Source organism: Hypomesus transpacificus, chromosome 2 (assembly GCF_021917145.1).
Source record: "Hypomesus transpacificus isolate Combined female chromosome 2, fHypTra1, whole genome shotgun sequence".
Classification (NCBI taxonomy): domain Eukaryota; kingdom Metazoa; phylum Chordata; class Actinopteri; order Osmeriformes; family Osmeridae; genus Hypomesus; species Hypomesus transpacificus.
In genome coordinates, this window is record NC_061061.1 from 10257317 (window position 1) to 10397748 (window position 140432).

At 40.7% G+C, this 140432-nt stretch overlaps 11 protein-coding genes and 3 long non-coding RNA genes across 43 annotated transcripts; 10 read left to right on the plus strand and 4 right to left on the minus strand.

Annotated features, from left to right (window-relative positions):
* The first annotated feature begins 2055 nt into the window (after positions 1 to 2055).
* LOC124481111 (interferon-induced protein 44-like) lies at positions 2056 to 9726 on the plus strand. 2 transcript variants are annotated; one of them, XM_047040899.1, is made up of 8 exons: positions 2056 to 2194; positions 2684 to 2731; positions 6027 to 6060; positions 6173 to 6371; positions 6463 to 6609; positions 8800 to 8971; positions 9085 to 9185; positions 9268 to 9726. In XM_047040899.1, the coding sequence occupies exons 2-8, from the start codon at positions 2689 to 2691 to the stop codon at positions 9436 to 9438; spliced, it is 867 nt and encodes a 288-aa protein (XP_046896855.1). In that variant the 5' UTR covers positions 2056 to 2194; positions 2684 to 2688; the 3' UTR covers positions 9439 to 9726. The 2 variants fall into 2 exon arrangements, with proteins under 2 accessions (XP_046896855.1, XP_046896862.1); XM_047040906.1 differs by having other exon boundaries at positions 2159 to 2194; positions 6177 to 6371.
* A 6140-nt stretch (positions 9727 to 15866) lies between these two features.
* Positions 15867 to 19345, plus strand: LOC124473945 (interferon-induced protein 44-like). 4 transcript variants are annotated; one of them, XM_047029704.1, is made up of 8 exons: positions 15867 to 15972; positions 16330 to 16377; positions 16543 to 16576; positions 16776 to 16974; positions 17077 to 17223; positions 17911 to 18082; positions 18248 to 18679; positions 19166 to 19253. In XM_047029704.1, exons 2-7 carry the CDS (start codon positions 16335 to 16337, stop codon positions 18265 to 18267), a joined length of 615 nt encoding a protein of 204 aa, XP_046885660.1. In that variant the 5' UTR covers positions 15867 to 15972; positions 16330 to 16334; the 3' UTR covers positions 18268 to 18679; positions 19166 to 19253. The 4 variants fall into 4 exon arrangements, with proteins under 4 accessions (XP_046885660.1, XP_046885679.1, XP_046885670.1 ...); XM_047029723.1 differs by lacking the exon at positions 16543 to 16576 and having other exon boundaries at positions 15919 to 15972; positions 19166 to 19345; XM_047029714.1 differs by lacking the exons at positions 15867 to 15972; positions 16330 to 16377; positions 16543 to 16576 and adding an exon at positions 16590 to 16614.
* A 416-nt stretch (positions 19346 to 19761) lies between these two features.
* Positions 19762 to 23670, minus strand: LOC124473937 (peptidyl-prolyl cis-trans isomerase B-like). Its single transcript, XM_047029690.1, has 5 exons — positions 23442 to 23670; positions 21070 to 21183; positions 20710 to 20803; positions 20369 to 20553; positions 19762 to 19941 (listed from the first exon to the last, which is right to left on the minus strand). Exons 1-5 carry the CDS (start codon positions 23541 to 23543, stop codon positions 19819 to 19821), a joined length of 618 nt encoding a protein of 205 aa, XP_046885646.1. The 5' UTR covers positions 23544 to 23670; the 3' UTR covers positions 19762 to 19818.
* An 11780-nt stretch (positions 23671 to 35450) lies between these two features.
* Positions 35451 to 40172, plus strand: LOC124473958 (interferon-induced protein 44-like). Of its 8 annotated transcripts, XM_047029753.1 has the most exons (9): positions 35451 to 36089; positions 36466 to 36516; positions 36679 to 36712; positions 36888 to 37086; positions 37183 to 37327; positions 37625 to 37796; positions 37910 to 38010; positions 38093 to 38262; positions 39891 to 40172. In XM_047029753.1, coding segments are annotated over exons 5-9 (588 nt in total). In that variant the 5' UTR covers positions 35451 to 36089; positions 36466 to 36516; positions 36679 to 36712; positions 36888 to 37086; position 37183; the 3' UTR covers positions 39892 to 40172. The 8 variants fall into 8 exon arrangements, with proteins under 8 accessions (XP_046885709.1, XP_046885699.1, XP_046885737.1 ...); XM_047029743.1 differs by lacking the exon at positions 39891 to 40172 and having other exon boundaries at positions 35452 to 36089; positions 36892 to 37086; positions 38093 to 39080; XM_047029781.1 differs by lacking the exons at positions 36679 to 36712; positions 39891 to 40172 and having other exon boundaries at positions 35452 to 36089; positions 38093 to 39080.
* A 5788-nt stretch (positions 40173 to 45960) lies between these two features.
* Positions 45961 to 54871, plus strand: LOC124473924 (interferon-induced protein 44-like). Of its 2 annotated transcripts, XM_047029681.1 has the most exons (8): positions 45968 to 46069; positions 46544 to 46598; positions 51331 to 51364; positions 51498 to 51696; positions 51831 to 51977; positions 53087 to 53258; positions 53342 to 53442; positions 53557 to 54868. In XM_047029681.1, exons 2-8 carry the CDS (start codon positions 46550 to 46552, stop codon positions 53740 to 53742), a joined length of 888 nt encoding a protein of 295 aa, XP_046885637.1. In that variant the 5' UTR covers positions 45968 to 46069; positions 46544 to 46549; the 3' UTR covers positions 53743 to 54868. The 2 variants fall into 2 exon arrangements, with proteins under 2 accessions (XP_046885629.1, XP_046885637.1); XM_047029673.1 differs by lacking the exon at positions 51331 to 51364 and having other exon boundaries at positions 45961 to 46069; positions 53557 to 54871.
* Positions 54872 to 54955: 84 nt separating this feature from the next.
* LOC124473993 lies at positions 54956 to 56954 on the plus strand. Its single transcript, XR_006956766.1, has 2 exons — positions 54956 to 56662; positions 56778 to 56954. It is a non-coding gene; the product is annotated as an uncharacterized LOC124473993 (long non-coding RNA).
* A 2892-nt stretch (positions 56955 to 59846) lies between these two features.
* On the plus strand, positions 59847 to 63431 carry LOC124472081 (interferon-induced protein 44-like). 4 transcript variants are annotated; one of them, XM_047026704.1, is made up of 8 exons: positions 59847 to 60034; positions 60366 to 60413; positions 60579 to 60612; positions 60774 to 60972; positions 61073 to 61219; positions 61907 to 62069; positions 62175 to 62271; positions 62352 to 63431. In XM_047026704.1, the coding sequence occupies exons 2-8, from the start codon at positions 60371 to 60373 to the stop codon at positions 62386 to 62388; spliced, it is 720 nt and encodes a 239-aa protein (XP_046882660.1). In that variant the 5' UTR covers positions 59847 to 60034; positions 60366 to 60370; the 3' UTR covers positions 62389 to 63431. The 4 variants fall into 4 exon arrangements, with proteins under 4 accessions (XP_046882660.1, XP_046882642.1, XP_046882643.1 ...); XM_047026686.1 differs by having other exon boundaries at positions 59848 to 60034; positions 62175 to 62275; positions 62352 to 63419; XM_047026687.1 differs by having other exon boundaries at positions 60018 to 60034; positions 60579 to 60650; positions 62175 to 62275; positions 62352 to 63420.
* A 3490-nt stretch (positions 63432 to 66921) lies between these two features.
* LOC124472109 (interferon-induced protein 44-like) lies at positions 66922 to 70476 on the plus strand. 2 transcript variants are annotated; one of them, XM_047026733.1, is made up of 8 exons: positions 66922 to 67104; positions 67462 to 67509; positions 67675 to 67708; positions 67910 to 68108; positions 68211 to 68357; positions 69045 to 69216; positions 69382 to 69813; positions 70300 to 70476. In XM_047026733.1, exons 2-7 carry the CDS (start codon positions 67467 to 67469, stop codon positions 69399 to 69401), a joined length of 615 nt encoding a protein of 204 aa, XP_046882689.1. In that variant the 5' UTR covers positions 66922 to 67104; positions 67462 to 67466; the 3' UTR covers positions 69402 to 69813; positions 70300 to 70476. The 2 variants fall into 2 exon arrangements, with proteins under 2 accessions (XP_046882689.1, XP_046882698.1); XM_047026742.1 differs by lacking the exon at positions 67675 to 67708 and having other exon boundaries at positions 66923 to 67104; positions 70300 to 70472.
* A 268-nt stretch (positions 70477 to 70744) lies between these two features.
* On the minus strand, positions 70745 to 81370 carry LOC124472108 (peptidyl-prolyl cis-trans isomerase B-like). The gene is made up of 5 exons (XM_047026719.1): positions 81220 to 81370; positions 72204 to 72317; positions 71844 to 71937; positions 71503 to 71687; positions 70745 to 71075 (listed from the first exon to the last, which is right to left on the minus strand). The coding sequence occupies exons 1-5, from the start codon at positions 81319 to 81321 to the stop codon at positions 70953 to 70955; spliced, it is 618 nt and encodes a 205-aa protein (XP_046882675.1). The 5' UTR covers positions 81322 to 81370; the 3' UTR covers positions 70745 to 70952.
* LOC124472170 lies at positions 75920 to 77495 on the minus strand. Its single transcript, XR_006956617.1, has 2 exons — positions 77141 to 77495; positions 75920 to 76008 (listed from the first exon to the last, which is right to left on the minus strand). It is a non-coding gene; the product is annotated as an uncharacterized LOC124472170 (long non-coding RNA).
* A 15297-nt stretch (positions 81371 to 96667) lies between the features above and the next one.
* On the plus strand, positions 96668 to 101511 carry LOC124472122 (interferon-induced protein 44-like). Of its 10 annotated transcripts, XM_047026770.1 has the most exons (9): positions 96668 to 97300; positions 97677 to 97727; positions 97890 to 97923; positions 98099 to 98297; positions 98394 to 98538; positions 98836 to 99007; positions 99121 to 99221; positions 99304 to 99473; positions 101102 to 101511. In XM_047026770.1, coding segments are annotated over exons 5-9 (588 nt in total). In that variant the 5' UTR covers positions 96668 to 97300; positions 97677 to 97727; positions 97890 to 97923; positions 98099 to 98297; position 98394; the 3' UTR covers positions 101103 to 101511. The 10 variants fall into 10 exon arrangements, with proteins under 10 accessions (XP_046882726.1, XP_046882719.1, XP_046882711.1 ...); XM_047026763.1 differs by lacking the exon at positions 101102 to 101511 and having other exon boundaries at positions 96669 to 97300; positions 99304 to 100315; XM_047026755.1 differs by lacking the exon at positions 101102 to 101511 and having other exon boundaries at positions 96669 to 97300; positions 98103 to 98297; positions 99304 to 100315.
* A 3884-nt stretch (positions 101512 to 105395) lies between these two features.
* LOC124472055 (interferon-induced protein 44-like) lies at positions 105396 to 113065 on the plus strand. 2 transcript variants are annotated; one of them, XM_047026684.1, is made up of 8 exons: positions 105396 to 105533; positions 106023 to 106070; positions 109366 to 109399; positions 109512 to 109710; positions 109802 to 109948; positions 112139 to 112310; positions 112424 to 112524; positions 112607 to 113065. In XM_047026684.1, exons 2-8 carry the CDS (start codon positions 106028 to 106030, stop codon positions 112775 to 112777), a joined length of 867 nt encoding a protein of 288 aa, XP_046882640.1. In that variant the 5' UTR covers positions 105396 to 105533; positions 106023 to 106027; the 3' UTR covers positions 112778 to 113065. The 2 variants fall into 2 exon arrangements, with proteins under 2 accessions (XP_046882640.1, XP_046882641.1); XM_047026685.1 differs by having other exon boundaries at positions 105498 to 105533; positions 109516 to 109710.
* A 6146-nt stretch (positions 113066 to 119211) lies between these two features.
* On the plus strand, positions 119212 to 122601 carry LOC124482502. 4 transcript variants are annotated; one of them, XR_006957750.1, is made up of 6 exons: positions 119212 to 119319; positions 119677 to 119724; positions 120123 to 120570; positions 121258 to 121429; positions 121595 to 122026; positions 122514 to 122601. It is a non-coding gene; the product is annotated as an uncharacterized LOC124482502 (long non-coding RNA). The 4 variants fall into 4 exon arrangements; XR_006957751.1 differs by lacking the exons at positions 119212 to 119319; positions 119677 to 119724 and adding an exon at positions 119898 to 119923; XR_006957752.1 differs by lacking the exons at positions 119212 to 119319; positions 119677 to 119724 and adding an exon at positions 119913 to 119981.
* A 508-nt stretch (positions 122602 to 123109) lies between these two features.
* On the minus strand, positions 123110 to 127024 carry LOC124482486 (peptidyl-prolyl cis-trans isomerase B-like). The gene is made up of 5 exons (XM_047042870.1): positions 126791 to 127024; positions 124419 to 124532; positions 124059 to 124152; positions 123717 to 123901; positions 123110 to 123289 (listed from the first exon to the last, which is right to left on the minus strand). Exons 1-5 carry the CDS (start codon positions 126890 to 126892, stop codon positions 123167 to 123169), a joined length of 618 nt encoding a protein of 205 aa, XP_046898826.1. The 5' UTR covers positions 126893 to 127024; the 3' UTR covers positions 123110 to 123166.
* Between the last annotated feature and the right edge of the window lie 13408 nt (positions 127025 to 140432).

Sequence of the window (140432 nt, forward strand, 5' to 3'; positions counted from 1 at the left end):
CTCGTTCAGTAAAATGAACGAATCTTTTTTCGAGTCATTTGTTCATTTCAGGAGGGGGGGGGGGGGGTTGGGGGCTATACGTCCACTGCAAAGGACGTATAGCCCCTATACGTCCACTGTAGGTTAGTGCATGACATGTGCACCAGCAAATACTATTTAAAAATAAATTCCTGCATTAAAATAATGTATCATGAGTTTGTATGATTTGGTCATGTATTATCACACTAGCATTTAATTATCACGTCAAACAATTACACTGCACTAAACTGTAAGTGTAAATGTAAAGTGAAAATAACAAAACCAGTCAGTATGATGACTTGAGCGAATATCATTCATTCACGTCTTACTAAAACAGCGGCCACGCGAAAGGGAATAAGGAAACTGTTTCCTCTACTAAAAAATACAATGCGGGTCACGTGAAAAAAGGATCCAAAGACTCGTAGAAAGACCGAGTCGGGGAAGGAACTAATCATTCGTTTCCTCTAGCTACAGAGCCTATGCAGGTCACGTGAAAAATGATCCAAAGACTCGTAGAAAGACCGAGTCGGGAAAGGAACTAATCATTCGTTTCCTCTAGCTACAGAGCCTATGCAGGTCACGTGAAAAATGATCCAAAGACTCGTAGAAAGACCGAGTCGGGAAAGAAACGAATCGTTCGTTTCCTCTTGCTACAGCCTATACAGGTCACGTGAAAAATGATCCAAAGACTCGTAGAAAGACCGAGTCGGGAAAGGAACGAATCGTTCGTTTCCTCTGGCTACAGAGCCTATGCAGGTCACGTGAAAAATGATCCAAAGACTCGTAGAAAGACCGAGTCGGGAAATGAACGAATCACTCGTTGAGAGGACTCGTTACTCCCGAGTCCTTATAAGGATTCGTTCAAAATGAACGAATCGTTCACGAACGACACATCACTACCACCGAGCACTTTTCATAGAAATGAATGGGGACGCCATCTTGGAAGACAAAAGTAGCTTACTCTAGTTATATTAACTCTATTGTTACAACGCACTCAATCCTAACAAAAATATTTTTTAGGCGGTTAAACAAATGATATATCATTGGAAAGCTACGATTATAGTCCACATATATCATTACACTCATTTCAGAAATATTGAAAACCACGGACATCTGGGCACTTGAGCCACTCACCCTGGTTAATATTAGGAAGCACAACACAACTATTACTGTAAAACTAAATATTTAGGATTTATAAATTAATTTAACACAATCAATTATCTTAGATAGAACGTGCCTGTTCTTATCCACTTCTTTGTTGTTTCTCCTCACCTCAATCCGGCGACCTTCGTCCAGTTGCATAGCAATTGTCTCTGCCTAACATGGCTTGCTTGATTGTATTCTCCATGTGTGCCTTTGTGCACTTGATTTGTTTTTCTCAGATAAATGTTTAATGTCCTTAACTCCTGTAACAGTCCATGCTGTATCTGTACCGAATGATATAACAAGCAAGCACGGAAGCAAAATAAGCCATTGACATGACTGCATCCAGCTAGCCAGGCTTTTCTGTTGTAGCTAACCAATCGTGGGAGAAACCTCTGTGTATGATCTGCCTCTACCCTTTTCGCTCGCCTGTTGTGTAATGTTGATGTCAGGTTGGGCCAAACTCTTATTTTTATTTTCTCCACCAAAGTTCTCCTCTCAAAAGGATTTTGGAGAGGATATCTGACAGAATTTGAGAAATGAGAACGTATGAAGTCCGGTCCGGAGTCATTAATTTTCAATAACGTTAAGTAGGCCCTACAGTCGCAAAATCAATTCTATACTCTAACTCTGCTTGGGGCGCAAATGAGGACGCTGATTGGCTAAATATGTGTTTCTTGTAATGTATCTGTACATCTGTTGTATGTATCTGTAATTTTTTTAATTAAAGAACCTTGATGGCTAAGTTGGAACACAGTCCCGTTATAACTGCACAAACTCAGCACTGTCCTTGTATTGTCAGAAAGTGAAAGAGAAATGTATTTCTCTGAAAACAGGCTAATTTCAAGGAAATGACCGTCAGCATCTGCCAGCATGGATAGGGCCAAACGCTAATCCCTCAGTGGACAACACAAAGTCCTACTGAACCGTTGTATAATCAACTGGAAACTGAAAGTAACTTTTCACCTACATAGCCTATATATATCGCATCCAGTCACTCCCTGGCTTTAGTCTTCGTATGTCAAAAAAGAGGGTAAGAATGTTCTGCTTCTTCATTTATTGGAGTCTCTTATATTTTTCTAGATAGGCCTACTGTAAACTGAGGCCGTGTTAGTGTGGACGGCAAACATTTGGAAAACGATATGAAAATGCTAGTGTGGACGGAGATCGTTTTCAATTCGAATACGCGTATTTGTATTTACCCGGGCTAGTGTGGACGGGGCCTGAATTGCACATAAGACACAGACTGCCACTACTGTTACATCATATGTTCTAGCATTTAGAATATTCTGGTTTATTGGGTAGACAGTTTTATATAATGCAATACCAAAGTGTGGCGTTGTTAGATAAATACAAACGTGTTTAATATGCATATGAGAAAGTGCAGTGTTAAATGTTTTTATCATTAATAAATAATAACTTTGGATATGTTGCTTTTGATATGAACGTCTTTTAAATAAGTTAGTTAGTTGAAGACAAGTTGTACATTGAAGTTGTTGTATTAACCTCCCTTGCAAATTAGTCAACATGGGAGGTGAATCATCAAGACCAGCAGCACCACCATCACCAGGTTTGTTACTTTTTAATTTCCCAAGTTGTTGTAGGCTACACTCTAAAAAATGCTGGGTTGAAAACAACCCAGGTTGGGTAGTTTCCAACCCAGCGGCTGGTTAAATATAGGACAGAACACACGTTGGGTTTACCTAACCCAGCAAGATGGGTTGACCATTCAACCCAGCATGTTGGGTTGATCATTCAACCCAAATATGGTTCATATTGACTAGAAGGCTGGGTTATTTGACCTCATACATGGGTTAAATGCTGGGGTTTAAAACTACCCAGTTTGGGTTATTTCCAACCCAGCGTCTGGTTAAATATAGGACAGAACACACGTTGGGTTGAACTAAACCAGCAAGATGGGTTAACCATTTAACCCAGAATGTTGGGTTGATCATTGAACTCCTCAATGCCTAGTTAACATTACATGAACAAGCTGTAGAGCAAAAAGAAGTAAGCAGAAACGACTATTTAAATTAAATTATATAAACACAGAGAAAACATAATGTTGTTAGAAACTGTTTTATTTTCGGTTTAATGTACTGTAGACTACCTTTTCCATTTGTACCATCCACTTTTGGCGCCTTCACGAACGAACAGCCAGTCGTTAGCTAGACTAGTACAGTATCTATCCTATAAACTAATTAGAGATATGGTACTGTAAACGGTCAAAAAGCAGACAGGTGCAAATAAAAACTCATTAAAACAAATCGTTTGCAATACAGTACGTTTATTTTGGTGGGGTTCTTCTGTATAGTTAACATTTGCCTAGTTAAACTAGTAAATGTAGACTAAGTTAGCCGGTTGCAAACTGAGGTAGTAACGGCTAAAACAAGTTATCCTTGTTCAGTTATCCAAGTTATCCTTAAAAAACACCTAGCTAGGACTCGGAAAATCTCACCATTCAGTTGCTGCAACAAATTTGGCTACACCACCGGACTAGTATTTTTGCTGTCCCTTGTCTTGGTAGGTAGGCTATAACAGATATAACCCTTAAGTAAATGAGCAAAATATGTCCCTGCCATTGTGTGTGGACCCTGCTGACAGTACAAAACTTAAAGAGCCGACGAGAGGACCGTTGACAAAGTTACCGTAAGTTTATGCTGCAGATAAACCAGCAGCTGGGTTAAAGTGAGGCAGGTGCGCTGGGTAAGGTACCAGGTGACGTAGGTTGAAAGAGAGGAGGACAATCTGCATTGTTTCAACTGTCGCCGAGAATGACCCAGCCACTAACCCAGCGGCTGGGCTGCACTAAAACTACCCAGCACCATGGAAATAACCCAACAAAATGACCCAACAGGCTCAACCCAGCATTTGGGTAGAAAAAGTAACCCAGTAGTTTTTAGAGTGTATAGGCTACTCATGAAGGGCTCCAGCTTGGTCCTGTCCACTCTATTTTAAACTTCTTAAAATGCCCTGATCCAAACAAATTTCAAAAAATCCATTCTTAAATGTACTTGTAAAATAAATAACAGTTTATTAATGTCTACAGTTTATGTTTGGGGATCAAAGATCGATGCATGACAAAAGGTTTTTCTTTGTACAAACACGCAGCAACGAACAACCGGTGACTAACCAAGCTAAAAGACTGTACTGTTAGCGTCTTAGGGTGCTTTCACACCTGACATGTTTGATCCGTTTCAATCGGACCATGGTCCGTTTTCTCTGAATGTCCGGTTCGTTTGGATAGGTGACAACACGCATTCGAACTCTGGTACGGACCAAACATATGGAGTTAGATTAGTTTCATAATTCAAACAAACAAACGCAACACGATTCAAACAAACTTAACACGATCCAAACAAACGTAACACGATTCATACAAACATAACACGATTCAAACAAACAAACGTAACACGATTCAAACAAACGTAACACGATTCACAAATGTATTTCGTGATTCACAAATGTAACGCGATTCACAAATAAATGACCCTATTACATTCGTTTGCAACCTGACAAACACAAGTTACAAATCCCTGCATTCGTTGGTGTGAATCCTTGCATTCGTTCGTGTGGATTTTTGGAACTTTCCTGACGCGCTTTGATCCACAAATGCATTTTTTCTAAAAGATATCCTCTGCAGCCTATCAGATGTCTCCAATTTTAGCCAATCACCGGAGAATGTCTAATATGGGTAGACGGGCTCTGCGTTAGCCTAGGAAACACGGAAAATGACTAAACATGAATCCTGCCATTCTCAACAATATTTAATCAGGTATGATCATCGGTTTAATAAGATTAACAAGCAATATTTCACCTACATGCTACCAGACGACATTGCTCGTGATCTGAAGGAGACGATGTCCGTCATTCTGGCAGGTTGTTGAAGTCCACATAGACACGTTAATGTGATTGGCTAAAATTGGAAGAGACGATCTGATAGGCTGCTGAGGATATCTTTTAGAAAAAATGCATTTGTGGATCAAAGCGCGTCAGGAAAGTTCCAAAAATCCACACGAACGAATGCAAGGATTCACACCAATGAATGCAGGGATTTGTAACTTGTGTTTGTCAGGTTGCAAACGAATGTAATAGGGTCATTTATTTGTGAATCGCGTTACATTTGTGAATCACGAAATACATTTGTGAATCACGAAATACATTTGTGAATCGTGTTACGTTTGTTTGAATCGTGTTACGTTTGTTTGTTTGAATCGTGTTATGTTTGTATGAATCATGTTACGTTTGTTTGGATTGTGTTAAATTTGTTTGAATTGTGTTGCGTTTGTTTGTTTGAATTATGAAACTAATCTAACTCCATACAAACAACCGAACCATGGTCCTCCTAAAAAGACGGGACTCGGTCCAGTTCCAAGTGAACCATGGTTCGGTTCGCTTTAGGTGTGAACGTAATAGCCCGTGTATCTTCTATGAAAACAAATAAAGATTCAAACTTAAACAGAAGTATGAAATAATGCTTCTAGTAAAATGTCATACTTCGGTTTCAGTTTGAATATTTGTTTTACACTTTACTATCCGTTAAGAGCCCTCCACAAAATACTGATATAGCAATAACTTTGAGAACAAGTGAGTTGCGAGAGTTGAAGTTGATTTCAGTTTTATCGGTAAACGTGGAGGCGGGGCTCTATCCTACGCTGGCCATTAGAAATCAGCCAATCATTGGATGAATCATAAAAAAAATGTGTATTACTGAAAGCCATAACGTAATTTTTCATACCTTCAGCATGCAGCAGTTTGGGCTGAAGTCAGAAGGGTAGTTTGAGCAGAAACCCCCCTGGATCCGGCCGGGATTTCACAAAACTCATGATTAATTGTACTAAACAACAGTTTATTTATGTCTACAGTTTATGACAAAGCTTGGAGGGAGGTTGACTGGATGTAAGTAGCGCAGTAAGCGCACTATCCTGACAGACGAAAAATACAATGAAATAGAAAATAGTGACGTTTGCAATAATCAAAATGTGTATATTTTTTGCAATTCTCTGGACAGGCAGAGAGATACTATGATTAAGGAACTGAAGCAATTCAGTTTGAATGATCCTGATATGGGCCAGCTCAGGATCCTGCTAATGGGACAAATTGGTGCAGGAAAGTCCAGCTTTGTTAACTCAATCAAAAGTGCTATTTCTGGTCGTATGGCGACTGATGCGCTGGCAGATGCTGACGCAGGCACAAGCTTCACCAAGAATGCAAGTATTCCCGGAAAACACATACATATTTACACATTATCTACTGTTTTATCATTTAATGTTTTGAGGGAAGTGTCTTTTATTCCTGTAGTATAAAACACATTACATTAAAGATGGAAAAGGACGCTTACCTTTTGCGTTCAATGATATCATGGGTTTGGAGCCTAATGAATCAAGGGGGGTGCACACTGATGACATCGTCAGCATTCTTGGAGGCCATGTCCGAGAAGGTTATCAGGTAGGCTAATCTGCAACATAACTAACACAGCAACACATGACAATTGTATCAAGTTGTTTCATGGAGTACCTAGTATTCACCAGAAGGGCTCTCTGAGACCTGGCTCAGATGCATATCATCAAGGCACTGTGGGGGTTTCAGATTTGAATGCATTTTAACTTTTGTAGATAGTCTTTAATTTCATTGCTATAGGTGGGGCAATACTGGATCAAATATCGAGTAGTTCAAAATGGTCTGCATACGCTACTCATTTTGTGAGATTATATCGTTAATTGAACAAACGTACTTCATGCATTTACAACTATTGTGTAGTATCCTTGTCTGAATACAAAACACAATGAATGTAATTTTAATTCTAAGTCTTTACCAATCATTGTAGCATCACAGGAATATGTATACTATAATCCAAGAAATCTCTGCCCGCAAGTTTTATAGTGGGATTTTAGGCCAATGATTGTTTGACTATAGGTATTAGTTTTAGAATCAGATACTTTGCAAAGTAGTAATTGTAATGTATATTTCAGAACCCAAGGACATGCGCTATAGGACACTATATAGAACACTATTCCTACAATTTTAGCTTTCTCTGTCGGTTTCTTGAGGCATGCACATAGCGAGCTCAAAACGAGGACTTTGACAGGAACAATGTTCTTACAAATTTAGCCTCCTTAGTTGGTTGTCAGTGTCTTATTTATGTGAATGTGATATAGAAAATATATTTGTTTTAATTACAGCACTGAATAGCACAAAGGAACATGATATACATTTTTTATGTAAACAGCAAACACTATTTACGCCAGGACCTTCCATTGTCATGCATTTGCCGTGAGACTCATGCATTTGAACAATTTATCATGCTCTCACGCAACAACTTTTATAATTTTTTTGAGAAATACCCCCCCCCCCTCTCCCCGTTGATAAGTATGGTATTCTCACATCAAACTTGATAACATTTTAGAGCCTTAGGCAGAACTGTAGGCTACATGCACCGACAGCATCTCGGCCACTGTGCACTATAACAATAAATATAGATCACATAATCAAATTACCAACACACTATATAAACATACAATCATGACATCATGACATTACCAATACCGATAAAATTACAACCTAATTGCCTATGTGACAGGTGGGAGGGGGATAAACCAGGGAGCCATCTGGTTCACCTGGTTCTGTCACGTGACCACCTTAATTTCAATCAAATACAGGTAGATGGCACGCCACAGTTAGTCTTGTTTTCAATCAGAGTTGGCCGGCGGTGATTACATTTACAAATACATTGTTACCATCGGCAGTCTATGACATCGCAGCAGACGTACCTGAATCATTAGTAGCCACTGTTTTTCCCTACCTTAGATTTTTACATAAGTAACTATTTAAATCCATTCGCTGTTCTTACTAGAGGACAGCAGTTCAGGACTTGCGGTTTGCCATTGTATGCCGTTTTATATGTGAAACCACCTCCAAGTGTTTTGTGTGTCACTTATTTTGTTGGACAGGCCTTATTTTGTCTTTTTGTTTCTTTGCAGTGAGAGTGCCCTCTTTTGGGTTGATTTAATTATGATAGTTTGATTTGACATTTTGTAAAAGGCATTATAACTAAATCGCAGCCTTGGTGCAGCTTGTTGTACTAGTAGCTTGTGTGAGCACCTTACCGTACTGTGAATAAAGTGCATTATTTTGTACGCCGCCTCCTCCCCTATTCATTTAATTGAACAAACCATTGTGGGAAATACCGTTCTAGCTACCGCTGGCTCTTAGTGAAGAGCCAGTAGGGTGTAGGTTACACCTAAACAAACAATATACATTTAATAAACAATTGTGTTTGGTTGAGTTCATGTACCAGATCAACAAACCGACATCTTAATTACCAGCTGCATCACGGGCAAGGGCACTGAACTAGTTCGGAAAGTGAATTAGCTCTGAATCACCCACATGTATGAATCAATCAATCGAAGGTTAATTTGATGCATAGTCAATAAGTGAATGAAGATAGAGAAAAATACAAATTCATGGTAAAAAAATATTAAATTTTAGAGACCCCCAAAAATTCACTAATTACATTTCCAGGGGAGCGCAAGTCTTTAGAGGAGCCAATGCTCCCCCTGGCTTCTCCATAATTCCCATCCTGCCCATGGCAGATGCATCTCTAACCCTCCATCTCTCTGTACTTTTTACCTGATACAGCTCAACCCCACTTGTCCTTTGACACAAGAAAAACCAGACTACAACAGCAGTCCTGAGTTAAAACATAGAGTCCACTGTTTAGTGCGTGTTGTGTCTGCAAATGACTTATATGCATTGTCAGATGGACTCAAACACAGGCTGAGGACCATAAGGGAGAAGGCTAGCAGTCTGGGTAAGTTTTCTCCACAAACCTAAATAACAACTAGTGGCGCTGATTACTGAAGACAGTGGTTCGTCCTCATTTTATGTGACCTAACAAGTACATTTTATCCTATGAAATTCTAGAAATTCCTCAGTTTATTGTGATGACAAAAGTAGATAATGCTTGTCCAGAAGTAAAGAGGGATCTGAGAAATATCTACAAAAGCAAGGCAATTAAAAAGCAGGTAAGCTCTAAAGTTACTCTGCTGTGGTCTTTGCTGAGCCTTCGGTCATTACAAAACCCTGTATGGTTCTAATTGCTCTCAGATGGAGACCTGCAGCAATGAGCTGGGGATCCCCGTGAGCTGCATCCTACCAGTGAAGAACTACCATGAAGAGACAAAGACAAACAATGAAGCAGATGTACTGGTGTTGGAGGCTGTTACTCAGATTGTGCACGCAGCCAATGATTACATATGGACACTCCAACAAGAATAGGAAGCCACCATGAAAACCATAGAGATTGAATTTACTTACGTTGTCCCATGTACCACTGAGACAGACACAGACATAATTAACTAACTTTATCCCCAAAAGGCAAATATTCTGTGTATATAATCTATGTAATTGTGACATTGTATTGTGTGATTGATTGGCTTGAAGCTAAGACATGTTTCCCTACCGGACCATAAATAAACATACCTTAACTTAACCTTATCTTCAATTTAGATGTCATTAGATCAATATAAATCAATAAAAACCTCACGAGTATGCAGTATTATATCATCCTGCCCTGCTCCCTGGGTTATGTTTTCTTTGTCATGTCTTATTTTAATTCATGTTGTATGTTGATGTCCTCATCTGTCCTCTTGTTTTAGAGTCTCCATCTTTTACCCTGCCTGTGTGCTCATCTTCCCTGGCCTTGATCAGTTTCACCTCTTTAATTAAGCCCGAGTGTGCATAGTGTGGTGAAATTTCATCATTAAAAGTCTGAGGTCAGAAGAATTTGTCTTTATCTGGCGCCATTTGCCTATTCAATGTATTGTAATACAATCCAAGGTATGATTGTTGATTAATTAGTATTTAGTATTAATTTCATGATTTGATCATTGCTATTTACATTATTGATAGTAATTGTACTATTTGGTGTTAAATAATTTCATGATTTACCTTCATTGATATATTGATTTGATTGATATAATTGGTGCCTGTACCTTTAAGAGCATTTTTTGGGGGCTAATTGCGCTGCTGAGCAGTATATATGTGTTGTAGGGCACAAGAAGTTAGGAGTATAAAGGTGTCATTGTGTCAAGGTGTTACGGTGTTTAAGATTACTACAAAGTTTTAATCAGAGATAAAAGTTTGGATAACATCAGGTGTATTATTTCATGTATGTTAACATCCTTTGATCAAATAAATCTTCAAAACCATCTTCGTTGGAACACACGCGTCAGCCATAGGCTCCATTCAGAACAATAGAAGAGTTTTATTGGAAACCCCTACAATCTGTTTATTGTTGCAAGGAGGAGCAGTTTTCAGTATCAGAAATGATGACTGGAGTCCAAGGACTCTGTAAAAATGTCATGATCTGAGCACTCTTTTAAACAGTAGTTACAGACAGTTACATAATCAGTTCATGTCTATCAAAAGAGGAACTCCACAATAAACAAGAAAATTAAAAAAGGAAACAGGTTGCAGAACTTAGTACAGATGTTCAATTTAAAAAACATAGATAGAAACATAGCTTGAGACAAGAAAGAAGAACTTGGGTTTAAGAATCCCTGGAGTATGGGCAAAACAACCAGGGTAAAATGTGTTAGATGTTTGGTCATAAAGCAGAAACTTACGCAATACTGTTATTCTAGCTTTACAGAAGTTACAACCTGAGCAATAATTGCTCTAGGACAAATATAAATATATTATAGACATCTTAAAGAATATACATTTTCTATCACAATAGCTCATGTGTTTTAGTCCTTGCCAGTTTGTGTCTAGCATCCAGTATAGTTTTTTAGTGTTTGAAGTTCAGATTACTAACCCCTGCTTCGTTTCTCGGACTCTGATTTTCTTACTCGATTCTGACTGTGCCAAATGATGTTGTGACCTTGGGCAAGGCACTTCACCCTACTTGCCTCAGGGGGAATGTCCCCCTGGGGAATTCGAACATTTTGGGCATTCCGGTGATTGGCAGACAGCAGGTTGATTGGCATGTCGGAGGTGAGGTGTTGAGGTTGGACTCAAATGTGGGTAATTGGATGTGTAGGCCTACATGTTATTTTTATCTAGGGTTCACTTCATTACATTTACATTTATGCATTTTGCTGATGCTTTTATCCAAAGCGACTTCCAAGAGAGAGCTTTACAAAAGGGCATAGGTCACTGATCATAACAACGAGATAGCCCCAAACATTGCGAGCAGCCAAAACATAAAGCATACATTGTGAAAAATAAATAAGTGCCAAAGGGAAGAGTAAGCAGTTAAACAAGTTACAATTAAACAACATGAAACTCCAAAAGTGCAAGAGTGTACCTGTAGAAAAAAAATCAACAGTAAAAATATTTTACAGCGAGTACAATAATTTAAATCTGTTACAACTAACCAACAAGAGCAACAAGTCTCTCAATAAGAGTCATTGTGATCCTGGAGGAAACTAACATCAGGTCCAGCCAAGCGTTCCTAAGTGCCGTTGTACTCCTGGAACAAGTGCGTCTTGAGCCTTTTCTTCAAACAATAAAAGAAAGAGTATTCATGAAAACAGAGTGACCAAAGTCTCTCCAGTTTGTGATTACAGTACAGCGTGTGTAAGAAAGAAATTAGTTGCAATTCAGATGTAGAGACACTGGCCAGGTTTCCCAGATTTGTTAAGAAGCTCTTAACGCTAAGAGCGTCTTAAGAACGTTCTAAGGGCGCTCTAGAATGCTCTTAGAACGTTCTTAAGAAGATCTTAGCGTCAAGAGCTTCTTAACGAATCTGGGAAACCCGGCCACTGTCTATTCATTGTAAATGTAGAATTTGATTAAAGTAACCCCAGTGGACCATACTAGGCCACACTGAAGAACTTAGGCTTCAGTGAATTTCAATTTCAATTTCTCATCAGCAATCATATGAATTATTTACACTGCTTAGATGCCAATCTAAGGGTTTTCAGTCTTGCTCTGTGGACCCCCTGAAGTAGCCCCCCCTGAAAAGTCTGTTTCCGCCACTGGCTTGAGGGTGGCAGGAGAGACAGCGTCTGGCCCAGCTACTTTGCGTGGGTTCTGCCTCTTGAAAAGTCTGTTAACTTCACCCTCGTGAATGGAGAGTCTATCAACAATAGCAAATTGTGTAGGCCTTTTTGATTTAATGTACTTTTTCATTCTGTAAAAAAATATTGTTTTCATATACTTTCCTGTTAATACCTAACCCCATTTCTTGTATTGAGTCTTTAACGTTTAACCCCAGTGTTTTGTTTTTTTACAAATTCAAAGCCAGAATACGTCATGGATCCCAATCTAAGTGACAAAGTTCACTGTCTGGGGAGTGTTGAGTCTGCAGATAAAATGTCTTTGATGTCAAAAGATACCACAGCCAAGATGATAACTGTCAGGGAAAAGGCCAGCCTTTTGGGTAAGTGAACATCAGAAACTCTTTATGATTCTGTGGATACTGAACATGGCTGCAAAATAAAAAGCTCATCTAATTATAGGAATTCCTCAAATCATTGCCATGACCATGGTAAACACTGCTTGTCCAGAAGTGACACGTGATCTGAAAAATATCTACCGAAGCAAGGAGATCAAATTTAAGGTACACCAATTTAAATGTATCCTCCTCTGTGTGGACTCGTAAACTACATATAAATATATATTAACTTTTCATTTCCTTCCAGATGCAGATCTGCAGCAATATGCTAGGTGTCCGAATGACCTGCATCCTGCCAGTGAAGAACTACCATGAAGAGACACAGCTGAACAATGACATGGATGTCCTGGTGTTGGAGGCTATGACTAAGATAGTAGATGTTGCCAATGACTACATATGGCACCTTCAACAACAGAAGAAAAAACACCTCTCATGAGGCATTACTGCACACATACATCCACTGAAAGTGGTAAGAGCCTCTGGAGGTTTCAGTACGTTAGAAGTTAAAACTGAGTTTTAACTCTGGTACACCTTGTTAATCACTGTTTGCACTAAAATTTGACAAGCCACTGAGGTGAAAATAAATTGTTTCTGACCATAGTCATTTAATGTTAAAATATTATTAAAGGTTTACAGTTTTCACATTCATGTACATACATGTGATTTACATAAACCCAGTGTGGTTATTTAATTGCATACTGGTCTAGATAATAATTGTTGAAGCTTTGGTAGGCAGTACCTAAGTTTCTAACTAAGACCCACAGTTGTCAGGTGATGACAAACTACAAACACCCATGGATCCACACACACACACACACACACACACACACACACACACACACACACACACACTCTCAAACTAACACACACACGGACACACTCTCAAACACACACACACACACACACACATTATATATACATACATACACACACACACACACACACACACACACACACACACACACACACACACACACACACACACACACACACACAATGCAAAACACAATAAACACTTGATTGAATTTGGTAATTTCTTTCACGTGTTCACTGAAACTTTACTCTTTTGTACCTTGTAATTATGAAGAAGATAGATGATCAAATTATACAGTCATAGCCATGACAAGAGTTCCCTTGTCTTACATGCCCAACTCTGAAACATGTCTAAAACAGACTACATTTTGTTTTGAGTTGTTGGTAGATGTATTTTATTATAAATGTAGTCTTAAAAAAGAAAATATCATTATAATCACCTGAAAGAAAGTTAATCAGTGTGTTAAAAACATTCAAATGTGATGGGTAAGGTGATGCTAATGATAGTGGTTTATGGGGGGTATACGTGTTACCGCAGATACCCAAACAGGGGACTCTTAACATCTGCAAGTGCACAACAACTGAATTTGAGTACATCTCACAGATAACTGCTTTGGACATCCAAATACAAATTTGGGGTACTCTGTCATAAATATTAGATATACAATCATAAAACACATTTAAATTGTGCTGTCAGTTTAAAATACTGTTTTTGATTGTATATTTGCTTGAAAAACATTACATACACGCATTACACCCATTCAAAATATAAATGAATGCTTGCATTTCAAATTCAATAGTCAAAGATGAAGGTCATGAGGTACACAGTCATTAAACAGATGACAATTTGCTTTAGTCGTAACACTATTTCATGCTGTGTGGCTTTCACAAAAATGGAAATCCTGTCAGATCGTGTTCAAATGCATTAATGCAATCCTCACAGTACAAAGACTGTTTTATATCTGAATAAGATACTTTCCCTTTTTTAATACAGTTGTTTTTTTTGGACCAAGACAGTTAAAAGTAGGCAGCAAATACAGGGAGAGACCGATTGCGATGTTCAGAGTGAGAGGCTCACCCATGTTGGAAATGTTTGAGCAACATTGTTATACAGTCTGAAAAGAATATTGCTGTGTATGATATGTTTGTGCTTAAGGAGAGAAGCACTGTGTCCCAATATGGATAAGCGGAAGAGAGACACCTACGGAACGTTTGTGTATGTGTTAAACTTTATGCCTCGCAAAAGAGTTTAGCCTTTGATGTTTTGCAAATGCATGTATGAAGAGCTGGTGTAGCAGTGTCATCCAAGGGTCACAGACTCTCACCTCCACATGTGGGAGGTTGGAAAGTCTTGTCTCCATCCTGTAACATGTTTTGAAATAAGTATATAAGAACTGCCTATTACTGTAAAGCTTTAGGCAACTCTGTATCAACGCAGCCATGTTTCCTTGCAAGAAATAAACCATTGAACCTTCTTTGAACCTGACGACTCTTTGAGTTTCTTGATAAATAAATATGCCTAACACACTATCAGATAACTTTATTTATTTTCACGTTACACATACTATCTAGCAAGTTCCACAACATAGGCTACTCTAGCTACTTATCTGAAAATACGTACAATAACATATAACAAATGTAACACATTCAAATGATCTCTTTTTATAGGCTAGTTGCCTTTATCAGTTAATGATGATATGTCAAAACTGAACGCAGAATTAACATTAGCGTTGCTTTTCCATGCCAATTTGGACAGGTAATTACATGGTTTGATTTGTATTGTTAATGTAATGAAGTATATGGCTCGTGTAGTTTGTGTACTTTTATGAATGATCTCAACACCAACGGCAACAACGGTGTAACATAAAATGTAAGTTATGCAAACACTTCACTTTTGGAGCATGGATCATAAGGCCACCCACCAACTGTTTCTTCTATTTAATTATAGTCTCTTCCATAGTCTATGGTCTCTCCCAAAACAGGGAGTTCCCGATGTGCAGTCTGTGTGTGGGTGTGTGTTTATGTGTGATAGAGGAGGCATGGCTTTGGACACATCTGAAAGCAAGGGCAGGCTCTATGTTTTCAAAGATAGATTGCTCTCTGGACAACACATCAGAGCTATTCTGAGATTACTGAACACATTTTTACCACCTGTTCCGAAACCGTTTGACAGCTCAGAGCCAGTCAACCCAGGGTAACTCCAGTATAGAACAATTGAACAACAGAATATCTGTTCTATATAATTTACTTTTTTATTTGAACAAATGTAAAATGTGCCTTTTGAAACACCTAATATTAAAGAACCTTGATGGCAAAGTTGGAACACAGTCCCGTTATAACTGCACAAACTCAGCACTGTCCTTGTTTTGTCAGAAAGTGAAAGAGAAATGTATTCTGGAAAACAGGCTCATTTCAAGGAAATGACCGTCAGCATCTGCCTGCATGGATAGAGCCAAACGCCAATCCCTCAGTGGACAACACAAAGTACTGAACCGTTGTATAATCAACTGGAAACTGAAAGTAACTTTTCACCTACATAGCCTATATATCGCATCCAGTCACACCCTGGCTTTAGTCTTCTTATGTCAATAAAGAGGGTAAGAATTTTCTGCTTCTGCATTTATTGGAGTCTCTTATCTTTTTCTAGATACTGTAAACTGAATTGCACATAAGACAGACTGCCACTACTGTTACATCATATGTTCTAGCATTTAGAATATTCTGGTTTATTGGGTAGACAGTTTTATATAATGCAATACCAAAGAGTGAGTTTGTTAGATAAATACAAACGTGTTTAATATGCATATGAGAAAGTGCAGTGTTAATTTTTTTTATCATTAATAAATAATGACTTTGGATATGTTGCTTTTGATATGAACGTCTTTTAAATAAGTCAGTTAGTTGAAGACAAGTTGTACATTGAAGTTGTTGTATTAACCTCCCCTGCAAATTAGTCAACATGGGAGGTGAATCATCAAGACCAGCAGCACCACCATCACCAGGTTTGTTACTTTTTAAATTCCCAATTTGTTGTAGGCTACCCATGAAAGGATCCAGGTCGGTCATGTCCACCCCATTTTAAGCTTCTTAAAATGCCCTGATCCGAATTAATTTCACAAAATCCATAGTTAATTGTAAAATAAACAAGTTTCTTTTTATGTCTACGGTTTATGACAAAGCTTGGAGGGAGGTTGACTGGACGTAAGCAGCCTACTGTCCTGACTGATGAAAAAAAACTGGTGAAATAGAAAATAGTGGCGTGTGTAGCAACTCTTGAAAAAGTATTGTAACATTGCTCAGAAAGCCCTTTAAATTACTGAAGTAAATTAAAAATACTGAAGTATTACTGAAGTAAAAAAAAAAATATATATATTTTTTTTTTTGGCAATTCTCTGGACAGGAAGAGAGATACCATGATTAAGGAACTGAAGCAATTCAGTTTGAATGATCCTGATATGGGCCAGCTCAGGATCCTGCTAATTGGACCAATTGGCACAGGAAAGTCCAGCTTTGTTAACTCAATCAAAAGTGCTATTTCTGGTCGTATGGTGACTGCTGCGCTGGCAGATGCTGACACAGGCACAAGCTTCACCAAGATCGCAAGTATTCCCGGGAAACACATACATCCTTACACATTATCTATTGTTTAGTAATTTATGTTAAATGAAATGTTTTGAGGGAAGTGTCTTTTATTCTTGTAGTATCAAACACATTACATTAGAGATGGAAAAGGACGCTTACCTTTTGCATTCAATGACGTCATGGGTTTGGAGCCTGATGAATCAAGGGGGGCGCACCCTGCTGACATCATCAGCATTCTTAGAGGACATATCCGAGAAGGTTATCAGGTAGGCTACTCTGCAACATGTAACTATAACAGCAACACATGCCAATTGTATTAAGTTGTTTTATGGAGTACCCAGTATTCACCACTATTCACCCCCTGCCCCCTCCAAAGGGAACAAAAGCAACGGCTCGATGCCCACCCATCTTTATCATTATCTACAGTGCATTGCGGCCTGTTCCCAATCATTGCCTGTCCAGTCATCAAACTGACACATACAACACACAATCATGATACTTCATTTTTGTAAACAACTTTTATTTTATTCTAATTGGATAATTATCAAGATCCAGGGCCAAGCAAGCCTTGTGTAGACTGTTTCTACGTAGCCCCCCCAAAAAACACCTTTCTCCGATCTCGGAAGGCCCCTCTATGCCCAAGGGCCCCTGGGCACGTGCCCAGATTGCCCATATGGTAGATCCGGCCTCGCAGCTGTATCACGGGCACTGCACTAGTTAAAGTGAATTCACGAATCACCCACATGCATGAATCTCACATCAATGATAGGATAATTTGATGCATTATCAAGATACAGAAAGAGATTTTTTCAACACTTTACGAATAATATTTTCAGGGGAGTGCAAGTCTTAAGAGGAGCCAATGCTCCACTTGGCGCCTCCATGTTCGCATCCTGCCCATGGCAGATGCAATTTCTAACCCTCCATATCTCTTTACTTTTTACATGATACAGTTCAACCCCACTTGTCCCTTGACACAAGAAAAACCAGACTACAACAGCAGTCCTGAGTTAAGAGACAGAGTCCACTGTTTAGTGGGTGTCATGTCTGCAAATGCTGTATCTGGAATGTCAGCTGGAGTCAAACGCAAGCTGAGGACCATAAGGGAGAAAGCTAGCAGTCTGGGTAAGTGTTCTCCACAAACCTAAATAACAACTAGTGGCACTGATGACTGAAGACACCTTTATGAGGTCATTGGATTATCTGACCATTCATGTAACACCTTGACAGAAGGGCTTTTGATGTCCAAATGATGAACAACTTACCGTTTTATGTATGTTTATTATACAGGTTGTTGGAAGTATTACTAGGGATGGGTGAACTATGCCTTGGTGCTTTCTTTCGGATTGTGCCTGGCAAAGTGCTGAAGTTCAAGCATGTGGAAAGTCGAGCTCACAGGGACATCTGGTGGTTATCGAAACATATAGCAGCCATTTAAACTCGAGTCTGAAGACGAGGCCTTTTAGTAGTCTACTGTACGACGGCCAGACAGGTAGTAAGAGGTAGACAGGAAATGTATGATAGGGGAAGACACACAGGAATGGCCGGAGCCAGAATTGAACTTGACCCGCTGCGTTAGGGCTTCAACTGTACGTGCTGTACCGCCGTTTGGAGGTACAGTACCGGGGGAGCCACCGGGCGCTCCAAACCCACATGTTTCCTCTTGAGACCCCCTCCACCCGTGTATCACAGGTTGCAGTGAAGAAATAAAGTTCTGTGACGGTGGGTGAACATCTGTTTGAAGTCAAAATGTTTACTTTAATGTGTTAATGTGAGACCTGATCAGCCCTGGAGAGATTGAGACTGGAACATTTTATACCCCTTTCAACTGCTAGACACCAATGGATGATCCCACTAACAGGTGTTACCATACACCAATAATTGAATAACATTCCCACCTACTATTCCCAACTATGCAACCGCTGCTATTCAGCCCCTGTCCAAACAATCACTTAAAACACACAATAAATACATTCAATAATCACCCTACTCCTATCCTCCCACTTAATCTCTCCCAGAACATAGATTTAGGTGTGCATACCCATAGAGGAAAAAATGAACCAGAATGAAATGTCAACACATTTCTCCTTCAACATCACAAGTTAGGATTCTACAAGGATCCCTATCTGAAAGTCTCTGTCTGAGGTATGGCAGCCTGTAATGCTTACCCAATTAAATCCAAAACATGCATTTCTTCCCTTTTAACAGACCTCCCAGATATTGGTGCAGATGCTGATGGGGTCCAACACAACTTGTACCACAAAGACGTCCGGTTAGCTTCACAGCCAACACCAAAGCCAGCCCTCCAGATTAAACCCTTGCTGCCTGTAGTTACCTTCCAAGCTCCTCGTCTTTAAGCACTGTACAGAAGGACAGCCTATTATTGCAAACTAATTTCCAGAAATGAAAATATGTAGGTGCTTTGCACATGCAGAGCCATGGTCATTCTCTAATGAAATACTCATTGGGATGAATGGTTAAATGGGTTGTACTGAACTGTTTTGAGAACTAGAACTATGGAACACTTTTCCCCCCTCAATGAGAACTTAAAACTGCAGGGGTTGCATATTTTTTTTACTATCCATACCTCACTAGCACAAATCTGAACCCTTTAATAAAGATCCCTTACAAAATAACCACACAAAAGCTGAGCGACATTATGGAATGCTTTAATGCAAATGGTCCCAGTGCCCCATCTGGTGGTATGCTCTGGCACTGCCATGACGCCAGAGGGCCACCTTCAAACAGGAGGCTGTCCTTCTGGACCAGAGGGCTCACAAAGAAAAAGACAGAGATAAACAAGGTCCAATTTGTTTCCAACCCCCCTTAGTCCTGTTTTCCCAGTACCCTCACTGGGACTACTACTGTTTGGCGATGACAAATGGCCTTCCCACTGCTATAGTGCCTGAGTTGCGGATGGTGACGTCTTGAAGAGGCTTATCCCGGCTGTCTTTACTTGTGTTCTCGATCTTCTTGACCACGTCCTGTGGATGAGGCATGTTAGGATCCACACTGGATTTTTTTGTTGTTGCAGTAAACGACTTTAAAGACCAACACTTGTGATTCTCAAATGTAGTCAACTCAGTAATCCTGCTCTTTGGAATTTGGCTTTTGAATTAGGCACAGTCAGTCTGTCTGGGCAGTTTCAGATTTCATCTAAGCTTTTGCATGACTGCCCAAAATGCTTTAGCCATCATTTTCCTATAGAAATACTTAGTTAACAATTTAGCATTGACAATAATTCAACTAAAGGACACTTTATATCATCTTTACATTCTGTTTGAATAGTTGTTTAAAAAATAAAATGGATAATGAACATCTAATTTTAAAGAAATCCACTTGTTAATTGAAGGATGTTAGAAGCATTCCTCTGTAGTAGGTGTGTAGATAATTCAGAAGTAAAACACTCACCATGCCCTCCAGAACCTTGCCAAAGACCACGTGTTTCCCATCCAGCCACGGTGTCGGAACGGTGGTGATGAAGAACTGAGAGCCTTGGGTATCTGGACCAGAATTAGCCATACTAAGCCAGCCAGGGCCATAATGCCTCAGCCTGAAGTTCTCATCAGGGAACCGCCCTCCGTAGATACTCCTGCCTACAATATAAAAGAAAGCAAATGTAAACGTTTCATACAATTGATACATAGTGTTTTGGTACTTTGTCACAAAAAAACGTGTTATTCATTGACATATGAACATATGGCCACCCCTGTCATGCCGATTTAAAGATACTGTATCGGTGCTGTGATTACCTCCAGTGCCATCTCCACGGGTGAAATCTCCTCCCTGAAGCATGAAGTTCTTAATGACTCTGTGGAACTTGCTGCCCTTGTAGCCAAATCCTCTCTGTTTAGATAACAGGCATAATGTCAGTACTATGTCAATCAGATTGTTTGTTAGAAGGACATATACTATACCAGGTTTTTCGTTTGTTTTTGTGGCAAAATCATTACACTAGAAGAGATGCTGCATTGGTGATACATTATACTGAATGGTCAATCAGATGGTAAAGAAAATATAAAAATCTATTCCTTTTACAAAACTGGTGCATAACCATTATTACACCCACGGTAATATTTCAGTTAACTGAACCAGTCAGATTAAACACCTACCTCTCCGGTCGACAAGGCAATGAAGTTCTGAGTCGTTTTGGGAACAATGTTCCCAAACAAACCGATAACAATTCGTCCAACATTTTCATTTCCAATTTGGATGTCAAAATAAACCTGCGGAGTAGAAGTTTATTACTGTTGTCTGGGCAGATAACATTCAAATACCAAATTAAATTTGAATTTAAAAAGGGCGACAGTCACTATGCTTCTCATCTTGGCGGAAATGTTAAATAGGAAGCAAACCCATCTTCTTAAAATATATATTAAAAAATCAAGTCAGCTTTATAATTTTTTGCATCAGTTCAGATGACCCGAACATCACTCGTATTTATTGCTCTAACTCCATCATACGACAAAGAAATGTTCAATATATGGTAGCCAAGTGTCGAGCAGGCCGTATCAGAAAAAATAAAAATAAATTATGAGCTTTCTGCAATGCTAGTCAAGGTGACCATAGTAGCTAGGTGGCTACCGAGTTCATTATTTTCCGGTATACCAATTATCTGAATTATCTGTTGTAGCATTGACCACAATTACTTTACATTTAAGCTAAAGTTGCAACACATTGTGTTCAGGAAATATATAGTTCAATTGGCATGCTATGCAATTATGCCACACATAAGTAGTCCTAGTGTGTGACACATAGTCCTGGATTTTCGATCAACACAGGTTTGATCACACTCTTCCCACTTCTGGAACTAGTAGTACAGTATTACGAGATAATAGTTTTGTGTTGGGTTCATAATTGTTTAAATGTTCAGAAAAGCTTTTCAGAAACTTTTCAGAAAAGCGCTGGGTGAAGTTAAGCGCTTGTCTGACAGCTGACCAATCAGGACGAGGAGAGTAGGTACAAGTGTACCTTCCCTAGTATTCTTCTACCTTAGTTACCAGGCTATGGCTCCTCAAACGCCAAAGCTAAAGCAAGTAATTGCATTTTATTCGCCACATTAGCTAGCTTTCAATAAGTAAAACCAACGGAAAATAACGGATTATAATGTATCGCTAGTATGTATGATTCCCTTTCAGGTTACAGAATTCTCGTCAGAAAGGCGCTTGACGTCACCCAGCGATTTTCTGAAAAGGCAAAAGCCGCTCAAAAGGCGCTGAAGGCAGCGCTTTTTCAGTATCAATTCAGCTTACTTAGTACAAAAAAGTATATAAATAAGTACACTGCTAGTATACTTTAAGTAATATGATAACAGTATACTTTTATACTAAGTATACTTACAAAATAAACTTGAAGTATACTTCTTTTTTGTAAGAGTAGGCTACATGACAGTAAACAAAAGCTACAAGACACCCAATGCAACTGCCACAAGACACTTGCGTTCCACTATCAACAGAACAGTAACTGTCATGTAGGGGAGAGCGGGGGCGAAAGTTGCACGGAACGAAAGTAACAAAGCTAACACTTGTTACTTTTGTCCCGCCGCTAATGCAATAGTATGTGGTGAATTTCTGTTTGTGGAAAGCATTTATTAAAACATGTTTATGTCATATTATATAAACAGAATATGCCAAGAGTGAGGGTCAGAAAGACAGACAGAGGTCTGATTCAGTAAAAAATGATAATAAATATTTGATGTAACTGAAATGTAAAATTCATAGTTTTTTGCAAAACTAATGGACAAAATGTGTTTTCAGTTACATATTAACAAGGTCATAGTCAGGTATATGTAATAAAAACCAGAGTAACACAAAAAATCTAGCTTGTATTGTGTTACTTTTGACCCACCCTTGTGTTACTTTCGTCCCAACTGATGGGGTCGAAAGTAACAATGTGCAACTTGTGTTCAAAATGAAATTATACTGAAGTTGTTCGACATTTGTACAAAATACCATCTGGTATTGATAGACCACACTTATAAGTTATAGACCCAAGCAAAAATATATTTATGTCTAAAACATTCTCTTTTAAAATTAAGTTTTTCTGAAAAATTGTACTTTCGCCCCGCTCTCCCCTACCAGTGGAGGCGCTGTCACGTAGCCTACCACTAGCTACTGTCATGTACCAACGGAGACTGGCATGTACCACTAGCTACTGTCTATGCTGTCACGTACCACTAGCTCCACTGGCACGTACCACTAGGTGCCAGTAGAGGCACTGGCACGTACCACTAGCCACTGTACTACTCGCTCCACTGGCACGTACCACTAGCTACAGTAGGCTACAGTACAGTTTTGGTTCTAACTGCCTCCGCTTTTTTCTGAAAAAAGAAGTCAAGTGTGAACACGGCCTAAGGGAGGATAAATGTGTCATCTGTACGCGAACGTCAAATAACATGTTATTGCACATTTGGCCTTCCATATAAACCAGGCTTAACGCGCTGCAGAAGCGTCTGGAGTCAATAATGCCATGGGTAATTATTTACCTTTGCCGTTACTTCAACATTCTCTTCAGCGTTTGAACTGCTGGGAAACAGCAAAATAAACACCGATCCCACAAAAACTGTGACAGCCACTAGAAACTTCATCCTCTTCTTGTAGATAGGAACCAACCAGTGAAAATGTAGCCGTGGTGGCTGAAATATATATGCCCGGGGAGTAAACCCAGAAGGAGACTGGTTTTCTAGTTAATTATGTGAACTATTCCACGCCCATTCTAAACCTAAAGCTCATAGATTTAGGTCAGAGACGCAATGTATTTGGATTGGCTCACATTTCAATCTGAAAACCTGTGACGTTCGTTTTGTTTTGAGCATCATATGAATAAATCAACTCAAATTGATTAATTAATTTGACATTAGATAAAGATGGCGAAAAAACTTTTGGATATTAGGGGATAGTTAGCCACGTGTGTTTTACACTGGCGGGTGTAGACCTACGACAAACATGGTTGCCCATTTACCCACCGTCATATGGGTGATCGATGTCAGGATTTGCTAACACTGCAGATAATCCTGTCCATGACCCCAACATAAATTAGTCCCTCATAACATAATGTGGGCCGTTCAAAGTTTGAATGCCACAAAGCTTAAACAAATGGTAAAAGTTTGGGTTAATTGGAACTTGTTGGGGGTCTGATTGATCACCGAATGTAGGCTATACAATATTCTTGAATATCTTAAAAATTACAGCAACACAACAAAAACTGTTACTGTGAGACAGTACAATACACAACAGGGACAACAACAAAATTTTCAGTGACCATACAGTCCATCAATAATAATAAATAATATTGATGGACATCTGATAGCTGTATTAGGCCCAACCTTCCTTGACCACTGCCCATGTTTATCCTCTGTCTCAGTTCTATTTGTAGAGCTTCATCCTGAACATATAAGAAAACAGAAACACAATGTGAACCAATCCACTTGTAAATAAAATAACTATAGGTTGTTTAAAGCACGTCACATGACCCTAATATAAATAACACCTCTAAATAACACATTTAAGTCAGGATGAATACGGTTGTTTATTCAATCTAACGGTCTGATCCATCAATTGGGCGACAACAGACTGATTGTTGAAATCATCTTAAACTACATTTGGGTTTCAACCCACCATACCATCACTTGTCATTAGCGTGTTGGCAAAACGCGTAGACACAACAACGGGTTGCATTGTGCATGTGGTTTTTACGTGTCACATTACTGCCACTGTGGCAAGATAGTGGTATTGAAGCATAAATGCTTGATTAAAGCGTTTTTTTTTTAAACAAAATAAAAATAGCTTGTTTCAACAAAGGTTGATGGATTATAAGTGAGTGGTGGATGAGCGGTTAAGGTTGCACCCTAAACATCCAGACTATTTAGGACATAGTCATACATTGTGGATGAAATCTGAGATTTCTAATATGCTTATTTTAATCACATTCATTAGATCATCTATTGCATCATTATTTTGGTATGTATTCTGTGCTATCAACCATGGAGGGCAGGTGTCAGTTCTAATGAGAAGTTGCTGACGGGTTGGAAATGAAGTAACTACATGCTACAGTGTGACTTGGTGAGAGAGAGAACCACATCCTGGTTCCTAAAGGATTAGAGGCTTTTCCAAAAAAGGTCTGCAACTCCTCAATTACTGAACTGACAAAAGAGAAAGAAGAATAATGTAGGACCGCATACAACGCACACTCAGCTCTGATGTATTTCAGCCCATCATAGTGGGCTGAAATACACTGTTGAAGAAGCACATATGAGACAATGTATCATGACACCAGGAATGGGAAAAAGTTTGGTCCTCCAACTCTGAGCAGACGCATGGGATTGATATCAACTAGTTAATTCCATAAATGATACATCGGCCGATAACCGAAAAGATGAACGATCTAAAAAAACTATGATGAGATTCTTAAAGGCAGCATCTGCATGACTTTTCAGAGTTACGGTGAGATTACAACAAAACGCATCAATACTTTTAAATAGACATGAAATAGAACCATGCACTATAAATAAACATGGCAATTGAATGCGTATGTTTAACACAAAAAAACAAACTTTAATACATATTTATTTGAACGTTATATTAAAAAAAAAACATCCCCAAGCCAACGGGCACTTCCTGAAAGCAGGCCCAGTGAAGAGACAGCATGCCATAAGACATAAAACAGTGACTCTGTGGCAAACACGGTACAGTACACACTAGGGATGAGCATTACATTCAGTGTCCATCAGTAATAGATAATATGGATGGATGTCTGAGATCTGTTTTGGGCCCAACCTTCCTTGACCGCTCCCCATGTCTGTCCTCTGTCTCAGTTCTATTTGTAGAGCCTCATCCTGAACATTGAAGAAAACACAAAACTATGTAAACTAAGCCACCTGTAAATACACTAAGTGGTTTGTTGAAAGCAAGTAACATGACCCTAATGCTCTAAATAACACATTCAAGTCAGGATGAATAAAGCTGTTTATTCACTCCAGCAGTCTCATCCACACACACACAATCCTTCCAAAACACCCAGAAGGGTGTGCGCACTTGTGTGTGTGGACTGATCGTTGAAATCAGCCTAAACTACATTTGGGTTAGAGACTGGTAGTTGGACGAAACCTTCAGTGGTCCATTACTCACCTTGTGAGCAGGTGGCATAAGTGATACCAACGTAGATTAGGACCTTTCTTGCTACAAGTTATCAGGGTTACGGAATTTATGGAGTCAGTGTGAGTTTGACATTCATGGACCCAAATGATAATGAGGCAAAAAAAGTTCAGGAATTGCACAGAAAGCACTGCACAAAACAATATACTCCACTCTACTCCTATATTTTACATTGGCTGCACCAGAGTTTAACATAATTATTCATGTTTACATCCATTGTAAAAGGGTCCCTTCCTGGGAACAGCACTAGAGCGCACAGACTCATATAAAGTGTGTCTTTTTTAATTTTTTCTAAGACCATTTTACTTCAATTGTACATTCATGTGGCAGATAATATTTTCAAAGAATAAACTTCCTGCATCTTTAAATCACTATGTTATTGTAGGCTACGGTTAAAGTGAAGGAGACAAGCTAGCTAGTTCTGGAGTGGTCTTGTTTTCAATGGCAATGCAATTGCTTGCAGCGCAGGTACCTGTCTTTCTTCTGAACGTGTTGCAGAGAGAGAAGCGGCAAGCATGGTCATTTTTTATCACAATGGCATTTAATCATCACAGCAAACTATTTCACTGCTCTGAACTGTAAGTAACGTATCCAACCACATCCACCTCCAGAGATCTCTATGGCCAAAACCTTACAACCACAAACCACACCGGGGTGCTGTCACATCGCTGTGGGAAAATAAAAAAATAAAGAAACCCCATTTAGTATCTTGGTCCCCAGCTCCACCATGAAGATAGAATAATTGAGTAATTTGGCTGGTTCCTTCTACCAATCTGGGGTTAAAAACTGGGGTTGTGAGAAAACAAGCGAGTTGAGAATTTAAGACAATTCATCTCTGACAGGAGAAGGGCAGTCAGGGGAACAGCTCAGAAAGCTGAACTATATTTGAACCCTCTTATCCTTCATCAACGCTGCATTGCTTATGTTGCATTAGCAGATTTGCTCATTAGCGAAGTGTTGGACAATATATATCCAGGAAAAGCAAAGGACCCAGGCAGGTAACAAGCTGATGATACTGTAGCTCTAATGTAGCTCGTAATCAGCTCTCCAAATGCAGGATCTTTTTCTTCCTACACAGTACTTGTATTTCATGTGCTTTTAGTGCCACCTACTGACGTAACAGTAACAATTTACTACAGTTGTACGAAAGATCAAAATCACATACACAACCTGGATGTTAGCTAACTGTCAGGATGGAGGATGACAGTTGGAGTGCATGGAAGTTGTAATCCAGCAGACATGTCTAGAGAGCAGTGTCATCGGTGTTGAAACATTCTCAGAAGCCATTGATCAAATATACCGCCACGGTATTACCAATAACCATCAGTGCTCACAGCATGACGCTTGATTGGACGAATGTCATTCCACTCGGCTATGGCTTAACTCCCATTAGATTGATAGACACTGAGATTTATCAGTCATTATTTGTAGGTGGGTGTACAATCAATCGTCTCTTCTTAGGTGGGTATATGGTAAATCCCTCTTCCCAGGTGGGTATATGGTAAATCCCTCTCCTCAGTGGTGGGTCTATACCGTAGACATATATGCAGCGCTACACCTCCACTCTTCTGTATTCCATGATCCCTCCCGTCACCACCCTGCATCTCAGGCATGTTGAAATCATTCCTCATGATCGCAACTCAAGACACACACACACTCTGTTCCCCCACACACTCATTTCTGTCCCTCTCTCTTCCTCCGCACACACACACACACACACCTGAATATTTCATACTAATTGGACATTTTAGGATGACTCTGTCATAACTTGGACAAGTCAGGATTGCTAGATACATTATTAAACGTTCTCCATCTATCTCCCCTCCTTTCCTTTCTTTGTGTGCAGTTCCTGGGTGATCTTTCATCAAAGTCTTTGATGAGAGTAGCATGGAGACTGTTGCAGTGTGTTACCCTGACCTCGCTTCATTTAGGAACATTTCTTCTTACAATAGCATGGCGCAAGGAGGAGGGGAGAGATGTGGGCCGACGTTCATGGCTAATATGGATGTTTCATCATAGCACTGTGCAATTTCTCAGCTGTGGAAAACCTCTAGTATCAGCGCTAGTTCAGCGGGTTTTGAATATGGAGAGTGTGGATAATAAAAACATGTCATTTGTAAAACACAACCTCTAACAGTGCACACAGCAAACATACCAGTTCTGAAAGACTAATACGATTCATAAAAAGCTTTGACAAACATAGCTGAATGAATTTATAAACACACATCATCAGAAAAGACATTACTGTTGTCAGGAATCAAATAATATTGTATTTGTATAGCCCTGTTTACAAGCAATGTCACAGAGGGCTTCAAATGTCCTCAGAACTGCACAACAACCAACCCCAAAAAGTTCTTATGTGTAAGACCCCTGTTTGTATTTTGTATCAACCAGTACATTTTAAGTTTGACACTCAAATGAATGAAAACCCAAACCCACATATATTGAATATTGTTATATACTGTAACAGTACAACTAAGTACAGTGTGCCCCTGAAAATGCATAGTCATGGGAAGGTGTATCCACTTCATGCTCTCAAGCTCAGACATAGTGAAACACATGGAGCAGACACGTGTGCTATGCTTGGTATGTGCTTGAAATTCTGCATGCAGTCATACGACATGTATCAGTGACAGTGCATGCGCGCAAAGAGAACTCAATGGCCTTCTCGTGGTACACCCACAAGTGTTTATGTATAAACAATGAAGTCTGATAGACTTCACATTGAAAGACATGCACACATACTCACACACAGTCTGATTTTCTGTTTATCACCTTTTAAACAAAGCAGATCAACAATGTCATAAATGTTTATCTGTCTCCTTTCTACTGTATCATAAAAATATAAATACTCTCATACGGTACATGATGTACAGTCTTAGCAGCTAACGTTTCATACACCACATATACCACAACATGTATTGGATTATTATTTTCCTTCCCATACTTTGAGATAACAATGTACTCTGTGCAGTGAAACGCTGTGCTGTGTGGTATAAATCGAATTCATTCTTTTGACCTTTCAAACTTTTTTATTTAGCAAAAAGGTTTTCTTTTTAGTAGTTCTACAGAAGCAACTGGTATTTTACTGCTTTGGGTTCATGCAGTTTATAACAACAACTTAACACTCCTGACTTTTCTTTTCTCTTTAGCCTTAAAACATGACTTAATTGTGAACTTTGACAGTAAAGGACTTTGCTCACGCTCTTCCCCACCAGAAGGATAGGGTGATGTGACCCTCCCCACTCTCTCCCCTGTTTTGTCCACGTGCCTGTGTAGTTCCAGAGGCAGGCCAGTCTATGGGTGAGCAAGGTTGTTTTGGTCATATGATCCTAAGTTTCTACACAGGCTAGTCTAGCTGGCTGTAATCAGATAGAGATACCATGACACCAGTGTTTATAAAAAGGAAAGCTACAACACACCCTTCTCCTTCTCTTGCCCTGCCTCCTCAACCACTCTTGTCTGTTTTGATAGCTTTTCACTGCGCTTTCCCTCAGGGTGTCAGGTTCTTTGCCTGTACAGAAGCACATGTACCTACAGCTTCTACGCGTGCACACAAAAACATACACCCACCCACTCAGAGTGCAGACTCGCATTCATGCACGCATTCACTCACACACACACACACCTATACACCACACACACACTAAAACACTCACTGATTTATTTACTCCCTCACTAAATATACATGTGCGTACATACACATACATACAAAAACACTCACTCGCACACACACACATGCACACAAACACATACATACACCCACTCAGATATGGTGCAAAGTCACACATTGAAATTCATGTTGAGCTGTAGTAAACATTGCCACGTTTCTTGGCTCCACCCCTTCTCACAGAGAAATCCTGTTTGCTTGTGATTGGCAACTTCCCCACTCCTCTTATTTTCTATTGGCTGAGTCTTTTCTTCATGCAGAAATTCCAGGTGCCTTATACACACAACACATATGTTCAAAGGGTGCTCGGAGTCACGCTTTAGGAGCACATAAAAAACACACGTTTTGGTGCGTGTGTCTGTACATTTGCTGTAATTTGGAAGTTTTGCCATAATTTCAGAACCTTTACTCATTCACACACACAAAACATACACTGTTCTGTATGCATTTCTAGTATATTGTATATAGAGTCCAATAAAAATTACAGAAGTCAAGAAACTTGTTGTTATATTCACATACATTAGAAGATTTCCGTTTTGGCACAAAGAGTGTAGCCTGGTCGTAACCAGACCCTCGTACATTTCATTTGTACAGAGGGTCTGGGATCGCTCCATTGACAAACGTTAACTTCCTTGAAGGCGGGTCCTCTGTTGAAGTTTAAAACTATTGGATCTGCCCAGAGCCACTCTGATTTGCCATAACCAATCGCAAGCGTTCGCCTTAGCCAACTCCTTCACCACTACTGTAACGGAGCTAGCTGCCGTAGCTGGAAAATCAAACTTTTCCCGAACCCCGTGGGGAGGAGGGCCACAACATCATGGCCACCAACAAAACTCAGCAAGGGAATGTTCTTGCTCCGGCTTTAACCTATGGATATTCGGCAGTGTTGCCACAGCCGCAGAATAGCTTCGCTCGCATCTTTCTCCGCCGCCATTACTGAACTACTCAAACTAGTGCACGACATTAACGTCATCATTCTCAGCCACTCCCTCTGTTCGCAGATTGGACCTACAATTTTTTTTTCTTTCTGAAAACCGACTTCAAAGTCAAATTCCCAGACCTAGTACAGAAGGAAAATCCAAATTGAGCGGAAGTACGTAGGAGGGCAGAACCAGGCTTCAAAGAGTGGGATCTTGGTACACAATTATTTTTGATTTTCCAAATTGCCACTAGAGAGCAGTATATCCTTGATCAAGTTACATGTTTAACAACTCAGGAGTCAGGTGGCTGAGTGGTTAGGGAATTGGGCTACTAATCAGAGGGTTGCCAGTACGATTCCTGGTCGTGCCAAATTACGTTGAGTCCTTGGGCAAGCCACTTCACCCTACTTGCCTCGGGGGGAAAGTCCCTGTACTTACTGTAAGTCACTCTGGATAAGAGCGTCTGCTAAATAGCTAAATGTACATTTGTTTACCTGTGCAACCTTACCTCACAATCCATTCTTAACACCGTAAACGTGATTTTGAATCCTTAGATGTCATATAATGTTTAAAATACACTACAACAAAAACTGACACTAGTCTCCATAGTCCCTTACACCTACATGTCATTTTTATTCACTATCCATTGGAAATATCAAATAATTAGAATAAAAGGATAACATACAGATTTTCTAAGGGGAAGTGTTCTTTGTTGCATCATGTTAATGACATGCTGGATCCAATGTGGCTCAGGAGGGGTTGTATTTTCAATCGTGGCTCTGAATCAAAGTACAGTTTAAAATGCCTCTCACTCAGAGAAGAGGATAGGGGATGGGAACCCGCACTAGATGCAAGGCAAGGGGCTAGGAGCCTGGGGCCAATGCAGGGCTGGAGGGTGCTGGGCCAGTGCAGGGCTGGAGGGGGCTGCGGCCAGTGCAGGGCTGGAGGGTGCTGGGGGCAGTGCAGGGCTGGAGGGTGCTGGGGGCAGTGCAGGGCTGGAGGGGGCTGGGGGGAGTGCAGGGCTGGAGGGGGCTGGGGCCAGTGCAGGGCTGGAGGGTGCTGGGGGCAGTGCAGGGCTGAAGGGTGCTGGGGGGAGTGCAGGGCTGGAGGGGGCTGGGGCCAGTGCAGGGCTGGAGGGGGCTGGGGCCAGTGCAGGGCTGGAGGGGGCTGGGGGGAGTGCAGGGCTGGAGGGGGCTGGGGGGAGTGCAGGGCTGGAGGGGGCTGGGGCCAGTGCAGGGCTGGAGGGTGCTGGGGGCAGTGCAGGGCTGAAGGTTGCGAAGGGCAGTGCAGGGCTGGAGGGTGCTGGGGCAAGTGCAGGGCTGGAGGGTGCTGGGGGTAGTGCAGGTCTGGAGGGTGATGGGGGCAGTGCAGGGTATAAAGGGCTGGGACAAGACTGTTAAATATTTAACACTTTTTTTTTATATTTAACTAATTTAACACTTCTCCGGACTACTTTAATTGTAAATAAAACCACAAGGTGGAGATGTGAAAGTACACTGGTTTAAACATGCCTCCAATCATCAAAGGCTGGGACTAGTTGGTTGGGTGCACGGAGAAATTATGTTTGATAATTGAAATCTTTGGTTTTTCCTGTCAACAATAGGCCTGCTCATACATGTGCTTAAAAGTCTCTGTTAAGTACATTTTTTTTATCAGGTAGTGCACAGAATCGAAGAAGTCAAGGACGTTTATTACTTGCAGCATGGAGTATGTGGAGGCTGAAGTCTGTCACCTTTGAATGTCAGCTAGTCAGTCTAAAGCTTGTGGAAAGTTTCTTGCTTTGTTTGTTTGTTTGTGTTTTTGATACCTGCTCTTCAAACATTCAACGATCAAACAATCAGCATATTTAAGCAAGGCATGAACTTAAGACAAACAAGAACCTTTCTTAGGTGATACATTTACACTACATTTATGCATTTAGGAGACACTTTTATCCAATGCGACTTCCAAGACAGAGCTTTACAAAAGTGCATAGGTCACTGATCATAACAACGAGATAGCCCCAAACATTGCAGGTAGCCAAAACATGAAACATACATTGTGAAAACCAAATGACTCCCAAAGGGAAGAACCATAAGTAGTTACAAGTTAAAACTAAATAACATGAACCTCAAAAGTGCTAAGGTGTACCTGTAGAAAAAGCAAGCAACAATAATACATTTCACAGCAAGTAGAATCATTTTAAGTCAGTTTCAACTAACCAACAAGAGCAACAAGTCTCTCAGTAAGAGTCATTGTGATCCTGGAGGAAACATCAGGTCCGGCCAATCATTCCTAGTACCGTTGTACTCTGACAAGGGTGTCTCGATCCTTTTTTTGACAGTGGGGAGACATTCAGTGTCTGATGGTCTCTGGTGTCTGGATGGTGTCTGGGTAGGTTGAAGACCAGACTGGCTGCCGCGTTCTCAATCCTCTGGAGAGGGCGGGTTGCGCATGCAGGGAGACCGGCGACCGGGTGTTCCACTTTTGCTTACCACATTTGGGTGCAGTGGTTTCTCTTTCTGAGCGCAAAGATGTCACACACACACACAGCAGCATTTTCTTCAGCCTGTATAACAACTTGCTCAAACATTTCCACCAGATGATCAGAACTGTACATCCAGAAAACCGTATAACTGTGCTTGTTAGCTTGAATAGGCTGTCATTTAAGCTTTTGCATTGTTGCTTCTTGTTTTGAGAACATTTTAGCTTGAACTATTTAGCTGACTGTAGTTTGTGGGTTTCTACTTGATGGTTCTCACACCTCATTGTGTAACTTACTTTTGATTGCTAGTCATATGTTGATAAGTAAGTGTCAATATGTGGTCTGATTGGTTGTTCTTGTGTATGAAGGGAATTGTTCTGAGAGACAATGCTTCACAATGATGTGCATATTGTGTACTTATATGGTAAGGTATGTGTACCTGTATTTCTTGCAAAGAGAGGATGATTTATGAGTCCATGAGTAGGTGAGAGAGAGTAGTTTGTGACCAATGTGTGCGTGTGTGTGTCTCTGAAAGGCCTTGTGATGAGTCTCCAGTTTTTTTATTGATGTGTCCCTGGCCACCTCCTTTTAAACATTGATAACATAAATAACAAGCTGCATCTGCCAGGTGACTTCACTTCAATCAAGCAGCCATGCAGGCATCATAACATAACCCAGCACCCCTGCCTCCACCCAGAGAACTCTGAACTCTATGGGGTGGTTTCTGTGTGTGTGAGCTGTATCTTTCTTTTGATCAATTAATTGTATTTTTCACCTGTTTCCTTTTAGGATCTGTTCTTTTTGGAGGTCTCTTATGCTCCCTTCATGACTTGTTCCACTTTGTTAACCTTTACGCATTCAATCGCCGTGACCAACATCCACCTACTATTCATGATGTTAATTTCCATACACAATAAATGGGCACTTGAAACTTAGTGGCCATTGAAGTTAGCATCTTAACTTTGCATCCAATCACCAAAGTGCCTTGTCTTTCCTGTCAACCAGCGTGATGCACGTTGGTTTGGATAGTGAACGCAACACATTGGGGTGCAATTGCCAATGACAAGACAAAAAGAGTTCCTGTTTACTTGCATTCAATGTAACAATCTGCCTGTTTTACCTTTTTCATTGCAGAGAGAATGAAAGTTTAAACTTGATGTTACAATCTGTACAACTATGAATAGTATAGTGATTAACATGTAAATAGACTGAATGCCATCATGCTTAGAGATAAAAATGGATCTCCTGCTCGTCACCTAAGAAAATGTGGACAACTGTAGTCTGGAAAGTTATTATTTGTTATCCAAAAACTTTGTTCACACTTACCATTTGCCCAAGTGAGTATGCCGTTCAGGTATTTTATGGTTGAATTAATACAGATGTTTGGGATGAATTGACCAACTCAGTGTCTCCATTGAGCCACATTCACTTTCATGTCATAGATAGAAGTTATAGTACAACAGATGCCGGAACTAACTGAAGGTGTTTTACTTGTTTGTATATCTTCATTACCCATCTGTTTCCCCCCTCCTCCTCGCCTGTCTCTCATTCAGGCATCTTGTGGAGGACATCTCATGCTCTGGGTGGGCCAGTCGTGTACCTGAGGACTCAATTGTCATATTGATGTATGTATAACCGCCTGGTGGTCCCACCGCTCAAGACTGCCAGGTCCCAACACAAGCTCTTCTCCTGCCTGGCCCCCCAATGGTGGAACCAGCTCCCCACCTCCATCAGGGACACCGACTGTCTCCCCACCTTCAAGAAAAGGCTCAAGACACACTTGTTCCGGGAGTACAACGGCATTTAGGAATGCTTGGCTAGACCTGTTGCTAGTTTCCTCCAGGATCACAATGACTCTTATTGAGTGACTTGTTGCTCTTGTAGGTTAGTTATAACAAAGTTAAGTCTTGTACTCGCTGTGAAATATTTTACTATTGATTGTTCTTCCACAGGTACAGTCCTGCACTTTTTGTGGTTCATGTTGTTTTAATTTGCACTTTTTGTGGTTCATGTTGTTTTAATTTGTAACTTGTATAACTGCATGCTCTTATGGGTCTTCCCCTTTTGGCACTTGTTTAGTTTTCCACAATGTATGCTTCATGTTTTGGCTGCTTGCAATGTTTGGGACTACCTCGTTGTTATGATCAGTGACCTATGCTCTTTTGTAAAGCTCTCTCTTGGAAGTCGCTTTGGATAAAAGCGTCTGCTAAATGCATAAATGTAAATGTAAAAATAATGTAAAAATGTATGTATGTATGTATGTATGTATGTATGTATGTATGTATGTATGTATGTATGTATGTATGTATGTATGTATGTATGTATGTATGTATGTATGTATGTATGTATGTAAGGATAGACAGAGGGACATTCCAGAGTAAACACCACATATGCCCTCAGACACACCCATGGGGGAGAGGGAAAAGTGACAGAGTGACCTCTGTGTCATAGATATTAATAATTGTAGAACAGATGCCAGTACATATTTAACTTAAGACGTTCTGGTTGTTTGTCAATCTTCATTACCTAGTTCATGTTAATCAGTCTGTTTACTTTACATCAAGTTGACCTTTTTTACTTTCATTATCTTCCCCCTCCCTGATATAAATCAACAGTGGCATTCTAGAAATTGACAGAACAAAGCAGTTCATTATCCATACGGTAATTATGCAGTGCCTACCGAGATGACAATCTGATCATACTTATAAGTTTGTACCCTGTCCAACACGTATATCTGGATCGTTTTCTTACAAGCTTGACTAAATGTAAGTCCGCCCTGCCTCAGACAATGTGTCGTACTGGCATGCTCACCTGTGGCATACCGGTGGCGCACCTGGAAAGTGAAAGTAACTGGTATCTGGTTTGGGTTTCAGCATGTATATCATGTCAAGTCAAACCCCTGCTTATCTGTTAGACATCCAAGAGGGTAAGTATTTTCTGTTTCTGCTGTTATTGGAATCTCTTCTGTAAACTCTTTCTCCATAATACATGGATTTGTACATTAGGTAGACTGCTAAAACTGCTACATTAGATGTTCCAACATTTAGAAAAGTTGATTTGTGTTCTTTATTGAATAGTTTTATGTAATGTTGTGCAAATAAAAAATCTAAGTTGAAAGACAAAAGCAAGCATTGAGACCACTGTGTTGAATACCTGTATATTAGAAAGTGCAGTGCAGGTGAAATGTTTTTATTATTCATGAATGATATGTTTCTTTGAATATGTTGCTTTTGTCAAGTATCTGCTAAATACATTTGTTAAAAACATGCCATATGTTGAAGTTGTTATATTGACCTCCCCAGCAAAACAGTCAACAGGTAACAAGTCAACCCCACCACCTCCACCATCACTAGGTTAGTTACTTTAAGTATCCATATTGTTATACCCAAGTCTTAAGGTCAGTCCTCTCCGCCCCATTTTAAACTTCTTCAAATGCCCCTGACCCAAATTAATTTCACAAAATCCACAAAACATTTGAAGTAATTATTTACAACATAGTTTATTTGTGTTTACAGTTTATGATAAAGCTTGGAGGGATGTTGACTGGAAGTAAGTACTGTCCTGACCAATGAAAAATACCTTGAAAAAGATATAAAAACATTGACATTTGTAGCATCTCTTGAAAAAGTATTGTAACATTACCTTGCCCAGAAGCCCTTTGAATTACTGTAGTAAATCATTAATTAAAATGTGTATTTTTTTGTTTTTGCAAATCTCTGGAAAGACAGAAAGATACTATGATTAAGAACCTGAAGCAGTTTAGTTTGAATGATCCTAAAATGGGCCAGCTCAGGATCTTGCTACTTGGACCAATTGGCGCAGGAAAGTCCAGCTTTGTTGACTCATTAAAAAGTGCTTTTGCTGGACGTATTATGACAACTGCACTAGCAAATACTACGACTGGCACAAGCTTCACCAAGAAAGCAAGTACTGAATAAATAACTATGATATACTGTTTTGTAAAAGTGTGAAAAAAGAATCTAATATTTTGAATGAAATGTATTGTTTTCCCATTGTAGTATGAAACACATTACATTAAAGATGGAACAGAACGCTTGCCTTTGGTGTTCAATGATGTCATGGGTTTGGAGCCTGATGAATCAAGGGGGGTGCACACAAATGACCATCAGTATTCTTGGAGGCCATGTCCCAGAAGGTTATCAGGTACAACTCAGAACCAAATTCAGCTAGAAGTTTTGTTTGAAATCAGTGTGTTTTGACATCTGTAAGTTTGATAATGTATTTGTGGAGAAAAACTAGGTGGAATATTAGAAGGCCAGCTGTCGCAGACACTTTTATCTGTACAATGTTAAACCTCCTTCTACCCGCCTCTTTCCTCGCATTAGTGTGGTCACATAGGAGTCACCACAAGTTCCCCTTGGCTTCTCCATAGTTGTCACCCTGGCCATGGCAGACGTACTCTCTAACCCTCCATCTCTCTGTATTTTTTACATGATACAGTTCAACCCCTGTTCTCCCTTGCAAGAAGAAAACCCATGCTACAATCACAGTCCTAAGTCAGGAGACAAAGTCCACTGTTTAGTGGGTGTCATGTCTGCAAATGCCATATGTGGGATGTCAGCTGGACTCAAAGGCAAGCTGAGGGCCATAAGGGACAAGGCCAGCAGTCTGGGTAAGTGTTCTCCACAAACATAATTAACTACTAGTGGCACTGATTACTGAAGACAGTGGTTTGTCATCATTTTATGTGACCTACCAAGTACATTTCATCCCATGAAATTGTAGGAATTCCTCAGTTTCTTGTTGTGACAATGGTAGACACTGCTTGTCCAGCAGTGAAGAAGAATCTGATTGATATCTACAAAAGCAAGGCAATTAAAAAGAAGGTAAGCTCTATAGTTACTCTGCTGTGGTCTTTGCTGAGCCTTCGGTCATTACAAAACCCTGTATGGTTCTAATTGCTCTCAGATGGAGACCTACAGCAATGAGCTGGGGATCCCCATGAGCTGCATCCTGCCAGTGAAGAACTACCATGAAGAGACAAAGACAGACAATGAAGCAGATGTACTGGTGTTGGAGGCTGTTACTCAGATTGTGCACGCAGCCAATGATTACATATGGACACTCCAACAAAAATAGTAAGGCACCAGGAAAACCATAGAGAATGGATTGGTAACCCTTCCTTTTACAGTCCCTTAAGTACTCTGTATTTACATAGAAAGTAAAGGGTATGTTTTGTGTTTTATTGGGTATTACTGATTGGTACCAAGTTGGTAAATACCTAGATAATTTGAAGTATTTACCCATTAACTAATTACTAACGTGCTGGTCATTACTGGGTATGTTTTTTATGTATTACTGGGTATGACTGATTGGTACCAAGGTGGTAAATACAGAGATAATTTGAAGTATTTACTCATTAACTAATTACTAACGTGCTGGTTATTACTGGGTAATTTTCATTGGTCCTAATTAGGTAAAGACAGAAGACAAAACTTAGTATTTACCTGGAAACTTAAATATTACTATTTAAACACCGCTGGTAGTAAGTTGGTAACTACGGGAGATATATATGGTAAATTGTAATGTGTTATTGGGTAAATACCATTGCTACTAAGTAGGTAAAGACGGCCAAGCTCCAGCAGAATTACGAAGAAAATACTCTACTATTACCCTGTAGTTACCTAAGGTTTATGTCGGTAACAGTCCACGTCTAATGAGAATATAAGATAGTACTTTCCAAGAAAATACCTTTTCAGATACATTTATCGATGATGGCCTGATTTACTTGGCTGGTATACCTACCTCCGCGGGAAGAGTTTTCCTCTACTATCATGGTAAATCTTCTTGGATACTGGGTATGTTCTTGCGCATGTTTGGACTATTTACTCAGTAAGTAATCTGAAACTGGACAGTAAAAGGAAGCCGTGTTTGTTTCCATGGTGTTACCAGGCTCTTACCATATCGTTTGTAAGCGAATACCACTTTGTCAATGTTACCCTTAGTATGAACTTGTACTATACGTTCCAAGTCGATACCAGGTAAAACATGGCTATGTACTCAGTAAGTGATCTAAAACTGGACTGTAAAAGGAAGCTGTGTTTGTTTCCATGGTGTTACCAGGCTCTTACCATATACTTTTCAACTGTTGATTCCCTTCTCCATGCAATAAACATAAACTTGGATTATGTTACAAAGAAAAACATGACACTTCACTCTGTAAATTGTAACATTATTTTAAATTAAAGCACTGTTTCCATGGTATGACCAAATACAAAGGTTAAATCTATACAAATCTCCATGTAAAAACAAAAAATTAAATAACGTCGTACCATAGAACACATGAGTATTAGTTTGGCCCCTTAATGGGTAAATACTTCAAATTATCTAAGTATTTACCACCTTGGTACCAATCGGTAATACCCAATAAAACACAAAACATACCCTTTACTTTCTATGTAAATACCTAGTACTTAAGGGACTGCAAATGGAAGGGTTACCAATGGATTTACGTAGGCTGTCCTCTGTACCACTCTGACAGACAGAATAAACTAACTTTATCCCCAAAAGAAAAATATTCAGTATAAAATGTACTTGTGTGCATTGTGATGTTGACAAGTGTATTGTGTTACATGTTTATCAATATAAATCAATAAAAACATAAAATGTATGCACAGTATAGTAACATCTGCTCCCTGTTTTCTTTGTCATCTCTTATTTTCATTCCTGTTGTATGTTGATGTACTCATCTGTCCTCTTGTTTCAGAATCTCCTTCTTCTACCCTGCCTGTGTGCTCATCTTCCCTGGCCTTGATCAGTTTCACCTCATCAATTAAGCCCCAGTGTGCATAGCTCCTGTGTTTTTGTCCTTCTATGCCAGTTTGTCTTAGTACCCTTGTGTCTAGCGTCACAGTCTAGTTTTCTAGTGTTTGAAGTTCTGATTACTAAGCCTTGCTTTGTTTCTCTGACTTTTTGCCTACTCCCTTTGGATTTTTCACATGAAAAAAAGTGTTACACATGAAAGTTTCACATTAAAGCCTGTTTGTTACTGACCTCTAGCCTGGCTGCCAGTCCAACTTAGCCCCGCCCACAACTAAAACAATTTGGTCGGGAAGTTGGGTCTGCAGAACCTCGGTTGGGGAAAAACGACGTCCGAACCAGTCAAATTGTCAGGGCGGGCTTTGCACGATGAAGGACAGATGATCAACAGTAACGTAATTAACCATGTCACCAAAGAGCGCTTGGGTTGAATTCGTTTTCAACAAACAACATATTACGTTGCTCTGATTGGTTGTAGGTCTATCCAATTGAGCAAAGAGGCATTTGTTTTACGAGTTCGGTTGAAACACGCCCCATATACACAGCCCAATGGAGGTTTCTCAGATTCATATTCTGACCAGAAAATTATGAGTGTGACAACGTCAGGTTAACTGACTTCTGCTTTTAACCTGAATCTCGCCATGCCTCCTTTCGGTACGATTGCTTGTTTCTCTGACTGCCTTTCTGTGTACTGAACACTTGCATGTTAAGTGTTCGCATAAAGTGAACTAAGTGCCGGCTTGGGCCTCCCGTGGCCACCAGGAGTTACCTTGTTAAAGGTTCCTTTGTTCATTTTATTTTTTTAACAGTGTCTGTTTTTTACATTTGCTTTACACGTACATCCTGTTCTGTATATTACTTAGTATTGTATCACTCTGAATATTTATGTACAAATTAACCCCAGACCACTCTAGTGAATTAGCTTGAAAAAAAAATCAAATTAGAAAAACCCTAGAAGGGTAAAAATACGTCCAGTTGACATTGGTGTGATGTAAGCAATACAGTTTTATAGCTAAATTTATAGTATGTGTGCAAATGATTAAGCCATGATAATGTCAATAGTATAGTCAATAGATGGTGGGTCCCAAAATTAAATGTTGCTTAGGCCACTTAAAACCTGTTTACGGTCCTGTCGCGCCCACGGTACAGAAATGCTGCCCCTCCCTCCCTCAGTTACAACACACTCAATCCTAACTAAAATATTTTTTAGGCGGTTAAACAAATGATATATCATTGGAAAGCTACAATTATAGTCCACATTTGTGGACTATAAATATCACTACACTCATTTTAGAAATATTGAAAACCACGGACATCTGGGCACTTGAGCCACTCTCCCTGGTTAATATTAGGAAACACAACACAACTATTACTGTAAAACTAAATATTTAGGATTTATAAATTAATTTAACACAATCAATTATTTTTGATAGAACGTGCCTGTTCTTATCCACTTCTCCGTTGTTTCTCCTCACCTCAATCCGGCGACTTTCGTCCAGTTGCATAGCGATTGTCTCTGCCTAACATGGCTTGCTTGATTGTATTCTCCATGTGTGCCTTTGTGCACTTATTTTGTTTTCTCAGATAAATATTTAATGTTCTTCTTAACTCCTGTAACAGTCCATGCTGTATCTGTACCGAATGATATAACAAGCAAGCACGGAAGCAAAATAAGCCATTGACATGACTGCATCCAGCTAGCCAGGCCTTTCTGTTGTGGCTGACCAATCGTGGGAGAAACCTCTACGTATGATCTACCTCTACCCTTTTCGCTCGCCTGTTGTGTAATTTTGATGTCAGGTTGGGCCAAACTCTTATTTTTATTTCCTCCACTAAAGTTCTCCTCTCAAAAGGATTTTGGAGAGGATATCTGACAGAACTTGAGAAATGAGAACGTCTGAAGTCTGGTCCGGAGTCATACGTTTTCAATAACGTTAAGTAGGCCCTACAGTCGCAAAATCACTTCTATACTCTAACTCCGCTTGGGGCGCTAATTCCAGCGCCCTTTAGGCATCATTTTTGAGGACGCTGATTGGCTAAATATGTGTTTCTTGTTAGCAACAGTCAGCAATTCACCTATCGCCTGCAGGTTGGTAGGCGTTTTGATGGGCGCTTTTTGTAGCGCCCCAGATGTCGAGCATGAAGTAAATTGATCCCAAAACAGAATTTTAGTATATATATTATATATACACACACAACACTTTATTGTGTATTTTTGACACAGTCATTGTTAAAATGAGTAGTTATTGTTTAAAAAATACATTACATGAAAAACTAAAATCTAAAACACTTTTCACCAGATTAAAAAGTTTTACTTACCTACCATTAATTCAGAATGTTCCAGGTATGCACACAACCCATCAAAACCTCATCTGCTTACATTCCCAAAGGTCCAAAGTATCGAACCATGTCGAGTAGTTGTCCAAACAATGAATTGTATCCACACATAGCCACGATCTTGTTGCTTCATTCTTCCTTCGCCAATTATTTTTATTTCAGTCTCTCACGCACTATTGCTCATAGGAGATGTGGGTCAAGTACAAACGCGGGGGTAGACTTAAAATGGCCAAAACACTCTTCCCTTTCGATTGACACCTTGTTTGACCCAATAGGATCTTCCATGCCCTTTATCAGATAAAGCACTCCAATGTGTTCATGCTTCAGTTTTTGTGTTTCAGTAATACTAATGAGGGTTTTAGCCATTATATATGATAGTTTTAAGTACCACCTTTCATTAGAGATAACAATTATACCTTTTTATCCTAAGAATTTGACCTTGATTACAAAGAGTCATTCTGGAGTCTCCAAAAAGCCCTTTTAGAAAACGCCTGGATGTACTCTTATAAAAACGTGTCAAATATGAATATATTGTGGTATTATATTTACTCACCTCTAGTATTCTTCAGGCCTCTTTTTTCAAAACAAAATCTAGGCGGAAATAGAAACATTCACTTTCCTTGTGTTAAAGCTTCTATTACTCAACACCAGTAGGACTGACAGGGGTCCTGACAACAGGGGAAATAACTTCAGAGTGTCAGCTTTCAAAAGAGACCATTTACATACATGTACTCCAAATGGTTCAAGAACAGCTGTCAATTTACTTTGGGTATACTGTTTAGGCGTTTTTAGGCACATTTAACAGGGCTCTAAAGGCTTGGGCCGGGTCTGCATTGACTAAAAGTTAGGTCAGAAAAGGGTTCCTATGCTCAACTATAGTGTTGTGTAGTGTGGGTGTGAGGTGTTGTCCATAACATGTCAATTATTTAGCCACCATTAACTGCCATAGTCAGGGCTGGCCCCTTAAACAGTCTGCTCTCCTTATTAAGTTGTTCAGTCTGTTGCAATCTGCCGCTCTGATGCTGCTTCCCCAGCAGCAAATCGCATAGAAAACCTACAAAATGTTTTACTGCACAAATGACTGTTTTGCAATGTTTTGCATTGGATGGGGGTCCAATTTCACGCAGTGTAGCACCAGGGTTTCGGTGTGCATTGATTTTCTAATCCGCCATACCGTGACATGCTATTTGCCTGTTCATGACTTGACAGAGTAATGGTAAGAGTGCAACAACATTTGTCAATACTTTTATATAGACATAAAATATCATGCACAGCAAATAAAGTTTTACAAAGAAAATGAGGAAAAAACATTCATACATATTTACTTGTGCTTGTCCTCTGTCTCAGTTCTAGTTGCAGTGCCTTATCCTGAACAGATAAGACAATAATTGATCATCTATCACTAAAAGTGAGGTGATCAAGATGGCGCATTGGATGGCTGCCTCGGTCGATCGGTGTGCTGTGTTTGTTTTTACTGACTGGGATATGTTCACCACTGCTACTCCTGATGAGCTCACAGAGGCTGTGACATCATACAGCTCTGGGTTGGTATACAGGGAAAGCTATATACCAACACGCACCAGGGTGAGCTACAACAACGACAAACCCTGGTTTACAGCAAAAATCAGAAGGCTGAGTTTTAGGAATGGGGATAGAGCGGATAGATCCAGATTCAAGGAGTCGTAGAACAGGTGTAGCAAGATGGTGAGCGGCTAAACAACCATACTCTGAGAGACTACAACACCAATTCTCAGCTAATGACTGCTTCTGTCAGGAGAGGGCCCAGGCAGATCACCAACTAAAAGCCCCAAGCCACCAATTCCATTAAAGACTCTTGCCTGGTCAACGACCTGAACGAGTTTTACTGTAGTTTTTAAAGACAATTGGACTGTCCTGACCCACACCTACCCACCCCAGATGCCCCCTCCCCCACCACCACAGACACAACTCTTTCCATCAAGGAAGGAGAAGTTAATATACTTTTCAAGAGACAGAATCCCTGAAAAGCACTGTGCTGACCAGCTGTCTCCGGTGTTCACCAACACAATGCTCTACACAATGGATGGAGCACCAAAGAGACCGCTGGTCACGTAGCCCTGGCTCTAGAGAGTAAGGCACTGCAGGTGCTGCTGGACCTGACGTCAGCTGAACAGAGGAACTTCACGGCCTTAGCAACAGCCCTAGAGCGAAGGTTTGGGCAACAAACCTTGACGCAGGAAATGCGGAACCAGCAGGATGAGACACTGGGAGCTTATGCTGCTGACATACGATTTTATGCGCAGCGTGAGTACCCCAGTTTTGACCCTGCAGCCCTGGAGGAGCTGGCACTGAATGCCTTTTTTTTCAAGGGCTTGCTCCCGAGCGGAGAGAACATCTCCGCATCCTGGCCCCTGCACCCCGCAACGCTGGGTTGGAGGAAGCCGAGAGGGTCGAGGCTGTTCTGTCCACATCTCGACAGTCTGAGTCCTGCTACCGCTGTGGAGAACCTGGACACAGTGCACGAGAATGTCTTGCCCCGGCGCCACGCCAACTCAACGTTCCCCACTCGGGAAACTAGAGCGGGGTGGCACTGCAGGGAGAATGCCACCCACAGGATTAATTCTAGTCCCCAACAACTTCACTGCTCAAATTGGCAGTTTGGGCCATGCTCATGGACTTTACCTTCCCTGTTCCCTTGATGGTTTTCCCTGCCGGGCTCTGGTGGACACCGGGGCCACCATCTCCCTTGTGCGCCCTGGGGTGCTGCCGGAGACGAATACCCATCAGTTCCCAGGGTGGACCCCTACTGACTGTAAAATCTGGACAGTGACTGGGGGGCTCGCAGGGATGCAGGGTAAACAACTTTTGAGGGTGCAGACTGGGACCGCTACCACTGTGAACCATGAGTTCTGGTTGGCTGACATCCAGGAACCCTGTATCATTAGGTTAGACCTCCTGATTCGTTTGAAGGCCCGGGTGGAAAAGTAATTTAAAAGTTACAAATATGCTACATTCACTTCCGTGTCATGGTGTCACGAGACACTTTGATCCTTGGCAGTTAGGAACGAGGAGACAAAGGCAGGTGAAGCACTTTTACTTGTACTTTTAGGACATTTACAAGATACATTATTTGCATAGCATAGTTTAGTGCAAAGACAATTACCCACAACAGTGCCTGGTCTGAACAGGGTTTATATACTGTGTAATTGATGATGATGTGCAGATGTGTGCAATACTGAGGTGTGAGTCGGTCTGTGTTCCTCCGCCGTCTTCTGTACTCTGGGGAACTAGACCGTCTGAGGGGTGCAAGAGGAGGATCCGTGACACATAAATAATTGTATCTACTCTGTGAACACCAGCACATATGTAACTAAAGGCATTCTGCTCGTTTGTATATCTTCATTACCTAGTTCTTGTAAATTAGCCTGTTTACTATCTAGTTGACCTCTTTCGCTTTCATTATCTTCCCCCTCCCTGATCTAAATCAACAGTGGCATTCTAGAAATTGACAGAACAAAGCTGTTCATTGTCCGTACGATATGCAGTGCCTTATCTAGATGGCAATCCGATCATACGGTTTGTCCCGTCCAACACGAAAATCGGGTTCTTGTTAGCTTGGGGCCCAAGGCAATTACAAGCTTGACTAAATGTAAGTCCGCCCTGCCTCAGACAACGTGACGTACTGACATGCTAACCTGTGGCATACCGGTGGCACACGGGGAAAGTGAAAGTAACTAGTATCTGGTTTGGGTATCTGCATATATATCATGTCCAGTCACACCCCTGCTTATCTGTTAGACATCCAAGAGGGTAAGTCTTTTCTGCTTCTGCTGTTATTGGAATCTCTTCAGTAAACTCTTTCTCCATAATACATGGACTTGTACGTAAGGTAGACTGTTAAAACTGCTACATTAGATGTTCCAACATCTAGAAAAGTTGATTTGTTTTCTTAATCGAATAGACATTGATTTTATGTGATGCTGTGCAAAATAAAAAAATATATAGGATGGTAGACTAAAGCAAACTGAGACTAGTGTTGAATGCCTGTATATTAGAAAGTGCAGTGCAGGTGAAATGTTTTTATAATTCATAAATTATATGTTTCTTTTAATATGTTGCTTTTGACATAAATAAATTCCTTAAAGACATGCCATATGTTTAAGTTGTTGTATTGACATCCCCAGCAAAACAGTCAACATGGTCGTTAACGAGTCAAAAACACCACCACCACCATTACAACGTTAGATGCTTTTTAATTTCTCAAATTGTTGTACCCATGAATAGGTAGACATGGCATCTGGTTTGAGAAATTATTGGTTTCCTTCAGTGCCATCTGCAGGTAAGAGACGATTACAGTTGTTATTTACCATAGGCCTATAGGAAGAATACAGGTTAAGTGGGACACTTCCAGAAAAATTGCTTTGCACGTCAGTTATTTGCCATGAACGCTTGCCATATAATCAAAGATATTACCTTAATGAAAAGCTTAAAGGTTCCTTTAAACTAGTCATAAGGAAAAGACAGGAAGCATGACCTTCTTTGAACATCTGCTGACCAAACCCCACATTTGATCATGTGACATGGTAAAGTGAGACAACTAAACTGTCAAATTGGGACAGCTTTACTGTCTATTTAAGTATTCAATTTAAGTATTAAAAAAAATGTCTCTCCATTATATCATAGTACCATAGTTCTTTGATTAAACGCCACAGCGTTTATTTCACAATGTTAATGTTTGGTGCGGCGTTTAATCGAAGAATTACGATATATGGTACACTATTAAGTATAACATGACATTTCTGTATTCTAATAAAACAGCTTTAATGCAGTATACTCACTCCACTTATCCAACATTCTCTTTCTCCCTCATCTTCTTCCGTATCTGTTTAATAGTCCCATCCTGAAATACATTACACATTATACTATATACCGTTTTACATTATAATGAAAAGAAGCCAGTTATAGCCTATCCCTTTTTTAAACCTTTAACAAAATTCACTTCATATTGCTATGTCATGTCACTTACCATAGATTTTTAAGATCCTGGTGTTGAAAAAACGCATGCCACTCGGTTCAAATTCAGTTGGGTCCAGGGCTGCCAACTTTTCAAAGAACCTTGGATTTGGTGGGGCCAAACAAAATGTTGCTGCGTACAAAGTTACCCCCCCCCCCCCCCCCCCCCATTACTGTTTACAACCTTAGCAGGACTGCTTGGTTGGCGTTGACTTCTCAGTGTGAGAGCATATGAACTGGTTGAAATGTGTGTGTCTCACGGCCAATGCGTGAGAGTTGTCAGTCCTAAAACTCAACAGAATTCACATTAATGTAAATCTGGTTGTTAACAAAGATTATGGTGCAAGTAGTTTTTTTCAACTATATACAAGTTCCATGTGTAGCGCCCCCTAGAATGTCTTGAGACATGTCATGAAAACTTCATTTTATGAGGTTATTTAACATTAATATGAGTTCCCCTAGCCTGCCTTTGGTCCCCCAATGGCTAGAATTTTCGATAAGTGTAAACCAAGCCCTGCGTGTTCTTCTCCGCCTTTGACAAAATGAAGGCTCAAACGCTCTGTTTGAAAATCTCCTCCAAGTGACGTAGATACGAGAAAGGTTACCTCCCCTCTCTCTGCTTTGCCCGCTCAGATCATCTGGCCCACCCATGAGAAACTGAGCTGCCACCGTGCAAGGGCAAGTGCGATATTGGTTTTTCCTCATGGCGAGCAAACAAACGAAGCATAACTGTTGCTCATTGCTTGGATGTGCAAATCAAAACAAAAGTATTTTTTTAGTTCCTTCATCCAAGCTTCTGCACAACCAGTATCTTAATTTGATTTTCGCTGGAATTGCGCCGACACAACTTTGTATGTCTGCGCCAAACATTTCAGCCTCTACTGTTTCCTCAACTTGAGCCAATACAAAACTGGCCTTGCTGAAATAAAATTCTGGATCATTACTAACTCTCCTTGGTCAAGCTACAAACCTTGGACAAGTAAGCTAACTAACGCTATATCATTTTGTTGCTTTACTGTATATGGTTACCTAGCTTGCTACCCTTAGAATGTGGCTGTAACATTAGCTCTGCAGCTAACAGCTGAGTTACTGTTGCTTATGTAAAGATAAATGGCATCAAGTAGGCTATGTGTGTGAATACAAACGCTGTAACGCCAGTGTTGTGCACTTCTTTGTTATTTGGATAACCGTTCTGCTGTTATGGCGCGCGATATATGCCTTTCTCTTCATTGAAATGACTATGAGTTTGCACCTCTGTAAACCAGGGTGATCAGATGAGAATGACTCAATTTGAGGCATCAATTTTTTATTTTATTTGAGGCATCTTACAGCAACGGGGGCTACAAGCCATTGCGATACATCCGTTGTAAACATTAGCGCATGTTGCCGCCCCTCTCCTCCTCATTAGCATTTAAAGCTACAGACACCAAAACAGCGCCTTCTGAGGAAAGCTCATTGTGGGACTACTCGTAGTGGCTATAATTCTGTAGCCTGGCTGCCAGCCCAACTTCTCCCCGCCTGAAAAAAATTTGGTCGGGAAGTTGGGTCTGGAGGGTCTCGTATTGGAGACCAACTACAGAAAACCAGAATCTGGGCGAACCAATGAAATTGCCAGGGCGGGCTTTATACGATGATGGACAGATGATCAACAGTAACGTAATCACCCACGATACAAAAGAGCGCTTAAGTTGAATTAGTTTTGAACAAACATGGCTACCGCTGGAGATCTGGGATGTTATGATTCTGCCATCGAGTCTGTTTTAGAAGACATCGACAGCGCATTAATTTTGAAAGAGGAACAGAGAGACGCAATCAAGGCATTTGTCGATGGAAAATATGTTTTTGCCGTCCTTCCTACGGGATTCGGTAAAAGTTTAATTTATCATACTTCAAGTCTGCTTGCAGTTTAGTCAGTAAAGAGTTAGCTGCCTCTCAGTTTAGTTCTGTTGACAACAACTATGCGGCGCTTAACATACGTCACATACTCTGTTGCTCTGATTGGTTGTAGATCTATCCAATTGAGCGAAGAGGCATTTGTTTTCCAGGCTCGTTTGAAATACGCCTCGTAGTCAAAGCCCAACGGAGAGTTCTCAGACTCATATTCTGACTAGAATTATGAGTATGACAACGTCAGGCTAATAATTCTGCACCATGGCTGAATTTCGGGAAAGAGACTTAAGATACAGTATTAGGGGACCACTAAGACCTATATAAAAGCATCCAAAAACAGCATTACATGTCTCCTTTAATTTGGAGTGTGCTCCCCGAATTCTTCTTTTAGTAAAAGGTCTTTCTAATTTATTCATTTATCCTAGTGTGGTACTTTTTAGATTCCTTTAGTACGGTGGCCCTGAAGTGCAAAACACATCCCCTAATATGAGTACATCCCTCAAATGAAAACACTCCCCCCAAATACGAGTCAACTACCCCCAAATCGGATGACTTGTTCAGATCCCCCAAATACAAAAACACACTCACCCAAATGGAAAACGACATTACATTATCTTAAAAACACATTATATTAACTCTGAACGGAAAGGGTAGGTACTACACTTCAGCGCTAATTGGATGCAGTAGGTTAACTAACAAGAAATAAGAAATTGATCGACAGAAGTACAAAATGTAATAGCATGACAGAGTTACGTGCACCAGGACATTTATTTGGGTATCGAAGCATGTAGCATAGGCTACGTATGCAAAAGCATAAATTGCGGGTTAAACGTAAACATCGATAGCCAAACAACTAGCCCACGTAACTCTGTTATTATCATAAACTTGATTGTTTTGGTTGGAAGGAAAGAGGAAACATTTGTGTTAACAATTCAGAGTCATGACACTACTCTTTATTTTAATCAGGGTCATTCTTATGAAATAATCTTAGATATGCAGTTAACGTTTCACAATATAAGTAGCCTATGCGCACGCTAAAAACGCAGTCGAAGGAAGCAGGACTTTTCAGAAGAAAAACTAATAGTCCACTACAGTAGAACGAAATGCCACATTGACAGAGTAACTTAGACCAGGATAGTTGTTTGGCTATCGATTTTTACATTTAACACGAAATACTTTTGCCTAAGTAGCCTACTATTTGCTACATTCTTCGATAGCCAAACAAATGTTCTGGTGCACGTAACTCTGCCAGGCTATTGCATTCTGTACTGTCGATCGATTTCATATTTCTTCTTAGTTAGCCGACTGCATCCAATCAGCGCTAAAGTGTATAGTAGTACCTACCAGAGCCTGTTTAAGGGTTAGGGTTAGACATTCTTTATTATTCGTTCTTTATTAGACATTCTCTGGTACCTACCCTTTTCGTTCAGTTAATGTAATGTGTTTTTTAGTTAATGTAATGTCGTTTTCCATTTGGGGGAGCGTGTTTTTGTAGGGGGGGGGGGGGGGGGGGGGGGGGGGGTTGCACTTCAGGGCCACTTCAGGGTACTTTAGTCTAGTATGATAACCCCTAATATTACCTGTGTAAAACCCAAATGCTTAAACAATGATAAAAAAGAAACACGTTTTACTGAAAATATATAAATACACATGAAATACAAATATACACTCAATTGAACAAAGCTTTACACCCCTCAATTTGGTATCCTAAACTATGCCGGCGTACCTTAACTAGTCCACGAAATGGAAACCAGGCGATCAAATTAACCAACCATGAGGTGGGACATAAGCCATTTGATAGAACTGTCCTCATTGAACTGCAGTGTTTTATGTTTTACAAAACATTGTATTTTCCTGAATATGTTTAAATGGCCCTAAAACGTAACCTAAGAAACGTAACATCACTTAAGAAATGTCTATTTATTTAAGTATTTTTTTATTTAAGTATTTAATTTTGGCACATTTAGACCTCCATATCCCCAAGGCACTGCAATACGCAAAAGAAAAATTCCTAATAACTGTTGATGTGTTCACCTTATAAAAGTGATGTAGGCTGATACCTTGGTAAACCCCAAACCATCGACATGACAATATATATGATATTATATATCATATATATTGATATATTCTATTCAACTATTAATTATACTGTTTTTTTTACAACACAGTTCTTGAAAAACCTTGGAGGGAAGCTGCCTGGAAGTGAGGACTGATAAAAATACATACATTTAAATGGGCAAAAAACTGTATTGTACTTGGACAAACTATGTCAAATTCTGAAATAAATATTACATAGCATATTGATTTGTGAAACAATGCATTTTTTTTTTTACAGTAATAGAGACCAGATGATAGAGAAACTAAGAACTTTCCCGCTGAATGATCCTGAATTGGGCATGATCAGAATCCTGCTGCATGGACCTGTTGGGGCAGGAAAGTCCAGTTTCATCAACTCAGTCAAAAGTGCCTTTGCTGGCCGTGTGGTCATGAGTGTGCTGGTAGATGCTCTTTCCAGCTTCAGCTTTACCAATAAAGTAAGTAATCCTAAATGACAAATATAATTATATATTAATATAATACTCTATGATGAACGCAATTACAGTTTAGTAAATTATCCATCTAAACCAGGAAGAAAATTAATCTGAAAGGAGTTTATTTGCTGTTGTAGTATGAAACACATTTTATTAAAGAGGGTGAAGGACGTTTGCCTTTTGTGTTCAATGACGTCATGGGTCTGGAGACAATGGAATCCAGAGGGGTGCACATTGACGACATCATCAGTGCACTCAAAGGTCATATCCCAGAAGATTATGAGGTACACCAAACTTAAACACATACAAATATGTATCAACATTAGCATTGTAATTCATGGTCTACCTGGGACCATGAGACTTACTGTATGTTGACTGATCTGGGAATAGCGAGTTTGCCGCGTGTTCCACATTTTCCATTGCCAGTTAGCAAGATTTGCCAGTTAGCAAGATTCACGGCTACATCCCTTGTGATGCTTTTCCAATGCGTGGTTCTGGCTCAACTCAACTTTTTTGGTTTTCCATTGTGCCAACCTGGCACCTAGAATCTAGTGCTTGCAAGCAATCTGAAGCGATACCAAAAGGTGCCATGAGAACATGAGTGAGTGCACTGCCCATTTGCAGCTTGTGAGATCCATTGCTTCACATGTAGTGCAGCTCAACAGCGCATACAATCGTGGCCAAAAGTTTTGGCAATGACAAATGTTGTGTTTTGCAAAGTGTGCTGGTTCAGTTTTTTCACATGTTTCTATAGAATACTGGAATAATAATAAGGCACATTTCATATTTTGTAAAGCTTTTTTGGGGTGAACATTTTCAATATATGCAAATACTGGTTACCCTCTTTTACGGCCGTCAATCTGCTGATAAAATTCTAATAGCCCCGGATTTAGCTACTTCATATACCTGGGCCCTAAGGAAAACACTTCATACAATGCCCGGTTCTCAAGATAACTGCGCAATAGAGTACACAGATACTCACAAACAAACAATTGCTGCATTCATAGATTGTCTTGTTCAACAATTTGTTTCTTTGGAGTTTCAAAGCTGTCCACGGTAGACGGGGGAATTTGAATTGTAGACGGGGGAATTTGAATCAATAATCAGTGGTAGAAATGGCATTAACGCAGCACAATAAATCACAATGGCACAGTCGCGCTGCGGAGGCACACAAGGGCACGCCGATTTCGAGCTTTATTTCAATTATTCGAGCTCTGTCTCTGACCCCCCCCCCCCCAGTTCTGAAGTGTCCTGGATTTTAGTACTTAAATGTTGACAGGTATGCTTACGAGGCATGTGCTTTAATTTGCTTGTTCATTCTGTGAAAAAAAACATGTTTTCAGATACTTTCTTGTTAATACCAAACCCCATTTCTTGAATTTTGTTGTTACAGTTTAACCCCAGTGTATTTTTGACAAATTCAAAGCCAGAATACATCCAGGATCCAAAACTAAGTGACAAAGTTCACTGTCTGGTGAGTGTTGTGTCTGCAGATAAAATGTCTATGATGTCAAAAGACACCAAAGACAAGATGAGAACTGTCCGGGAAAAGGCCAGCCTTTTGGGTAAGTGAACATCAGAAACTCTTTATGATTATCTGAGTACAGACCAAGACTGTTTGTGACATTAAACACTCATCTTATTGTAGGAATTCCTCAAATTGTTGTCATGACCATGGTTGACACTGCTTGCCCAGAAGTGGCACGGGATCTGAAAAATATCTACCGAAGCAAGCATATCAAATCTATGGTACACCAAATTTAAATGACTGTGAAGTCATCCTATGTGTGGACTCGTAAATTAAATATAAATATGCAATTATGTTTGTCATTGCCAAGCCCTTTCTGGTTACTTTCCTTCCAGATGCAGAGCTGCAGTAATGAGCTTGGTGTCCCGGTGAACTGCATCCTGCCAGTGAAGAACTACCATGAAGAAACACAGGGGAACAATGACATCGATGTCCTGGTGTTGGAGGCTATGACTAAGATTGTAGAGGTTGCCAATGACTACATATGGCACGTTCAGCAGAAGAAAAAACACCTCTCATGAGTCATTACTGCACACATACATCCACTGAAACCACCTCTGGAGGGTTCAGTAAGTTAGAAGTTATAACAGTTTTAACTCTTTTTAATGACTTTTTGCACTTAAATTTGAGCAACCACTGAGGTGAAATTGAATTATGTCTGACCATTGTGATTTAATGTTAATTAAAGGTGTACTGTTTTGCATACTAGTCTATATTAAAATAGTTGCTGTGGTGGACAGTACCTAATTATCTAACTACAGTACAATAACAGACCCACAGTTGTTTGGTGATGACAAACTACATACACCCATGGATCCACACACACAAACACACACTCACACACACACATACACACAATGCACAGTTTGTATGGAAGAGAGAGTGACTGTGTCGTTGACACATTTCTGTCATCCAATACGAAAATATGACCAGATTTAAAAACGTTTTTCCATCCTGTACAAACATCATAAACATTTGATCGATTCTGGTAACTTCTTTCACATGTGTTCACTGAAACTCTACTTTTTTGTACCTTGTAATTATGAAGAAGATAGATGATAAAATTATACAGTCATAGTCATGACAAGAGTTCCGTTGTCTTACATGCCCAACTCTGCTACATTTTGTTTTGAGTTGTTGGTAGATGTATTTTATTATAAATGTAGTCTTAAAAAAGAAAATATCATTATCTGTTACCACAGATACCCTAACAGGGGACTCTTAACATCTGCAAGTGCACAACAACTGAATTTGAGTACATCTCACAGATAACTGCTTTGGACATCCAAATACAAATTTGGGGTACTCTATCATAAATATTAGATATACAATCATAAAACACATTTAAATTGTGCTGTCTGTTTAAAATACTGTTTTTGATTTTATAATTGCTTGAAAAACATTACATACACGCATTACACCCATTCAACATATAAATGAATGCTTGCATTTCAAATTCAGTTGTCAAAGGGGGTGGGTAAAAATTACATAATCCGTTCTCCATCAAAGGCTTTATTCTAGAACAGGGGTTTTCAACTGGTTTTGTCCCAGCGACCAACATTCTTACTAGAAAGTAATCCGAGGCCCACTGATGTGCCTGCGCGTTCCTACGTGTGTTTGTGTGTGCATGCGTGTGGATAGAAGTAAGTTTTAACATTTGGTTTTCCATGTTGCTTTTATTTAAAAACCTCTAACAAATCTAGATATATCTACTTAAAAACCTCAAACAATATACATAGAATCAGAAAAATTGAAATATGTGAATGTGAGATTCTGAACACTAATATATATATTTATTTTACTCAAACAAATCTAGAAAAATCTGCGTAGCGAATTTTTATATATATATATATAAATATATATATATACATATATATATCTATATATATAGATACATATATGGTGGACTGATCATCATAGGCTCGTGTCACGGACCCCCTGCAATGCCGCCGCAGACCACCAGGGGGCCGCGGACCCCCGGTTGAAAACCCCTGGTCTAGATCGTCCAAGTCGTTCTGTAGGGTTGAAGGTGAGCGGGCCGGTCGGGTTTCCCCCAAGTTGAGTCATTGACATACTTCCAATATGCGTTGTATGATGTTCCCTCGTCGTTGGTCATGGCCAAGAAAATCAGGGGGCCTAACAAAGTTCCCTGAGCCACCCCACAGGTGAGTGATTCCCTGTCTGACAGGGCATGTTGGTAGCGAACCCTCTGTCTACGGCTCAAAACAAAACTGCACACCCAGGGAAGAAGTGAGGGCCGTACACCCATGTATATGAGTTTTGTAACAGCTGTTTTGTGGCACACTCTATCAAATGCCTTGCTAAAATCTGTAAGAACCAAGTTATTGACAGTTTGCTTGTTCTCTGTTCCTTGGTAGAAAAAGTCAAGGATCTCTATCAGACAGTGGGATGTGGAGATGCCTTTGAGGTTTCTGAACTGCCTGGTGTCAACCGCTGGCCTGATGTCTCGTAGAAGCCAAGAGAAAACGAAACCCTCCACTACAAATTTTGATGTTAGTGACACTGGTCTAATTTTGTCCAGGTCTGCTGGTTGTTCTTTTCGGACGGATGACAATCGCTTCCCGCCACTCAGGTGGTGCATTTGTGATGTCAGTAAGCGGGATGGCAAGTTCGCAAGCAAACTCTTTGATAAGGGTGGGCGGTATAGCATCAGGACCTGGAGCCTTGGTCACCTTTACTCTTTTTAGGCGCTGGTACATTTGCCCTGGCTCAATCTGGGGTGGTGGTGTAGCTGGTAAGAATGCTGGGCGCATATCCCGGTCAGATGCATTGACAATGGCCAGGGTAGAGATGATGGCATCCTTTGACTCAACAAACCATATGTATATACCACATATAAATTCTTGAGTTCCACCTTGCAGTCTTGTTTAGGCCTTAGCTCAGGCATTCCCATCTGGCATTGTGTAGACTTTAGTTTTTCAGCACCTACTGTGCTGCTGTGGAAGTATTCCACAGTTGCTTTCACTTTGTCCACAGTGGGCTTCATCACCTTCAGAGCATCTCTTACAATCAGGTTGATTGTGTGGGCAAGACATGGATGATGGGTCCACTTTGTGTTCTTAATTTAATATACATTGTTCTTATGTAATGCTGTGCAAAATAAAAAAAATCTAGGTTGGTAGATAAAAGCAAACTCTGAGACTACAGTGTTGTATGCCTGTATATTAGAAAGTGCATTGCAGGTGAAATGTTTTTATCAACATATGTTGCTGTCAGGGAACATGCCAGCATGTTGGGTAAATGAACATCAGAAACTCTTTATGATTCTCTGGATACAGAACACGTCTGTTTGTAACTTTAAACACTCATCTAATTATAGGAATTCCTCAAATTGTTGTCATGAAGCAGGTAGACACTGCTTGTCCAGAAGTGGCACGTGATCTGAAAAATATCTAACGAAGCAAGGAGACCAAATCTAAGGTACAACTAATTTAAATGACTGTGAAGTTTTCCTCCTCTGTGTGAACTTAAAATAAATATATTATTACTTTGGTCATTGCCAAGCCCTTTGCTGTTCATTTCCTTCCAAATGCAGACCTGCAGCAATATGCTGTGTATCCCAATGACCTGCATCCTGCCAGTGAAGAACTGCCATTTAGAGTTAAAGAGAAACGATGACATGGATGTCCTGGTGTTGGAGGCTATGACTAAGATTGTAGAGGTTGCCAATGACTACATATGGCACGTTCAGCAGAAGAAAAAACACCTCTCATGAGGCATTACTGCACACATACATCCACTGAAAGTGGTAAGAGCCTCTGTAAGTTTCAGTACGTTAGAAGTTATAATAGAGTTTTTATTCTGGTACACCTTTTTAATCACTTTTGGCACTTTTCTAATTTGACTCGCCACTGAGGTGACATCTAATTGTGTCTGACCATAGTCATTTAATGTTAAAATATTATTAAAGGTTTACTGTTTTTACATTCATGTACATACATGTGATTTACATAACAACAATATAAATGTGATTATTAAATTGCATACTTGTTTAGATAATAATTGTTGAAGCTTTGGTAGGCAATACCTAAGTTTCCAACTAATACATTTACATTTAGTCATTTTAGCAGACGCTCTTATCCAGAGACCCACAGTTGTCAGGTGATGACAAACTACAAACACCCATGGATCCACACACACAAACACACACACACACACACTGTATAAATACACACACAATGCATAGTTTGTATGTGGGATAGAGTGACTGAGTTGTTGACCCATTTCTTTGTCATCCAATACGAAAATCCAGATCAGATTTTAAAATGTATTTTTCTTTCCTGTACAAACACTTGATTCTGGTAACCTCTTTCACATTTAGTCATTTAACAGACGCTCCTATCCAGAGCGACTTACAGTAAGTACAGGGACATTCCCCCCGAGGCAAGTAGGGTGAAGTGCCTTGCCCAAGGACACATCGTCATTTGGCACAGCCGGGAATCGAATCAACAACCTTCAGATTAGTAGTCCGACTCCCTAACCGCTCAGCCATCAGATCCCCACATGTGTTCACTGAACCTTTACTCTTTTGTACCTTGAAATTAAGAAGAAAATGGATGATCGAATGATAATAGCCAGGACAAGAGTTCCCTTGTCTTACAAGAACTCTGAAACATGTCTAAAACAGACTACATTTGCTGAGTAAGGTTATGCTAATGATAGTGGTTTATGGGGGGTATACGTGTTACCACAGATGCCCTAACAGAGGACTCTTGACATCTGCAAGTGCACAACAACTGAATTTAAGTACATCTCACAGATAACTGCTTTGGAAATCCAAATACTTTTAACAAATTTGGGGTACTCTATCATAAATATTAAAAAATACAATTATAAAACACATTTAGATTGTACTGTCTGTGTAAAATACTGTTTTTGTTTTCATTGTTGCTTGAAACACTTTACATTCATGCATTACACCCATTCAAAATATAAATGAATGCTTGCATTTCGAATTCAATAGTCAAAGGCACAAATTACATAATCCATTCTCCATCAAAGGCTTTATTCTAGAAGGTCATGAGGTACACAGTCATTAAACAGATGACAATTTGCTTTAGTCGTAACACTATTTCATGCTGTGTGGCTTTCACAAAAATGGAAATCCTGTCAGATCGTGTTCAAATGCATTAATGCAATCCTCACAGTACAAAGACTGTTTTATATCTGAATAAGATACTTTCACTTTTTTAATACAGTTGTTTTTTTTGGACCAAGACAGTTAAAAGTAGGCAGCAAATACAGGGAGAGACCGATTGCGATGTTCAGAGTGAGATGCTCACCCATGTTGGAAATGTTTGAGCAACATTGTTATACAGTCTGAAAAGAATATTGCTGTGTGTGATATGTTTGTGCTTAAGGAGAGAAGCACTGTGTCTAATATGGATAAGCGGAAGAGAGACACCTACGGAACGTTTGTGTTTGTCTTAAACTTTATGCCTTCTAAAAGAGTTAAGCCTTTGATGTTTTGCAAATGCATGTATGAAGAGCTGGTGTAGCAGTGTCATCCAAGGATCACAGACTCTCACCTCCATATGTGGGAGGTTGGAAAGTCTTGTCTCCATCCTGTAACATGTTTTGAAATAAGTATATAAGAACTGCCTATTACTGTAAAGCTTTAGGCAACTCTGTATCAACGCAGCCTTGTTTCCTTGCAAGAAATAAACCATTGAACCTTCTTTGAACCTGACGACTCTGTGAGCTTCTTGATAAATAAATATGCCTAACACACTATCAGATAACTTTATTTATTTTCACGTTACACATACTATCTAGCAAGTTCCACAACATAGGCTACTCTAGCTACTTATCTGAAAATACGTATAATAACATATAACAAATGTAACACATTCAAATGATCTCTTTTTATAGGCTACTTGCCTTTATCAGTTAATGATGATATGTCAAAACTGAACGCAGAATTAACATTAGCGTTGCTTTTCCATGCTAATTTGGACAGGTAATTGGTTTGATTTGGTTTGGTAATGTAATGAAGTATATGGCTCGTGTAGTTTGTGTACTTTTATGAATGATCTCAACACTAACGGCAACAACGGTGTAACATAAAATAAAATGTAAGTTATGCAAACACTTCACTTTTGGTGCATGGATCATAAGGCCACCAACTGTTTCTTCTATTTAATTATAGTCTCTCCCATAGTCTATGGTCTCTCCCAAAACAGGGAGTTCCCGATGTGCAGTCTGTGTGTGGGTGTGTGTTTATGTGGGATAGAGGAGGCATGGCTTTGGACACATCTGAAAGCAAGGGCAGGCTCTATGTTTTCAAAGATAGATTGCTCTCTGGATAACACATCAGAGCTATTCTGAGATTACTGAACACATTTTTACCACCTGTTCTGAAACCGTTTGACAGCTCAGAGCCAGTCAACCCAGAGTAACTCCAGTATAGAACAATTGAACAACAGAATATCTGTTCTATATAATTTACTTTTTTATTTGAACAAATGTAAAATGTGTCTTTTGAAACACCTAATATTAAAGAACCTTGATGGCTAAGTTGGAACACAGTCCCGTTATAACTGCACAAACTCAGCACTGCCCTTGTTTTGTAACAGAAAGTGAAAGAGAAATGTATTCTGGAAAACAGGCTCATTTCAAGGAAATGACCGTCAGCATCTGCCTGCATGGATAGAGCCAAACGCCAATCCCTCAGTGGACAACACAAAGTACTGAATCGTTGTATAATCAACTGGAAACAGAAAGTAACTTTTCACCTACATATATTGCATCCAGTCACACCCTGGCTTTAGTCTTCGTATGTCAAAAAAGAGGGTAAGAATTTTCTCTTATCTTTTTCTAGATACTGTAAACTGAATTGCACATAAGACAGACTGCCACTACTGTTACATCATATGTTATAGCATTTAGAATATTCTGGTTTATTGGGTAGACCGTTTTATATAATGCAATACCAAAGTGTGACATTGTTAGATAAATACAAACTTGTTTAATATGCATATGAGAAAGTGCAGTGTTAAATGTTTTTATCATTCATAAATTATGACTTTGGATATGTTGCTTTTGATATGAACGTCTTTTAAATAAGTTAATTGAAGACATGTTGTACATTGAAGTTGTTGTATTAACCTCCCCTGCAAAATAGTCAACATGGGAGGTGAATCATCAAGACCAGCAGCACCACCATCACCAGGTTTGTTACTTTTTAATTTCCCAAGTTGTTGTAGGCTACCCATGGAGGGCTCCAGGTCGGTTCTGTCCACCCCATTTTAAGCTTCTTAAAATGCCCTGATCCGAATTAATTTCACAAAATCCATAGTTAATTGTAAAATAAACAAGTTTCTTTTTATGTCTACAGTTTATGACAAAGCTTGGAGAGAGGTTGACTGGACGTAAGCAGCCTACTGTCCTGACTGATGAAAAACAACTGGTGAAATAGAAAATAGTGGCGTGTGTAGCAACTCTTGAAAAAGTATTGTAACATTGCTCAGAAAGCCCTGTAAATTACTGAAGTAAATTAATAAAAATATATTTTTGGCAATTCTCTGGACAGGAAGAAAGATGCCATGATTAAGGAACTGAAGCAATTCAGTTTGAATGATCCTGATATGGGCCAGCTCAGGATCCTGCTAATTGGACCAATTGGCACAGGAAAGTCCAGCTTTGTTAACTCAATCAAAAGTGCTATTTCTGGTCGTATGGTGACTGCTGCGCTGGCAGATGCTGACACAGGCACAGGCTTCACCAAGATCGCAAGTATTCCCGGGAAACACATACATCCTTACACATTATCTACTGTTTAGTAATTTCTTTTAAATGAAATGTTTTGAGGGAAGTCTTTTATTCTTGTAGTATCAAACACATTACATTAGAGATGGAAAAGGACGCTTACCTTTTGCATTCAATGACGTCATGGGTTTGGAGCCTGATGAATCAAGGGGGGCGCACCCTGCTGACATCATCAGCATTCTTAGAGGACATATCCGAGAAGGTTATCAGGTAGGCTACTCTGCAACATGTAACTATAACAGCAACACATGCCAATTGTATTAAGTTGTTTTATGGAGTACCCAGTATTCACCACTATTCACCCCCTGCCCCCTCCAAATGGAACAAAATAAACGGCTCGATGCCCACCCATCTTTATCATTATCTACAGTGCATTGCGGCCTGTTCCCAATCATTGCCTGTCCAGTCATCAAACTGACACATACAACACACAATCATGATACTTCATTTTTGTAAACAACTTTTATTTTATTCTAATTGGATAATTATCAAGATCCAGGGCCAAGCAAGCCTTGTGTAGACTGTTTCTACGTAGCCCCCCCAAAAAACACCTTTCTCCGATCTCGGAAGGCCCCTCTATGCCCAAGGGCCCCTGGGCACGTGCCCAGATTGCCCATATGGTAGATCCGGCCTCGCAGCTGTATCACGGGCACTGCACTAGTTAAAGTGAATTCACGAATCACCCACATGCATGAATCTCACATCAATGATAGGATAATTTGATGCATTATCAAGATACAGAAAGAGATTTTTTCAACACTTTACGAATAATATTTTCAGGGGAGTGCAAGTCTTAAGAGGAGCCAATGCTCCACTTGGCGCCTCCATGTTCGCATCCTGCCCATGGCAGATGCAATTTCTAACCCTCCATATCTCTTTACTTTTTACATGATACAGTTCAACCCCACTTGTCCCTTGACACAAGAAAAACCAGACTACAACAGCAGTCCTGAGTTAAGAGACAGAGTCCACTGTTTAGTGTCTGCAAATGCTGTATTTGGAATGTCAGCTGGAGTCAAACGCAAGCTGAGGACCATAAGGGAGAAAGCTAGCAGTCTGGGTAAGTGTTCTCCACAAACCTAAATAACAACTAGTGGCACTGATGACTGAAGACAGTGGCTTGTCATGTGACCTATCAAGTACATTTCATCCCATGAAATTCTAGGAATTCCTCAGTTTCATGTCATGACAAAAGTGGACAATGCTTGTCAGGAAGTGAACAGGGATCTGAGAAATATCTACAAAAGCAAAGCAATTAAAAAGCAGGTAAGCTCTATAGTTACTCTGCTGTGGTCTTTGCCTTTGGGCATTATAAAACCCGTATGGTTCTAATTGCTCTCAGATGGAGACCTACAGCAATGAGCTGGGGATCCCCATGAGCTGCATCTTGCCAGTGAAGAACTACCATGAAGAGACAAAGACAGACAATGAAGCAGATGTACTGGTGTTGGAGGCTGTTACTCAGATCGTGCACGCAGCCAATGATTACATATGGACACTCCAACAAAAATAGTAAGGCACTACGGAAACTGTAGTGAATGAATTTGCTCTGGAGCGTTGTGACCATCAGGACAAACAAAACTTAATCGCAGAAAGTAAATTATGTTACATGACTTTGTATGTATAATATATGTACTTGTGTGCATTGTGACATTGGTGATAAGTGTATTATGTGATGTAGTGGCTTGGAGCAAGTATACCTTATACCTTACTGTTACACCTGTTTCTGTATGTACTTATGCCTGTCTGTGTCTGTATGGTTCTGTGCTGTGGTCTTGTCTACCTTTTCTTCTCCCGTCACCCATTCAAAATTCACAGAAAACCTTTGTTATTCACCTCAGGAAAGGAACAGGTGCCGCCCCACGTGTTTAAGATGGTCTTTGGCACAGTTTGTTTTTCCCTGTGGCGTAAAACCACTATATTGTATTCTGTCATGTTCCCTGTCGTCGCCCTGCAAAACACTCCTTGTTAAGACAAAGGGCTCGTCCTTTGTGTTTTGGTTGTTGTGCCGTGTTTGGTGTGAAGTCGATGTTTGTTTTGGGGGTGTTTTTAATATATTATTAATATAAACACAGGTATGCACAGTATTCACAATATTGCCTACAACTGTATTCAAAGATCATGGTACCTGTATATCTTCTTTAGAATGTGTGCTTGATTAAAAGTCAGATCAGAACTAAGTGTAACTGTAACTGAAAGTGCTTTTATGTTCTGCTAAAATGTTTAGTCTACTGGGTATGAGGTGTTGTTTATAATGGTCAATCTTTTGGCCAACATTCTCCTCTCTGCCACCTCTTTGACAGTCAGGGCTGGCCTCTTAAACAGGGCCTGCTCTCCTTATAAAGTTGTTCAGTCTGTTGCAATCTGCTGCTCTGATGCTGCTACCCCAGCAGACAACCGTATAGAAGATAACACCTGCCACAATTGACTGGTAGAATACGTTCAGCATGGACCTGACAGGTTCAGCAGGAGCTGGTGCAACAGGGAGCCAACCTTGTCATTGCCAAGCTGGAAGTAGTAATAATAAAATCCTGCAAAACTTTACACAGATTTGGAACCCAGGATATGATATTGCCTCCTCAGTTCTCAACATGTAATGCATTTCATTTGAAATCCAGTCCAGAGTAATGGCTATTTTATAGTACACTGACAGTGCATCTCGTAACCAACAGTACTACTGATTACTATATTTAAACTGTCCCAGTTCATGTCTTAAATGACAAAGCAAAGTTTCTTTCACTTTCAATTCTGAAGTGATAAGAACTAGTGATAAGACACTATCCATGCACCTTTATGAGGTCATTGGATTATCTGACCATTCATGTAACATCTTGACAGAAGGGCTTTTGATGTCCAAATGATGAACAACTTACCGTTTTATGTATGTTTATTATACAGGTTGTTGGAAGTATTACTAGGGATGGGTGAACTATGCCATGGTGCTTTCTTTCTGATTGTGCCTGGCAAAGTGCTGAAGTTCAAGCATGTGGAAAGTCGAGCTCACAGGGACATCTGGTGGTTATCGAAACATATAGCAGCCATTTAAACTCGAGTCTGAAGACGAGGCCTTTTAGTAGTCTACTGTACGACGGCCAGACAGGTAGTAAGAGGTAGACAGGAAATGTATGAGAGGGGAAGACACACAGAAATGGCCGGAGCCAGAATTGAACTTGACCCGCTGCGTTAGGGCTTCAACTGTACGTGCTGTACCGCCGTTTGGAGGTACAGTACCGGGGGAGCCACCGGGCGCTCCAAACCCACATGTTTCCTCTTGAGACCCCCTCCACCCGTGTATAAGCTTTGGTAGGCAGTACCTAAGTTTCCAACTAATACATTTACATTTAGTCATTTTAGCAGACGCTCTTATCCAGAGACCCACAGTTGTCAGGTGATGACAAACTACAAACACCCATGGATCCACACACACAAACACACACACACACTGTATAAATACACACACAATGCATAGTTTGTATGTGGGATAGAGTGACTGAGTTGTTGACCCATTTCTTTGTCATCCAATACGAAAATCCAGATCAGATTTTAAAATGTATTTTTCTTTCCTGTACAAACACTTGTTTCTGGTAACCTCTTTCACATTTAGTCATTTAACAGACGCTTCTATCCAGAGCGACTTACAGTAAGTACAGGGACATTCCCCCCGAGGCAAGTAGGGTGAAGTGCCTTGCCCAAGGACACATCGTCATTTGGCACAGCCGGGAATCGAATTAACAACCTTCAGATTAGTAGTCCGACTCCCTAACCGCTCAGCCATCAGATCCCCACATGTGTTCACTGAACCTTTACTCTTTTGTACCTTGAAATTAAGAAGAAAATGGATGATCGAATGATAATAGCCAGGACAAGAGTTCCCTTGTCTTACAAGAACTCTGAAACATGTCTAAAACAGACTACATTTTGTTTTGATAAGTGCTGAGTAAGGTTATGCTAATGATAGTGGTTTATGGGGGGTATACGTGTTACCACAGATGCCCTAACAGAGGACTCTTGACATCTGCAAGTGCACAACAACTGAATTTAAGTACATCTCACAGATAACTGTTTTGGAAAGCCAAATACTTTTAACAAATTTGGGGTACTCTATCATAAATATTAAAAAATACAATTATAAAACACATTTAGATTGTACTGTCTGTGTAAAATACTGTTTTTGTTTTCATTGTTGCTTGAAACACTTTACATTCATGCATTACACCCATTCAAAATATAAATGAATGCTTGCATTTCGAATTCAATAGTCAAAGGCACAAATTACATAATCCATTCTCCATCAAAGGCTTTATTCTAGAAGGTCATGAGGTACACAGTCATTAAACAGATGACAATTTGCTTTAGTCGTAACACTATTTCATGCTGTGTGGCTTTCACAAAAATGGAAATCCTGTCAGATCGTGTTCAAATGCATTAATGCAATCCTCACAGTACAAAGACTGTTTTATATCTGAATAAGATACTTTCACTTTTTTAATACAGTTGTTTTTTTTGGACCAAGACAGTTAAAAGTAGGCAGCAAATACAGGGAGAGACCGATTGCGATGTTCAGAGTGAGATGCTCACCCATGTTGGAAATGTTTGAGCAACATTGTTATACAGTCTGAAAAGAATATTGCTGTGTGTGATATGTTTGTGCTTAAGGAGAGAAGCACTGTGTCTAATATGGATAAGCGGAAGAGAGACACCTACGGAACGTTTGTGTTTGTCTTAAACTTTATGCCTTCTAAAAGAGTTAAGCCTTTGATGTTTTGCAAATGCATGTATGAAGAGCTGGTGTAGCAGTGTCATCCAAGGATCACAGACTCTCACCTCCATATGTGGGAGGTTGGAAAGTCTTGTCTCCATCCTGTAACATGTTTTGAAATAAGTATATAAGAACTGCCTATTACTGTAAAGCTTTAGGCAACTCTGTATCAACGCAGCCTTGTTTCCTTGCAAGAAATAAACCATTGAACCTTCTTTGAACCTGACGACTCTGTGAGCTTCTTGATAAATAAATATGCCTAACACACTATCAGATAACTTTATTTATTTTCACGTTACACATACTATCTAGCAAGTTCCACAACATAGGCTACTCTAGCTACTTATCTGAAAATACGTATAATAACATATAACAAATGTAACACATTCAAATGATCTCTTTTTATAGGCTACTTGCCTTTATCAGTTAATGATGATATGTCAAAACTGAACGCAGAATTAACATTAGCGTTGCTTTTCCATGCTAATTTGGACAGGTAATTGGTTTGATTTGGTTTGGTAATGTAATGAAGTATATGGCTCGTGTAGTTTGTGTACTTTTATGAATGATCTCAACACTAACGGCAACAACGGTGTAACATAAAATAAAATGTAAGTTATGCAAACACTTCACTTTTGGTGCATGGATCATAAGGCCACCAACTGTTTCTTCTATTTAATTATAGTCTCTCCCATAGTCTATGGTCTCTCCCAAAACAGGGAGTTCCCGATGTGCAGTCTGTGTGTGGGTGTGTGTTTATGTGGGATAGAGGAGGCATGGCTTTGGACACATCTGAAAGCAAGGGCAGGCTCTATGTTTTCAAAGATAGATTGCTCTCTGGATAACACATCAGAGCTATTCTGAGATTACTGAACACATTTTTACCACCTGTTCTGAAACCGTTTGACAGCTCAGAGCCAGTCAACCCAGAGTAACTCCAGTATAGAACAATTGAACAACAGAATATCTGTTCTATATAATTTACTTTTTTATTTGAACAAATGTAAAATGTGTCTTTTGAAACACCTAATATTAAAGAACCTTGATGGCTAAGTTGGAACACAGTCCCGTTATAACTGCACAAACTCAGCACTGCCCTTGTTTTGTAACAGAAAGTGAAAGAGAAATGTATTCTGGAAAACAGGCTCATTTCAAGGAAATGACCGTCAGCATCTGCCTGCATGGATAGAGCCAAACGCCAATCCCTCAGTGGACAACACAAAGTACTGAACCGTTGTATAATCAACTGGAAACAGAAAGTAACTTTTCACCTACATAGCCTATATATCGCATCCAGTCACACCCTGGCTTTAGTCTTCTTATGTCAATAAAGAGGGTAAGAATTTTCTGCTTCTGCATTTATTGGAGTCTCTTATCTTTTTCTAGATACTGTAAACTGAATTGCACATAAGACAGACTGCCACTACTGTTACATCATATGTTCTAGCATTTAGAATATTCTGGTTTATTGGGTAGACAGTTTTATATAATGCAATACCAAAGAGTGAGTTTGTTAGATAAATACAAACGTGTTTAATATGCATATGAGAAAGTGCAGTGTTAATTTTTTTTATCATTAATAAATAATGACTTTGGATATGTTGCTTTTGATATGAACGTCTTTTAAATAAGTTAGTTAGTTGAAGACAAGTTGTACATTGAAGTTGTTGTATTAACCTCCCCTGCAAATTAGTCAACATGGGAGGTGAATCATCAAGACCAGCAGCACCACCATCACCAGGTTTGTTACTTTTTAAATTCCCAATTTGTTGTAGGCTACCCATGAAAGGATCCAGGTCGGTCATGTCCACCCCATTTTAAGCTTCTTAAAATGCCCTGATCCGAATTAATTTCACAAAATCCATAGTTAATTGTAAAATAAACAAGTTTCTTTTTATGTCTACAGTTTATGACAAAGCTTGGAGGGAGGTTGACTGGACGTAAGCAGCCTACTGTCCTGACTGATGAAAAAAAACTGGTGAAATAGAAAATAGTGGCGTGTGTAGCAACTCTTGAAAAAGTATTGTAACATTGCTCAGAAAGCCCTTTAAATTACTGAAGTAAATTAAAAATACTGAAGTATTACTGAAGTAAAAAAAAAAAAATATATATATTTTTTTTTTTGGCAATTCTCTGGACAGGAAGAGAGATACCATGATTAAGGAACTGAAGCAATTCAGTTTGAATGATCCTGATATGGGCCAGCTCAGGATCCTGCTAATTGGACCAATTGGCACAGGAAAGTCCAGCTTTGTTAACTCAATCAAAAGTGCTATTTCTGGTCGTATGGTGACTGCTGCGCTGGCAGATGCTGACACAGGCACAAGCTTCACCAAGATCGCAAGTATTCCCGGGAAACACATACATCCTTACACATTATCTATTGTTTAGTAATTTATGTTAAATTAAATGTTTTGAGGGAAGTGTCTTTTATTCTTGTAGTATCAAACACATTACATTAGAGATGGAAAAGGACGCTTACCTTTTGCATTCAATGACGTCATGGGTTTGGAGCCTGATGAATCAAGGGGGGCGCACCCTGCTGACATCATCAGCATTCTTAGAGGACATATCCGAGAAGGTTATCAGGTAGGCTACTCTGCAACATGTAACTATAACAGCAACACATGCCAATTGTATTAAGTTGTTTTATGGAGTACCCAGTATTCACCACTATTCACCCCCTGCCCCCTCCAAAGGGAACAAAAGCAACGGCTCGATGCCCACCCATCTTTATCATTATCTACAGTGCATTGCGGCCTGTTCCCAATCATTGCCTGTCCAGTCATCAAACTGACACATACAACACACAATCATGATACTTCATTTTTGTAAACAACTTTTATTTTATTCTAATTGGATAATTATCAAGATCCAGGGCCAAGCAAGCCTTGTGTAGACTGTTTCTACGTAGCCCCCCCAAAAAACACCTTTCTCCGATCTCGGAAGGCCCCTCTATGCCCAAGGGCCCCTGGGCACGTGCCCAGATTGCCCATATGGTAGATCCGGCCTCGCAGCTGTATCACGGGCACTGCACTAGTTAAAGTGAATTCACGAATCACCCACATGCATGAATCTCACATCAACGATAGGATAATTTGATGCATTATCAAGATACAGAAAGAGATTTTTTCAACATTTTACGAATAATATTTTCAGGGGAGTGCAAGTCTTAAGAGGAGCCAATGCTCCACTTGGCGCCTCCATGTTCGCATCCTGCCCATGGCAGATGCAATTTCTAACCCTCCATATCTCTTTACTTTTTACATGATACAGTTCAACCCCACTTGTCCCTTGACACAAGAAAAACCAGACTACAACAGCAGTCCTGAGTTAAGAGACAGAGTCCACTGTTTAGTGGGTGTCATGTCTGCAAATGCTGTATCTGGAATGTCAGCTGGAGTCAAACGCAAGCTGAGGACCATAAGGGAGAAAGCTAGCAGTCTGGGTAAGTGTTCTCCACAAACCTAAATAACAACTAGTGGCACTGATGACTGAAGACACCTTTATGAGGTCATTGGATTATCTGACCATTCATGTAACACCTTGACAGAAGGGCTTTTGATGTCCAAATGATGAACAACTTACCGTTTTATGTATGTTTATTATACAGGTTGTTGGAAGTATTACTAGGGATGGGTGAACTATGCCTTGGTGCTTTCTTTCGGATTGTGCCTGGCAAAGTGCTGAAGTTCAAGCATGTGGAAAGTCGAGCTCACAGGGACATCTGGTGGTTATCGAAACATATAGCAGCCATTTAAACTCGAGACTGAAGACGAGGCCTTTTAGTAGTCTACTGTACGACGGCCAGACAGGTAGTAAGAGGTAGACAGGAAATGTATGATAGGGGAAGACACACAGGAATGGCCGGAGCCAGAATTGAACTTGACCCGCTGCGTTAGGGCTTCAACTGTACGTGCTGTACCGCCGTTTGGAGGTACAGTACCGGGGGAGCCACCGGGCGCTCCAAACCCACATGTTTCCTCTTGAGACCCCCTCCACCCGTGTATCACAGGTTGCAGTGAAGAAATAAAGTTCTGTGACGGTGGGTGAACATCTGTTTGAAGTCAAAATGTTTACTTTAATGTGTTAATGTGAGACCTGATCAGCCCTGGAGAGATTGAGACTGGAACATTTTATACCCCTTTCAACTGCTAGACACCAATGGATGATCCCACTAACAGGTGTTACCATACACCAATAATTGAATAACATTCCCACCTACTATTCCCAACTATGCAACCGCTGCTATTCAGCCCCTGTCCAAACAATCACTTAAAACACACAATAAATACATTCAATAATCACCCTACTCCTATCCTCCCACTTAATCTCTCCCAGAACATAGATTTAGGTGTGCATACCCATAGAGGAAAAAATGAACCAGAATGAAATGTCAACACATTTCTCCTTCAACATCACAAGTTAGGATTCTACAAGGATCCCTATCTGAAAGTCTCTGTCTGAGGTATGGCAGCCTGTAATGCTTACCCAATTAAATCCAAAACATGCATTTCTTCCCTTTTAACAGACCTCCCAGATATTGGTGCAGATGCTGATGGGGTCCAACACAACTTGTACCACAAAGACGTCCGGTTAGCTTCACAGCCAACACCAAAGCCAGCCCTCCAGATTAAACCCTTGCTGCCTGTAGTTACCTTCCAAGCTCCTCGTCTTTAAGCACTGTACAGAAGGACAGCCTATTATTGCAAACTAATTTCCAGAAATGAAAATATGTAGGTGCTTTGCACATGCAGAGCCATGGTCATTCTCTGATGAAATACTCATTGGGATGAATGGTTAAATGGGTTGTACTGAACTGTTTTGAGAACTAGAACTATGGAACACTTTTCCCCCCTCAATGAGAACTTAAAACTGCAGGGGTTGCATATTTTTTTTACTATCCATACCTCACTAGCACAAATCTGAACCCTTTAATAAAGATCCCTTACAAAATAACCACACAAAAGCTGAGCGACATTATGGAATGCTTTAATGCAAATGGTCCCAGTGCCCCATCTGGTGGTATGCTCTGGCACTGCCATGACGCCAGAGGGCCACCTTCAAACAGGAGGCTGTCCTTCTGGACCAGAGGGCTCACAAAGAAAAAGACAGAGATAAACAAGGTCCAATTTGTTTCCAACCCCCCTTAGTCCTGTTTTCCCAGTACCCTCACTGGGACTACTACTGTTTGGCGATGACAAATGGCCTTCCCACTGCTATAGTGCCTGAGTTGCGGATGGTGACGTCTTGAAGAGGCTTATCCCGGCTGTCTTTACTTGTGTTCTCGATCTTCTTGACCACGTCCTGTGGATGAGGCATGTTAGGATCCACACTGGATTTTTTTGTTGTTGCAGTAAACGACTTTAAAGACCAACACTTGTGATTCTCAAATGTAGTCAACTCAGTAATCCTGCTCTTTGGAATTTGGCTTTTGAATTAGGCACAGTCAGTCTGTCTGGGCAGTTTCAGATTTCATCTAAGCTTTTGCATGACTGCCCAAAATGCTTTAGCCATCATTTTCCTATAGAAATACTTAGTTAACAATTTAGCATTGACAATAATTCAACTAAAGGACACTTTATATCATCTTTACATTCTGTTTGAATAGTTGTTTAAAAAATAAAATGGATAATGAACATCTAATTTTAAAGAAATCCACTTGTTAATTGAAGGATGTTAGAAGCATTCCTCTGTAGTAGGTGTGTAGATAATTCAGAAGTAAAACACTCACCATGCCCTCCAGAACCTTGCCAAAGACCACGTGTTTCCCATCCAGCCACGGTGTCGGAACGGTGGTGATGAAGAACTGAGAGCCTTGGGTATCTGGACCAGAATTAGCCATACTAAGCCAGCCAGGGCCATAATGCCTCAGCCTGAAGTTCTCATCAGGGAACCGCCCTCCGTAGATACTCCTGCCTACAATATAAAAGAAAGCAAATGTAAACGTTTCATACAATTGATACATAGTGTTTTGGTACTTTGTCACAAAAAAACGTGTTATTCATTGACATATGAACATATGGCCACCCCTGTCATGCCGATTTAAAGATACTGTATCGGTGCTGTGATTACCTCCAGTGCCATCTCCACGGGTGAAATCTCCTCCCTGAAGCATGAAGTTCTTAATGACTCTGTGGAACTTGCTGCCCTTGTAGCCAAATCCTCTCTGTTTAGATAACAGGCATAATGTCAGTACTATGTCAATCAGATTGTTTGTTAGAAGGACATATACTATACCAGGTTTTTCGTTTGTTTTTGTGGCAAAATCATTACACTAGAAGAGATGCTGCATTGGTGATACATTATACTGAATGGTCAATCAGATGGTAAAGAAAATATAAAAATCTATTCCTTTTACAAAACTGGTGCATAACCATTATTACACCCACGGTAATATTTCAGTTAACTGAACCAGTCAGATTAAACACCTACCTCTCCGGTCGACAAGGCAATGAAGTTCTGAGTCGTTTTGGGAACAATGTTCCCAAACAAACCGATAACAATTCGTCCAACATTTTCATTTCCAATTTGGATGTCAAAATAAACCTGCGGAGTAGAAGTTTATTACTGTTGTCTGGGCAGATAACATTCAAATACCAAATTAAATTTAAATTTAAAAAGGGCGACAGTCACTATGCTTCTCATCTTGGCGGAAATGTTAAATAGGAAGCAAACCCATCTTCTTAAAATATATATTAAAAAATCAAGTCAGCTTTATAATTTTTTGCATCAGTTCAGATGACCCGAACATCACTCGTATTTATTGCTCTAACTCCATCATACGACAAAGAAATGTTCAATATATGGTAGCCAAGTGTCGAGCAGGCAGTATCAGAAAAAATAAAAATAAATTATGAGCTTTCTGCAATGCTAGTCAAGGTGACCATAGTAGCTAGGTGGCTACCGAGTTCATTATTTTCCGGTATACCAATTATCTGAATTATCTGTTGTAGCATTGACCACAATTACTTTACATTTAAGCTAAAGTTGCAACACATTGTGTTCAGGAAATATATAGTTCAATTGGCATGCTATGCAATTATGCCACACATAAGTAGTCCTAGTGTGTGACACATAGTCCTGGATTTTCGATCAACACAGGTTTGATCACACTCTTCCCACTGCTGGAACTAGTAGTACAGTATTACGAGATAATAGTTTTGTGTTGGGTTCATAATTGTTTAAATGTTCAGAAAAGCTTTTCAGAAACTTTTCAGAAAAGCGCTGGGTGACGTTAAGCGCTTGTCTGACAGCTGACCAATCAGGACGAGGAGAGTAGGTACAAGTGTACCTTCCCTAGTATTCTTCTACCTTAGTTACCAGGCTATGGCTCCTCAAACGCCAAAGCTAAAGCAAGTAATTGCATTTTATTCGCCACATTAGCTAGCTTTCAATAAGTAAAACCAACGGAAAATAACGGATTATAATGTATCGCTAGTATGTATGATTCCCCTTCAGGTTACAGAATTCTCGTCAGAAAGGCGCTTGACGTCACCCAGCGATTTTCTGAAAAGGCAAAAGCCGCTCAAAAGGCGCTGAAGGCAGCGCTTTTTCAGTATCAATTCAGCTTACTTAGTACAAAAAAGTATATAAATAAGTACACTGCTAGTATACTTTAAGTAATATGATAACAGTATACTTTTATACTAAGTATACTTACAAAATAAACTTGAAGTATACTTCTTTTTTGTAAGAGTAGGCTACATGACAGTAAACAAAAGCTACAAGACACCCAATGCAACTGCCACAAGACACTTGCGTTCCACTATCAACAGAACAGTAACTGTCATGTAGGGGAGAGCGGGGGCGAAAGTTGCACGGAACGAAAGTAACAAAGCTAACACTTGTTACTTTTGTCCCGCCGCTAATGCAATAGTATGTGGTGAATTTCTGTTTGTGGAAAGCATTTATTAAAACATGTTTATGTCATATTATATAAACAGAATATGCCAAGAGTGAGGGTCAGAAAGACAGACAGAGGTCTGATTCAGTAAAAAATGATAATAAATATTTGATGTAACTGAAATGTAAAATTCATAGTTTTTTGCAAAACTAATGGACAAAATGTGTTTTCAGTTACATATTAACAAGGTCATAGTCAGGTATATGTAATAAAAACCAGAGTAACACAAAAAATCTAGCTTGTATTGTGTTACTTTTGACCCACCCCTGTGTTACTTTCGTCCCAACTGATGGGGTCGAAAGTAACAATGTGCAACTTGTGTTCAAAATGAAATTATACTGAAGTTGTTCGACATTTGTACAAAATACCATCTGGTATTGATAGACCACACTTATAAGTTATAGACCCAAGCAAAAATATATTTATGTCTAAAACATTCTCTTTTAAAATTAAGTTTTTCTGAAAAATTGTACTTTCGCCCCGCTCTCCCCTACCAGTGGAGGCGCTGTCACGTAGCCTACCACTAGCTACTGTCATGTACCAACGGAGACTGGCATGTACCACTAGCTACTGTCTATGCTGTCACGTACCACTAGCTCCACTGGCACGTACCACTAGGTGCCAGTAGAGGCACTGGCACGTACCACTAGCCACTGTACTACTCGCTCCACTGGCACGTACCACTAGCTACAGTAGGCTACAGTACAGTTTTGGTTCTAACTGCCTCCGCTTTTTTCTGAAAAAAGAAGTCAAGTGTGAACACGGCCTAAGGGAGGATAAATGTGTCATCTGTACGCGAACGTCAAATAACATGTTATTGCACATTTGGCCTCCCAGATAGCAGCTGATTCCGCGCCGGATCTGGCTGAGTTCCGGCAGATCCGCGTAACAGTCGCATCCGTTTTGCGGATCCGTTCCAGATCTGATACAAATGCTACATTCTAAGTATCATTTTACGGAACTGGCCCGTTTTTGGAACGGATTCGGACATTTCTCTATCATTAATTTTACACTCAAATTTGCTCAGTCTATTTTCGTCATTGACGACGTCTTAATCGAGTTTCAAACACCTTTCACACATTCCCAGACATGAAAAGTATTGGACATCGAGTGTTTAAAAGACAGCTTGCATATTTAATAGTCTACGTTAATAACATTGTCATTTAGCCGACTCTTATCCAGTAATAACCTGTGTCATCGGAACATTTTCCTTAACCCTCATTGTGTGCTACACTTTGTATTGTAAGACAATGTCAATGGTCACACTCATAGGCCTACCTGCATTCATTGCCTTCACCCTGATATACACAAGGCCAATTATACACCATTCTACCCCATAATACAACATCAGAAACCACGGTTGGCAAACTCGGTGCAGCCACATGTAGGTGGTTAAACAAACAATAACACACAATTAGCACCACAATGTGTGATTAAAAAGTCAGTTTATGTATAATGGCCAAGACTACAACTTAAGGCCACTTAGGGGCTGCTATACAGACTTAAAACTGTCTATGCCTATAACTACCTGACGCGCTTTCTTCTACCTTACGCCGCTCCGTAGCTGGCAGTTGAAATTACAGACTCCTTGTTGTCCGTGTTTTGATGGCCCTTATTGATCACAATGTTCTTCCATTGAACATGCAAGTACATGTGTCCATCAAGCTCCATCAACAAACATTTTTACATTCCCATGAGTGTTGCGGTGTGTGCAAATTGATGTGAAATATAAACCAATGAAAATGGCTCTTACATAAGGGATGCAAAACCTGTGCAATATCAAGCCAGTCAACTGCATTAAACTTGTAAGATGGCAGATTTATTGACAGTCTGAACTAACAAACATGAATGTGCATATTCCAGGAGGGATATCCTTAGCGGAGCTTATGAGAGAAGCCCTCTGGAAATTGTAATGAGGATGTGCAATTATAATAGGGAGGCTATATGGATTGATAACATTGGATAGTCAGTGACACACCAGCCAGGTTGTCACCAAATTGCCTACCGTGCTAAAAAAACATTTACATAACTTTGAAAAACATTTACGTAACCAAGCACGACTACACCATCTGATTTCACTTTGTGGCTCCCGTTTCATAAAGAGCAGCAATTCAATTGTAAAATCAGCTGGTATAGTGGTTGTTTGAATGAAAACCCACACCCTCTTGGCACTTGATTGCTGTACACAATTGACAAATGAGTAGAAACAACAGCTATATTTGTGGAATGGAGAATGGTTGTTATAGCAGGAAGTGAGAAGAAGCACACAGAAGTCCCCAACACTGTTGATGATGGGCAGCAGATCACCAGGAAGAATCTTCAACGCTCTGCTCACTGGAAAATAAAAGTAGTAAGTACATTTAGTCATTTAGCAGATGCTCTTACAGAAACAGCCAAGAAAATTAAACTCATCTTGCTACAGAACCATGTTAAATATTTGCCCATTACATGCTAAATAAGAGTCACCATAAACAACAACCCACTGGCAATCAGAACATAACATTAGAAGAGGAGGAGTAATCCAACAGGCCTCCTCTGGTAATTAAGGAGGTCTTTAGTTGGTTAAATAGCCAAGCTAACTCATGACTTAAAGGTATTTTTGACATAATTTGACATTTGCTGTTAGACTTTTAGAAGTGCATGGCAACTATCAGTTAAGCATTTACTTTTGCAGTATACCGATAGACCTCGTATATTACTTTACATCCCAAACTGTATATAAAAACAACGTTAAACCGGTACAAACAAGTACTGTAAATGTTTTTGTCCAGTTATAATCAACAAGGGGCAAGCTGATCGCACGAGATGGCTGTCTCGTGAATTTGTGGCTAAACATTCGGACACAAGCCGTTATTTGTGGCAGTTAGAGGACACCAGCAAACTAGGTGGTCTAACGATACAGTACCAGCTTTTGAAAAGTAACGTTGAGTAAGTAGATAGAAGTTTATAATATTATTGTAACTAAAAATGACTTAATGTAAGTGTACATCTCATTATACAGTGCGTATACTAGCTGCTGTAGCTAGATGGCGCTAGCAATATAGCTACATCGAATACGATCCAGTGGTGTGCTCTGTTAAATTGTTAGAGCTAAGCTAACGCTATTTCTACTGGCCGGGCATGCCTCTTTATGGATAGACCTGTAGCTACCAACTTGTTATATGTATATATACATAGTAATTACCAATTGGTTTGTCCATTCTACAATTTTAAAAGCTATTGTAAAACCACGACTGGAAGAACTGCTATAAAATAAACCAGTAGCTATAGTGCTAGCTCGAGCTACTAATGTACTGTTAGCTCTAGCTTTGTCTACTGTAGCTCGGTCCTACTAACGGAACATTAGCCAGATATGCCATAGTTAGCGAGCTACGACACAAACGTAACAAATACACTGTGTTCCATCATTTTAATTAAATATGACTTGTTGCACATGTTATTTATATTATTATATTATCACGCTTACCTCGATGTTGAACAGTTCTCTTCAACGTCGCTGTCCGTTGCTCATTTGTAGCTCTACAGTCCTACAGTAGGATCTTTAGCCAGACAGGATATGGATGAGCATTGGCAACGGCAACTGTCAATTACTTGAAATGACCATTCAGAAGCAAGTTGTTGCTTGTGAATAGCTAGTTTTCAGAGTCAATCGGCCAATCAAAAATCATGCACTTTCCATTGTATTTTATTATTTCACCATATAATTTGAAACGGCATTTAATTAGTTGATTCTGATCTGAGAAATAATATCTGATCGTATTCATTTGTTAAAACAATAATAATCTTAATCATGTAAAAAATGTTCTTTCAGTTTGAGGTTTATCTGGAATACTGTAACAGAAAGGAGTCACACATCACGTCTTCAGCACAACAGGAAGGTGAGTCAAACACACAAACATACAATGTGTTACAATATTTATGGGTATAAGGAGTAAAAAGTGTTAACTTGTTTAGTTTTTTTTGTATTAACTTTGTTGTTATTCAGATAAATGTCTGATACACACACATATACAGTGGAAAATAAATAAATAAAGATCAGTAGAGGGCTGGGGTTAAACCCCAGATGGACCCTAAAACATGTATTTCTGTCAGAATCTATTTTAGAGAGAAGATGAAAAGGAGGCAACCTCCATTAACAGACTCCGGAGTCAGGCGGAGGGCACGCTTTGCATTAGAAAAACGACTCCATGACATTGCAGACGACTCTCATTTAACAGAACAGGCGGTAGAAAACAGGGCAGACCCATGTGACAACACCAATGACAGCGATGGCAACCATGATTGTGACTCTAGCGTTACTCCTCAAGTGGAGGATGACAATTCAGATGACCATCACACAGACATAGAATGGGGGGGAGAAGAAATGGTTTCAGAGTCTGATGATGACACTGATGAAGAGCATGTGAGCCTTTTGGACAGCTTAGCCAATTGGGCTGTACAGTTCAGTATTTCTTTGGTCGCGCTCACAGCCCTCCTTACCCTGTTGAGGGTGTACCACCCAGAACTGCCAAAAGATGCTAGGACTGTCCTCAAAACAGAAATTAATTACAAAATACAAGAAAAATGTGGTGGGTTGTATCATTATACAGGTATCTTGGCAGCGCTTCGTAACACCTTATCTCAACATATACGCAATGTTGCTGATGGCTTTAAATTCAAGCTGCAGATTAATATTGATGGGTTACCACTGTTTAAAAGCACAAATATTCAGTTTTGGCCTATTTTAGGACTTCTGTTAAGTGTTCCAATGAAGGAACCTGTTGTCATAGGCATTTTTTGTGGCAGTAAAAAACCTTATCCAGCTGAAGAATTTTTGCAAGACTTCACATGTGAGTTACAACAGCTACAGAGAGGTTTTGATTTCAGTGGGAAAAAAGTGTTCCTTGAAATGGTTTCTGTTGTGTGTGATACACCTGCTAGGGCATTTGTAAAAAACACAAAGGCTCACAATGGATATCACGGATGTGATAAATGTTCCCAGCCAGGTGTTTACATTAACAGATGAATGACTTACCCTTTAAATAATTACATGTTACGGACTGACTCATCATTTTCACAGAGAGCTGATGAGGATCATCACCATGAAGGACCTCATGGATTTTCTAATTTAGATGTTGGTATGGTAACTCGGTTTCCCCTTGATTACATGCACCTTGCATGTTTAGGTGTAATGCGACGATTGCTAAACATTTGGCTGAGGGGCCCTCTGATGTTTCGTTTGTCCTCTAGTCTTGTTGACAGGATTTCAGAAAGTCTAACTCAGATGCGTAGGTATATACCAGCAGAGTTTGCAAGGAAACCATGATCCCTTCGAGAATTAGATCGTTGGAAAGCTACAGAGTTCAGACAATTTCTCTTGTATACAGGCCCTGTTGTTCTGGAACCATATTTAGACAGTAATTTATATAACAACTTTATGTTGTTATCTACAGGTATTTCCATCCTTGTCAGTCCACAGCTAGTCCATATGTATAGTACATATGCAAACACACTGCTCTCCACATTTGTTAGTCATTTTGGGGAGCTGTACGGCAGAGATGCCTTAGTGTATAATGTCCATTCCTTGGTCCACCTGTCTGCAGATGCAGATGTGCATGGTTGTTTGGACACTATCTCTGCTTTTCCATTTGAAAATTACCTTCATAAACTGAAGAGGTAGTCCAGGATCAGGTAGTACGAAGGTTATCAGAGGTTCAAAAGATCTGCAGCATTGGTTGTCGTGAGGGTCTAAGAAGGCAACATTATGTTGGACCTGTTCCTGATGGCCTTCAAGCTGAAGCACAGTACAGAGAGCTACATACTAAAGAATGGACAGTGAAAGTTTCCACAGGCGATAATGTTTTTGCTATAGGCAGAGATATCTGTGTTTTACATAACATCACTCAATCTGTGAAAGGAATTTATGTAGTATTCAAAGTTTTCTCAAAAATTGAAAGGTTCTTTAACTATCCTATGGGCTCAGATTTTCTTAGAACATGTATTGTAACTCTTTCTGTAGCGGCTCAGCTGCACATCCTGACCCTGCTGGAACACATCAAGCAGCAACAAATGCAACTTGCTGCTGCTGTCAACAGTCTTGCTGCAAGAGTGGGTACAGAAACTCCAGTGGCTGAGATGCCGGACAATATGAGTTTCCCACTGGCCACCATGTCTGAAGTGGAGGAGTTGGAGGAGTGGCTGAAAGACTCAAGGAATTCTCATGCTAAGCAAAACATGGTATAAAGCCAACAACTTCATTGTCTTTTTACATCATCACCTTTAAGGCGACATCCATCACTGCTGTTTAGTCTACTGGGTTTTAACATTGTTTAGCTGGTGTTGAGTGCAGGGTTCTGTTCAGATAAACCCAGCATTTGATGCAGAATTGCAAACTTCATAGAGTTCACAAAACAACATTTTTAGACCTGATTTCATGAGCCAACAAAACTGTGCATAATTGTAGCAAATATTTTGTCTTTTGATCAAGAAGAAACCTTTTTTAACTCTGTTAATCAGTAAGTATTGTAAAATACAGTGAAGTAGCTGTCAAAACAATGGAGCAGTGGTTCTCAAACCTGTCCTCAGGGACCACCTGTCCTGCATGTTTTAGATGTTTCCCTGCTCCAACACACCTGATTCAAATGCATGTTCGTAAACAGGCTTCTACAGAGCTAGATAACGACCTATTCATTTGAATCAGGTTTGTTAGAGCAGGGAAACATCTAAAACATGCAGGACAGGTGGTCCCTTAGGAAAGGTTTGAGAACCACTGCAATGAAGAATTAGCTGGAATAAGTGGAACATTCAGAATATCTGTTAGTGACAGTTTTATTAAGTTATGGACAAACTCCCTCAACAGAAGCTGTAAGGAAGAATCATCAGAGTGCACCGGACAGTGAGATTGACTCTTGCGCCATAAGATGGTTCAACCTGGCATCTGACAGGGGAGGCGGCCGCAAAGACAGGGCGATGGCCAAGGAGACCTCTTAGTTTGTGTCTTCTGTCTAACTCATTGTTCATTCCTGTTTTATGTGTGCATTTAGTATTGTTAAAGTGAATCATTAAACTAGGACATGGTTTTCTTCCTCTTATGCATTTGATTTGATTTAATAAAAGATTTGTATTTTTTATTATTTGTATTTTTATACATTTGTGTTTTTTGTTATGTTAAAATTTGAGAATGTACATATATTTAAACTAATGGCTTGAAAATTAATAAAAGTATTTTATTTGAAAATCTTCGTTTTTTTTTTTCTTACTGAGAACTATATTGAGCGTGAACTAACATATATGGGGAATATAACCTAAATAATCGTTGCCGTTTTGGAACTGGCCCAGTGTCGGTCCGGATGTGAACCACATCCGTAAAACGGATCCGCGCCGGTATTGGCCCATTGTGCCGTTGGACACCGGCCCGAGTCCGTTTTACGGATCTGGCCCAGACTTTATGGAGGCTCTGGCCCGGATCTGGGCCAGATGATTTTTGCTATCTGGGCTTCCATATAAACCAGGCTTAACGCGCTGCAGAAGCGTCTGGAGTCAATAATGCCATGGGTAATTATTTACCTTTGCCGTTACTTCAACATTCTCTTCAGCGTTTGAACTGCTGGGAAACAGCAAAATAAACACCGATCCCACAAAAACTGTGACAGCCACTAGAAACTTCATCCTCTTCTCGTAGATAGGAACCAACCAGTGAAAATGTAGCCGTGGTGGCTGAAATATATATGCCCGGGGAGTAAACCCAGAAGGAGACTGGTCTTCTAGTTAATTATGTGAACTATTCCACGCCCATTCTAAACCTAAAGCTCATAGATTTAGGTCAGAGACGCAATGTATTTGGATTGGCTCACATTTCAATCTGAAAACCTGTGACGTTCGTTTTGTTTTGAGCATCATATGAATAAATCAACTCAAATTGATTAATTAATTTGACATTAGATAAAGATGGCGAAAAAACTTTTGGATATTAGGGGATAGTTAGCCACGTGTGTTTTACACTGGCGGGTGTAGACCTACGACAAACATGGTTGCCCATTTACCCACCGTCATATGGGTGATCGATGTCAGGATTTGCTAACACTGCAGATAATCCTGTCCATGACCCCAACATAAATTAGTCCCTCATAACATAATGTGGGCCGTTCAAAGTTTGAATGCCACAAAGCTTAAACAAATGGTAAAAGTTTGGGTTAATTGGAACTTGTTGGGGGTCTGATTGATCACCGAATGTAGGCTATACAATATTCTTGAATATCTTAAAAATTACAGCAACACAACAAAAACTGTTACTGTGAGACAGTACAATACACAACAGGGACAACAACAACATTTTCAGTGACCATACAGTCCATCAATAATAATAAATAATATTGATGGACATCTGATAGCTGTATTAGGCCCAACCTTCCTTGACCACTGCCCATGTTTATCCTCTGTCTCAGTTCTATTTGTAGAGCTTCATCCTGAACATATAAGAAAACAGAAACACAATGTGAACCAATCCACTTGTAAATAAAATAACTATAGGTTGTTTAAAGCACGTCACATGACCCTAATATAAATAACACCTCTAAATAACACATTTAAGTCAGGATGAATACGGTTGTTTATTCAATCTAACGGTCTGATCCATCAATTGGGCGACAACAGACTGATTGTTGAAATCATCTTAAACTACATTTGGGTTTCAACCCACCATACCATCACTTGTCATTAGCGTGTTGGCAAAACGCGTAGACACAACAACGGGTTGCATTGTGCATGTGGTTTTTACGTGTCACATTACTGCCACTGTGGCAAGATAGTGGTATTGAAGCATAAATGCTTGATTAAAGCGTTTTTTTTTAAAATAAAATAAAAATAGCTTGTTTCAACAAAGGTTGATGGATTATAAGTGAGTGGTGGATGAGCGGTTAAGGTTGCACCCTAAACATCCAGACTATTTAGGACATAGTCATACATTGTGGATGAAATCTGAGATTTCTAATATGCTTATTTTAATCACATTCATTAGATCATCTATTGCATCATTATTTTGGTATGTATTCTGTGCTATCAACCATGGAGGGCAGGTGTCAGTTCTAATGAGAAGTTGCTGACGGGTTGGAAATGAAGTAACTACATGCTACAGTGTGACTTGGTGAGAGAGAGAACCACATCCTGGTTCCTAAAGGATTAGAGGCTTTTCCAAAAAAGGTCTGCAACTCCTCAATTACTGAACTGACAAAAGAGAAAGAAGAATAATGTAGGACCGCATACAACGCACACTCAGCTCTGATGTATTTCAGCCCATCATAGTGGGCTGAAATACACTGTTGAAGAAGCACATATGAGACAATGTATCATGACACCAGGAATGGGAAAAAGTTTGGTCCTCCAACTCTGAGCAGACGCATGGGATTGATATCAACTAGTTAATTCCATAAATGATACATCGGCCGATAACCGAAAAGATGAACGATCTAAAAAAACTATGATGAGATTCTTAAAGGCAGCATCTGCATGACTTTTCAGAGTTACGGTGAGATTACAACAAAACGCATCAATACTTTTAAATAGACATGAAATAGAACCATGCACTATAAATAAACATGGCAATTGAATGCGTATGTTTAACACAAAAAAACAAACTTTAATACATATTTATTTGAACGTTATATTAAAAAAAAAACATCCCCAAGCCAACGGGCACTTCCTGAAAGCAGGCCCAGTGAAGAGACAGCATGCCATAAGACATAAAACAGTGACTCTGTGGCAAACACGGTACAGTACACACTAGGGATGAGCATTACATTCAGTGTCCATCAGTAATAGATAATATGGATGGATGTCTGAGATCTGTTTTGGGCCCAACCTTCCTTGACCGCTCCCCATGTCTGTCCTCTGTCTCAGTTCTATTTGTAGAGCCTCATCCTGAACATTGAAGAAAACACAAAACTATGTAAACTAAGCCACCTGTAAATACACTAAGTGGTTTGTTGAAAGCAAGTAACATGACCCTAATGCTCTAAATAACACATTCAAGTCAGGATGAATAAAGCTGTTTATTCACTCCAGCAGTCTCATCCACACACACACAATCCTTCCAAAACACCCAGAAGGGTGTGCGCACTTGTGTGTGTGGACTGATCGTTGAAATCAGCCTAAACTACATTTGGGTTAGAGACTGGTAGTTGGACGAAACCTTCAGTGGTCCATTACTCACCTTGTGAGCAGGTGGCATAAGTGATACCAACGTAGATTAGGACCTTTCTTGCTACAAGTTATCAGGGTTACGGAATTTATGGAGTCAGTGTGAGTTTGACATTCATGGACCCAAATGATAATGAGGCAAAAAAAGTTCAGGAATTGCACAGAAAGCACTGCACAAAACAATATACTCCACTCTACTCCTATATTTTACATTGGCTGCACCAGAGTTTAACATAATTATTCATGTTTACATCCATTGTAAAAGGGTCCCTTCCTGGGAACAGCACTAGAGCGCACAGACTCATATAAAGTGTGTCTTTTTTAATTTTTTCTAAGACCATTTTACTTCAATTGTACATTCATGTGGCAGATAATATTTTCAAAGAATAAACTTCCTGCATCTTTAAATCACTATGTTATTGTAGGCTACGGTTAAAGTGAAGGAGACAAGCTAGCTAGTTCTGGAGTGGTCTTGTTTTCAATGGCAATGCAATTGCTTGCAGCGCAGGTACCTGTCTTTCTTCTGAACGTGTTGCAGAGAGAGAAGCGGCAAGCATGGTCATTTTTTATCACAATGGCATTTAATCATCACAGCAAACTATTTCACTGCTCTGAACTGTAAGTAACGTATCCAACCACATCCACCTCCAGAGATCTCTATGGCCAAAACCTTACAACCACAAACCACACCGGGGTGCTGTCACATCGCTGTGGGAAAATAAAAAAATAAAGAAACCCCATTTAGTATCTTGGTCCCCAGCTCCACCATGAAGATAGAATAATTGAGTAATTTGGCTGGTTCCTTCTACCAATCTGGGGTTAAAAACTGGGGTTGTGAGAAAACAAGCGAGTTGAGAATTTAAGACAATTCATCTCTGACAGGAGAAGGGCAGTCAGGGGAACAGCTCAGAAAGCTGAACTATATTTGAACCCTCTTATCCTTCATCAACGCTGCATTGCTTATGTTGCATTAGCAGATTTGCTCATTAGCGAAGTGTTGGACAATATATATCCAGGAAAAGCAAAGGACCCAGGCAGGTAACAAGCTGATGATACTGTAGCTCTAATGTAGCTCGTAATCAGCTCTCCAAATGCAGGATCTTTTTCTTCCTACACAGTACTTGTATTTCATGTGCTTTTAGTGCCACCTACTGACGTAACAGTAACAATTTACTACAGTTGTACGAAAGATCAAAATCACATACACAACCTGGATGTTAGCTAACTGTCAGGATGGAGGATGACAGTTGGAGTGCATGGAAGTTGTAATCCAGCAGACATGTCTAGAGAGCAGTGTCATCGGTGTTGAAACATTCTCAGAAGCCATTGATCAAATATACCGCCACGGTATTACCAATAACCATCAGTGCTCACAGCATGACGCTTGATTGGACGAATGTCATTCCACTCGGCTATGGCTTAACTCCCATTAGATTGATAGACACTGAGATTTATCAGTCATTATTTGTAGGTGGGTGTACAATCAATCGTCTCTTCTTAGGTGGGTATATGGTAAATCCCTCTTCCCAGGTGGGTATATGGTAAATCCCTCTCCTCAGTGGTGGGTCTATACCGTAGACATATATGCAGCGCTACACCTCCACTCTTCTGTATTCCATGATCCCTCCCGTCACCACCCTGCATCTCAGGCATGTTGAAATCATTCCTCATGATCGCAACTCAAGACACACACACACTCTGTTCCCCCACACACTCATTTCTGTCCCTCTCTCTTCCTCCGCACACACACACACACACACCTGAATATTTCATACTAATTGGACATTTTAGGATGACTCTGTCATAACTTGGACAAGTCAGGATTGCTAGATACATTATTAAACGTTCTCCATCTATCTCCCCTCCTTTCCTTTCTTTGTGTGCAGTTCCTGGGTGATCTTTCATCAAAGTCTTTGATGAGAGTAGCATGGAGACTGTTGCAGTGTGTTACCCTGACCTCGCTTCATTTAGGAACATTTCTTCTTACAATAGCATGGCGCAAGGAGGAGGGGAGAGATGTGGGCCGACGTTCATGGCTAATATGGATGTTTCATCATAGCACTGTGCAATTTCTCAGCTGTGGAAAACCTCTAGTATCAGCGCTAGTTCAGCGGGTTTTGAATATGGAGAGTGTGGATAATAAAAACATGTCATTTGTAAAACACAACCTCTAACAGTGCACACAGCAAACATACCAGTTCTGAAAGACTAATACGATTCATAAAAAGCTTTGACAAACATAGCTGAATGAATTTATAAACACACATCATCAGAAAAGACATTACTGTTGTCAGGAATCAAATAATATTGTATTTGTATAGCCCTGTTTACAAGCAATGTCACAGAGGGCTTCAAATGTCCTCAGAACTGCACAACAACCAACCCCAAAAAGTTCTTATGTGTAAGACCCCTGTTTGTATTTTGTATCAACCAGTACATTTTAAGTTTGACACTCAAATGAATGAAAACCCAAACCCACATATATTGAATATTGTTATATACTGTAACAGTACAACTAAGTACAGTGTGCCCCTGAAAATGCATAGTCATGGGAAGGTGTATCCACTTCATGCTCTCAAGCTCAGACATAGTGAAACACATGGAGCAGACACGTGTGCTATGCTTGGTATGTGCTTGAAATTCTGCATGCAGTCATACGACATGTATCAGTGACAGTGCATGCGCGCAAAGAGAACTCAATGGCCTTCTCGTGGTACACCCACAAGTGTTTATGTATAAACAATGAAGTCTGATAGACTTCACATTGAAAGACATGCACACATACTCACACACAGTCTGATTTTCTGTTTATCACCTTTTAAACAAAGCAGATCAACAATGTCATAAATGTTTATCTGTCTCCTTTCTACTGTATCATAAAAATATAAATACTCTCATACGGTACATGATGTACAGTCTTAGCAGCTAACGTTTCATACACCACATATACCACAACATGTATTGGATTATTATTTTCCTTCCCATACTTTGAGATAACAATGTACTCTGTGCAGTGAAACGCTGTGCTGTGTGGTATAAATCGAATTCATTCTTTTGACCTTTCAAACTTTTTTATTTAGCAAAAAGGTTTTCTTTTTAGTAGTTCTACAGAAGCAACTGGTATTTTACTGCTTTGGGTTCATGCAGTTTATAACAACAACTTAACACTCCTGACTTTTCTTTTCTCTTTAGCCTTAAAACATGACTTAATTGTGAACTTTGACAGTAAAGGACTTTGCTCACGCTCTTCCCCACCAGAAGGATAGGGTGATGTGACCCTCCCCACTCTCTCCCCTGTTTTGTCCACGTGCCTGTGTAGTTCCAGAGGCAGGCCAGTCTATGGGTGAGCAAGGTTGTTTTGGTCATATGATCCTAAGTTTCTACACAGGCTAGTCTAGCTGGCTGTAATCAGATAGAGATACCATGACACCAGTGTTTATAAAAAGGAAAGCTACAACACACCCTTCTCCTTCTCTTGCCCTGCCTCCTCAACCACTCTTGTCTGTTTTGATAGCTTTTCACTGCGCTTTCCCTCAGGGTGTCAGGTTCTTTGCCTGTACAGAAGCACATGTACCTACAGCTTCTACGCGTGCACACAAAAACATACACCCACCCACTCAGAGTGCAGACTCGCATTCATGCACGCATTCACTCACACACACACACACCTATACACCACACACACACTAAAACACTCACTGATTTATTTACTCCCTCACTAAATATACATGTGCGTACATACACATACATACAAAAACACTCACTCGCACACACACACATGCACACAAACACATACATACACCCACTCAGATATGGTGCAAAGTCACACATTGAAATTCATGTTGAGCTGTAGTAAACATTGCCACGTTTCTTGGCTCCACCCCTTCTCACAGAGAAATCCTGTTTGCTTGTGATTGGCAACTTCTCCACTCCTCTTATTTTCTATTGGCTGAGTCTTTTCTTCATGCAGAAATTCCAGGTGCCTTATACACACAATACATATGTTCAAAGGGTGCTCGGAGTCACGCTTTAGGAGCACATAAAAAACACACGTTTTGGTGCGTGTGTCTGTACATTTGCTGTAATTTGGAAGTTTTGCCATAATTTCAGAACCTTTACTCATTCACACACACAAAACATACACTGTTCTGTATGCATTTCTAGTATATTGTATATAGAGTCCAATAAAAATTACAGAAGTCAAGAAACTTGTTGTTATATTCACATACATTAGAAGATTTCCGTTTTGGCACAAAGAGTGTAGCCTGGTCGTAACCAGACCCTCGTACATTTCATTTGTACAGAGGGTCTGGGATCGCTCCATTGACAAACGTTAACTTCCTTGAAGGCGGGTCCTCTGTTGAAGTTTAAAACTATTGGATCTGCCCAGAGCCACTCTGATTTGCCATAACCAATCGCAAGCGTTCGCCTTAGCCAACTCCTTCACCACTACTGTAACGGAGCTAGCTGCCGTAGCTGGAAAATCAAACTTTTCCCGAACCCCGTGGGGAGGAGGGCCACAACATCATGGCCACCAACAAAACTCAGCAAGGGAATGTTCTTGCTCCGGCTTTAACCTATGGATATTCGGCAGTGTTGCCACAGCCGCAGAATAGCTTCGCTCGCATCTTTCTCCGCCGCCATTACTGAACTACTCAAACTAGTGCACGACATTAACGTCATCATTCTCAGCCACTCCCTCTGTTCGCAGATTGGACCTACAATTTTTTTTTCTTTCTGAAAACCGACTTCAAAGTCAAATTCCCAGACCTAGTACAGAAGGAAAATCCAAATTGAGCGGAAGTACGTAGGAGGGCAGAACCAGGCTTCAAAGAGTGGGATCTTGGTACACAATTATTTTTGATTTTCCAAATTGCCACTAGAGAGCAGTATATCCTTGATCAAGTTACATGTTTAACAACTCAGGAGTCAGGTGGCTGAGTGGTTAGGGAATTGGGCTACTAATCAGAGGGTTGCCAGTACGATTCCTGGTCGTGCCAAATTACGTTGAGTCCTTGGGCAAGCCACTTCACCCTACTTGCCTCGGGGGGAAAGTCCCTGTACTTACTGTAAGTCACTCTGGATAAGAGCGTCTGCTAAATAGCTAAATGTACATTTGTTTACCTGTGCAACCTTACCTCACAATCCATTCTTAACACCGTAAACGTGATTTTGAATCCTTAGATGTCATATAATGTTTAAAATACACTACAACAAAAACTGACACTAGTCTCCATAGTCCCTTACACCTACATGTCATTTTTATTCACTATCCATTGGAAATATCAAATAATTAGAATAAAAGGATAACATACAGATTTTCTAAGGGGAAGTGTTCTTTGTTGCATCATGTTAATGACATGCTGGATCCAATGTGGCTCAGGAGGGGTTGTATTTTCAATCGTGGCTCTGAATCAAAGTACAGTTTAAAATGCCTCTCACTCAGAGAAGAGGATAGGGGATGGGAACCCGCACTAGATGCAAGGCAAGGGGCTAGGAGCCTGGGGCCAATGCAGGGCTGGAGGGTGCTGGGCCAGTGCAGGGCTGGAGGGGGCTGCGGCCAGTGCAGGGCTGGAGGGTGCTGGGGGCAGTGCAGGGCTGGAGGGTGCTGGGGGCAGTGCAGGGCTGGAGGGGGCTGGGGGGAGTGCAGGGCTGGAGGGGGCTGGGGCCAGTGCAGGGCTGGAGGGTGCTGGGGGCAGTGCAGGGCTGAAGGGTGCTGGGGGGAGTGCAGGGCTGGAGGGGGCTGGGGCCAGTGCAGGGCTGGAGGGGGCTGGGGCCAGTGCAGGGCTGGAGGGGGCTGGGGGGAGTGCAGGGCTGGAGGGGGCTGGGGGGAGTGCAGGGCTGGAGGGGGCTGGGGCCAGTGCAGGGCTGGAGGGTGCTGGGGGCAGTGCAGGGCTGAAGGTTGCGAAGGGCAGTGCAGGGCTGGAGGGTGCTGGGGCAAGTGCAGGGCTGGAGGGTGCTGGGGGTAGTGCAGGTCTGGAGGGTGATGGGGGCAGTGCAGGGTATAAAGGGCTGGGACAAGACTGTTAAATATTTAACACTTTTTTTTATATTTAACTAATTTAACACTTCTCCGGACTACTTTAATTGTAAATAAAACCACAAGGTGGAGATGTGAAAGTACACTGGTTTAAACATGCCTCCAATCATCAAAGGCTGGGACTAGTTGGTTGGGTGCACGGAGAAATTATGTTTGATAATTGAAATCTTTGGTTTTTCCTGTCAACAATAGGCCTGCTCATACATGTGCTTAAAAGTCTCTGTTAAGTACATTTTTTTTATCATGTAGTGCACAGAATCGAAGAAGTCAAGGACGTTTATTACTTGCAGCATGGAGTATGTGGAGGCTGAAGTCTGTCACCTTTGAATGTCAGCTAGTCAGTCTAAAGCTTGTGGAAAGTTTCTTGCTTTGTTTGTTTGTTTGTGTTTTTGATACCTGCTCTTCAAACATTCAACGATCAAACAATCAGCATATTTAAGCAAGGCATGAACTTAAGACAAACAAGAACCTTTCTTAGGTGATACATTTACACTACATTTATGCATTTAGGAGACACTTTTATCCAATGCGACTTCCAAGACAGAGCTTTACAAAAGTGCATAGGTCACTGATCATAACAACGAGATAGCCCCAAACATTGCAGGTAGCCAAAACATGAAACATACATTGTGAAAACCAAATGACTCCCAAAGGGAAGAACCATAAGTAGTTACAAGTTAAAACTAAATAACATGAACCTCAAGTGCTAAGGTGTACCTGTAGAAAACTGACACTAGTCTCCATAGTCCCTTACACCTACATGTCATTTTTATTCACTATCCATTGGAAATATCAAATAATTAGAATAAAAGGATAACATACAGATTTTCTAAGGGGAAGTGTTCTTTGTTGCATCATGTTAATGACATGCTGGATCCAATGTGGCTCAGGAGGGGTTGTATTTTCAATCGTGGCTCTGAATCAAAGTACAGTTTAAAATGCCTCTCACTCAGAGAAGAGGATAGGGGATGGGAACCCGCACTAGATGCAAGGCAAGGGGCTAGGAGCCTGGGGCCAATGCAGGGCTGGAGGGTGCTGGGCCAGTGCAGGGCTGGAGGGGGCTGCGGCCAGTGCAGGGCTGGAGGGTGCTGGGGGCAGTGCAGGGCTGGAGGGTGCTGGGGGCAGTGCAGGGCTGGAGGGGGCTGGGGGGAGTGCAGGGCTGGAGGGGGCTGGGGCCAGTGCAGGGCTGGAGGGTGCTGGGGGCAGTGCAGGGCTGAAGGGTGCTGGGGGGAGTGCAGGGCTGGAGGGGGCTGGGGCCAGTGCAGGGCTGGAGGGGGCTGGGGCCAGTGCAGGGCTGGAGGGGGCTGGGGGGAGTGCAGGGCTGGAGGGGGCTGGGGGGAGTGCAGGGCTGGAGGGGGCTGGGGCCAGTGCAGGGCTGGAGGGTGCTGGGGGCAGTGCAGGGCTGAAGGTTGCGAAGGGCAGTGCAGGGCTGGAGGGTGCTGGGGCAAGTGCAGGGCTGGAGGGTGCTGGGGGTAGTGCAGGTCTGGAGGGTGATGGGGGCAGTGCAGGGTATAAAGGGCTGGGACAAGACTGTTAAATATTTAACACTTTTTTTTATATTTAACTAATTTAACACTTCTCCGGACTACTTTAATTGTAAATAAAACCACAAGGTGGAGATGTGAAAGTACACTGGTTTAAACATGCCTCCAATCATCAAAGGCTGGGACTAGTTGGTTGGGTGCACGGAGAAATTATGTTTGATAATTGAAATCTTTGGTTTTTCCTGTCAACAATAGGCCTGCTCATACATGTGCTTAAAAGTCTCTGTTAAGTACATTTTTTTTATCATGTAGTGCACAGAATCGAAGAAGTCAAGGACGTTTATTACTTGCAGCATGGAGTATGTGGAGGCTGAAGTCTGTCACCTTTGAATGTCAGCTAGTCAGTCTAAAGCTTGTGGAAAGTTTCTTGCTTTGTTTGTTTGTTTGTGTTTTTGATACCTGCTCTTCAAACATTCAACGATCAAACAATCAGCATATTTAAGCAAGGCATGAACTTAAGACAAACAAGAACCTTTCTTAGGTGATACATTTACACTACATTTATGCATTTAGGAGACACTTTTATCCAATGCGACTTCCAAGACAGAGCTTTACAAAAGTGCATAGGTCACTGATCATAACAACGAGATAGCCCCAAACATTGCAGGTAGCCAAAACATGAAACATACATTGTGAAAACCAAATGACTCCCAAAGGGAAGAACCATAAGTAGTTACAAGTTAAAACTAAATAACATGAACCTCAAGTGCTAAGGTGTACCTGTAGAAAACTGACACTAGTCTCCATAGTCCCTTACACCTACATGTCATTTTTATTCACTATCCATTGGAAATATCAAATAATTAGAATAAAAGGATAACATACAGATTTTCTAAGGGGAAGTGTTCTTTGTTGCATCATGTTAATGACATGCTGGATCCAATGTGGCTCAGGAGGGGTTGTATTTTCAATCGTGGCTCTGAATCAAAGTACAGTTTAAAATGCCTCTCACTCAGAGGATAGGGGATGGGAACCCGCACTAGATGCAAGGCAAGGGGCTAGGAGCCTGGGGCCAATGCAGGGCTGGAGGGTGCTGGGCCAGTGCAGGGCTGGAGGGGGCTGCGGCCAGTGCAGGGCTGGAGGGTGCTGGGGGCAGTGCAGGGCTGGAGGGTGCTGGGGGCAGTGCAGGGCTGGAGGGGGCTGGGGGGAGTGCAGGGCTGGAGGGGGCTGGGGCCAGTGCAGGGCTGGAGGGTGCTGGGGGCAGTGCAGGGCTGAAGGGTGCTGGGGGGAGTGCAGGGCTGGAGGGGGCTGGGGCCAGTGCAGGGCTGGAGGGGGCTGGGGCCAGTGCAGGGCTGGAGGGGGCTGGGGGGAGTGCAGGGCTGGAGGGGGCTGGGGCCAGTGCAGGGCTGGAGGGGGCTGGGGCCAGTGCAGGGCTGGAGGGTGCTGGGGGCAGTGCAGGGCTGAAGGGTGCTGGGGGGAGTGCAGGGCTGGAGGGGGCTGGGGCCAGTGCAGGGCTGGAGGGGGCTGGGGCCAGTGCAGGGCTGGAGGGGGCTGGGGGGAGTGCAGGGCTGGAGGGGGCTGGGGCCAGTGCAGGGCTGGAGGGTGCTGGGGCCAGTGCAGGGCTGGAGGGTCCTGGGGGCAGTGCAGGGCTGGAGGGTCCTGGGGCCAATGCAGGGCTGGAGGTTGCGAAGGGCAGTGCAGGGCTGGAGGGTGCTGGGCCAGTGCAGGGCTGGAGGGTCCTGGGGGCAGTGCAGGGCTGGAGGTTGCGAAGGGCAGTGCAGGGCTGGAGGGGGCTGGGGCCAGTGCAGGGCTGGAGGGTCCTGGGGGCAGTGCAGGGCTGAAGGTTGCGAAGGGCAGTGCAGGGCTGGAGGGTGCTGGGGCAAGTGCAGGGCTGGAGGGTGCTGGGGGTAGTGCAGGTCTGGAGGGTGATGGGGGCAGTGCAGGGTATAAAGGGCTGGGACAAGACTGTTAAATATTTAACACTTTTTTTTATATTTAACTAATTTAACACTTCTCCGGACTACTTTAATTGTAAATAAAACCACAAGGTGGAGATGTGAAAGTACACTGGTTTAAACATGCCTCCAATCATCAAAGGCTGGGACTAGTTGGTTGGGTGCACGGAGAAATTATGTTTGATAATTGAAATCTTTGGTTTTTCCTGTCAACAATAGGCCTGCTCATACATGTGCTTAAAAGTCTCTGTTAAGTAAATTTTTTTTATCAGGTAGTGCACAGAATCGAAGAAGTCAAGGACGTTTATTACTTGCAGCATGGAGTATGTGGAGGCTGAAGTCTGTCACCTTTGAATGTCAGCTAGTCAGTCTAAAGCTTGTGGAAAGTTTCTTGCTTTGTTTGTTTGTTTGTGTTTTTGATACCTGCTCTTCAAACATTCAACGATCAAACAATCAGCATATTTAAGCAAGGCATGAACTTAAGACAAACAAGAACCTTTCTTAGGTGATACATTTACACTACATTTATGCATTTAGGAGACACTTTTATCCAATGCGACTTCCAAGACAGAGCTTTACAAAAGTGCATAGGTCACTGATCATAACAACGAGATAGCCCCAAACATTGCAGGTAGCCAAAACATGAAACATACATTGTGAAAACCAAATGACTCCCAAAGGGAAGAACCATAAGTAGTTACAAGTTAAAACTAAATAACATGAACCTCAAAAGTGCTAAGGTGTACCTGTAGAAAAAGCAAGCAACAATAATACATTTCACAGCAAGTAGAATCATTTTAAGTCAGTTTCAACTAACCAACAAGAGCAACAAGTCTCTCAGTAAGAGTCATTGTGATCCTGGAGGAAACATCAGGTCCAGCCAATCATTCCTAGTACCGTTGTACTCTGACAAGGGTGTCTCGATCCTTTTTTTGACAGTGGGGAGACATTCAGTGTCTGATGGTCTCTGGTGTCTGGATGGTGTCTGGGTAGGTTGAAGACCAGACTGGCTGCCGCGTTCTCAATCCTCTGGAGAGGGCGGGTTGCGCATGCAGGGAGACCGGCGACCGGGTGTTCCACTTTTGCTTACCACATTTGGGTGCAGTGGTTTCTCTTTCTGAGCGCAAAGATGTCACACACACACACAGCAGCATTTTCTTCAGCCTGTATAACAACTTGCTCAAACATTTCCACCAGATGATCAGAACTGTACATCCAGAAAACCGTATAACTGTGCTTGTTAGCTTGAATAGGCTGTCATTTAAGCTTTTGCATTGTTGCTTCTTGTTTTGAGAACATTTTAGCTTGAACTATTTAGCTGACTGTAGTTTGTGGGTTTCTACTTGATGGTTCTCACACCTCATTGTGTAACTAATTTTTGATTGCTAGTCATATGTTGATAAGTAAGTGTCAATATGTGGTCTGATTGGTTGTTCTTGTGTATGAAGGGAATTGTTCTGAGAGACAATGCTTCACAATGATGTGCATATTGTGTACTTATATGGTAAGGTATGTGTACCTGTATTTCTTGCAAAGAGAGGATGATTTATGAGTCCATGAGTAGGTGAGAGAGAGTAGTTTGTGACCAATGTGTGCGTGTGTGTGTCTCTGAAAGGCCTTGTGATGAGTCTCCAGTTTTTTTATTGATGTGTCCCTGGCCACCTCCTTTTAAACATTGATAACATAAATAACAAGCTGCATCTGCCAGGTGACTTCACTTCAATCAAGCAGCCATGCAGGCATCATAACATAACCCAGCACCCCTGCCTCCACCCAGAGAACTCTGAACTCTATGGGGTGGTTTCTGTGTGTGTGTGAGCTGTATCTTTCTTTTGATCAATTAATTGTATTTTTCACCTGTTTCCTTTTAGGATCTGTTCTTATTGGAGGTCTCTTATGCTCCCTTCATGACTTGTTCCACTTTGTTAACCTTTACGCATTCAATCGCCGTGACCAACATCCACCTACTATTCATGATGTTAATTTCCATACACAATAAATGGGCACTTGAAACTTAGTGGCCATTGAAGTTAGCATCTTAACTTTGCATCCAATCACCAAAGTGCCTTGTCTTTCCTGTCAACCAGCGTGATGCACGTTGGTTTGGATAGTGAACGCAACACATTGGGGTGCAATTGCCAATGACAAGACAAAAAGAGTTCCTGTTTACTTGCATTCAATGTAACAATCTGCCTGTTTTACCTTTTTCATTGCAGAGAGAATGAAAGTTTAAACTTGATGTTACAATCTGTACAACTATGAATAGTATAGTGATTAACATGTAAATAGACTGAATGCCATCATGCTTAGAGATAAAAATGGATCTCCTGCTCGTCACCTAAGAAAATGTGGACAACTGTAGTCTGGAAAGTTATTATTTGTTATCCAAAAACTTTGTTCACACTTACCATTTGCCCAAGTGAGTATGCCGTTCAGGTATTTTATGGTTGAATTAATACAGATGTTTGGGATGAATTGACCAACTCAGTGTCTCCATTGAGCCACATTCACTTTCATGTCATAGATAGAAGTTATAGTACAACAGATGCCGGAACTAACTGAAGGTGTTTTACTTGTTTGTATATCTTCATTACCCATCTGTTTCCCCCCTCCTCCTCGCCTGTCTCTCATTCAGGCATCTTGTGGAGGACATCTCATGCTCTGGGTGGGCCAGTCGTGTACCTGAGGACTCAATTGTCATATTGATGTATGTATAACCGCCTGGTGGTCCCACCGCTCAAGACTGCCAGGTCCCAACACAAGCTCTTCTCCTGCCTGGCCCCCCAATGGTGGAACCAGCTCCCCACCTCCATCAGGGACACCGACTGTCTCCCCACCTTCAAGAAAAGGCTCAAGACACACTTGTTCCGGGAGTACAACGGCATTTAGGAATGCTTGGCTAGACCTGTTGCTAGTTTCCTCCAGGATCACAATGACTCTTATTGAGTGACTTGTTGCTCTTGTAGGTTAGTTATAACAAAGTTAAGTCTTGTACTCGCTGTGAAATATTTTACTATTGATTGTTCTTCCACAGGTACAGTCCTGCACTTTTTGTGGTTCATGTTGTTTTAATTTGCACTTTTTGTGGTTCATGTTGTTTTAATTTGTAACTTGTATAACTGCATGCTCTTATGGGTCTTCCCCTTTTGGCACTTGTTTAGTTTTCCACAATGTATGCTTCATGTTTTGGCTGCTTGCAATGTTTGGGACTACCTCGTTGTTATGATCAGTGACCTATGCTCTTTTGTAAAGCTCTCTCTTGGAAGTCGCTTTGGATAAAAGCGTCTGCTAAATGCATAAATGTAAATGTAAAAATAATGTAAATGTATGTATGTATGTATGTATGTATGTATGTATGTATGTATGTATGTATGTATGTATGTATGTATGTATGTATGTAAGGATAGACAGAGGGACATTCCAGAGTAAACACCACATATGCCCTCAGACACACCCATGGGGGAGAGGGAAAAGTGACAGAGTGACCTCTGAGTCATAGATATAAATAATTGTAGAACAGATGCCAGTACATATTTAACTTAAGACGTTCTGGTTGTTTGTCAATCTTCATTACCTAGTTCATGTTAATCAGTCTGTTTACTTTACATCAAGTTGACCTCTTTTACTTTCATTATCTTCCCCCTCCCTGATATAAATCAACAGTGGCATTCTAGAAATTGACAGAACAAAGCTGTTCATTATCCATACGGTAATTATGCAGTGCCTACCGAGATGACAATCTGATCATACTTATAAGTTTGTACCCTGTCCAACACGAAAATCTGGATCGTTTTCTTACAAGCTTGACTAAATGGAAGTCCGCCCTGCCTCAGACAATGTGTCGTACTGGCATGCTCACCTGTGGCATACCGGTGGCGCACCTGGAAAGTGAAAGTAACTGGTATCTGGTTTGGGTTTCAGCATGTATATCATGTCAAGTCAAACCCCTGCTTATCTGTTAGACATCCAAGAGGGTAAGTCTTTTCTGTTTCTGCTGTTATTGGAATCTCTTCTGTAAACTCTTTCTCCATAATACATGGATTTGTACATTAGGTAGACTGCTAAAACTGCTACATTAGATGTTCCAACATTTAGAAAAGTTGATTTGTGTTCTTTATTGAATAGTTTTATGTAATGTTGTGCAAATAAAAAATCTAAGTTGAAAGACAAAAGCAAGCATTGAGACCACTGTGTTGAATACCTGTATATTAGAAAGTGCAGTGCAGGTGAAATGTTTTTATTATTCATGAATGATATGTTTCTTTGAATATGTTGCTTTTGTCAAGTATCTGCTAAATACATTTGTTAAAAACATGCCATATGTTGAAGTTGTTATATTGACCTCCCCAGCAAAACAGTCAACAGGTAACAAGTCAACCCCACCACCTCCACCATCACTAGGTTAGTTACTTTAAGTATCCATATTGTTATACCCAAGTCTTAAGGTCAGTCCTCTCCGCCCCATTTTAAACTTCTTCAAATGCCCCTGACCCAAATTAATTTCACAAAATCCACAAAACATTTGAAGTAATTATTTACAACATAGTTTATTTGTGTTTACAGTTTATGATAAAGCTTGGAGGGATGTTGACTGGAAGTAAGTACTGTCCTGACCAATGAAAAATACCTTGAAAAAGATATAAAAACATTGACATTTGTAGCATCTCTTGAAAAAGTATTGTAACATTACCTTGCCCAGAAGCCCTTTGAATTACTGTAGTAAATCATTAATTAAAATGTGTATTTTTTTGTTTTTGCAAATCTCTGGAAAGACAGAAAGATACTATGATTAAGAACCTGAAGCAGTTTAGTTTGAATGATCCTAAAATGGGCCAGCTCAGGATCTTGCTACTTGGACCAATTGGCGCAGGAAAGTCCAGCTTTGTTGACTCATTAAAAAGTGCTTTTGCTGGACGTATTATGACAACTGCACTAGCAAATACTACGACTGGCACAAGCTTCACCAAGAAAGCAAGTACTGAATAAATAACTATGATATACTGTTTTGTAAAAGTGTGAAAAAAGAATCTAATATTTTGAATGAAATGTATTGTTTTCCCATTGTAGTATGAAACACATTACATTAAAGATGGAACAGAACGCTTGCCTTTGGTGTTCAATGATGTCATGGGTTTGGAGCCTGATGAATCAAGGGGGGTGCACACAAATGACCATCAGTATTCTTGGAGGCCATGTCCCAGAAGGTTATCAGGTACAACTCAGAACCAAATTCAGCTAGAAGTTTTGTTTGAAATCAGTGTGTTTTGACATCTGTAAGTTTGATAATGTATTTGTGGAGAAAAACTAGGTGGAATATTAGAAGGCCAGCTGTCGCAGACACTTTTATCTGTACAATGTTAAACCTCCTTCTACCCGCCTCTTTCCTCGCATTAGTGTGGTCACATAGGAGTCACCACAAGTTCCCCTTGGCTTCTCCATAGTTGTCACCCTGGCCATGGCAGACGTACTCTCTAACCCTCCATCTCTCTGTATTTTTTACATGATACAGTTCAACCCCTGTTCTCCCTTGCAAGAAGAAAACCCATGCTACAATCACAGTCCTAAGTCAGGAGACAAAGTCCACTGTTTAGTGGGTGTCATGTCTGCAAATGCCATATGTGGGATGTCAGCTGGACTCAAAGGCAAGCTGAGGGCCATAAGGGACAAGGCCAGCAGTCTGGGTAAGTGTTCTCCACAAACATAATTAACTACTAGTGGCACTGATTACTGAAGACAGTGGTTTGTCATCATTTTATGTGACCTACCAAGTACATTTCATCCCATGAAATTGTAGGAATTCCTCAGTTTCTTGTTGTGACAATGGTAGACACTGCTTGTCCAGCAGTGAAGAAGAATCTGATAGATATCTACAAAAGCAAGGCAATTAAAAAGAAGGTAAGCTCTATAGTTACTCTGCTGTGGTCTTTGCTGAGCCTTCGGTCATTACAAAACCCTGTATGGTTCTAATTGCTCTCAGATGGAGACCTACAGCAATGAGCTGGGGATCCCCATGAGCTGCATCCTGCCAGTGAAGAACTACCATGAAGAGACAAAGACAGACAATGAAGCAGATGTACTGGTGTTGGAGGCTGTTACTCAGATTGTGCACGCAGCCAATGATTACATATGGACACTCCAACAAAAATAGTAAGGCACCAGGAAAACCATAGAGAATGGATTGGTAACCCTTCCTTTTACAGTCCCTTAAGTACTCTGTATTTACATAGAAAGTAAAGGGTATGTTTTGTGTTTTATTGGGTATTACTGATTGGTACCAAGTTGGTAAATACCTAGATAATTTGAAGTATTTACCCATGAACTAATTACTAACGTGCTGGTCATTACTGGGTATGTTTTTTATGTATTACTGGGTATGACTGATTGGTACCAAGGTGGTAAATACAGAGATAATTCGAAGTATTTACTCATTAACTAATTACTAACGTGCTGGTTATTACTGGGTAATTTTCATTGGTCCTAATTAGGTAAAGACAGAAGACAAAACTTTGTATTTACCTGGAAACTTAAATATTACTATTTAAATACCACTGGTAGTAAGTTGGTAACTACGTAAGATATATATGGTAAATTGTAATGTGTTATTGGGTAAATACCATTGCTACTAAGTAGGTAAAGACGGCCAAGCTCCAGCAGAATTACGAAGAAAATACTCTACTATTACCCTGTAGTTACCTAAGGTTTATGTCGGTAACAGTCCACGTCTAATGAGAATATAAGATAGTACTTTCCAATAAAATACCTTTTCAGATACATTTATCGATGATGGCCTGATTTACTTGGCTGGTATACCTACCTCCGCGGGAAGAGTTTTCCTCTACTATCATGGTAAATCTTCTTGGATACTGGGTATGTTCTTGCCCATGTTTGGACTATTTACTCAGTAAGTAATCTGAAACTGGACAGTAAAAGGAAGCCGTGTTTGTTTCCATGGTGTTACCAGGCTCTTACCATATCGTTTGTAAGCGAATACCACTTTGTCAATGTTACCCTTAGTATGAACTTGTACTATACGTTCCAAGGCGATACCAGGTAAAACATGGCTATGTACTCAGTAAGTGATCTAAAACTGGACTGTAAAAGGAAGCTGTGTTTGTTTCCATGGTGTTACCAGGCTCTTACCATATACTTTTCAACTGTTGATTCCCTTCTCCATACAATAAACATAAACTTGGATTATGTTACAAAGAAAAACATGACACTTCACTCTGTAAATTGTAACATTATTTTAAATTAAAGCACTGTGTCCATGGCATGACCAAATACAAAGGTTAAATCTATACAAATCTCCATGTAAAAACAAAAAATTCGATAACGTCGTACCATAGAACACATGAGTATTAGTTTGGCCCCTTAATGGGTAAATACTTCAAATTATCTAAGTATTTACCACCTTGGTACCAATCGGTAATACCCAATAAAACACAAAACATACCCTTTACTTTCTATGTAAATACCTAGTACTTAAGGGACTGCAAATGGAAGGGTTACCAATGGATTTACGTAGGCTGTCCTCTGTACCACTCTGACAGACAGAATAAACTAACTTTATCCCCAAAAGAAAAATATTCTGTATAAAATGTACTTGTGTGCATTGTGATGTTGACAAGTGTATTGTGTTATATGTTTATCAATATAAATCAATAAAAACATAAAATGTATGCACAGTATTGTAACATCTGCTCCCAGTTTTCTTTGTCATCTCTTATTTTCATTCCTGTTGTATGTTGATGTACTCATCTGTCCTCTTGTTTCAGAATCTCCTTCTTCTACCCTGCCTGTGTGCTCATCTTCCCTGGCCTTGATCAGTTTCGCCTCATCAATTAAGCCCCAGTGTGCATAGCTCCTGTGTTATTGTCCTTCTATGCCAGTTTGTCTTAGTACCCTTGTGTCTAGCGTCACAGTCTAGTTTTCTAGTGTTTGAAGTTCTGATTACTAAGCCTTGCTTTGTTTCTCTGACCTTTTGCCTACTCCCTTTGGATTTTTCACATGAAAAAAAGTGTTACACATGAAAGTTTCACATTAAAGCCTGTTTGTTAATGACCTCTAGCCTGGCTGCCAGTCCAACTTAGCCCCGCCCACAACTAAAACAATTTGGTCGGGAAGTTGGGTCTGCAGAACCTCGGTTGGGGAAAAACGACGTCCGAACCAGTCAAATTGTCAGGGCGGGCTTTACACGATGAAGGACAGATGATCAACAGTAACGTAATTAACCATGTCACCAAAGAGCGCTTGGGTTGAATTCGTTTTCAACAAACAACATATTACGTTGCTCTGATTGGTTGTAGGTCTATCCAATTGAGCAAAGAGGCATTTGTTTTACGAGTTCGGTTGAAACACGCCCCATATACACAGCCCAATGGAGGTTTCTCAGATTCATATTCTGACCAGAAAATTATGAGTGTGACAACGTCAGGTTAACTGACTTCTGCTTTTAACCTGAATCTCGCCATGCCTCCTTTCGGTACGATTGCTTGTTGCTCTGACTGCCTTTCTGTGTACTGAACACTTGCATGTTAAGTGTTCGCATAAAGTGAACTAAGTGCCTGCTTGGGCCTCCCGTGGCCACCAGGAGTTACCTTGTTAAAGGTTCCTTTGTTCATTTTATTTTTTTAACAGTGTCTGTTTTTTACATTTGCTTTACACGTTCTGTATATCACTTGGTATTGTATCACTCTGAATATTTAAGTACAAATTAACACCAGACCACTCTAGTGAATTAGCTTGAAAGAAAATCTAATTAGAAACCCTAGAAGGGTAAAAATACGTCCAGTTGACATTGGTATGATGTAAGCAATACAGTTTTATAGCAAAATGTATAGTATGTGTGCAAATGATTAAGCCATGATAATGTCAATAGTATTGGCGGCCTGATGTGATGGTGGGTCCCAAAATTAAATGTTGCTTATGCCACTTAAAACCTGTTTACGGTCCTGTCGCGCCGGCGGTACAGAAATGCTGCCCCTCCCTCAGTTACAACCAAGCCCCCACCCCTCGCCCCTTGGCTTGAAGCAACGGTCCCGGTGGATGTAGGTGGTATTGCATGTACGTAAGGTTTCCAACTCTTCCGGTCGTTTTTATTCTATTAACTCCATTCAACATAACAAAACTATCTCCCCCAATAATTGTTGTTTGATTCTCGAACCTGGCTCATACTACTAGCTTTTTTTTGCTAAGTTTGAAACCAATCCGAAATGGGTTAACTAGCAACCCATGTATTTGCTTAGTCAATGAAAGTTGCCTGCAAATGTGCTCGCGGATACTAAGAGGGCACGAGCACAAAAGTTCACATTGGCCGATAGAGGGTTTTCACAGACGTGTCATCAGACCGGAAGTCGCCATCTTGGAGGCACTCTGCATCACAACAAAGCACTGGCACTGAAGTATATCCCGAACGTCGTCAAGGAAAATTGTGAATTATTGCCGTGTTTCAGGTTGTACAAATAGGACAGATCGTGAAAAACATTTGGTATATTATCGACATCCAAAAGTTATTAAAAACCAGGGAAAGGAATGCCAGAGATTGTCAGAGGAAAGGAGGCGCCTGTGGTTGGCAAAGCTCAACCAAGATCTACGAGGGAAAAATCTGGACAACATACGGATTTGTTCGGCACACTTCTTGTCAGGTATTGTGAAATGTTTATTTCAGCGGCTCAAAACTAATTTTCTATTGTACTGATAATATTTTTTATAGTAAATAGTAAAAACAATTAGGCCTACTGCTTTTACTGTGCGCTTATTTTACTGTAAAGCTGACGTTGACATAATATAATTAATATCAAACTACTGCATGTGTATGGGTTCGGCGAGAAAACCAGGTAGTTGACAATATCGAGATATGCAACTGAAGGCAGAATCACCGGGTCGTCACGGATTCAAGTAGATGGAGCTAACTGGTAGGGATCTGCACCGCCAATAAATCCAATTTTCTCAACATATCGACGGTTTTCTTGCGGTCCAAGGCCTTTCCTGTATGCCTTTGGATCTTGGACACGTTTTGGTGACCTTTTCGGTCGTTTAGACATGGCTACAGTTGTACCAAAGAGTGTAAAATTTACGTTATTTTCATTGTACTCCGTTGAGTTGTTTACATCGAGTGCCTCCAAGATGGCCGCGCATCCGGGTTACTGCCCAGAATGTGACGTCCGTGAAAACCCTCTGTAGCCGACATGAGCTCTCGGAGCTAGGGAAAAAAGGAGCCACTGTTTAAAGCTAGACAGGAAGACACGTAAGTGGAAAGATAGCCGCGTCCAGTCTCGCGCTCTCGCCTGCCTCACTGCGCCACCGAGCACTTTTCATAGAAATGAATCAGTATGGGAGCGAATATCATTCATTCACGTCTTACTAAAACAGCGGCCACGCGAAAGGGAATAAGGAAACTGTTTCCTCTACTAAAAAATACAATGCGGGTCACGTGAAAAAAGGATCCAAAGACTCGTAGAAAGACCGAGTCGGGGAAGGAACTAATCATTCGTTTCCTCTAGCTACAGAGCCTATGCTCACGTGAAAAATGATCCAAAGACTCGTAGAAAGACCGAGTCGGGAAAGGAACTAATCATTCGTTTCCTCTAGCTACAGAGCCTATGCAGGTCACGTGAAAAATGATCCAAAGACTCGTAGAAAGACCGAGTCGGGAAAGAAACGAATCGTTCGTTTCCTCTTGCTACAGCCTATACAGGTCACGTGAAAAATGATCCAAAGACTCGTAGAAAGACCGAGTCGGGAAAGGAACGAATCGTTCGTTTCCTCTGGCTACAGAGCCTATGCAGGTCACGTGAAAAATGATCCAAAGACTCGTAGAAAGACCGAGTCGGGAAATGAACGAATCACTCGTTGAGAGGACTCGTTACTCCCGAGTCCTTATAAGGATTCGTTCAAAATGAACGAATCGTTCACGAACGACACATCACTACCACCGAGCACTTTTCATAGAAATGAATGGGGACGCCATCTTGGAAGACAAAAGTAGCTTACTCTAGTTATATTAACTCTATTGTTACAACGCACTCAATCCTAACAAAAATATTTTTTAGGCGGTTAAACAAATGATATATCATTGGAAAGCTACGATTATAGTCCACATATATCATTACACTCATTTCAGAAATATTGAAAACCACGGACATCTGGGCACTTGAGCCACTCACCCTGGTTAATATTAGGAAGCACAACACAACTATTACTGTAAAACTAAATATTTAGGATTTATAAATTAATTTAACACAATCAATTATCTTAGATAGAACGTGCCTGTTCTTATCCACTTCTTTGTTGTTTCTCCTCACCTCAATCCGGCGACCTTCGTCCAGTTGCATAGCAATTGTCTCTGCCTAACATGGCTTGCTTGATTGTATTCTCCATGTGTGCCTTTGTGCACTTGATTTGTTTTTCTCAGATAAATGTTTAATGTCCTTAACTCCTGTAACAGTCCATGCTGTATCTGTACCGAATGATATAACAAGCAAGCACGGAAGCAAAATAAGCCATTGACATGACTGCATCCAGCTAGCCAGGCTTTTCTGTTGTAGCTAACCAATCGTGGGAGAAACCTCTGTGTATGATCTGCCTCTACCCTTTTCGCTCGCCTGTTGTGTAATGTTGATGTCAGGTTGGGCCAAACTCTTATTTTTATTTTCTCCACCAAAGTTCTCCTCTCAAAAGGATTTTGGAGAGGATATCTGACAGAATTTGAGAAATGAGAACGTATGAAGTCCGGTCCGGAGTCATTAATTTTCAATAACGTTAAGTAGGCCCTACAGTCGCAAAATCAATTCTATACTCTAACTCTGCTTGGGGCGCAAATGAGGACGCTGATTGGCTAAATATGTGTTTCTTGTAATGTATCTGTACATCTGTTGTATGTATCTGTAATTTTTTTAATTAAAGAACCTTGATGGCTAAGTTGGAACACAGTCCCGTTATAACTGCACAAACTCAGCACTGTCCTTGTATTGTCAGAAAGTGAAAGAGAAATGTATTTCTCTGAAAACAGGCTAATTTCAAGGAAATGACCGTCAGCATCTGCCAGCATGGATAGGGCCAAACGCTAATCCCTCAGTGGACAACACAAAGTCCTACTGAACCGTTGTATAATCAACTGGAAACTGAAAGTAACTTTTCACCTACATAGCCTATATATATCGCATCCAGTCACTCCCTGGCTTTAGTCTTCGTATGTCAAAAAAGAGGGTAAGAATGTTCTGCTTCTTCATTTATTGGAGTCTCTTATATTTTTCTAGATAGGCCTACTGTAAACTGAGGCCGTGTTAGTGTGGACGGCAAACATTTGGAAAACGATATGAAAATGCTAGTGTGGACGGAGATCGTTTTCAATTCGAATACGCGTATTTGTATTTACCCGGGCTAGTGTGGACGGGGCCTGAATTGCACATAAGACACAGACTGCCACTACTGTTACATCATATGTTCTAGCATTTAGAATATTCTGGTTTATTGGGTAGACAGTTTTATATAATGCAATACCAAAGTGTGGCGTTGTTAGATAAATACAAACGTGTTTAATATGCATATGAGAAAGTGCAGTGTTAAATGTTTTTATCATTAATAAATAATAACTTTGGATATGTTGCTTTTGATATGAACGTCTTTTAAATAAGTTAGTTAGTTGAAGACAAGTTGTACATTGAAGTTGTTGTATTAACCTCCCTTGCAAATTAGTCAACATGGGAGGTGAATCATCAAGACCAGCAGCACCACCATCACCAGGTTTGTTACTTTTTAATTTCCCAAGTTGTTGTAGGCTACACTCTAAAAAATGCTGGGTTGAAAACAACCCAGGTTGGGTAGTTTCCAACCCAGCGGCTGGTTAAATATAGGACAGAACACACGTTGGGTTTACCTAACCCAGCAAGATGGGTTGACCATTCAACCCAGCATGTTGGGTTGATCATTCAACCCAAATATGGTTCATATTGACTAGAAGGCTGGGTTATTTGACCTCATACATGGGTTAAATGCTGGGGTTTAAAACTACCCAGTTTGGGTTATTTCCAACCCAGCGTCTGGTTAAATATAGGACAGAACACACGTTGGGTTGAACTAAACCAGCAAGATGGGTTAACCATTTAACCCAGAATGTTGGGTTGATCATTGAACTCCTCAATGCCTAGTTAACATTACATGAACAAGCTGTAGAGCAAAAAGAAGTAAGCAGAAACGACTATTTAAATTAAATTATATAAACACAGAGAAAACATAATGTTGTTAGAAACTGTTTTATTTTCGGTTTAATGTACTGTAGACTACCTTTTCCATTTGTACCATCCACTTTTGGCGCCTTCACGAACGAACAGCCAGTCGTTAGCTAGACTAGTACAGTATCTATCCTATAAACTAATTAGAGATATGGTACTGTAAACGGTCAAAAAGCAGACAGGTGCAAATAAAAACTCATTAAAACAAATCGTTTGCAATACAGTACGTTTATTTTGGTGGGGTTCTTCTGTATAGTTAACATTTGCCTAGTTAAACTAGTAAATGTAGACTAAGTTAGCCGGTTGCAAACTGAGGTAGTAACGGCTAAAACAAGTTATCCTTGTTCAGTTATCCAAGTTATCCTTAAAAAACACCTAGCTAGGACTCGGAAAATCTCACCATTCAGTTGCTGCAACAAATTTGGCTACACCACCGGACTAGTATTTTTGCTGTCCCTTGTCTTGGTAGGTAGGCTATAACAGATATAACCCTTAAGTAAATGAGCAAAATATGTCCCTGCCATTGTGTGTGGACCCTGCTGACAGTACAAAACTTAAAGAGCCGACGAGAGGACCGTTGACAAAGTTACCGTAAGTTTATGCTGCAGATAAACCAGCAGCTGGGTTAAAGTGAGGCAGGTGCGCTGGGTAAGGTACCAGGTGACGTAGGTTGAAAGAGAGGAGGACAATCTGCATTGTTTCAACTGTCGCCGAGAATGACCCAGCCACTAACCCAGCGGCTGGGCTGCACTAAAACTACCCAGCACCATGGAAATAACCCAACAAAATGACCCAACAGGCTCAACCCAGCATTTGGGTAGAAAAAGTAACCCAGTAGTTTTTAGAGTGTATAGGCTACTCATGAAGGGCTCCAGCTTGGTCCTGTCCACTCTATTTTAAACTTCTTAAAATGCCCTGATCCAAACAAATTTCAAAAAATCCATTCTTAAATGTACTTGTAAAATAAATAACAGTTTATTAATGTCTACAGTTTATGTTTGGGGATCAAAGATCGATGCATGACAAAAGGTTTTTCTTTGTACAAACACGCAGCAACGAACAACCGGTGACTAACCAAGCTAAAAGACTGTACTGTTAGCGTCTTAGGGTGCTTTCACACCTGACATGTTTGATCCGTTTCAATCGGACCATGGTCCGTTTTCTCTGAATGTCCGGTTCGTTTGGATAGGTGACAACACGCATTCGAACTCTGGTACGGACCAAACATATGGAGTTAGATTAGTTTCATAATTCAAACAAACAAACGCAACACGATTCAAACAAACTTAACACGATCCAAACAAACGTAACACGATTCATACAAACATAACACGATTCAAACAAACAAACGTAACACGATTCAAACAAACGTAACACGATTCACAAATGTATTTCGTGATTCACAAATGTAACGCGATTCACAAATAAATGACCCTATTACATTCGTTTGCAACCTGACAAACACAAGTTACAAATCCCTGCATTCGTTGGTGTGAATCCTTGCATTCGTTCGTGTGGATTTTTGGAACTTTCCTGACGCGCTTTGATCCACAAATGCATTTTTTCTAAAAGATATCCTCTGCAGCCTATCAGATGTCTCCAATTTTAGCCAATCACCGGAGAATGTCTAATATGGGTAGACGGGCTCTGCGTTAGCCTAGGAAACACGGAAAATGACTAAACATGAATCCTGCCATTCTCAACAATATTTAATCAGGTATGATCATCGGTTTAATAAGATTAACAAGCAATATTTCACCTACATGCTACCAGACGACATTGCTCGTGATCTGAAGGAGACGATGTCCGTCATTCTGGCAGGTTGTTGAAGTCCACATAGACACGTTAATGTGATTGGCTAAAATTGGAAGAGACGATCTGATAGGCTGCTGAGGATATCTTTTAGAAAAAATGCATTTGTGGATCAAAGCGCGTCAGGAAAGTTCCAAAAATCCACACGAACGAATGCAAGGATTCACACCAATGAATGCAGGGATTTGTAACTTGTGTTTGTCAGGTTGCAAACGAATGTAATAGGGTCATTTATTTGTGAATCGCGTTACATTTGTGAATCACGAAATACATTTGTGAATCACGAAATACATTTGTGAATCGTGTTACGTTTGTTTGAATCGTGTTACGTTTGTTTGTTTGAATCGTGTTATGTTTGTATGAATCATGTTACGTTTGTTTGGATTGTGTTAAATTTGTTTGAATTGTGTTGCGTTTGTTTGTTTGAATTATGAAACTAATCTAACTCCATACAAACAACCGAACCATGGTCCTCCTAAAAAGACGGGACTCGGTCCAGTTCCAAGTGAACCATGGTTCGGTTCGCTTTAGGTGTGAACGTAATAGCCCGTGTATCTTCTATGAAAACAAATAAAGATTCAAACTTAAACAGAAGTATGAAATAATGCTTCTAGTAAAATGTCATACTTCGGTTTCAGTTTGAATATTTGTTTTACACTTTACTATCCGTTAAGAGCCCTCCACAAAATACTGATATAGCAATAACTTTGAGAACAAGTGAGTTGCGAGAGTTGAAGTTGATTTCAGTTTTATCGGTAAACGTGGAGGCGGGGCTCTATCCTACGCTGGCCATTAGAAATCAGCCAATCATTGGATGAATCATAAAAAAAATGTGTATTACTGAAAGCCATAACGTAATTTTTCATACCTTCAGCATGCAGCAGTTTGGGCTGAAGTCAGAAGGGTAGTTTGAGCAGAAACCCCCCTGGATCCGGCCGGGATTTCACAAAACTCATGATTAATTGTACTAAACAACAGTTTATTTATGTCTACAGTTTATGACAAAGCTTGGAGGGAGGTTGACTGGATGTAAGTAGCGCAGTAAGCGCACTATCCTGACAGACGAAAAATACAATGAAATAGAAAATAGTGACGTTTGCAATAATCAAAATGTGTATATTTTTTGCAATTCTCTGGACAGGCAGAGAGATACTATGATTAAGGAACTGAAGCAATTCAGTTTGAATGATCCTGATATGGGCCAGCTCAGGATCCTGCTAATGGGACAAATTGGTGCAGGAAAGTCCAGCTTTGTTAACTCAATCAAAAGTGCTATTTCTGGTCGTATGGCGACTGATGCGCTGGCAGATGCTGACGCAGGCACAAGCTTCACCAAGAATGCAAGTATTCCCGGAAAACACATACATATTTACACATTATCTACTGTTTTATCATTTAATGTTTTGAGGGAAGTGTCTTTTATTCCTGTAGTATAAAACACATTACATTAAAGATGGAAAAGGACGCTTACCTTTTGCGTTCAATGATATCATGGGTTTGGAGCCTAATGAATCAAGGGGGGTGCACACTGATGACATCGTCAGCATTCTTGGAGGCCATGTCCGAGAAGGTTATCAGGTAGGCTAATCTGCAACATAACTAACACAGCAACACATGACAATTGTATCAAGTTGTTTCATGGAGTACCTAGTATTCACCAGAAGGGCTCTCTGAGACCTGGCTCAGATGCATATCATCAAGGCACTGTGGGGGTTTCAGATTTGAATGCATTTTAACTTTTGTAGATAGTCTTTAATTTCATTGCTATAGGTGGGGCAATACTGGATCAAATATCGAGTAGTTCAAAATGGTCTGCATACGCTACTCATTTTGTGAGATTATATCGTTAATTGAACAAACGTACTTCATGCATTTACAACTATTGTGTAGTATCCTTGTCTGAATACAAAACACAATGAATGTAATTTTAATTCTAAGTCTTTACCAATCATTGTAGCATCACAGGAATATGTATACTATAATCCAAGAAATCTCTGCCCGCAAGTTTTATAGTGGGATTTTAGGCCAATGATTGTTTGACTATAGGTATTAGTTTTAGAATCAGATACTTTGCAAAGTAGTAATTGTAATGTATATTTCAGAACCCAAGGACATGCGCTATAGGACACTATATAGAACACTATTCCTACAATTTTAGCTTTCTCTGTCGGTTTCTTGAGGCATGCACATAGCGAGCTCAAAACGAGGACTTTGACAGGAACAATGTTCTTACAAATTTAGCCTCCTTAGTTGGTTGTCAGTGTCTTATTTATGTGAATGTGATATAGAAAATATATTTGTTTTAATTACAGCACTGAATAGCACAAAGGAACATGATATACATTTTTTATGTAAACAGCAAACACTATTTACGCCAGGACCTTCCATTGTCATGCATTTGCCGTGAGACTCATGCATTTGAACAATTTATCATGCTCTCACGCAACAACTTTTATAATTTTTTTGAGAAATACCCCCCCCCCCTCTCCCCGTTGATAAGTATGGTATTCTCACATCAAACTTGATAACATTTTAGAGCCTTAGGCAGAACTGTAGGCTACATGCACCGACAGCATCTCGGCCACTGTGCACTATAACAATAAATATAGATCACATAATCAAATTACCAACACACTATATAAACATACAATCATGACATCATGACATTACCAATACCGATAAAATTACAACCTAATTGCCTATGTGACAGGTGGGAGGGGGATAAACCAGGGAGCCATCTGGTTCACCTGGTTCTGTCACGTGACCACCTTAATTTCAATCAAATACAGGTAGATGGCACGCCACAGTTAGTCTTGTTTTCAATCAGAGTTGGCCGGCGGTGATTACATTTACAAATACATTGTTACCATCGGCAGTCTATGACATCGCAGCAGACGTACCTGAATCATTAGTAGCCACTGTTTTTCCCTACCTTAGATTTTTACATAAGTAACTATTTAAATCCATTCGCTGTTCTTACTAGAGGACAGCAGTTCAGGACTTGCGGTTTGCCATTGTATGCCGTTTTATATGTGAAACCACCTCCAAGTGTTTTGTGTGTCACTTATTTTGTTGGACAGGCCTTATTTTGTCTTTTTGTTTCTTTGCAGTGAGAGTGCCCTCTTTTGGGTTGATTTAATTATGATAGTTTGATTTGACATTTTGTAAAAGGCATTATAACTAAATCGCAGCCTTGGTGCAGCTTGTTGTACTAGTAGCTTGTGTGAGCACCTTACCGTACTGTGAATAAAGTGCATTATTTTGTACGCCGCCTCCTCCCCTATTCATTTAATTGAACAAACCATTGTGGGAAATACCGTTCTAGCTACCGCTGGCTCTTAGTGAAGAGCCAGTAGGGTGTAGGTTACACCTAAACAAACAATATACATTTAATAAACAATTGTGTTTGGTTGAGTTCATGTACCAGATCAACAAACCGACATCTTAATTACCAGCTGCATCACGGGCAAGGGCACTGAACTAGTTCGGAAAGTGAATTAGCTCTGAATCACCCACATGTATGAATCAATCAATCGAAGGTTAATTTGATGCATAGTCAATAAGTGAATGAAGATAGAGAAAAATACAAATTCATGGTAAAAAAATATTAAATTTTAGAGACCCCCAAAAATTCACTAATTACATTTCCAGGGGAGCGCAAGTCTTTAGAGGAGCCAATGCTCCCCCTGGCTTCTCCATAATTCCCATCCTGCCCATGGCAGATGCATCTCTAACCCTCCATCTCTCTGTACTTTTTACCTGATACAGCTCAACCCCACTTGTCCTTTGACACAAGAAAAACCAGACTACAACAGCAGTCCTGAGTTAAAACATAGAGTCCACTGTTTAGTGCGTGTTGTGTCTGCAAATGACTTATATGCATTGTCAGATGGACTCAAACACAGGCTGAGGACCATAAGGGAGAAGGCTAGCAGTCTGGGTAAGTTTTCTCCACAAACCTAAATAACAACTAGTGGCGCTGATTACTGAAGACAGTGGTTCGTCCTCATTTTATGTGACCTAACAAGTACATTTTATCCTATGAAATTCTAGAAATTCCTCAGTTTATTGTGATGACAAAAGTAGATAATGCTTGTCCAGAAGTAAAGAGGGATCTGAGAAATATCTACAAAAGCAAGGCAATTAAAAAGCAGGTAAGCTCTAAAGTTACTCTGCTGTGGTCTTTGCTGAGCCTTCGGTCATTACAAAACCCTGTATGGTTCTAATTGCTCTCAGATGGAGACCTGCAGCAATGAGCTGGGGATCCCCGTGAGCTGCATCCTACCAGTGAAGAACTACCATGAAGAGACAAAGACAAACAATGAAGCAGATGTACTGGTGTTGGAGGCTGTTACTCAGATTGTGCACGCAGCCAATGATTACATATGGACACTCCAACAAGAATAGGAAGCCACCATGAAAACCATAGAGATTGAATTTACTTACGTTGTCCCATGTACCACTGAGACAGACACAGACATAATTAACTAACTTTATCCCCAAAAGGCAAATATTCTGTGTATATAATCTATGTAATTGTGACATTGTATTGTGTGATTGATTGGCTTGAAGCTAAGACATGTTTCCCTACCGGACCATAAATAAACATACCTTAACTTAACCTTATCTTCAATTTAGATGTCATTAGATCAATATAAATCAATAAAAACCTCACGAGTATGCAGTATTATATCATCCTGCCCTGCTCCCTGGGTTATGTTTTCTTTGTCATGTCTTATTTTAATTCATGTTGTATGTTGATGTCCTCATCTGTCCTCTTGTTTTAGAGTCTCCATCTTTTACCCTGCCTGTGTGCTCATCTTCCCTGGCCTTGATCAGTTTCACCTCTTTAATTAAGCCCGAGTGTGCATAGTGTGGTGAAATTTCATCATTAAAAGTCTGAGGTCAGAAGAATTTGTCTTTATCTGGCGCCATTTGCCTATTCAATGTATTGTAATACAATCCAAGGTATGATTGTTGATTAATTAGTATTTAGTATTAATTTCATGATTTGATCATTGCTATTTACATTATTGATAGTAATTGTACTATTTGGTGTTAAATAATTTCATGATTTACCTTCATTGATATATTGATTTGATTGATATAATTGGTGCCTGTACCTTTAAGAGCATTTTTTGGGGGCTAATTGCGCTGCTGAGCAGTATATATGTGTTGTAGGGCACAAGAAGTTAGGAGTATAAAGGTGTCATTGTGTCAAGGTGTTACGGTGTTTAAGATTACTACAAAGTTTTAATCAGAGATAAAAGTTTGGATAACATCAGGTGTATTATTTCATGTATGTTAACATCCTTTGATCAAATAAATCTTCAAAACCATCTTCGTTGGAACACACGCGTCAGCCATAGGCTCCATTCAGAACAATAGAAGAGTTTTATTGGAAACCCCTACAATCTGTTTATTGTTGCAAGGAGGAGCAGTTTTCAGTATCAGAAATGATGACTGGAGTCCAAGGACTCTGTAAAAATGTCATGATCTGAGCACTCTTTTAAACAGTAGTTACAGACAGTTACATAATCAGTTCATGTCTATCAAAAGAGGAACTCCACAATAAACAAGAAAATTAAAAAAGGAAACAGGTTGCAGAACTTAGTACAGATGTTCAATTTAAAAAACATAGATAGAAACATAGCTTGAGACAAGAAAGAAGAACTTGGGTTTAAGAATCCCTGGAGTATGGGCAAAACAACCAGGGTAAAATGTGTTAGATGTTTGGTCATAAAGCAGAAACTTACGCAATACTGTTATTCTAGCTTTACAGAAGTTACAACCTGAGCAATAATTGCTCTAGGACAAATATAAATATATTATAGACATCTTAAAGAATATACATTTTCTATCACAATAGCTCATGTGTTTTAGTCCTTGCCAGTTTGTGTCTAGCATCCAGTATAGTTTTTTAGTGTTTGAAGTTCAGATTACTAACCCCTGCTTCGTTTCTCGGACTCTGATTTTCTTACTCGATTCTGACTGTGCCAAATGATGTTGTGACCTTGGGCAAGGCACTTCACCCTACTTGCCTCAGGGGGAATGTCCCCCTGGGGAATTCGAACATTTTGGGCATTCCGGTGATTGGCAGACAGCAGGTTGATTGGCATGTCGGAGGTGAGGTGTTGAGGTTGGACTCAAATGTGGGTAATTGGATGTGTAGGCCTACATGTTATTTTTATCTAGGGTTCACTTCATTACATTTACATTTATGCATTTTGCTGATGCTTTTATCCAAAGCGACTTCCAAGAGAGAGCTTTACAAAAGGGCATAGGTCACTGATCATAACAACGAGATAGCCCCAAACATTGCGAGCAGCCAAAACATAAAGCATACATTGTGAAAAATAAATAAGTGCCAAAGGGAAGAGTAAGCAGTTAAACAAGTTACAATTAAACAACATGAAACTCCAAAAGTGCAAGAGTGTACCTGTAGAAAAAAAATCAACAGTAAAAATATTTTACAGCGAGTACAATAATTTAAATCTGTTACAACTAACCAACAAGAGCAACAAGTCTCTCAATAAGAGTCATTGTGATCCTGGAGGAAACTAACATCAGGTCCAGCCAAGCGTTCCTAAGTGCCGTTGTACTCCTGGAACAAGTGCGTCTTGAGCCTTTTCTTCAAACAATAAAAGAAAGAGTATTCATGAAAACAGAGTGACCAAAGTCTCTCCAGTTTGTGATTACAGTACAGCGTGTGTAAGAAAGAAATTAGTTGCAATTCAGATGTAGAGACACTGGCCAGGTTTCCCAGATTTGTTAAGAAGCTCTTAACGCTAAGAGCGTCTTAAGAACGTTCTAAGGGCGCTCTAGAATGCTCTTAGAACGTTCTTAAGAAGATCTTAGCGTCAAGAGCTTCTTAACGAATCTGGGAAACCCGGCCACTGTCTATTCATTGTAAATGTAGAATTTGATTAAAGTAACCCCAGTGGACCATACTAGGCCACACTGAAGAACTTAGGCTTCAGTGAATTTCAATTTCAATTTCTCATCAGCAATCATATGAATTATTTACACTGCTTAGATGCCAATCTAAGGGTTTTCAGTCTTGCTCTGTGGACCCCCTGAAGTAGCCCCCCCTGAAAAGTCTGTTTCCGCCACTGGCTTGAGGGTGGCAGGAGAGACAGCGTCTGGCCCAGCTACTTTGCGTGGGTTCTGCCTCTTGAAAAGTCTGTTAACTTCACCCTCGTGAATGGAGAGTCTATCAACAATAGCAAATTGTGTAGGCCTTTTTGATTTAATGTACTTTTTCATTCTGTAAAAAAATATTGTTTTCATATACTTTCCTGTTAATACCTAACCCCATTTCTTGTATTGAGTCTTTAACGTTTAACCCCAGTGTTTTGTTTTTTTACAAATTCAAAGCCAGAATACGTCATGGATCCCAATCTAAGTGACAAAGTTCACTGTCTGGGGAGTGTTGAGTCTGCAGATAAAATGTCTTTGATGTCAAAAGATACCACAGCCAAGATGATAACTGTCAGGGAAAAGGCCAGCCTTTTGGGTAAGTGAACATCAGAAACTCTTTATGATTCTGTGGATACTGAACATGGCTGCAAAATAAAAAGCTCATCTAATTATAGGAATTCCTCAAATCATTGCCATGACCATGGTAAACACTGCTTGTCCAGAAGTGACACGTGATCTGAAAAATATCTACCGAAGCAAGGAGATCAAATTTAAGGTACACCAATTTAAATGTATCCTCCTCTGTGTGGACTCGTAAACTACATATAAATATATATTAACTTTTCATTTCCTTCCAGATGCAGATCTGCAGCAATATGCTAGGTGTCCGAATGACCTGCATCCTGCCAGTGAAGAACTACCATGAAGAGACACAGCTGAACAATGACATGGATGTCCTGGTGTTGGAGGCTATGACTAAGATAGTAGATGTTGCCAATGACTACATATGGCACCTTCAACAACAGAAGAAAAAACACCTCTCATGAGGCATTACTGCACACATACATCCACTGAAAGTGGTAAGAGCCTCTGGAGGTTTCAGTACGTTAGAAGTTAAAACTGAGTTTTAACTCTGGTACACCTTGTTAATCACTGTTTGCACTAAAATTTGACAAGCCACTGAGGTGAAAATAAATTGTTTCTGACCATAGTCATTTAATGTTAAAATATTATTAAAGGTTTACAGTTTTCACATTCATGTACATACATGTGATTTACATAAACCCAGTGTGGTTATTTAATTGCATACTGGTCTAGATAATAATTGTTGAAGCTTTGGTAGGCAGTACCTAAGTTTCTAACTAAGACCCACAGTTGTCAGGTGATGACAAACTACAAACACCCATGGATCCACACACACACACACACACACACACACACACACACACACACACACACACACACTCTCAAACTAACACACACACGGACACACTCTCAAACACACACACACACACACACACATTATATATACATACATACACACACACACACACACACACACACACACACACACACACACACACACACACACACACACACACACACACACACACAATGCAAAACACAATAAACACTTGATTGAATTTGGTAATTTCTTTCACGTGTTCACTGAAACTTTACTCTTTTGTACCTTGTAATTATGAAGAAGATAGATGATCAAATTATACAGTCATAGCCATGACAAGAGTTCCCTTGTCTTACATGCCCAACTCTGAAACATGTCTAAAACAGACTACATTTTGTTTTGAGTTGTTGGTAGATGTATTTTATTATAAATGTAGTCTTAAAAAAGAAAATATCATTATAATCACCTGAAAGAAAGTTAATCAGTGTGTTAAAAACATTCAAATGTGATGGGTAAGGTGATGCTAATGATAGTGGTTTATGGGGGGTATACGTGTTACCGCAGATACCCAAACAGGGGACTCTTAACATCTGCAAGTGCACAACAACTGAATTTGAGTACATCTCACAGATAACTGCTTTGGACATCCAAATACAAATTTGGGGTACTCTGTCATAAATATTAGATATACAATCATAAAACACATTTAAATTGTGCTGTCAGTTTAAAATACTGTTTTTGATTGTATATTTGCTTGAAAAACATTACATACACGCATTACACCCATTCAAAATATAAATGAATGCTTGCATTTCAAATTCAATAGTCAAAGATGAAGGTCATGAGGTACACAGTCATTAAACAGATGACAATTTGCTTTAGTCGTAACACTATTTCATGCTGTGTGGCTTTCACAAAAATGGAAATCCTGTCAGATCGTGTTCAAATGCATTAATGCAATCCTCACAGTACAAAGACTGTTTTATATCTGAATAAGATACTTTCCCTTTTTTAATACAGTTGTTTTTTTTGGACCAAGACAGTTAAAAGTAGGCAGCAAATACAGGGAGAGACCGATTGCGATGTTCAGAGTGAGAGGCTCACCCATGTTGGAAATGTTTGAGCAACATTGTTATACAGTCTGAAAAGAATATTGCTGTGTATGATATGTTTGTGCTTAAGGAGAGAAGCACTGTGTCCCAATATGGATAAGCGGAAGAGAGACACCTACGGAACGTTTGTGTATGTGTTAAACTTTATGCCTCGCAAAAGAGTTTAGCCTTTGATGTTTTGCAAATGCATGTATGAAGAGCTGGTGTAGCAGTGTCATCCAAGGGTCACAGACTCTCACCTCCACATGTGGGAGGTTGGAAAGTCTTGTCTCCATCCTGTAACATGTTTTGAAATAAGTATATAAGAACTGCCTATTACTGTAAAGCTTTAGGCAACTCTGTATCAACGCAGCCATGTTTCCTTGCAAGAAATAAACCATTGAACCTTCTTTGAACCTGACGACTCTTTGAGTTTCTTGATAAATAAATATGCCTAACACACTATCAGATAACTTTATTTATTTTCACGTTACACATACTATCTAGCAAGTTCCACAACATAGGCTACTCTAGCTACTTATCTGAAAATACGTACAATAACATATAACAAATGTAACACATTCAAATGATCTCTTTTTATAGGCTAGTTGCCTTTATCAGTTAATGATGATATGTCAAAACTGAACGCAGAATTAACATTAGCGTTGCTTTTCCATGCCAATTTGGACAGGTAATTACATGGTTTGATTTGTATTGTTAATGTAATGAAGTATATGGCTCGTGTAGTTTGTGTACTTTTATGAATGATCTCAACACCAACGGCAACAACGGTGTAACATAAAATGTAAGTTATGCAAACACTTCACTTTTGGAGCATGGATCATAAGGCCACCCACCAACTGTTTCTTCTATTTAATTATAGTCTCTTCCATAGTCTATGGTCTCTCCCAAAACAGGGAGTTCCCGATGTGCAGTCTGTGTGTGGGTGTGTGTTTATGTGTGATAGAGGAGGCATGGCTTTGGACACATCTGAAAGCAAGGGCAGGCTCTATGTTTTCAAAGATAGATTGCTCTCTGGACAACACATCAGAGCTATTCTGAGATTACTGAACACATTTTTACCACCTGTTCCGAAACCGTTTGACAGCTCAGAGCCAGTCAACCCAGGGTAACTCCAGTATAGAACAATTGAACAACAGAATATCTGTTCTATATAATTTACTTTTTTATTTGAACAAATGTAAAATGTGCCTTTTGAAACACCTAATATTAAAGAACCTTGATGGCAAAGTTGGAACACAGTCCCGTTATAACTGCACAAACTCAGCACTGTCCTTGTTTTGTCAGAAAGTGAAAGAGAAATGTATTCTGGAAAACAGGCTCATTTCAAGGAAATGACCGTCAGCATCTGCCTGCATGGATAGAGCCAAACGCCAATCCCTCAGTGGACAACACAAAGTACTGAACCGTTGTATAATCAACTGGAAACTGAAAGTAACTTTTCACCTACATAGCCTATATATCGCATCCAGTCACACCCTGGCTTTAGTCTTCTTATGTCAATAAAGAGGGTAAGAATTTTCTGCTTCTGCATTTATTGGAGTCTCTTATCTTTTTCTAGATACTGTAAACTGAATTGCACATAAGACAGACTGCCACTACTGTTACATCATATGTTCTAGCATTTAGAATATTCTGGTTTATTGGGTAGACAGTTTTATATAATGCAATACCAAAGAGTGAGTTTGTTAGATAAATACAAACGTGTTTAATATGCATATGAGAAAGTGCAGTGTTAATTTTTTTTATCATTAATAAATAATGACTTTGGATATGTTGCTTTTGATATGAACGTCTTTTAAATAAGTCAGTTAGTTGAAGACAAGTTGTACATTGAAGTTGTTGTATTAACCTCCCCTGCAAATTAGTCAACATGGGAGGTGAATCATCAAGACCAGCAGCACCACCATCACCAGGTTTGTTACTTTTTAAATTCCCAATTTGTTGTAGGCTACCCATGAAAGGATCCAGGTCGGTCATGTCCACCCCATTTTAAGCTTCTTAAAATGCCCTGATCCGAATTAATTTCACAAAATCCATAGTTAATTGTAAAATAAACAAGTTTCTTTTTATGTCTACGGTTTATGACAAAGCTTGGAGGGAGGTTGACTGGACGTAAGCAGCCTACTGTCCTGACTGATGAAAAAAAACTGGTGAAATAGAAAATAGTGGCGTGTGTAGCAACTCTTGAAAAAGTATTGTAACATTGCTCAGAAAGCCCTTTAAATTACTGAAGTAAATTAAAAATACTGAAGTATTACTGAAGTAAAAAAAAAAATATATATATTTTTTTTTTTGGCAATTCTCTGGACAGGAAGAGAGATACCATGATTAAGGAACTGAAGCAATTCAGTTTGAATGATCCTGATATGGGCCAGCTCAGGATCCTGCTAATTGGACCAATTGGCACAGGAAAGTCCAGCTTTGTTAACTCAATCAAAAGTGCTATTTCTGGTCGTATGGTGACTGCTGCGCTGGCAGATGCTGACACAGGCACAAGCTTCACCAAGATCGCAAGTATTCCCGGGAAACACATACATCCTTACACATTATCTATTGTTTAGTAATTTATGTTAAATGAAATGTTTTGAGGGAAGTGTCTTTTATTCTTGTAGTATCAAACACATTACATTAGAGATGGAAAAGGACGCTTACCTTTTGCATTCAATGACGTCATGGGTTTGGAGCCTGATGAATCAAGGGGGGCGCACCCTGCTGACATCATCAGCATTCTTAGAGGACATATCCGAGAAGGTTATCAGGTAGGCTACTCTGCAACATGTAACTATAACAGCAACACATGCCAATTGTATTAAGTTGTTTTATGGAGTACCCAGTATTCACCACTATTCACCCCCTGCCCCCTCCAAAGGGAACAAAAGCAACGGCTCGATGCCCACCCATCTTTATCATTATCTACAGTGCATTGCGGCCTGTTCCCAATCATTGCCTGTCCAGTCATCAAACTGACACATACAACACACAATCATGATACTTCATTTTTGTAAACAACTTTTATTTTATTCTAATTGGATAATTATCAAGATCCAGGGCCAAGCAAGCCTTGTGTAGACTGTTTCTACGTAGCCCCCCCAAAAAACACCTTTCTCCGATCTCGGAAGGCCCCTCTATGCCCAAGGGCCCCTGGGCACGTGCCCAGATTGCCCATATGGTAGATCCGGCCTCGCAGCTGTATCACGGGCACTGCACTAGTTAAAGTGAATTCACGAATCACCCACATGCATGAATCTCACATCAATGATAGGATAATTTGATGCATTATCAAGATACAGAAAGAGATTTTTTCAACACTTTACGAATAATATTTTCAGGGGAGTGCAAGTCTTAAGAGGAGCCAATGCTCCACTTGGCGCCTCCATGTTCGCATCCTGCCCATGGCAGATGCAATTTCTAACCCTCCATATCTCTTTACTTTTTACATGATACAGTTCAACCCCACTTGTCCCTTGACACAAGAAAAACCAGACTACAACAGCAGTCCTGAGTTAAGAGACAGAGTCCACTGTTTAGTGGGTGTCATGTCTGCAAATGCTGTATCTGGAATGTCAGCTGGAGTCAAACGCAAGCTGAGGACCATAAGGGAGAAAGCTAGCAGTCTGGGTAAGTGTTCTCCACAAACCTAAATAACAACTAGTGGCACTGATGACTGAAGACACCTTTATGAGGTCATTGGATTATCTGACCATTCATGTAACACCTTGACAGAAGGGCTTTTGATGTCCAAATGATGAACAACTTACCGTTTTATGTATGTTTATTATACAGGTTGTTGGAAGTATTACTAGGGATGGGTGAACTATGCCTTGGTGCTTTCTTTCGGATTGTGCCTGGCAAAGTGCTGAAGTTCAAGCATGTGGAAAGTCGAGCTCACAGGGACATCTGGTGGTTATCGAAACATATAGCAGCCATTTAAACTCGAGTCTGAAGACGAGGCCTTTTAGTAGTCTACTGTACGACGGCCAGACAGGTAGTAAGAGGTAGACAGGAAATGTATGATAGGGGAAGACACACAGGAATGGCCGGAGCCAGAATTGAACTTGACCCGCTGCGTTAGGGCTTCAACTGTACGTGCTGTACCGCCGTTTGGAGGTACAGTACCGGGGGAGCCACCGGGCGCTCCAAACCCACATGTTTCCTCTTGAGACCCCCTCCACCCGTGTATCACAGGTTGCAGTGAAGAAATAAAGTTCTGTGACGGTGGGTGAACATCTGTTTGAAGTCAAAATGTTTACTTTAATGTGTTAATGTGAGACCTGATCAGCCCTGGAGAGATTGAGACTGGAACATTTTATACCCCTTTCAACTGCTAGACACCAATGGATGATCCCACTAACAGGTGTTACCATACACCAATAATTGAATAACATTCCCACCTACTATTCCCAACTATGCAACCGCTGCTATTCAGCCCCTGTCCAAACAATCACTTAAAACACACAATAAATACATTCAATAATCACCCTACTCCTATCCTTCCCACTTAATCTCTCCCAGAACATAGATTTAGGTGTGCATACCCATAGAGGAAAAAATGAACCAGAATGAAATGTCAACACATTTCTCCTTCAACATCACAAGTTAGGATTCTACAAGGATCCCTATCTGAAAGTCTCTGTCTGAGGTATGGCAGCCTGTAATGCTTACCCAATTAAATCCAAAACATGCATTTCTTCCCTTTTAACAGACCTCCCAGATATTGGTGCAGATGCTGATGGGGTCCAACACAACTTGTACCACAAAGACGTCCGGTTAGCTTCACAGCCAACACCAAAGCCAGCCCTCCAGATTAAACCCTTGCTGCCTGTAGTTACCTTCCAAGCTCCTCGTCTTTAAGCACTGTACAGAAGGACAGCCTATTATTGCAAACTAATTTCCAGAAATGAAAATATGTAGGTGCTTTGCACATGCAGAGCCATGGTCATTCTCTAATGAAATACTCATTGGGATGAATGGTTAAATGGGTTGTACTGAACTGTTTTGAGAACTAGAACTATGGAACACTTTTCCCCCCTCAATGAGAACTTAAAACTGCAGGGGTTGCATATTTTTTTTACTATCCATACCTCACTAGCACAAATCTGAACCCTTTAATAAAGATCCCTTACAAAATAACCACACAAAAGCTGAGCGACATTATGGAATGCTTTAATGCAAATGGTCCCAGTGCCCCATCTGGTGGTATGCTCTGGCACTGCCATGACGCCAGAGGGCCACCTTCAAACAGGAGGCTGTCCTTCTGGACCAGAGGGCTCACAAAGAAAAAGACAGAGATAAACAAGGTCCAATTTGTTTCCAACCCCCCTTAGTCCTGTTTTCCCAGTACCCTCACTGGGACTACTACTGTTTGGCGATGACAAATGGCCTTCCCACTGCTATAGTGCCTGAGTTGCGGATGGTGACGTCTTGAAGAGGCTTATCCCGGCTGTCTTTACTTGTGTTCTCGATCTTCTTGACCACGTCCTGTGGATGAGGCATGTTAGGATCCACACTGGATTTTTTTGTTGTTGCAGTAAACGACTTTAAAGACCAACACTTGTGATTCTCAAATGTAGTCAACTCAGTAATCCTGCTCTTTGGAATTTGGCTTTTGAATTAGGCACAGTCAGTCTGTCTGGGCAGTTTCAGATTTCATCTAAGCTTTTGCATGACTGCCCAAAATGCTTTAGCCATCATTTTCCTATAGAAATACTTAGTTAACAATTTAGCATTGACAATAATTCAACTAAAGGACACTTTATATCATCTTTACATTCTGTTTGAATAGTTGTTTAAAAAATAAAATGGATAATGAACATCTAATTTTAAAGAAATCCACTTGTTAATTGAAGGATGTTAGAAGCATTCCTCTGTAGTAGGTGTGTAGATAATTCAGAAGTAAAACACTCACCATGCCCTCCAGAACCTTGCCAAAGACCACGTGTTTCCCATCCAGCCACGGTGTCGGAACGGTGGTGATGAAGAACTGAGAGCCTTGGGTATCTGGACCAGAATTAGCCATACTAAGCCAGCCAGGGCCATAATGCCTCAGCCTGAAGTTCTCATCAGGGAACCGCCCTCCGTAGATACTCCTGCCTACAATATAAAAGAAAGCAAATGTAAACGTTTCATACAATTGATACATAGTGTTTTGGTACTTTGTCACAAAAAAAACGTGTTATTCATTGACATATGAACATATGGCCACCCCTGTCATGCCGATTTAAAGATACTGTATCGGTGCTGTGATTACCTCCAGTGCCATCTCCACGGGTGAAATCTCCTCCCTGAAGCATGAAGTTCTTAATGACTCTGTGGAACTTGCTGCCCTTGTAGCCAAATCCTCTCTGTTTAGATAACAGGCATAATGTCAGTACTATGTCAATCAGATTGTTTGTTAGAAGGACATATACTATACCAGGTTTTTCGTTTGTTTTTGTGGCAAAATCATTACACTAGAAGAGATGCTGCATTGGTGATACATTATACTGAATGGTCAATCAGATGGTAAAGAAAATATAAAAATCTATTCCTTTTACAAAACTGGTGCATAACCATTATTACACCCACGGTAATATTTCAGTTAACTGAACCAGTCAGATTAAACACCTACCTCTCCGGTCGACAAGGCAATGAAGTTCTGAGTCGTTTTGGGAACAATGTTCCCAAACAAACCGATAACAATTCGTCCAACATTTTCATTTCCAATTTGGATGTCAAAATAAACCTGCGGAGTAGAAGTTTATTACTGTTGTCTGGGCAGATAACATTCAAATACCAAATTAAATTTGAATTTAAAAAGGGCGACAGTCACTATGCTTCTCATCTTGGCGGAAATGTTAAATAGGAAGCAAACCCATCTTCTTAAAATATATATTAAAAAATCAAGTCAGCTTTATAATTTTTTGCATCAGTTCAGATGACCTGAACATTACTCGTATTTATTGCTCTAACTCCATCATACGACAAAGAAATGTTCAATATATGGTAGCCAAGTGTCGAGCAGGCCGTATCAGAAAAAATAAAAATAAATTATGAGCTTTCTGCAATGCTAGTCAAGGTGACCATAGTAGCTAGGTGGCTACCGAGTTCATTATTTTCCGGTATACCAATTATCTGAATTATCTGTTGTAGCATTGACCACAATTACTTTACATTTAAGCTAAAGTTGCAACACATTGTGTTCAGGAAATATATAGTTCAATTGGCATGCTATGCAATTATGCCACACATAAGTAGTCCTAGTGTGTGACACATAGTCCTGGATTTTCGATCAACACAGGTTTGATCACACTCTTCCCACTTCTGGAACTAGTAGTACAGTATTACGAGATAATAGTTTTGTGTTGGGTTCATAATTGTTTAAATGTTCAGAAAAGCTTTTCAGAAACTTTTCAGAAAAGCGCTGGGTGAAGTTAAGCGCTTGTCTGACAGCTGACCAATCAGGACGAGGAGAGTAGGTACAAGTGTACCTTCCCTAGTATTCTTCTACCTTAGTTACCAGGCTATGGCTCCTCAAACGCCAAAGCTAAAGCAAGTAATTGCATTTTATTCGCCACATTAGCTAGCTTTCAATAAGTAAAACCAACGGAAAATAACGGATTATAATGTATCGCTAGTATGTATGATTCCCTTTCAGGTTACAGAATTCTCGTCAGAAAGGCGCTTGACGTCACCCAGCGATTTTCTGAAAAGGCAAAAGCCGCTCAAAAGGCGCTGAAGGCAGCGCTTTTTCAGTATCAATTCAGCTTACTTAGTACAAAAAAGTATATAAATAAGTACACTGCTAGTATACTTTAAGTAATATGATAACAGTATACTTTTATACTAAGTATACTTACAAAATAAACTTGAAGTATACTTCTTTTTTGTAAGAGTAGGCTACATGACAGTAAACAAAAGCTACAAGACACCCAATGCAACTGCCACAAGACACTTGCGTTCCACTATCAACAGAACAGTAACTGTCATGTAGGGGAGAGCGGGGGCGAAAGTTGCACGGAACGAAAGTAACAAAGCTAACACTTGTTACTTTTGTCCCGCCGCTAATGCAATAGTATGTGGTGAATTTCTGTTTGTGGAAAGCATTTATTAAAACATGTTTATGTCATATTATATAAACAGAATATGCCAAGAGTGAGGGTCAGAAAGACAGACAGAGGTCTGATTCAGTAAAAAATGATAATAAATATTTGATGTAACTGAAATGTAAAATTCATAGTTTTTTGCAAAACTAATGGACAAAATGTGTTTTCAGTTACATATTAACAAGGTCATAGTCAGGTATATGTAATAAAAACCAGAGTAACACAAAAAATCTAGCTTGTATTGTGTTACTTTTGACCCACCCTTGTGTTACTTTCGTCCCAACTGATGGGGTCGAAAGTAACAATGTGCAACTTGTGTTCAAAATGAAATTATACTGAAGTTGTTCGACATTTGTACAAAATACCATCTGGTATTGATAGACCACACTTATAAGTTATAGACCCAAGCAAAAATATATTTATGTCTAAAACATTCTCTTTTAAAATTAAGTTTTTCTGAAAAATTGTACTTTCGCCCCGCTCTCCCCTACCAGTGGAGGCGCTGTCACGTAGCCTACCACTAGCTACTGTCATGTACCAACGGAGACTGGCATGTACCACTAGCTACTGTCTATGCTGTCACGTACCACTAGCTCCACTGGCACGTACCACTAGGTGCCAGTAGAGGCACTGGCACGTACCACTAGCCACTGTACTACTCGCTCCACTGGCACGTACCACTAGCTACAGTAGGCTACAGTACAGTTTTGGTTCTAACTGCCTCCGCTTTTTTCTGAAAAAAGAAGTCAAGTGTGAACACGGCCTAAGGGAGGATAAATGTGTCATCTGTACGCGAACGTCAAATAACATGTTATTGCACATTTGGCCTTCCATATAAATCAGGCTTAACGCGCTGCAGAAGCGTCTGGAGTCAATAATGCCATGGGTAATTATTTACCTTTGCCGTTACTTCAACATTCTCTTCAGCGTTTGAACTGCTGGGAAACAGCAAAATAAACACCGATCCCACAAAAACTGTGACAGCCACTAGAAACTTCATCCTCTTCTTGTAGATAGGAACCAACCAGTGAAAATGTAGCCGTGGTGGCTGAAATATATATGCCCGGGGAGTAAACCCAGAAGGAGACTGGTCTTCTAGTTAATTATGTGAACTATTCCACGCCCATTCTAAACCTAAAGCTCATAGATTTAGGTCAGAGACGCAATGTATTTGGATTGGCTCACATTTCAATCTGAAAACCTGTGACGTTCGTTTTGTTTTGAGCATCATATGAATAAATCAACTCAAATTGATTAATTAATTTGACATTAGATAAAGATGGCGAAAAAACTTTTGGATATTAGGGGATAGTTAGCCACGTGTGTTTTACACTGGCGGGTGTAGACCTACGACAAACATGGTTGCCCATTTACCCACCGTCATATGGGTGATCGATGTCAGGATTTGCTAACACTGCAGATAATCCTGTCCATGACCCCAACATAAATTAGTCCCTCATAACATAATGTGGGCCGTTCAAAGTTTGAATGCCACAAAGCTTAAACAAATGGTAAAAGTTTGGGTTAATTGGAACTTGTTGGGGGTCTGATTGATCACCGAATGTAGGCTATACAATATTCTTGAATATCTTAAAAATTACAGCAACACAACAAAAACTGTTACTGTGAGACAGTACAATACACAACAGGGACAACAACAAAATTTTCAGTGACCATACAGTCCATCAATAATAATAAATAATATTGATGGACATCTGATAGCTGTATTAGGCCCAACCTTCCTTGACCACTGCCCATGTTTATCCTCTGTCTCAGTTCTATTTGTAGAGCTTCATCCTGAACATATAAGAAAACAGAAACACAATGTGAACCAATCCACTTGTAAATAAAATAACTATAGGTTGTTTAAAGCACGTCACATGACCCTAATATAAATAACACCTCTAAATAACACATTTAAGTCAGGATGAATACGGTTGTTTATTCAATCTAACGGTCTGATCCATCAATTGGGCGACAACAGACTGATTGTTGAAATCATCTTAAACTACATTTGGGTTTCAACCCACCATACCATCACTTGTCATTAGCGTGTTGGCAAAACGCGTAGACACAACAACGGGTTGCATTGTGCATGTGGTTTTTACGTGTCACATTACTGCCACTGTGGCAAGATAGTGGTATTGAAGCATAAATGCTTGATTAAAGCGTTTTTTTTTTTAAATAAAATAAAAATAGCTTGTTTCAACAAAGGTTGATGGATTATAAGTGAGTGGTGGATGAGCGGTTAAGGTTGCACCCTAAACATCCAGACTATTTAGGACATAGTCATACATTGTGGATGAAATCTGAGATTTCTAATATGCTTATTTTAATCACATTCATTAGATCATCTATTGCATCATTATTTTTGTATGTATTCTGTGCTATCAACCATGGAGGGCAGGTGTCAGTTCTAATGAGAAGTTGCTGACGGGTTGGAAATGAAGTAACTACATGCTACAGTGTGACTTGGTGAGAGAGAGAACCACATCCTGGTTCCTAAAGGATTAGAGGCTTTTCCAAAAAAGGTCTGCAACTCCTCAATTACTGAACTGACAAAAGAGAAAGAAGAATAATGTAGGACCGCATACAACGCACACTCAGCTCTGATGTATTTCAGCCCATCATAGTGGGCTGAAATACACTGTTGAAGAAGCACATATGAGACAATGTATCATGACACCAGGAATGGGAAAAAGTTTGGTCCTCCAACTCTGAGCAGACGCATGGGATTGATATCAACTAGTTAATTCCATAAATGATACATCGGCCGATAACCGAAAAGATGAACGATCTAAAAAAACTATGATGAGATTCTTAAAGGCAGCATCTGCATGACTTTTCAGAGTTACGGTGAGATTACAACAAAACGCATCAATACTTTTAAATAGACATGAAATAGAACCATGCACTATAAATAAACATGGCAATTGAATGCGTATGTTTAACACAAAAAAACAAACTTTAATACATATTTATTTGAACGTTATATTAAAAAAAAAACATCCCCAAGCCAACGGGCCCTTCCTGAAAGCAGGACCAGTGAAGAGACAGCATGCCATAAGACATAAAACAGTGACTCTGTGGCAAACACGGTACAGTACACACTAGGGATGAGCATTACATTCAGTGTCCATCAGTAATAGATAATATGGATGGATGTCTGAGATCTGTTTTGGGCCCAACCTTCCTTGACCGCTCCCCATGTCTGTCCTCTGTCTCAGTTCTATTTGTAGAGCCTCATCCTGAACATTGAAGAAAACACAAAACTATGTAAACTAAGCCACCTGTAAATACACTAAGTGGTTTGTTGAAAGCAAGTAACATGACCCTAATGCTCTAAATAACACATTCAAGTCAGGATGAATAAAGCTGTTTATTCACTCCAGCAGTCTCATCCACACACACACAATCCTTCCAAAACACCCAGAAGGGTGTGCGCACTTGTGTGTGTGGACTGATCGTTGAAATCAGCCTAAACTACATTTGGGTTAGAGACTGGTAGTTGGACGAAACCTTCAGTGGTCCATTACTCACCTTGTGAGCAGGTGGCATAAGTGATACCAACGTAGATTAGGACCTTTCTTGCTACAAGTTATCAGGGTTACGGAATTTATGGAGTCAGTGTGAGTTTGACATTCATGGACCCAAATGATAATGAGGCAAAAAAAGTTCAGGAATTGCACAGAAAGCACTGCACAAAACAATATACTCCACTCTACTCCTATATTTTACATTGGCTGCACCAGAGTTTAACATAATTATTCATGTTCACATCCATTGTAAAAGGGTCCCTTCCTGGGAACAGCACTAGAGCGCACAGACTCATATAAAGTGTGTCTTTTTAAATTTTTTCTAAGACCATTTTACTTCAATTGTACATTCATGTGGCAGATAATATTTTCAAAGAATAAACTTCCTGCATCTTTAAATCACTATGTTATTGTAGGCTACGGTTAAAGTGAAGGAGACAAGCTAGCTAGTTCTGGAGTGGTCTTGTTTTCAATGGCAATGCAATTGCTAAATTGTTGTCAATGTTATGCATATTTCTCGTTAGACTTATGTGGCCACTTATAAATTTCATCTGTTGTGCGTTTTTCTTTTAGCTCATAATGTGTCTTTTGCTGTAAGTTTGATCTTGACGTAATTAAGATGGCGCAGCGCAGGTACCTGTCTTTCTTCTGAACGTGTTGCAGAGAGAGAAGCGGCAAGCATGGTCATATTTTATCACAATGGCATTTAATCATCACAGCAAACTATTTCACTGCTCTGAACTGTAAGTAACGTATCCAACCACATCCACCTCCAGAGATCTCTATGGCCAAAACCTTACAACCACAAACCACACCGGGGTGCTGTCACATCGCTGTGGGAAAATAAAAAAATAAAGAAACCCCATTTAGTATCTTGGTCCCCAGCTCCACCATGAAGATAGAATAATTGAGTAATTTGGCTGGTTCCTTCTACCAATCTGGGGTTAAAAACTGGGGTTGTGAGAAAACAAGCGAGTTGAGAATTTAAGACAATTCATCTCTGACAGGAGAAGGGCAGTCAGGGGAACAGCTCAGAAAGCTGAACTATATTTGAACCCTCTTATCCTTCATCAACGCTGCATTGCTTATGTTGCATTAGCAGATTTGCTCATTAGCGAAGTGTTGGACAATATATATCCAGGAAAAGCAAAGGACCCAGGCAGGTAACAAGCTGATGATACTGTAGCTCTAATGTAGCTCGTAATCAGCTCTCCAAATGCAGGATCTTTTTCTTCCTACACAGTACTTGTATTTCATGTGCTTTTAGTGCCACCTACTGACGTAACAGTAACAATTTACTACAGTTGTACGAAAGATCAAAATCACATACACAACCTGGATGTTAGCTAACTGTCAGGATGGAGGATGACAGTTGGAGTGCATGGAAGTTGTAATCCAGCAGACATGTCTAGAGAGCAGTGTCATCGGTGTTGAAACATTCTCAGAAGCCATTGATCAAATATACCGCCACGGTATTACCAATAACCATCAGTGCTCACAGCATGACGCTTGATTGGACGAATGTCATTCCACTCGGCTATGGCTTAACTCCCATTAGATTGATAGACACTGAGATTTATCAGTCATTATTTGTAGGTGGGTGTACAATCAATCGTCTCTTCTTAGGTGGGTATATGGTAAATCCCTCTTCCCAGGTGGGTATATGGTAAATCCCTCTCCTCAGTGGTGGGTCTATACCGTAGACATATATGCAGTGCTACACCTCCACTCTTCAGTATTCCATGATCCCTCCCGTCACCACCCTGCATCTCAGGCATGTTGAAATCATTCCTCATGATCGCAACTCAAGACACACACACACTCTGTTCCCCCACACACTCATTTCTGTCCCTCTCTCTTCCTCTGCACACACACACACACACCTGAATATTTCATACTAATTGGACATTTTAGGATGACTCTGTCATAACTTGGACAAGTCAGGATTGCTAGATACATTATTAAACGTTCTCCATCTATCTCCCCTCCTTTCCTTTCTTTGTGTGCAGTTCCTGGGTGATCTTTCATCAAAGTCTTTGATGAGAGTAGCATGGAGACTGTTGCAGTGTGTTACCCTGACCTCGCTTAATTTAGGAACATTTCTTCTTACAATAGCATGGCGCAAGGAGGAGGGGAGAGATGTGGGCCGACGTTCATGGCTAATATGGATGTTTCATCATAGCACTGTGCAATTTCTCAGCTGTGGAAAACCTCTGGTATCAGCGCTAGTTCAGCGGGTTTTGAATATGGAGAGTGTGGATCTCGGAAAACACGGAGACATCTACACACACACACACATCCACACATACATCCACACACGCACATGCACACATCCACACACACCAAAGATTGTCTGTCATGGGCTTTATGTGTGATCAAATGGAGCCTTGTAAGGATGTGAGGTGCATCTGAAAACCCTTTCTAGTGTGAGCCTTACCCAACAAGAGAGGGGGAGAGGGAACGGTGGAATAAAACAGTGGTGAAAGGAAAGAGAAACTGTAGCCAGGGGTAAGGAAGAGGAGGAGAAAATATGGACAAGGTGAAAGAGAGAGAGAGAGTGAGAGAGATATGGAGAAAGGGAGAAAGAGTGGTCCTTAAAAATGATGAGTCAGGCAAAGGGAAGGACACTGTGGTGGCAGAGACAGAATGGGGCAGGCAAGAAGAGAGAGAGAGGGAGAGAGAGAGAGAGAGAGAGAGAAAGAACAAGTGAACAAAACGGCAACATACATTTACATTTTTTACATTTACATTACATTTATTCATTTAGCAGACGCTTTTATCCAAAGCGACTTCCAAGAGAGAGCTTCACAAAGTGCATAGGTCACTGATAATAACAACAAGATAGCCCCACAGCATTGCGGGTAGTCAAAAACAAGAAGTACATATTGTGAACAACCAAAAAATAGTGCTAAAGGGAAGAAACCATAAGAGCATGTAGTTAAACAAGTTAAAAATTACACAACAGTAATCTCTAAGTGCAGGTGTACCTGTAGGAAAGCAATAAAAATAGGATTAACTAAAAAAGAATACAACAGTTTAAATCAGCTACCACTAACCAACAAGAGCAACAGTCTAAGCAAGAGTCATTGTGAACCTTGAGGAAACTAGCGTTGGGTTCAGCAAACCATTCCTAAGTACCATTGTACTCCCGGAACAAGTGTGTCTTGAGCCTTCTCTTGAAGGTGGAGAGACAGTCCGTGTCTCTGATGGAGGTGGGGAGTTGATTCCACCACTGGGGTGCCAGGCAGGAGAAGAGCTTGTGCTGGGACCGGGCGGTCTTGAGAGGTGGGACCACCAGGCGGTTGTCTGAAGAAGACCGTAGGTGGCGGGTGGGGGTGTAAGGCTGCAGGAGAGACTTGATGTAGTCGGGCGCAGTCCCGTTCACTGCTCGGAAGGTCAGTACCAGGGTCTTGAATCTGATGCGGGCCGTTATGGGTAGCCAGTGGAGGGAGATGAGGAGCGGGGTAACGTGGGAGCGTCTGGGTAGATTGTAGACCAGACGGGCCGCTGCGTTCTGAATCCTCTGAAGAGGGCGGGTTGCGCATGATGGGAGACCGGCGAGCAGCGAGTTGCAGTAGTCCAACTTGGAGAGGACAAGTGCTTGGACAAGCAGCTGGGTGGAGTGCTCAGACAGGTATCTCCTGATCTTCCGGATGTTGTAGAGGGTGAATCTACACGACCGGGAGACCGCAGCAATGTGGGCCGTGAGGGAGAGCTTGTCATCCATGGTAACCCCAAGGTTCCTGGCAGAGGATGAGGGGGTCACCGTCGCAGATCCCAGGGTGATTGAGAAGTCATGGGAGATGGAGGGTTTGGCCGGGATGATGAGAAGTTCCGTTTTGGCAAGGTTCAGCTGGAGGTGGTGCTCAGTCATCCAGGCGGAGATGTCTGCGAGGCAGGCCTCAATCCTAGCTGAGATCCCCGGATCGGTCGGAGGGAATGACAGGTACAGCTGCGTGTCGTCAGCGTAGCAGTGGTAGGAGAAGCCATGGGAGGTGATGATTGGTCCAAGTGAGGTGGTGTACAGAGAGAAGAGGAGGGGACCAAGGACGGAGCCCTGTGGGACACCAGTGGAGAGCTGGCGTGGGCCTGACAGTTTGCCTCCCCAGGAGACCTGGTAGGATCTTCCCGACAGGTAGGATGAGATCCACTGGAGTGCAGTGCCAGTGATGCCCATCTCAGAAAGTCTGGAGAGCAGGATCTGGTGGTTAACCGTATCAAACGCCGCAGAAAGGTCCAGCAGAATGATGACGGATGACCTGGAAGCCGCTCTGGCAGACTGGAGGGCAGTGGTGACTGAAAGGAGGGCAGTCTCTGTGGAGTGGCCGGTCTTGAAGCCCGATTGGTTGGGGTCGAGCAGGTTGTTCTGAGAAAGGAAGTTAGACAGTTGGTTAGATACAGCACGTTCAATTGTTTTAGAAAAGAAGGGCAACAATGATACCGGTCTGTAGTTCTGGAGGACGGCAGGGTTAAGGGAGGGTTTTTTGAGTAAAGGGGTAACTCTGGCCTGTTTGAAGGCAGAGGGGAAGGTGCCAGAGGTAAGAGAGGAGTTTAGAACATGGAGCAGAAAAGTTATGATAGAGGGGGAGATGGTTTGAAAGAGAGGGGAGGGGACAGGATCAAGGGGACAGGAGGTGGGGCGATGAGAGAGAATGAGGTCAGAGAGCTCTGCCTCGGACAGGGGAGAGAAGGAGTTTAGACATTTAGTTTGGTCAGTAATGGAGGGTGAGGGGGTAGGAAGGGTGGGTTTAGGGAACCGACTGCTAATGTCGGCGACTTTTTTCTCAAAGAAGGAGGAGAAGTCGTCTGCTGTCAGGGTGGAGGGAGGGGGTGGGGGAGGTGGGTTAAGAAGGGTGGAGAAGGTAGAGAAAAGTTTGTGGGGGTTTGAAGCGGAGTTAATTTTGTTAAGGAAGTAGAGGGTTTTGGCACCAGTTATGTGAGAAGAGAAGGATTTGAGGAGGGAGTGATACTTATCAAGGTCCAGACCGTCTTTGGACTTGCGCCATCTCCTCTCAGCTGCTCGAAGGGTGGACCGTTCTTCACGAATAACATCCGTAAGCCACGGGCAGGGGGGAGAAGATCGTGCAGGCCTGGTAGACAGGGGACAGAGAGAGTCAAGTGATGCAGTTAAAGTGGTTAGCAAGGTGTCGGTGGCAGTGTTAGTGGGGTGGGACGAGAACTCGTCAATGGGAGGGAGGGAGGATGTTACAATAGAGGAGAAGTGGGAGGGGGATAGCGAGCGGAGGTTGCGCCGGAAAGTTACGAGGGGAGGGGAGGTAGGAGGGATTGGAGGGAGAGAGACAGTGAATTGGATAAAGTAGTGATCAGAGATGTGCAGTGGGGTTACAGAGGTTAAGTCGGTGATACAGTTACGTGTCAGGACGAGGTCTAGCTGTTTGCCTGCCTTGTGGGTCGCTGGTGTGCTCAGCAGCGTCAGGTCGAAGGAGGTCAGGAGAGACAAGAAGTCGACAGCCTGCATTCCTTGAAGGTGGATGTTGAAGTCCCCAAGGATTATCAGGGGGGTTCCATCATCCGGAAGGACGCTGAGGAGCATGTCCAGCTCCTCCACAAAGTCGGCTAGCGGTCCTGGTGGGCGATAAAGAACAATTAAGCATGCTTTGATAGGATTAGTTAGCATCACATAATGGTGTTCAAATGATTTGGCAGTAACAGAGAGTGGTGTGGATGTGTATTTAATATGTGGGGAAAGAAGCAACCCTGTCCCACCACCCCGCCCGGTTGAGCGAGTGAAGGAGTGCTTGACGGAGAGAGCAGCTGGAGTTGCAGTGTTCTCTGGGCGGATCCATGTCTCAGTCAGCGCAAGGGCATGAAGAGAAGCATGGGATGCAAACGCCGGGATGAAGTCTGCCTTGTTCACAGCAGACTGGCAGTTCCAGAGCCCTAAGGAAAGAGACAGGGCAGGTGGAGAAGAACTGGATATGTAGTGAAGGTTAGAAGTTGACCGAATATACTTTGTGACATATCTACGTCTACGGGTAGTGTAATGAACAGGAATGCTAAGGAAACACATGCTAGCTATGAATAAATTCTAGGTAGAATATAATCCAAATATGAATATAAATAGGTTGATGCTTATCAGAAGAGGTGATCCGCCTCGTCGGCCTTCCTCGGTGGACTCCGCAGGTAGACTCCTTGTCTTTGTTCGACTGAGTCTTCGTGCGACGAGGCTGGCAGACGAGGCTGCCTCTGTAATGCTAACCGCCTTAAATATGCTAATGCACAGATACAACGCCCCCAATTACTGCCAAACAAAAGAATATCCTGAGTACCCTGACACCGAAAATGACTCGCTGGCTAGCTACTCCTTGACCAGTTTCAACTGGTTATCTAACTGCGGACCCTTCTGCTCTACCCAAGAGACTAACTTTTAGCTAAACTCAATAATATACTAGTCTTGATCACTCGCAGTCAATGCAGCGCTCTCGAAGTTCTCTTCAGTATGACGCTATATGCGCTCAGCTGATTCCAGGCGACTTCGGCTTTTAAACCAAATTCTACAACGCCCCCAAGTACTGCCAAACAAAAGAATATCCTGAGTACCCTGAAACCGAAAATGACTCGCTGGCTAGCTACTCCTTGACCAGTTTCAACTGGTTATCTAACTGCGGACCCTTCTGCTCTACCCAAGAGACTAACTTTTAGCTAAACTCAATAATATACTAGTCTTGATCACTCGCAGTCAATGCAGCGCTCTCGAAGTTCTCTTCAGTATGACGCTATACGCTCACATTTAAAATGCAGCGGAGATAGCAGCCATTGCTGGGGCTGCAAACATCCAAATGAGATACCCTGGCATTTTGAATGTGGGGCGAACTACTAAAAATCAAGAAGGGGTTCTATGAATAATGAACAGAAAGAAACTTTCTGTTTATATGTGTGTGTGTACATGTCTATATATATCAAGTGTGTGTGTATCATGTACGTGTGCGTACATCATGTGTGCGTGTGTGTGTGAATTATACTTGTGTGTGTGCTTGTCTGAATATGCCGCTGGTTCCCTTTGTCATCCTAGCAGGCAAGGTCATGCTTTCAACTCGGTTTGGCAGCCGTTCCTATCTCAGACACTCCGGGTCCTGCTCCTTCCCCTCTTTCACTCTCATTATGCACTCTTTGGTCCTCCTGGGGAACTTTCTCTCCTTCTCCGTCTCTCTCTCTCTCTTTCCAACTCATCCGTTTTGATGGTTTGCTTTCTTTTTATCTTTTGACGTGTATTTAAACACTTTTTACTCACCCTGTGCAGATGATATTCTTCTGAACAGGTTATCCGTCTGAATAGTGTTTGTTGATTCACTCTGAGACCTGCTGGGCAGGGGATTAGGGGGGAACTCTTCGGAGCTTTTGACGTGTCCCTCCTCTGAAAACGGTCATCAAAAATCATTCTGTGGTTAGGCAAAGGAAGAGACGGAGCCGGTTCATATAGTTGACATGCGCCCTTTCGCTCATGTTCGACCTCTCTTGTCATCTCTTTATCTTCTTTGTGTGTATTCTGCTTCTTGAATACCAGTCACAGTGGTACGGAAGATTTAAAATGTGTGAACAATGTGAAAGTAGCTGGCACGCTCCTTTTTTGCATCTGGGAATAACTGTGGATATGTCAGCAAGGCTAACCTTGGGTGGTTGAGGTTACCTTGGTTGAGGTTCTGCTAATTTCGTACCTCCTTTTTTAGAGCTGTAGAAAACTTAGTGTGCCTGAGCTGCTGTGGATGTAGTCGGAGAGGGTTTTTTGCTGATGCACACATCCGTCTAGTTGGGCAGGTTGGGGTCTAAACGGGGTTTGAACAGCTGTTAGCCAGACTTGTCTCTCTGACTCAGGTGTTTTTAAAAAGTCCTGAGTCGGACACATCACAGGAGAAGACACTGCACCACACACACGTACTGGAGACGCGAGTAGATGAGCACACACACACACACTCAGCGCCGGGAGATCCCAGGGGGAGGGAGCAGTCATGCATATCTAAGGAGACTGTATCCTCCGTGGGTGCTGGGGATGTGTGGCCTGTTTATGAATGGTGAGTGTGTGTGTGTGTGTGTGTGTGCACCAACCTGTGTTTGCATCTGCACATAGTCCAAAGGCACCACGGGTTACCCAAAAAGTTGAAGTAGAAGTGCGTGCAAAAATCGTAAATACACACCTGACCGACAGCGCTCCCTCACTCCTACCACCCCCCACAAAAAGTGGTTGATTTCAAGCCCCTCCCCCCAGCCCCCACCCCCTCAGTCCCCCTCACCAAGATTATCCCCTTACTGTGGGGTAGACACTGGTTTAAGGACGTGTAGACCACAGTGAAGTACACACCCAAGTGTGCATGTGTTCAAATCCCCCTACCCCTGTAAGCTGCCGTATCTGTCCCCCTATCCTGTGTGCCTGGCTGGGCTGGGCTGGGAAAATCCTGCCGCTTGAGTCAAATCCTGTTTAATGACTGAGAAAAGCGTCAGACACATGCTGGAGGGGAATAATAAGATTAGGATAGAGAGTTAGAGGGGCTGGATTGAGTTTGGGATGATTGTGTGTACAGACTGGAAGAAACTCCACAAATGGTTCAGATGGAGGGTGTTGTGGGTTGGAGTTTGCAGTCACTTTGATATTCAATAAGGTGTGTTCCTGTTAGTAGCTGTGAATCTCAACTGCTACAGCCTATACAACATGGTATCGAGACGATTTGCACACAACGCATGATGCACACTAACATAAAATGATAATCTATCTCGAATCTGTTCTCATGACATACACGTTTGAGTTTTTAGGAAAATCTCTAATAAATGATGTGTCTTGGCAGGTTTGACAGACACTGCAAAGGGGGTTGAAATGTTTTAAGATTCTGGCATTGTGTTTACTTAGCTTCCTTTTTTTGTTTTTGCTGGGTTTGCATACCTTGGTCAGATCAGTTTAACATCGTTCCTCGGTTGGGAGATTGTGGAAGAGGGTTTGTGTTTGTGTGTTGGCATGTGTGTTTCTGTGTGTGCATGTTTGTGTGTGTGCACGCAAGACTGATGACACGCAAGGAGCTGTCGTCTGGGATTTGCCCAGGGAGAGAGCTTAATCTCATGTGTGCCCAGGGATAGAGCTAATCTCATGTGTGAGAGCCCCAGTGTGATTTTTCTAAAGGTTAGTGAGCAACTGTGTTTTGGTGGGTATCCTGTCCCTGACCCAATTTCTATTACTTGTGCCATCTCTCTTGTTGTAAGTAATTCTGTGTGTGTATGTGTGGTAATGTATGAGTGGGTGGGTCAGAATATCCAGGTCGACAACCTGTCATGCCAGATTCTGTATTTGCAAAGACACATTACATTTGTGTGTCAGCATGCCAATAGGTGAGTATCCTATAAACAAACGTATGTCTATGTGTGTGTTTATTAGCAATTGTGGTGGCTATTGCTACTCAAAGCCACTGAGTGATTTATACTGGGTTTTAGATGGTTTCGACATGTGCACTCCACAGATGACTTCTTGCTGTTGATACTGTTTATTCTAATAATAAATGACAAAACAATATTGTGTGCTCTGCAACACGGCAAAAAGAAACGGTGTGCTATTCCCGGTCTCCAATCAACTCCACCTGTTCAGGTGAGCTCACATATAAAGCTCTCCTGCACCCAGACACCACCCAGTGTTCAAAATAATACAATACAAAAACAACAAATGTACCATAAAGGTTGTAAAGGACTGTTTTGTGCACTTATCAAAACATGTAATCCAGACTGATCCAAATCCCATCGCTCTCCACCTATCAGTATACTGTAAAAAGTAGGTCTGATTATTTAGCTCCACTCCTACTTTTCACATTACGTAATTTAGCAAGACAGTCAACTCTGTGTCACACATGTTAACCAGCAACATTCAAGAAACCTGCACCTGAAATGAAACAGATTTTAGGAAGACAGCATTTTTGTGGGATCCAAACTCTGGAATTGTTATAGATGATTTATGTATATCTGTCTATGTCACGGTATAATTTGCGTCGCAGCACACTGCATCGGCACATGAGAGCCAGGTTTAATTTCTGCCTTGACCTACATCTTAGTTAGACTACAGGCAAAGTGGTGGTACATTAAATGACCTTAACAAGTACTACTATCTGACAATTTCTGTTTGTAAGCATCAACATTTTCCATCCAGTACAGCATATATACCTTTAATTTTGCAAGTATAAATAAACTAAAAGTTCTATAATTGAAGGGAAGTGTGAAAATATGGTTGAAAACTAAAAAAAAACAAATAACTAGTCCTTGACCTAGAAACATTCAGTCACACATCCAGACACCAATAACGCATGCCCTATGCCCACTAGATAAGAAAACTTCAAATAATGAAATAAAATAATCAACATATTGGTCCAAGATTCTGCCCTGATAAATTTGCAAGGAGGCTATTTGTGATTTTCTTTTTATACCCTGTGATCCCCAACCCCTTTTCACCCTCTTCATCTCCTGCCCTCTCCTCCTCCTCTTTTCCTCTCCTTTGAGCGCAATATGAAAGAGGGATCAGATTTCTCCCATAACCTTGAATAGATGATGGGAACAGTATGTCCCACTCTCTCTCTCTCTCTCTCTCTCTCTCTCTCTCTCTCTCTCTCTCTCTCTCTCTCTCTCTCTCTCTCTCTCTTTCTCTCTCTCTCTCTCTCTCTCTCTCTCTCTCTCTCTCTCTCTCTCTCTCTCTCTCTGTCTCTCCCTCTCTCTCTCTGAATCTCTCTCTGAATCTCTCTCTCTCTGAATCTTTCTCTCTCTCTCCTGGTCTCTCTATGTCCCTTTCTCTGCAGGGTTTGCTGTTTATACAGAAGTTGAAGACTCAAACATCATATTTCTTGCTAGTGTGTGTGGATTCATACACTCTCTCACAAATCTGACTTTAATATAATCTATTGAGAAAGAGAGCGAGAGAAAGAAAGAGTGGGGCACGGATAACTGATAGAGGGTCAAATCATTGAAAAAAGAATAAAGGGAGATGCTAAGTAAGGCCAAGCATTGGCCTGAAAGATGTCAAGG

What these genes read in the sequence shown, in the direction of transcription:
- LOC124482486 (XM_047042870.1), bottom strand. Translation starts at nt 126,892, where the DNA reads ATGAAGTTTCTAGTGGCTGTCACAGTTTTTGTGGGATCGGTGTTTATT. An exon ending in TTGCCTTGTCGACCGGAGAG is followed by an intron (nt 124,153 to 124,418) that starts GTAGGTGTTTAA and finishes TTATCTAAACAG; the next exon opens with AGAGGATTTGGCTACAAGGG. An exon ending in GCAAGGTTCTGGAGGGCATG is followed by an intron (nt 123,290 to 123,716) that starts GTGAGTGTTTTA and finishes CCTCATCCACAG; the next exon opens with GACGTGGTCAAGAAGATCGA.
- LOC124473958 (XM_047029753.1), top strand. Translation starts at nt 37,184, where the DNA reads ATGAAACACATTACATTAAAGATGGAACAGAACGCTTGCCTTTGGTGT. An exon ending in ATGTCCCAGAAGGTTATCAG is followed by an intron (nt 37,328 to 37,624) that starts GTACAACTCAGA and finishes TACATGATACAG; the next exon opens with TTCAACCCCTGTTCTCCCTT. An exon ending in GCAAGGCAATTAAAAAGAAG is followed by an intron (nt 38,011 to 38,092) that starts GTAAGCTCTATA and finishes AATTGCTCTCAG; the next exon opens with ATGGAGACCTACAGCAATGA.
- LOC124473924 (XM_047029673.1), top strand. Translation starts at nt 46,027, where the DNA reads ATGTCCAGTCACACCCCTGCTTATCTGTTAGACATCCAAGAGG. An exon ending in ATATCCCAGAAGATTATGAG is followed by an intron (nt 51,978 to 53,086) that starts GTACACCAAACT and finishes TTGTTGTTACAG; the next exon opens with TTTAACCCCAGTGTATTTTT. An exon ending in GCAAGCATATCAAATCTATG is followed by an intron (nt 53,443 to 53,556) that starts GTACACCAAATT and finishes CTTTCCTTCCAG; the next exon opens with ATGCAGAGCTGCAGTAATGA.
- LOC124481111 (XM_047040899.1), top strand. Translation starts at nt 2,689, where the DNA reads ATGGGAGGTGAATCATCAAGACCAGCAGCACCACCATCACCAG. An exon ending in AGCAGCACCACCATCACCAG is followed by an intron (nt 2,732 to 6,026) that starts GTTTGTTACTTT and finishes TTATGTCTACAG; the next exon opens with TTTATGACAAAGCTTGGAGG. An exon ending in GCACAAGCTTCACCAAGAAT is followed by an intron (nt 6,372 to 6,462) that starts GCAAGTATTCCC and finishes TTATTCCTGTAG; the next exon opens with TATAAAACACATTACATTAA.
- LOC124472081 (XM_047026686.1), top strand. Translation starts at nt 60,371, where the DNA reads ATGGGAGGTGAATCATCAAGACCAGCAGCACCACCATCACCAG. An exon ending in GGAGAAAGCTAGCAGTCTGG is followed by an intron (nt 62,070 to 62,174) that starts GTAAGTGTTCTC and finishes ATGAAATTCTAG; the next exon opens with GAATTCCTCAGTTTCATGTC. An exon ending in GCAAAGCAATTAAAAAGCAG is followed by an intron (nt 62,276 to 62,351) that starts GTAAGCTCTATA and finishes AATTGCTCTCAG; the next exon opens with ATGGAGACCTACAGCAATGA.
- LOC124472109 (XM_047026733.1), top strand. Translation starts at nt 67,467, where the DNA reads ATGGGAGGTGAATCATCAAGACCAGCAGCACCACCATCACCAG. An exon ending in GCACAAGCTTCACCAAGATC is followed by an intron (nt 68,109 to 68,210) that starts GCAAGTATTCCC and finishes TTATTCTTGTAG; the next exon opens with TATCAAACACATTACATTAG. An exon ending in ATATCCGAGAAGGTTATCAG is followed by an intron (nt 68,358 to 69,044) that starts GTAGGCTACTCT and finishes TACATGATACAG; the next exon opens with TTCAACCCCACTTGTCCCTT.
- LOC124473937 (XM_047029690.1), bottom strand. Translation starts at nt 23,543, where the DNA reads ATGAAGTTTCTAGTGGCTGTCACAGTTTTTGTGGGATCGGTGTTTATT. An exon ending in CCGTGGAGATGGCACTGGAG is followed by an intron (nt 20,554 to 20,709) that starts GTAATCACAGCA and finishes TTTATATTGTAG; the next exon opens with GCAGGAGTATCTACGGAGGG. An exon ending in GCAAGGTTCTGGAGGGCATG is followed by an intron (nt 19,942 to 20,368) that starts GTGAGTGTTTTA and finishes CCTCATCCACAG; the next exon opens with GACGTGGTCAAGAAGATCGA.
- LOC124472055 (XM_047026684.1), top strand. Translation starts at nt 106,028, where the DNA reads ATGGGAGGTGAATCATCAAGACCAGCAGCACCACCATCACCAG. An exon ending in GCACAAGCTTCACCAAGAAT is followed by an intron (nt 109,711 to 109,801) that starts GCAAGTATTCCC and finishes TTATTCCTGTAG; the next exon opens with TATAAAACACATTACATTAA. An exon ending in GCAAGGCAATTAAAAAGCAG is followed by an intron (nt 112,525 to 112,606) that starts GTAAGCTCTAAA and finishes AATTGCTCTCAG; the next exon opens with ATGGAGACCTGCAGCAATGA.
- LOC124473945 (XM_047029704.1), top strand. Translation starts at nt 16,335, where the DNA reads ATGGGAGGTGAATCATCAAGACCAGCAGCACCACCATCACCAG. An exon ending in TGGAGGGAGGTTGACTGGAC is followed by an intron (nt 16,577 to 16,775) that starts GTAAGCAGCCTA and finishes TTCTCTGGACAG; the next exon opens with GAAGAGAGATACCATGATTA. An exon ending in GCACAAGCTTCACCAAGATC is followed by an intron (nt 16,975 to 17,076) that starts GCAAGTATTCCC and finishes TTATTCTTGTAG; the next exon opens with TATCAAACACATTACATTAG.
- LOC124472122 (XM_047026770.1), top strand. Translation starts at nt 98,395, where the DNA reads ATGAAACACATTACATTAAAGATGGAACAGAACGCTTGCCTTTGGTGT. An exon ending in GGACAAGGCCAGCAGTCTGG is followed by an intron (nt 99,008 to 99,120) that starts GTAAGTGTTCTC and finishes ATGAAATTGTAG; the next exon opens with GAATTCCTCAGTTTCTTGTT. An exon ending in GCAAGGCAATTAAAAAGAAG is followed by an intron (nt 99,222 to 99,303) that starts GTAAGCTCTATA and finishes AATTGCTCTCAG; the next exon opens with ATGGAGACCTACAGCAATGA.
- LOC124472108 (XM_047026719.1), bottom strand. Translation starts at nt 81,321, where the DNA reads ATGAAGTTTCTAGTGGCTGTCACAGTTTTTGTGGGATCGGTGTTTATT. An exon ending in CCGTGGAGATGGCACTGGAG is followed by an intron (nt 71,688 to 71,843) that starts GTAATCACAGCA and finishes TTTATATTGTAG; the next exon opens with GCAGGAGTATCTACGGAGGG. An exon ending in GCAAGGTTCTGGAGGGCATG is followed by an intron (nt 71,076 to 71,502) that starts GTGAGTGTTTTA and finishes CCTCATCCACAG; the next exon opens with GACGTGGTCAAGAAGATCGA.